Raw genomic sequence first — 144,179 nt, 5'->3', positions numbered from 1 at the left:
GGAGGGAGTGACACATTTCTATAGAGGCTGCCTGTACACGAGAATTAGGATAACTCTATAAGAATTCAGGGGAAAAGATGAAGTCATAAAATTGGTTTCCAAAGCACCTGGCAACCCTCTTCTCTGTCCTTTGGGCTTCTTGTCCTCACACATGAATCTTCACATTGATTTTCCTCCCCCGCTTTTTCCCCATAAATATGTTTTTATTAATTTGAGAGAGAGAGAGAGAGCGAGAGCGAGAGAGAGAGAACTTAATTGGTTGCCTCCCATACACCCTGACAGGGGACTGAACCTACAACCTGGGCATGTGTCCTACTGGGAATCAAACCAGCAACCTTTTGCTGCACAGGATGATGACCCTCAACCAACTGGGCCAGGGCATCCTCTCCCACTTTCCACCTACTAAAACCTCCTACCAGTGAAGAAACTATGGAACTTCGTTACCAGTAAGGTATAAATAAGTGATGAGATAAAAATCAATAGCATTCCTTTACACTAGCAATATGAAAGTAGAAAATATATAATAGAAAAGTAAAGATATTTTCTACAGTAGCAACAAAAAACTATTAACAAAGAATGTATTAGAGCTCTATAAGAAAAATTTTAAATTATTATAGGACATAAAAGAAGACCTGAATAAATGGAGAGGTTTTCCATGCTCATGAATAGAATGGCTTAATATTATAAAAATGCAGATTCTCTCTAAATTAATCTATTCACTAAATCCAACCTCTATCAAAATTGCTTTTTTTTTTTTAGAAACATGATTTAGCTATCTCTATTTTGAAAAAGGAGATGTCATACTAAGCCATGATCATTCAAACATTATGGTGCTCATTCAAGAACAGGCAGAATGGACAATTGGAACAGAATAACAGACAGCTCAGAGAGACAGAGCCATGTTTAATTAAAACCTTGTCTCACATGTAAGTGTGGGAAAGGATGGACTATTCACTAGATGGGAAAACTTGCTTATTGTATTGAGAAAAATAAAACCGAATCCCCATCTGCTGTATAAACAAATGTTAGCCCAGCCTGGCTGGCGTGGCTCAGTGGTTGAGCGTAGACCTATGAACCAGGAGGTCAACGGTTTGATTCCTGGTCAGGGCACACCGGGATTACGGGCTCATCATTGATGTTTCTATCTCGCTCCCTCCCTCCTTCTTCCTCTCTGAAATCAATAAAAAACTATTGGCTCCAAATGGGTTCAAACCTCTTTTCAAAGTCATCATGAAGCTAACAGAAAATACATAGATTGTTGTGACCCATGCTAGGGAAGGACGACTTCTTAAAATGCCAAAGCACAAACCGAGAGCCATAACAAGATTTGCTGGACATTGCTGAGGCTGCACTTTTTGCTCGCTGCTACAGCTGTAGGCTGCTGGGCCTCCAGGGTCACCCATTCAGACAATTTTGTTTGGGCCATTTCAGTAGCTCTTTGGAGTGGTCCACTTTGCTGATGGGTAAATTCATCCCAAGAGAATCAGGCAACCTTACCAATCCCAAGACACAGTGCGTATAGGGTCCCAGCTGTAAATGCTGCCCCTTCCCAGCTACCCAGGCTTGGGGACATACCTAACTCCATGGCCAGCCTCTATCTTATCCTTCTCTGGACTCACTTAAATCAATCCATGCTGCCCTGAAGTGAAAAAACTCTTCACTCCTCATTGGGAGAAGAATAGTAAGACCCCTCAAATCTTAGAATGAACACATACATTTAGCACATAAAACCCGGGTGGAATATGTCCCCCCATCCTCCACCATAGCAATGGTGTTGCAAATTCAGAGAAGTCTTTACTCCACCCAGCCCCCACTTATTTACCCAGGGTGCCATTCTGACTTTGGTTTTTATACGCAGGGCACCCTAAGGGCCTTCGGAATTACTCTGCAGTTTGGAAGTGAACGTTGGCGATCTTTGTGCTTGCACTTATTCTGAAGTTACAGGTGCTACACTGAGAACCCAACCCCTGCCTCAAGCTCTCCGCACCCCAGGGGTACGGAGGAAGACTGCCACAGGAAGAGATTAGTAAGGCTGGGTGGCAAGTGTGAGGAGGCGTGCACGGATGTGATGTCATGGGATGCCCCTGCTTCCTTGGGTATGACAATGGCTACAGGGCTGAGCTCTCCTGGGCAATGCCGTTGCTCTGTGTTGTGAGGCTAACCATCCTTTTTGATAGTTTAAAATCCCGAATGAGCTAGGAGGGTTCACAAAGGTAAGTAGAGCTACTCGTCCGTGGTGAATATCCTCAAAAAGAAGTGCTGGTAACCAACCCAATGTGAAAGTTGCCAGAAAAGCTCAAACAATAAAAAGACAAGATGTATCTTCGACCAAACTAGGCAACCTCTTTAATTCTGTACTAATTAGGAAGTTTATGACTGCAAGTAACAGAAAGTCTGACTCAGAGTGACGTAATAGGGACACGTAGTAACTCATGTAACAGGAACTCCAGGTATGGCAGGGTCAACAACAGCATCAATCACCCGGATGTTTTCTGCCTCTCTTCGCTGTGGTCCATAGAGTTCGTCTGAGGGCTGGTTCCCCTTGTGGCTGTCCGCAGCAGTTCTGGCTACACAATTCTTTTTCACATCCTCTAGGTGAGAGAGCAAATGAAATTCCTGATGGGCCAGCGCAGTCACGCGCCCGCCTCTGAATCAGCCACTGTCCCCAAAGGGGCTGCTACCTGCTGTGTGGCCAAAACCTCAGGTGCTGAACCAAACACCGGCAAAAGGGGGAGAAGAAATGACTGCAATTGGTTGAGGTCAGAGCGTCTTCCCTGAGGGGAACAGACGGACTGGAGCCATCTTTCCCTGAATCTCCTGGCTGCATGGGGGGGTGTTCGATGCCTGAACAAGGTTCGGGTTCTGTAAAGAAGGAGGGGAAGGAGGATGGATATGGAGCGGGCTACCAAAGTGACAACCAAACTCTGATCTACAAGCACTAACGCGGAGGGCTGCGGAGGCAGCGAAGATTGACGGGGGCTGGTGAAGACGCCGGAGGACACCTGCAGGGGGTCTCAGGTGCCAGGAGGTGGAATTCAACACTCCCTTGTCAGAAAGGATGGAGACAGGATGCTTGGAGTTCCCAGGTGGCGCTGAGGAGTGGCAGGGGAGGGGGTTTAAATAAAGGCACACACTCCTGCTATATGTGCAGGGACCGGTCAGTCAGGGGAAGTAGGGAAGGAAAAATACCGATGAATTGTGAATAGCCCCATAGTTGTTGATTGCTGCTGGCTGGGGTGCAAACAGGGCTGAAACATTACACACACACACACACACACACGCACGCACGCACGCACGCACGCACGCACACACACCCCTGTGTTACAAGGACGAGGGAGAATTTTTGCCAGCTGAGAACACCACTTTAGTTCCTTCACTCAAACCTCCTACAAATTGCTCTTCCAGGAATGCTCATCTGATGATCTCACGTCTGCTTCTGCCACACACTGCCGGTGTGCTCGTGGGGAGTTGTCTAACCTCTCCGTACCTCAGTTCGCTCTTATGTAAAATAAAGATAATAATAGTATCTACCCTCCTAGGGCTCTTGTGATGTATGTAAATTTTTGTGCCAAAAATTTACATATACCAGCTATACCTGAACAGCCAAAGAACACTTCCGGTTAAGTACAGAAAAATACCATGGTCATTTTAAACAAACCGAGACCTGAGAAATGCTGTGCACAGTGACTCCTTGGTGCCTCCCATGTTCTTCCTTTCTGAATGGGAGTGTGTCTAGCCGCCGCCCTGTGCCTGGCCACCACTGGACGTGTTAGGCGCAGAGGCAGGTGACTTGTCACAGTAGTCCCATAGGTCCCCGGGGCGGGGGGGCGGGGGGGGGGACTGTGCTCCAGTCGTTGGACTTCGTGAGCTCCCTGAGGAGCCTCAGCCGCACTTGGCTTCAGATGACGAGATCCTGGACTTCCAATGGGATGAGACTGCTGGAGAACGCGAGAGGAGGCAGGTGCATGTTGCCTGCGGGAGGGACTTGGATCACCGAGGACCAGGGGGATGGACAGCCTCCGGGATGACTCACTCCAGTGAGCCCCCACCTCCTGGTACTCACTCCCCGTGTCACTCCCTCCTCTTGAGCGTGACTGTGGCACAGGCGATGGAATGCTTCTTTCGTACGTTGCATAAGATGGATAAGATGGCAACTTCCATCTTGCTAGTGGACTCTGCGGACGCCCTCCCTTGCTGGCTTTGATGAAGCGAGCTGCATATGCAGGGGCCCAGGGGCAAGGAACTTCCAGTCGCCCCAGCAGCCAGACGGCAAGGAGCTGAGCCCTCAGCCGGACAACCTACAAGAGACTGAATCCTGCCACGGGATCAGAACAGACAGTGCAGTGGAGAATGGGCAGAGAAGGCAGGTCACGGAACAGAACGTGCCAGGGCTCGCAAACATTGATAAAGATGCTCAGTGCCACTTGCGATAAGAAAAAACCAAAGTAAAATGACAATAAGATACCATTTTTTAACCTCTCAATTGACAGAGGTTGGATAACCCTGTGCTGAGGAATAGGGGAAATGGGCCCTCCCACGTATGTGAATATAAATCGGTATAGTCTCCAAGGAGGGCAATTTCATAAAATATCTACCAAAACATGACACAGCAATCCCATTTCTAGAAATTTTACCTACATATATACCTGCCCATGATATATGTTCAAAGATATTCACTGAAGCACAGCTGTAATAGGAAAGACTGAAAATAACCAACATGTGTATTAACAGGGTACTGTTTAAATATCTAGTTAAAATAAATAAACGAGAGAGTCCTGTTTGTACAGATATGAAACGGTTCCCAAGGTTGTTAAAAACAAAGAATGGAACATTGTGTAACATCTGTTATTGGTACCAAAATGTACATATATCAGACATGCTTGAACACGCAAAGAACAATTCCGGAAAAATACACAAGAAGCGGGTATCCGTCCTTGCTCCTGGGATGGAGAGCCAGGTGGCCAGGTGGGCAGAAGTGAGAGAGAAACTTCTTATTCTCCAGAGTCTTTAATATTTTAGATGAAAATTATAAATGTATCCTTTATTCATAGCTAATAAAAAGTTAAAGCGAGGTTTTTGACATCAAATGCCCTCTCCAGGGCTTAAAGGGAGGAGTACCTCCAGGCAGCAAGAAAGAGCGACTGAATGGCCCCTCTGTTGGCACAGGAGAGAACGCCCACTGCGTTTTTAAAGGGCATCTTAAAATAGTGTGTTGCAAAGCCCAGTGGGCTGCGCCCTTCATGATTGTTGGTTAGAGGACGGCCAGGGATCATGTTCCACGCGCCAACTTGCAATTCTCTATATTCCAGAAGGTGGTTTTTCCTGTGAAATTTTTAGGATTTGGAGAATGTGGCTAGAAGAGCCGACAGCCCCACACGGAGCAGGTGGGGATGGGTGCCTCGGAGGAGTGGTCCCCATACAGCTCTTCTCTTATGTATATATTTTCTATCCTCATTCCAGCCAATGCCACTGCTCCTCTTCCCTGGGTCCAGCCTGCAGCACAGGCCCTGCAGCTGCTGCCACAGGCCCCTCCTTCCTCTTCCCCCTCTAAGTCTGGATCGGTCCTTGCTGGCACCTCTGCAGCTGTGACTCATTGCAAATGCTTTGCATTCCTGGATGTTCTGCAGGGTTTTGGGTCTCCCCTGTGGCTTGAAGCATTAGGCAAGTTGAAAGCAAATTGAAAAAGAGGCTCCACAGCTGCCAAAACATTGCAAGGATGAGGGGGAAATTGTTAGGGAAACTGGAAAGGTTTTGTGCTGCCAGGACCCCAGCCAGCCGCTCCCTGGCGTGGGCCTGCTGGTAACTTGATCAGGGCTGGGGACGGTGGAGGCTGAGTCAGGGGGTTGTGCAGCCCGCGAGGCCCATTCACACATCTAGAAGCACCGTGCGCCATCTGGAGACCATCTCCATTTGTCTGGGAGGGACTGTGCTGAAGCTGCTGAAAAGCAGAAATGTGCGTCTCATTCAGAAATGTTTTCATTATTAGTTTACCTTTAATTCCTTGGAATTATTTTGTTAGCTTGTTCCTCCTCCCTGCCACCTTGGCCATACACAATTTATGTCTATATTCAGATCAATTGACATCAACTATTAAAACAGTAGTGGGTTTGTTTTTTTTTCCCTTAAAGCTATGGAACCCAATGTTGAAGACTTTGTGTAAAAGAGATCAATGCCAAACTGCCCGGGTTAATGACATAGAGAAGGGTAGGAGAAGGAGGAGGGAAAAGTTCTGCCCACTCTGACCTTCACCTTCTTTTCTTCCCTGTTCCACTATGCAGACTCCAATGGGGCATAATTAAAAAAGCCTTTTAAATAAATTGTATCAAGATACATTTACATAGAGTAAAATACAGTTTGATGAGTTTGGGCAAATTTATTTACTCATGTAAGGCATGATTTGACACCACTGGCTAGCTCTGGCTGGGGAGCTCAGTTGGTTAGTGTCATCCTGATACGCCACGGTTGTGGGTTCAATCTCCAGTCAGGGCACATTCAAGGATCAACCAATGAATGCATAAATAAGTGGAACAACAAATCTATGTGTTGTTTTTTCTTTCTAAAAAAAAAAAATCAATCAATAATGATAATAAAAGAGAAACCACCAGCTTAGTAGATATAAACACAATGGAACAAATGTACATTTTTAAAGGGGGATCAACAGAATTCAATATTTGCCTATGCTGTCCTAACCCCAATGGTGTGATATCATCACACTAGGCCCCTTTACTATCAAACAAATAATACTATTCAATTTAGTTTCACTTGGATTTCATAAAAGAACACACTTGGATTTTATAGAAAACAAAATTGAAGTGAAATGGAAAGAAATGCTCAATTTCCAATAAATCCTTTTCTTCTTTATGAGAAATATTAACTCCTAAAAGATCTTTTCCTCGCCCCGCTCCCTTTTTATTTTTTATTTTTTTGTGAGAGAGGGGAAAGAGGGAGAAAGAAACATTGATAGGCTGCCTCCTGCACGCCCCCTAGTGGGGATCAAGCCGGCAATCCAGGCATGTGCCCTGATCTGGAATGGAACCAACAACCCTTTGGTGCATGGGATGACACCCAACCAACTGGCCATACTGGCCAGGCCCTAAAAGATCTTTAGAGAGATTTTGAAAGTCACTATTTTTTGTTTGAACCAGATGTTTTAATTTCATGCACTGATTGACCCCCTTCTATAAACGATGGAGATAATACATTCTCCCATCTTCATTTCTTCTCTCCCCAACTTTTTTTTTTTTTTTACTTGTGGACATTTTAATGAACTTCCCTCCATGTAGCTTCAAGCTACCAGGACACAGGCCCCACCAACACCCTTAATCGTCTCCTCAGCTCTTCTGCTGAAGCATTTGGCCTTCACAATGACAGGCAGCTTTGGGAACTTTCTCTTCCCCAGAACTTTGTAGTAGCCGATCTCACCACATCAATGATAGGAGCAGCTCCAGTCTTGCTTCTGGCAGCATTTATCTGTGTCTGCTCACTGACCAGGGTCCACAGTTTATCAAGGTTGACAGTTGGGTAGAAGCTCTGGTTCGTCTTTAAGTGGTAATGCCGCATACCAACTTTCCCAAAGTAACCTGGGTGATACTTGTCAAAGTTGATCCTGTGATGATGCATGCCACCAGCATTACTGCGGTGTATCACCGCCCCCCCCCCCATCACCACCGCGTGCTTCCTGTGCTTGCCGACGCAGCCGTGGCTGTGGCTCATGTGGCCCCAAAGTTTTTGGGTCCTCCCCAGTCTGGATGGCATGTCTGTCGCCGAGCTGCAAGAGCTCGCCCCAACTTTCATACTATTATTTTATATCGGTGGGTTTGTAACATTAACATTCTCTTCAGTGATAGCCCACCAGTTGGTACTGGTCTACATTTAAATGGATTGGTATTCCCAAAAGCCCTTTACATGGCTTTGGTGTGCCTTCTTTTCCTCATTCTAATTCTCTTGAATGCCAGGATGTCAGCACGTAGTTTTTCTGAGAGAGGTTCATGGGTGCTGTGGTTCCTGATTTTTATGTGTTTAGGAAAATCTGTTTTGCATGCATACCAGAATGACCACTTATTTGGAGATAAGATATTCTTGGGTTGCACTCCTTTAAGTCATTGCTTCTGTTTACTGCCACCCCCAGGAGATAATTTGATACTGCTTGTCTCAATGCCCGAAGGAATCCTTTACTTTTGAATTTCAATAGGTAGGCCAACATGTATCTCAGTATTGGGTAGTCTTCCAGGTTGAAGTTATGTTTTTTAACTCTGCGGACTCAGTTTTCTTTGTCTCAGGGAGATTCTCTTGCGTATTTTTGTTTAATATTTCAGGGACATCATTTGTGATTATATTAGACTAGGGGCCCGGTGCACGAAATTCGTGCACTGGGTGTGTGTGTGGGGGGGGAGTGTCCCTCAGCCCAGCCTGCCCCCTCTCACATACTGGGAGCCCTCAGGCGTTGACCCCCATCACCCTCCAATCGCAGGATCGGCCCCTTGCCCAGGCCTGACGCCTCTGACAGAGGTTTGGACCCCCTGACCTTTCCTCCCTAGAGATAACAGCTAGGCCTGCAGCTGTATTTCAGCTCCAGGCTCAGATAAGCAGCAAACATCCAGGCTGCTGACAGGACCAGTGCATTGAATAATGACCCTGCCCTGGCAGCCAACCAATCAGAGGCGTCAGGCCTGGGAAGGGGACCCTCATTTCCCCCCATCACTAGTTCTGCCCCCAGCCCAGGCCTGATGCCTCGGCCAGAGGCGTAGACCCCCATCACCCTCTGATCACCTGATCGGCCCCTTGCCCAGGCCTGACGCCTCCGCCAGAGGTGTCAGGCTTGGACAGGGGACCCCCATCTCCCCCCGATCACTGGCTCTGGCCCCCGCCCAGGCCTGAGGCCTCTGGCCCAGGAATCATGCCTGGGCAGGGGACCCCCATCTCCCTCTGATCGCTTGCTCCACCCCCCGCCCAAGCCTGATGCCTCTGATCCAGGCTTCAGGCCTGGGCAAGGGGACCATCATATCCCTCCAATCCCTGGCTCCGCCCCCCACCCAGGCCTGATGCCTCGGCCAGAGGAGTTGACCCTCATCACCCTCTGATCACCAATCACCGGATCAGCCCCTTGACCAGGCCTGAGGCCTCTGGCAGAGGTGTCAGGCCTGGGCAGGGGACCCCCAGCTCCCCGCGTTGCAGGCTCCACCCCTGCCCAGGCCTAACGCCTCTGGCTGAGGCATCCGGCTCGGGCAGTGGGGACCCGCAGCTGCAGCAGCCCCGTGATTGTGGGCTCCGCTTTAGGCCCAGGCAAGGGACCCCTAGCTCCCGGGACTGCCAGCTTCGACCGTGTCCAGCTCCCATCGCTGGCTCCACCCCTACTTCCTGCTATCACTGGCCAGGGCGGCAAAGGCACCTGATTCTCCGATCATGGCTGGGGGGCAGGGCAAAGGCGGCCCCAGGGCCGCCTTTGCCCTGCCCCCCAGCTCTTAGCTCCCCCCTGGGTTTCCGATCACTGTCAGTGGCAGGGGGCTTCTTCCTGCTTTCCCTTTCGCCTCCCTGCATTGTGCCTACATATGCAAATTAACCGCCATCTTGTTGGCAGTTAACTGCCAATCTTAGTTGGCAGTTAACTGCCAATCTTAGTTGGCAGTTAACTGCCAATCTTAGCTGGCAGTTAATTTGCATATAGCCCTGATTAGCCAATGAAAAGGGTATCCTCGTATGCCAATTACCATTTTTCTCTTTTATTAGATAGGATAATCTGTAGTCTCCATTACCTACCTCCTTCTTTCTACTTACTCTAGTAACCTACATTTATTGTGATTACTCAAACCTTTGTGCTGGAAGCCAATTCCAGCATGACAGCAGGGCTGAATCTGGGAATGGCTGATGGCATTTCCCCAAACCTGAATAGGATACATTAAATTGATTGTTTGCTGCCAGACAGCTCAGGGCATCTTAATCTACATGTTATTGCCTCCTACTGGCCAAACACCTGAACAGCCGTAGGCTAGTTCTCCCCATTCTGACAACGGACTCTGTATACAAAACCCTGACCCTTTGAAGTGTATATCTCCACCTCGCCTCAGGACAATTTGTGCTAATAAAAAGCATGGGGTCCTGAGGAGCCTAGAAAAACTAGGCTCCTTTGACCCCCAAATGCCTTTCAAAATTATGCTTCGTCTCTGGACTCCTATTTAATCTACGCACAGCCTTCTCCAGATTTCCTGAACCCTTCTTAATGCTGGAACAAGAACTCTGGCACCTTTGCTCTATGTTAGTAACTCATATTAGCTCTTTTTTAAAATATATTTTTATTGATTTCAGAGAGGAAGGGCGAGGGAGAGAGGGAGAAACATCAACGATGAGAGAGAATCATTGACCGGCTGCCCCCTACTGGGCACTGAGCCCACAACCTGAGCATGTGCCCTTGACTGGAATTGAACCCTGGGGCCTTTCAGTCCACAGGCTGATGCTCTATCCACTGAGCCAAACCAGTGAGGGCTAAAACCTTTCTTAATATTTGTTATTTAAGTGGCAGGATGAGGTGTGTATATAGGGTGTGTAGGCAACCAGGAGAACCATAGCTGTTTGGACAACCATTTCTTGAAGATTAATGTGTGGTTCTCAAACCAGAGGGAAGCCTGGTCACAATGCTGACCTCTGACCCTATGCTGTGCAATCCATTGGTTGAGTCTAGAGAAACTCAAAAGACTAGGTTAGAAAGTGTGTAACAACAGAAACTTGGGAATGAAAACTATCTAACTGGATGATAGAATGAATCATTACTTGAAATATATTATTCTCAAGGGATGAATCCAAATTAACCAAATGAAAATGTACATATAGTAGATATTTATAATGTGGGTTGCCCAGTGTCCAACACGTTCGTATTTGGAAAGAACCCTAAGAGAATAATAGGAAAGCAGGCTTCATCTTGGAGGAAAAATGGGCAGTTATCTCCTTGGGAGCGTGAACCAGGATAAGACCTAAGCACAGCCTATCAAATACTGCCCCCGGGGACTTTATATCCTGAGAGGGTGATGACAAGGCTCAGGTCATTTAGGGACTCTTCAGGCTTGGTCCACAGGGAGTAGAGTCTGGAAGGACAAGATGCAAAACTAAAGCACAGGGGTAGGTATCCAGGGGTGTTGATACCAGTTAGGGGTGGTAAGTGCCTTGCTGGCCAGTGGCACGTCTTGAGCAGCCCGTTCCCAGGGTGACAACTTGTCTGAGCTTTGCCTCCTTTGTCCTATCTGATCCACTTCCACCTTTCTTTGATTCTAGAACAGCCGTGGGCAAACTACTGCCCGCCCGTTTGAAATGAATAAAACTAAAAAAAAAAAAAAAAAAGACCATACCCTTTTATGTAATGATGTTCACTTTGAATTTATATTAGTTCACACAAACACTCCATCCATGCTTTTGTTCTGGCCCTCCGGTCCAGTTTAAGAACCCATTGTGGCCCTCGAGTCAAAAAGTTTGCCCACCCCTGTTCTAGAAGTTACCACATACCCATCTAGTACATTTCATTTCTGCCTTAGGAACTGTAGTTGGCTTTTTTTTTTTAATATATTTTACTGATTTTTTACAGAGAGGAAGGGAGAGGGATAGAGAGCTAGAAACATCGATGAGAGAGAAACACCGATCAGCTGCCTCCTGCACACTCCCCCTGGGGATGTGCCCGCAGCCAAGGCACATGCCCCCGACCAGAATCGAATCCGGGACCCTTGAGTCCGCAGGCCGACGCTCTATCCCCCAAGCCAAACCGGTCAGGGCTGTAGTTGGCTTCTGTTATTTACAATCAAAGGCCTTGACAAGCACAATATATTTGAGTTTAGGATCCAAAACTCAACTGAGAAGACCTGGATATTGGCCATTAGTGTGAAAAAGACCTAGACATTTTAGTGCACTGTGATGTAATGGGTGTCAATAAAGTGGCTACAGTGGGCAGGATAAGGACGGTCAGAGCCTACTTCTTCATTCTCTTGGTCTTATTAACTACAACTAGAATATATTTAACTGGTCAAGGGTTTTATTTTAATGCAGAAAGGGACCAATTAAAATGTGTACAGTTGGAGTTATGTTACCACTGCAATAATTTCATGAAAATGTAATGGTATCAAAGCAGATGCAAAGTGGCTTTAAAAACAGAACAACATCCCATACATGTTCTTGGCTGTGTGTGTATTCCAAAAAGTGAGGGAAAGTGAGAGCTGAGACTTTCCAGATGGGACAAGGATGAGAAATGAGTGTCGTGTGGACACTAACTTCCAACCAGACTAGAAAACACTTTCCTCTCAGGAACACTTATTCATGGGATGCAGATATCTTCTTCCCCCAAAGTGTTCGTAAACTACTTGCACCAGAGACTCCAGATGACTCACTGTTTCTCATCCTCAGAGAAAAAACACAAAATCTAAATTTACTGAAATGTTCCAAAGGTATACTATTGTATTCTTGCTTTGCCTTCTGGTTTCCAATGTGTTCAAAGGAGTGACAAGCCCCAAATCCCGTTCTTTCCTTGCAACATCATAATACATCGAAGGCCACGTCTATCCTCAGAGTGTCTCTGAGGAGAATGTTGATTATTTCGAATTCGCTATTTCAAGTAAGAAATAATAAATGCATCTCATTTGTGCATATATTACTTGCACATTTCTTCCAACTTCTATGTGGAATGTAAGAATTAAAATAATTGAGGATATTCTGCATTTGCTAGAAATCAAAATCTCTGAAGGCAATTAAGCAATTTTGCTAGCTCTTATGTAAACTGGTTCTCCTATGCCCAGAGCCCACTGGCATCAAGAATTGAGAGAAGTGGAGAAATGGAGGCCTCTCCACCTCCAACTCTCCTTGGCAGAGCAGGCAGGACCAAGGCTTCCCCTTGGGAAATACAATCCGGATTCAATACTGGCAGAATTTAGGGAGCCAGACAAGAGCTTCATTCAGGCTCATGAGGGTTTCTACAAATAATGTTGCTGTGAGAATCTTTCTGACTACTGAGCATGCATATTAACCAGTTTAACTTTTGTTTCTTGTTTTTAGTTATGGCAAATAATCTGGGTCAAGCCATTCCCCTTTCTCCCTGCCCTGTCTTGTGACACATATTTCTACAAAGTCTGATTGAGACCAGTAGAGCAATCTGTACCAATAGGACAGGCTGTGAGCTCCTTCAGGTAGAGAGCAGTGGAGAGAGGGAAGCTTGGCTTATTGAGTTTTCTCTCTCCAGCACTATGGACAGTCACAAGTCCAAATAAAAGGCTGTTAGATTGACTTGAATGAAAAGGAACAGAACTGGTTCATTATAATATCAAAGCCACACACACAAACAAGGAATACTGGCTAGGTTGCTAAAGAATTAAATTAATAGATATAGCAACTTCTTGGCAGGGAGAGAAGGTAGAGATGTACTTTTTCTTGATCTGCAGATTATAGCTTAACCCATCTATAATAATAAAAGCCAAATATGCTAATTAGACCGGATGTACTTCTGGATGACCTTCTGGATGAAGCCAGGGCTGCGAGGGAAGCCCAGGTCCCGGGTGCCTGCCCATGGCCGGAGGGAAGCTGGTGCCAGCAGCTGGGGGAAGGAAGGCCTACTCTTGCATGAATTTTGTGCATCAGGCCTCTAGTTATATAATAATTTATTAAGATATTAGGGAACAGAAGAAGGCCATTTTAAAGAAAGTCAATAAAAAGTGTCTTTAAAAAAATGTTTTTTTTACTTCAATTGTCATATTAGGTTTGAAGCCCTGCAGGCTCGAATCGTTGCCTTGACTGTCAAGATCTACGAAGAACACAGGCAGAAACATGGAAAGGACAAAGCTCTCAAGTGCCATTTGCTGATGAGCATTGACCAGAGGAAAAAGATGCTCAAACACCTCCTAAGACCAACTACCGTGTCTCTGAGACGATATGCATGGGGATTGAGTACACCCTTACCCTCTGTACTGGCGAAAAGCCCACCGCTGGGTGACCCAGAGGGCTCTGTGCTTCGGGTCTACCAGGAGGTTCAAAAGCTGAAGAAGCAAAAAAGGGCCTTGAAAGCAGCACAGCCTGGAAACAAGGCCAGATGAACCCAACAAGCTCTCCCAAAGCCGGACCAGAGGCAATCAAGGAAAAGCAATAAATTTTGTTCAAGTTTTTTAAAAAGGGGGGAGAACAATGAGGGAAAACCAGCACCACAAGATAGCATAACATTATAAAACTGTAGCAAAACAGTGTGCTCTGTGAATGAAGTCAGTGGCATCCATTCCAGAATCCAGAATTAGACTTACACATGATAATGTTAGCATGATAAAAGTGGCATTTTAATTAAATAGGGGAAGGATTGATTATCCAATAAAAAATGTTTCAACAGTTAACTGAGTATGGGAAGAAAATGCTCCACTCTGTATACCAATGTAAATTTGAAATATATCAGCCGATTTAAATGTCAACAAACTGATTCATAAACGTACTGGGGAAAAAACATGGAAATATTTTTACGAGTAAATACTTAGGAAGTTCTTTGGAGAGAGAATTTAAGAAGTTCTTTGGAGGAAGCAAGTATTTAAAAAACATCTCAGGAAAGTCCTAAGAAGTTTAATTTCCTGACTAAGAATTGGAGACTGGGTGAGCTTATATCTCTGAACGTTTACTCTTGAGAAAGGAGTGGGGAATACCAAGCACTACCGTTTGCCTGCTTAATGCTGTTGATATAGAAATGTATTGCCTATTTCATAATCTCACTGTGCAGGTTTTGAGTGGAGGGTGGTGTCACCTGCCGGGAGCCAGTCCATGCTTGCTGTTTCAAGGGACCTGGCATATATGGCATACGGTTCTTAATATGTTTGCTCACCTTCTTGGCGCTATGTTTTAACCAAGGTCACCTCTCCGAGAAAGGTTGAATCCCCAGGTAGGGATTTTCCCCTGAAGTTAGGGAGGGAATAAAACCCCTCAACTAAGTGCCAGGCGGGTAATTAATCCCTTTAACTACGAACAATCATGCTTAAACTACATAATCTTTTCTCCCTGGAATGGAGATAAGAAACGCCCTAACCTTTGTAATAGAGATTGATAGGATTGAATCAACTGGTATAAATACAGTTGTAACAAGACAGAAACAGACAGAACTCAGAACACAGAACTAAGGACACAGGGCTTGGAAGACAGGACCAAGAGAGACAGAGCCTAGGCACAGAACCTACACAGAACGTTCTCTAGGGACAGAAGAACTTCGCCGGCGAGAGCATGCCGGAGGATCCTGGACAGGGACTGGCCTCGGAGCCTGCAGGCGGAGCCTGGCGAGAGAGCATGGCAGGGGATCCTGGACTGAACCTGACTGCGGAGATTGGCAGGAGAGCCTGACTAGAACCTGGTGACTGGACCTGCCTGGAGAACCTGGACAGAACCTGGCTGGAGATCCTAAGCAGAACCTCTCTGGAGATCGAGACCAGAACTTGGCTTGAGATCCTGGCTAGGCTGCTGATCAACTGAACACTGTCTCCGTGTCCTTCCTTCGTCACCGACTCCGTCTACGCCTTTGGGAACCCCTGGACCTGCTGGGGTTGGACCCCGGCAGTCACCCAGATGTCAGTGAGATTACTTTCTCCCTTGAAATTCAAAGGAAATTATTTGAGCTCTTGTGTTCCTCCTCAGGGAACTCTGGGTAATTTAAGCAATTTCCAATCACCTCAGGATTTGAAGAATTACTTTGATTTATCAACTGTTTTGCTTTACCATATGCTTTTACTATTCTACATTGCTTTGTCCCAAGTGAGGAATATCAGCCCTTTCCCATTGTTCCCCTTAAATTATCATTCACCCAGGCATCTGTGTGTGCAGCAAACTTTACAGAGGTTGCTTGGTTTCCATTTCCCAGGCCTGTCTTTGAATATCCCAAAACTTGTTAGTGTGTTTTGCAAAAACTATGGCTCCTCTAAGGGAATGTGAACCTTGAGGCTGCAAGGTGGAGTACTGGCAAATACTTTTTCTTTGGCTTTTATGTGAAGTTGGGAGCAAATATTCCCCCACTGGTAGTGGCTACAGTCAGTTTTTAAAAAATATATATTTTTATTGATTTTAGAGAGGATGGGAGAGAGAGAGATAGAAACATCAATGATGAATGAGAATCATTGATCAGCTGCCTCCTGCACACCCCCTACTGGGGATCAAGCCTGCAACCTGAGCATGTGCCCTGACCAGAAATCCAACTGTGACCTAATGGTTCATAGGTCGATGCTCAACCCTTAAGCCACTCCAGCCAGGCAGTTTTGATATTACATAATTTGCTTCTTCTCCATCATAGGAAGCACTGGATTTCATAGTCATCCTGATACATTCCCCCCCATTGCCTAACATTATCTATACTAATAAAAGGGTAATATGCTAATTAGACTGGGAGCCCTTCCGGAGACCTTCCAGACAAAGCCATGTGGCGGGGCCGAGGCAGAGGCAGGTTTGGGGTGATCAGGCCAACGGGGGGGGGGCAATTGGGGGCGATAAGGCTGGTGGGGGAGGGCAGGTAGGGACGAGCAGGCCAGAGGGAGGGCAGTTGAGGGCAAGCAGGCAGGCAGTTGGGGGTGAGCAGGCTGGTGGGGGGGACAGGTGGGGGTGAGAAGGCTAGCAGGGGGGCAGATGGGGGCCAGCAGGCCAGCAGGGTGGGGTCAGTTGGGGGCAATCAGGCCAGCGGGGGGGGCAGTTGGGGGCGATCAGGCCAGTAGTGGGGGGCAGTTGGGGGTGAGCAGGCTGGCGGGGGGGCAGCTTGGGGTGAGCAGGCTGGCAGGGGGGGCAGTTGGGGGTGAGCAGGCTGGCAGGGGGGCAGTTGGGGACAAGCAGGCCAGCGTGGGGGGCAGTTGGGGGTGACTAGGCTGGCAGGGGCATGCAGTTGGGGGCAATCAGGCCGGCAGGGGTGGGGCAGTTAGGAGTGATCAGGCAGGAAGGGAGGACAGTTGGGAGTGAGCAGGCTGGCGGGGCGGGGGGGGGGGGCAGTTGGGGGCAATCAGGCTGGCAGTAGGGGGCAGTTGGGGGTGAGCAGGCCAGCATGGGAGGCAGTTGGAGGCTAGCAGGCTGGTAGGGGCATGCAGTTGGGGGCGATCATGCAGGCAGGCAGGTGAGCAGTTAGGAGCCAGTGGTCCCAGATTGCAAGAGGGATGTCTGACTGCCGGTTTATGTCCAATCAGTTGGACATCCTCCAAGGGGTCCCAGATTGGAGAGGGTGCAGGCCAGGCTGAGGGACACCCCCCGCCTCCCCATGCATGAATTTTGTGTAGCAGGCCACTAGTTCACCACATAAAAGAAATGAACAATTCAAAGGTACAAAACAACAAACTCATTATGGAGTTCCCAGGTCCATGAGAAAGTACTTGATCTAAATTCTATTGAGCGTATTTAAATACAATTTTTATAATGTTTGGACCACTCAAAGCCTAGGGTTCACGGGCAAGTGCTATGATTTTAAAAGTTATTTAGGTTATTAGATTGACTTACAGCCATGTCTGGGCCAACTTCTGTTACAGAAGTTCTTTCAGAATGCTCAGACAGATAGTTAAATCATCTTACTTTTAAAGATCCTGATCCTTTATTTCTCTAAATGTCTGGGAAAGACACTTCTTTCCTATTTCTTACATCCTACAATCTCCCATATTGCTCAATACTCTCAAAAGAAGAAGGGTATTTAGATGGTGGGAAGTTTATCAGGGTTGTATTGTTTGTTGTTTCTTAAAAACATACACACCCGCTTTGGGATAGGTAACTCATGCATATAATTAAAAATTCAAAAGGCACAAAAGACTATATAGCTAAAAGTGGTCTCCTTCCCCACTTATCCTTCAGTTATCTAGTTCTCATTTGCAGAGAAAGCCACGAGGATTAGTTTATCTTCCAGAAGTATTTTCTCTTACCCCCACTCCTCACAATAGTATACATTCTGTATACTCTACACTCTGTATTCTATACATACTGTTCTGCGTTTTGGTTTTCACTTAACCATGTAGCCTGAGGATTGTTTCATGCCTGTACTTATAGAACTGCCTTACCTTTAATTTTCTTAATCTTTAAGGTGCACATCATTCCACTTAATGGAGGTAACATCATTTATTTAATCATTCCCAATCAATGGCCATTTACACTGCTTATAATCTTTTGCTGTCACCAATTCTGCAATGAATTACTTTATATGTAGGTCATTTTGCATGTGTGAGAATATCTGAAGGATAACTTTGCAAAAGCAGAATTGCTGAGTTAAAGGGTATGGGCATTTTCAATATTAATAGCTATCACCGAACTGCCCTCCAAAGGGGCTGTACCTGTTCACATTTCCACTAGCACACATTTGAGAGTACCTGTTTCCCACTACCTTGACCATCAGAGCATGTTATCGAGCATTTTGAACTTTGTCATTCTTATAGATGAAAAGGGGTATCTTGTCCTTTCAATTTAGATTCTTCTTCCTTAAAATGTCATCTTCCTCATATACTAAATCTGTCTATTTGATGCAGTTCTGGTTTTTCTTAGCGTATTCCCCTGGTCTCTCTTGTCTTGTCATACACCGTTACTCTCTGATCACGGCAGCTTTGTGCTATGTCTTACTCTATAGTAGGTATAAATCACCCTTATTACATTTCCTTCCCCTAAGAAGTTTCCTGGCTATCCTTGCTTTTTTTTTTCCCCTATATGAATTTGAGAAAGTTTTTCTGGCTTCCAAAAAAAATCCTGTTGCATTTTTATTGAGATCGCATCACCATTGATAGATTATTTAGGAATACTATGACTCACTTGTTAAAGCTTATTAAAGGCTTACCATTTCTTGTTCATATCTTCTGAGTCCTGTCTTCTTTGTGCTTATAACAACATCTTAAGGAAAATGTTTTCTTATTCATTCTTCACAGCATCTTTGGAAACAGGGAAGATAGAAGGTAAGGGATTAGCCCGATTACATCTGATAGAAAGCCCTAATCCAGTTTTATACCTAGTATTTGGTAATGTCTCACCAGTAGGTTTCATTCAAATTCAAACTCGCCTACCCATATGCAAGCACGTGTCTACGGTGTGTTTCTTGCATCATGATCTGTGGCCCAGCACTGTTGAATGCATTTTGATCATTGAGTAACCATCTCAAAAGAATTTTGAAACCAGAATTGGCTTGAATGCTGTACAATAACACCCAGGATCCTGGCCTATTTCCCAGAATTCTCCTTTGGTTTCCTAGCAAGTTTGGTCATGCCTGGGAATTTGCTGAAGATGGTACTTGGACCAGTGACTTCCTGAATGTGACATTGGGATCAATGGCATTTGTCTGCCCGAGGGTTTTAGCACTATGATTTTTAGACATACTGAAGTCTTTACTGACCTGGTCCTCAGGCAGCCATGGTACAGGGTGCAGACAGGAAAGGAAGTTTGTGACTTGATTATGGAAGGCAAAGATCTTGAGGGACAACATTCTGTTGCAAATACTGAGTTACATACCTGGGCACGCTGGCATTGTAGCTGGAGGATCGTCAAGTCTTTAAATAAATAACCGAAGGATTTAAAAACTATCTTTATGCCACCCTTGCTTGACAACTGGCCGCTTGCTAAAGGTCAGCCAAGACTTGATAAATAGTTGATTATGTGCAGCAACCTGGGCACTTCCTACCATCACCCCAGTTCAGTTAATACGGGGAGGGTGGAGAAAGAGCTTGCATTCGTTGCTGAATTAGTCAGGACACACGTATGTGTTGACATATGTCTCTGAGTGTATTTTTGGATTACATTTTCACCACAAATATTGTTTTCATAATTTTGTGTTTAGTCAACACTCTTCTCTTCAGTGCCATGTGCAATTAAGAGCCTACTTAGGTAAAATATTTTTTAACATGTAGAGCAGTATGATATAGGTAACGTCTGAGGTTTTTGCTACCACATAAAGGAGAACATTCTTTAGCTGGTTCCTCTGTAACAAAAGGACTACTGTGTTCTAAGCTGGAATGTTATGCAAGAATTTGAACAGCATAGTTTACTGAAGGCTCAGCCTGTTTAGTGCCATACCAGAAAGTAGGACAAAGGCCAACAGCAAAAATGTGGGGCAAGTTTTAAGCAATGAAGTTAAAGGCATATGGACGCTGAAGTATTTAATTCTCAAGGCTGAGACCAGGCTGTACAATCTAGCCATAAAAGTATACCGATGAGCCATGAATGGCATAGCTATTTGATTCAATGAGCATTAAGAGTGTTGCCAAAATCATGAAACCCCTCAGAACAGAGAATGGTGATGGTATCATATATCACTTACCTTTTATTCCCACTATAATGGTAACATGTTAGGCTATAAATATTAACGATTTTTAAATGAGAAATGGATAGCAAAAGTAAACGAGGCATATGTCAATTTCAAGTCTAGACAAATAACATAACACAAATTTTATGGTTCTGATATTAATAAGATTGTTGTATCAACCAAGTCATATGAGACATACTTTTCTACTAACATGACTGTGCTCCTGAGTCTTAAAATTTGCCTTAAGTATCATTAAGTTCTGTGGGCACAGGATTCTACAAATCTCAGATGAGTAGAAACCTGAGTCTGACAAGACTCTCAGATTAACTAAAACATGATTTCAACGAACGGGCGTTCTAGTTTCTCTTGGTGACAATTTTCACTCCCCTAGGGACCCTATACAGCTGAGAACCTGAGTGCCTTTATCTAAATTAATCATTCGAGAGAACTGCCCGAAAGGTTTCAGGGTCTGAATTCTGTAAAAGACGGGGGATTATGACAGATTACAATACAGGCTATTTTCAGCCTTCTTAAACCTGGGGAATGTGGCCTGACCATCCCCGGGACTATTTCACTCCCGGGTAAGAATATTTAGCGGCTGTTTGTGCTGCAAGGAACACAGATAAGATTACATTCTTTGGGCAACTCACTGGTGAAGACACGGGTCCTTCTCACAGCTGACGGAGGCCAAGCAGGAAGCGCTCGCTCTGGTTTATTCTTCTCAGGAAATAGGCTCCTTTCTCTCCCACTTGCTGGCACTGTGGGTGTTCTCCCCAGCAATCCAGACCACCAGCAGGAGGTTAGCTAGGATTCGGACACAGAGTTACCATGCTCAGGCCTCGACCTAGAGACGGTGTGTGGGGTCTGGTCCCAAGGCCCACCTGGAACGCGCGGGGGGTGGCGGGCACAGGTTTAAGCGCTGACTCCCACTCACAGGTGTGAGTGCTGCCTCCCACGCGGCCACGCCACCATCATCTCGCAGCTGTGTGACGGGGGCTTTACCTGAACGTTCCCGCCCCTTGCTTGGTTTCCTTGTTGGAAAAGAAGGCCTAACCACAATATGGACCTCAAAGGGGTACTGTGCACGTGGAATGAGGAAACACACCTAAGGCATCTAGGGCAGCAGACCCGTCCATGTTACCAGTGACTTTAATAGCCACACGATTGAAGATTTAATCAAGCTGGCCAGCTAGTCAGCCTCCACCCCTGTGTATGGAGACGTATTCTTGAATCTTTTCAGTTAAGAGGGGGAAACGTGAGTAGAGAAACCTTCGAAACAGGGGGTAGTAGCAAATCTTTATAAGCATATACCTGGTTGAGAAAAGTTCCCAGGATTTGAGATGTCAGAAACGAATGTCCAACTTGGCGTTACTCTGAGGAGTGGGCTCAGACAGCCCCCAAAGATGCCCTCTGCTGCCTAGGCAACGGGCCACTCGCACCACCTGTGTGAGGGCTCCCTCCTGGATTTGCGCTGTGCTGCGATCCTTCCCCACAGAAGTCATGTTTAGTACACCACGCGGCCAGTCAGCCACCAGAGGCAGAGGTTTTGTGGAGGGACTTACCTTGGGGTGCACTTATATGGAGGTACAAACTGGTGATCTTTAGCCTCCAAAAAGGTTGTGATCCTAAAGTTAATGGCTATTTGACACTTAGAATACATTCCCTTCTTTATAAATAAAACACAAAACGTGGTAGTGTCTCTCACTAAGGCAAATTAATTGACCAACTCTCACTTCCCATGAACTCCATCTTTTCTTTGCGAGTCCTCTCTTCCATAACGTTTCAGTTGCAGAGGTTAAGCCTTAAATTACTGTCTGGTATAGAGAGCTGGAAGGAATTAGAAACACACTGAAGACCCTCCCCCTGCCACCCCCCCCCCCGCCCCCCGCATGGGGAATGCAGTGAATACTTCAAAATAAGTAAAATTTCAATAAATGGGGGGAAACAGCTGTGCACGTGTGTGGTTATGCTTAGGGAACAGCATATGGCAAGAAGGAAGTACTTCTTGGTCAGTAGGGAACTGTCACTGAGTCACTGTGTGGCACAGGCTGGGGCGTGCCTGTAATTCCAAACATGTAGTTAGGCATTTTCGATTTTCACAGGACAGTCTTTGAAAGTGGTACACCCAGTTCTATTTTCAAGCTCATCCTGATGTGTCCTTCATGCTCTTCTGCTGCATCACAGAGCTATTTTAATCCCTTTCTTTAGTTGTGAGCAAAGCAAGGTCCCCTTTGTCTGATCCCAGGTAGTTTACCTTTTCTCAAGGTTTCTTCCAATTCAGCAGTTTCCATGGATTTTGGACATGTAATGTTCCTACCAGAGTGTAAACTCCACGAAAGCAGGAGTGTTCATATTTTTAAACACATATCATAGTACCAGTCCAGATGTACATAATTGAACAAACTGAAGCACCTATGAGGTGATGCCCTGTGAAGGTCCCATGGTGATTAAGGTATGCACCCCACCTTCAAAGAATTTGCAAAGGAGTTGGAATGAGACTTGTAATCAAACCCCAAATCAAGGCAAAAGGCATGCAGTGCAGCTACTGAGGCATTATTAATGGTGGCACTAGGTACTGAATACATCTCCTCACATTCACATGTTGAGACCGAATCCTTACTGTGATAGTTTGGAGGTGGAGCCTTTGGGAAGTGATTAGGTCATGAAGGTAGAGAATGAATGGGATTAGTGCCCTATAACAGGGACTCCAAAGAGATCCCAGTGCCTTCTGGCATGTGAGGTTGCAGGGAGAAGCTGACAGCCGGGAGATGGAAGGCTCTCACAGACTCCGAATCTGCTGGTGCCATGATCTGGGACTTCCCAGCCTCCAGGACTGTGAGAAATGTTTATAAGCCATATATATATATAGCTACAGTGGCCTGAATGGACTATGACAGGAGGTTCAGTAGCGGTTATTAATTTCAGAGGATTGAAGACAGGCTTCATGAGACTCTGCCCTCAAGGACAGAATTCCTACTAGGGATATGCAGGTGATTTTTGCTCAAATGATGACTAACTTGAACTCTTCTGGATCCAAGAGAGCTTAGGCTAATAAAGACGTAACTGGGAAATCTAGGGCGGCATTTGCGTCAGCTCCCCAAGACCTCCTGCCCTGTCCCTGTGCATAAACTGCCTTCACCCCACAGCAGGTGGACATAATCTGTGTTGCAGGAAAAAGGATGGAACCTGGCCACCGATAACTCCATCTCATGTCACACCATGTGCCACTGGATTATACTGAATAGCTGTAGAAGGCTATCCGCATTTCAGGGCCAGCAAATAAAATCTTACGGAAGGCTGCTGCTTGGTCTAGTTCAGGTCATGTGCCCATCTCTGGGCTCATGCTGGCTCATGGGGCGGGAAGTATGGTACTTCTCACCTGGTCATGTACACGGTGCTGTACCTGAGCTGTGCTAAATAGGGACTTACACAAAGCAGAGCATAATTTAACCAGGGGTGAGGAAAGGTGCAAAGACTGTTCTAGGATTGACAGCCTATGAGACCCAGATGGTGTAAGCAGGAGATGGGGAGGAGAGGAGCCAGGAGAAATAGTTTGCTGGGCAGACAAAAACAACAGGTAAGCACTACAATAACTAAAATGCATGCACTATGAGGAGAACAGCGTGCAGTTTGCTGTGACAGAAATCTGACTCCTGAAGACAGGCAGTGGCACACCAGGCCGGAGTTGGACTGGGCTGTGGGGAACCTCCAGTGGTAAATACAGCTGTCAGAGGGCTTCAGTCGAGGGAATGCTGTGATCAGACGTATAACACCCTATTCCCCTTTCGCAGAAACAGCTTCTGGGGTAACTTTTCTGAAATGTCTAAGTTGTCAGACCATCATGATCATGCACCAAGTCTCTTTCCTTCCCCACATTTGCCATTTCTTCCTCCCATCCTCACATTGTTCCACCTCAATTCTATGTAATCCTTACATCCTGGACATTTCTTTTCCAATCTAATACCACCATTTCAGGGAATGACCTTGTCTAGAGCTGTAGTTCCTGGGTTCTTACATGCATCTAAAATCCCACTGTTCAGCCAGCCGGTGTGGCTCGGAGGTTGAGCATCAACCTATGATCCAGGAGGTCACAGTTCTATTCCCAGTCAGGGCACTTCCCTGAGTTGCGGGCTGATCCCCAGTGGGGGATGTACAGGAGGCAGCAGATCAATGATTCTCTCTCATCATTGATGTTTCTATCTCTCCCTCTCCCTTCTTCTCTGAAATCAATAAAAATACAATTTAAAAAATCCCACTGTCAGTCTGGCGCCACGCAAAGGGTGGGGAATGGGAAGGTAAATGGAGATGCAGCAGTAGTTGCAATCTGCATGGGTTTTTGGGCTTGATTTCCCACTAGTCAACCCACATTCAGATTAGCCTGAGAACTACACCATCTTTTGAAGCCTGAACTGAGAAGTTGTGAATGGATTATACTCTGTAAGATCAGAATGTGCCCATCTTTTCCTATATGCATACTTTATCCTCTGATGTTCTTGAGCCAGGCAGTGTGCCACCACGGCCACCAACCCTCCTGGGAGGTTGATGACCACAGCTTATCAGTAGGTAGATTTTAATATTCATTCTTCATAAACTTTTTGGGAGGATTACCAGGAAGTGTAGAGTCAGGAGGATTATATTCCCAAGAATGCTTAGATCAGCCTGTTCTCATAGGCTGTTTACTATAGGCACAATTACTTGCTTTTGGTGAATGAGGTGACAAACGAATCAATTTGGCTGGAGAAACACAGTATAATCCAGAAAATTACACTTACCTCTCACTGCCTTAAAATTATTCAGTGTTCTCAGTAGAGTGTCAGTTCATGCACCCAAGGGTCACAGGTTCGATCCCAGACCCCAGGCAGGGTGCGTGTGGGAGGCAACCAATTGATGTCTCTCTCTTGCATCCATGTTTCTCTCTTTCTCTCCCCTTTCCTCCTTACCTTCCATTCTCTCTAAAAATCAATGGAAAAATACCCTCAGATGAGGATTAACAACAATGAAAAGAAATTATTCAGTGTGCATGTACTAGTTCCAATTGAGAAATATAAAAACCAGACAATTCTAAAATCAGAGTTACGGTGTGTGTTTTTCCCATCCAAACTGATCACTCCAGAGATAAAAACAGGAATAATCCTTCAGTAAAACTGAGGAGTTGAGAAAATTAACCTGCCTTGACTACTGAAAAGGAAAGGTAACAGCCCTAACTGGTTTGGCTCAGTGGATAGAGCGTCAGCCTTTGGACTCAAGGGTCCCAGGTTCGATTCCGGTCAAGGGCATGTATCTTGGTTGCGGGCACATCCCCAGTAGGGGGTGTGCAGGAGACAGCTGATCCATGTTTCTCTCTCCTTGATGTTTCTAACTCTCTATCCCTCTCCCATCCTCTCTGTAAAAAAATCAATAAAATATATTAAAATAATAATAATAATAATAAACAGGAAAGGAAAAAGAAAAAGGCCACTTTCTTAGTTGGTACCACAGTCATGGACAGCGAGTAATACTGTTAAAGAGAGTGACCGTAAGAATAGGCCACAGAAGCTGAGAAAAGAAAACACGCCTTTCGGGCGGTGACGACCTCCCCACGACAATGTGCCTCTCGCTAAGGAGCGCCTCCATCCCTCCCCGGAAGAGAAGAGGAAGCACAAGCAGCAGCGCCTGGTGCAGAGCCCCAGTTCCTACTTCATGGCTGCGAAATGCCCAGGATGCCATAAAACCACCGCCATCTGCAGCCACACACGAACGATAGTTTTGTGGGTTGGTTGCTCCATTGCTCTCTGTCCACCAACAGGAGGAAAAGCAAGGCTTACAGAAGGATGCCCCTTCAGAAGGAAGCAGCACTAAAAGCACCTCAAATCAAGATGAGTGGGAAACCACCCCCAATAAACACATTTTGGATAAAAGAAATAAAAAGAGAAAACACCTTCGGGGTCTCAGGAGAGTCACAGTGCCAGCTGCTTCAGAGAAATGTACCTATGAGCAAAGAGCAAAAGACTCCCCAGGCTCTTCCTGGCAGAGCTGTATGTACTATGACAGCCATAGAACCAGAAAATGGTCACACCTTTAACAGAAAGCTCACAGGAAAGAGATCAAGCAGAGATGGTAGTGGGTGTGGGTGCAGTCAAGGGAAGAGATGAATGGTGCTCATGGATATCTGATGTTGGCAGGAGAGAGCATTAAAGGTGAAGTGTTAATATACTTGTTTTCATCCGACTCCAACAGAAGACCAGATGTGATCTTCCTAAAGAATGGCTTTCCAACACATCCTGACAAGTGCAGGGTGGGGAGGAAGCAAGTTGCACCCTGTTATGTGTAAATGAAAAACCATAAGGTAACAGACAATACTAAGTACACTCCCACCCGTCTTCAAACACAAAGACAGAGGAAAAGTCTAATGATTTGCCAAGAGACTATTTTTGGGGAGAACACACACGCACACACGCACACACACGCACACACGCACACACACACGAGCAGCAGCAAAACCTTTTCTCCCATTCTCCAAAATGTGCAGCACTTAGAACTTAAAATTCCTATTAATTAATCTATGTTGTAACTGTTTTAAAAGGGTCCTGCTTATAATCAACACTAATAAAAGAGAAAAATGGTAATTGGCGTACGAGCTACCCTTTTCATTGGCTAATCAGGGCTATATGCAAATTAACTGCCAACTAAGATTGGCAGTTAACTGCCAACAAGATGGCAGTTAATTTGCATATGTAGGCACAATGCAGGGAGGCGAAAGGGAAAGCAGGAAGAAGCCCCCTGCCACTGACAGTGATTGGAAACCCAGGGGGGAGCTAAGAGCTGGGGGGAAGGACAAAGGCGGCCCTGGGGCCGCCTTTGCCCTGCCCCCCAGCCATGATCGGAGAATCAGGTGCCTTTGCCGCCCTGGCCAGTGATAGCAGGAAGTAGGGGTGGAGCCAGCGATGGGAGCTGGGCACGGTCGAAGCTGGCAGTCCCAGGAGCTAGGGGTCCCTTGCCTGGGCCTAAAGCGAAGCCCACGATTGCGGGGCCTCTGCAGCTGCGGGTCCCCGCTGCCTGGGCCGGACGCCTAGGCCAGAGGCATCAGGCCTGGGCAAGGGGCCGATCCTGCGATTGGAGGGTGATGGGGGTCAACGCCTGAGGGCTCCCAGTATGTGAGAGGGGGCAGGCTGGGCTGAGGGACACTCCCCCCCCCCCCCCACACACACCCAGTGCACGAATTTCGTGCACCGGGCCCCTAGTACATTGATAAAAGGCTACATATAAACATCATGAGAAGAAACGGAAGGAACATTGAACATTTTACACTATGCAACTTGTCTCCCTATCAAATTCGCATTGGTCACCGGAGTGAAAAACACAATGTTCCCTGGGCATTTTTATTTTTTCACCCTTTTGCTTTTCTTTTTCCTGGGTACTCTGAGTCTGAAACTGAAAGGAAGGCTGTACGGACCGGGGAGGGCATCTTTCAAGAGGGTCTGGGAATAGACGGGACCCCTGGGGAACTCAAGCCTGGAGGTATTCTGAGTTTGCAGCACCTAAAGCAACACATTAGGGAGGAGGCGCAAAAACAGAGGGGCCATTTCTACTTTTAGGAATTCCCTGTCTACCAGGGGAAGGAAATAGGCAGTGTGGTCTTAGACATAGCTGGCAATTAGGACAAGGTTCTAATTCTCTGTCTTTGGCTGGACATGTGATCTTAAAGGGTAGGAGGGGCCACTTGTCAAATGAAGTATTCACACCAAGGGATGACTCTTCATAATAAAGAAATTAAGTGTGGTCAGCAATTCTCTAAGTATATTCCAATTTTTTAAAAGTCTGGTTAAATAAGTTTAGAAAAACTTTCCTCCCCCCCCCCCCCCCCCCCATAGCACCAGATTCACACTGCATTTAGTGTGCCAAAGGCTCTTAAAGCCTTGCTGTAAAGGAACCTTTTAAATCTGGCATTTCCCAACTTACTGTCTGAGATGACTTAACATCTGCAGAGCATGCTTTGGAAAATGATCCCTATACCCCTTCCAGCTCCAGAATCCTGCTGTTCATGACGTTCTTCCTTGGAGACTCCACCTCTTCCCCCCTTCTGTTGTGTAGTCAGGTAGTCAGCCTTTCATTGAATCTTTGGGCTGAACCTAATGCACTACCCCAACACTTTCCTTTTCATGGCCTCTATGTTATTTAAATGCTCGCATGGAACTAAAATAGGGTGTGCAGCGTGGTGGCTCAGTGGTTGAGCGATTCCCTATCAGGGCATATGCCCAGGTTGTGAGCTCAATCCCCATTGTGGGGCATTCAGGAGGCAGCCAATTAATGGTTCTCGCTCATCACTGATATTTCTACCTCTCTCCCTCTCCTTTCCTCTCTGAAATCAATAAAAATATATTTTAAAAAAACAACAGGGTTGGACTAGATGACCTCTAAAATTTGTTCTAACGCTGAAAATTTAAGATTTTTGGAAAATGATCACAAACATCCACTAAAGTATGAAACAGGACATACATAACCCGGGCTGTTCCCATCACAGCACGAATGTTTACAAACGGAGACCTTTGAGATGAAATCCTGTATCCTGCCATTCTGTATACTAGTACTACCCTAAGCTCAATACTATAAACATTTCCTTGGCAACTTCCTTCTGCCCTGGGCTGATGCAAAAGGAGAAATGAGGGAGATGGTGTGGGAGCTCCCTAGACTCATCCTCGAGGTGACAGAGTTCAATGGGGATGCTTCCTGCCAAGTGTGCTCTATTTTTCACGTAGGTAAAGGATTATAAAACGCTAGTACATACTGCCCATACCTAACCACAAAGATATTTAATGCAAGCGTTTCCCATTCAGCCAGGGCACCATCTGATTCCTGGCAGAGGCTGAGGCCTAGAGATGGCAGCAGAGCAAGATAAGAGGCAATTTGAGAATAACCGCAGAAGTCAACTACCCAATAGTCACACGGTTTAGTCAAATTCTAGTTCTCCAGTGTCTGATTGCCATATCCTCTTTGTACTTTGCCCTGACCCTTCTTTAACACCCCCCTTTTTTACCCTCATTTCCACGCTAACAAAAGATTTTAAAAAAACAACAGTAAAATATACTCAAATTAGTTTCTGCCATTGTTCCAAAGCCTTATTAGTAGCTGGAAAGACAGAAATATTAACGTAATTAATCAAACAGCAATTCACTAATTTCCCCTACTCCAGGCCTTCCAATGAAACCCCTAGGGTAGGTCTGACTCCACAGCAGTGCATGGGGGCACTGGCCATGACACTGCACTGGCAACTTTTCTTTTCCTGTCTACTCTTCGCAGGAACACAGACCTGGGACGTGGGGTTTTGAACCAATGCCTTGGAGAGCAGGATGCTTCAGCCCGCAATAGAAACACAGCAAGGAAGAGAATGAATGTTTACATGTCACTGAGGGCTTCCATAGAACATGTTTAGTGTGAGAATTTTCAAAGGCTGACAGATGTAGTTTGACAAATAAATAAAACATAAGATTCCTACGGCTTGCTTCACATATAAAGGAGTAGTTATTGGAAAAGAGTACACTTTGTAATTATGTTTTGAAACACAGTGACACTGGATTGTAAGTATAATTACTATTGAAAATAAAGTTATGAACTAAGAAAAGGCTTTTGCAAAAGCTAATTTTAAAGTAAAAATAAAGCAAGATTTAATCCAAAACATTCTCCTTATTTTAAGTTTAAATAACCCTGGGGAATGTAACCGGATTAAAATTGAACGATCTAACCAGTATTCAGAAGAATCATCATAGCATATACACAAAATAGAGAATAAAATTTTAATGGTATCAAAAACAAATTTTTGGCCAATTTAGTACTTGCTGGAATAAAGTTGTAAAATGTTACTCAGTAACTGACTTAGCTTCTAAATCAAGCCAGAATCATACATATTCTGTATATTACTTGAATATACACAAGTACATTACATGATAACATGCAGACATAGAAACAAGAAGAGTGCCGTGAAATCAGAATTGCTATCTCTGTTGATGAAGTAATGAACTGAAAACAAAACACCTGTCCAGTAATCTGGACTATCTCATTTTGAAAAGGGGGTTTTGAATGTTGTTCCTTTCAAGGATTCAAATTCCATGTGGTTAAGTTTGATCTTGTTTTCTGACTATGAAAAAAGGGAAACAGATATATTCCTACAGTTATGGAAATATAATTTTCTTTTTACTCAATATTAAACTTAAATGTTTGATAGACTTTCTTCTCAGGTAAAAAGGGCTCTTCGCACTCTAGTGGTTAAGAATGAATTCCTTAAAGCTCTTAGGCATTTGAGTGCCATACCACCCACAGCAACGTATGCTCAAGCACATTTAGTAACAGTCATATGAGATGCGTTTAACTTTCCTGAGAACTAAGTTAGACCTAGGAAATAAGCAGGGTATGAAAATGACCTGAGTTCACAGGAATCTCTAAATTCAGAAGAGATTACTTCAGCTTTGCTAAGATCTCCTCAAAAGCCTTTTAGAGCAAGGGTTTCTTAGTCACTTATTTGGTCACGGAGCCTTGGAATCTTTTTAAACATTAAAAAGGAGTGTTTTATGTTGTGCAAATTCAATGAAAGGCCAAAATAGACAAGAGGACTGATGGTGCTGAGTAAAACCTACAGGTAAGCCACAGATCCCACTGCCTTATAAAGAAAGAAGGCGAGATGTGCAATTGGCCAACTGTGCACCAGGCTAACGGTTTCTGGAAGCTAGAAAGATCCTTGTGCGGTAAGTGAAGACAGCACCTTAAGTGGAACCTAGTGGAAGCCACTCAGAAGTGAGGGATGGTTGTGGCAGAGACGGCTACTGATCCCCTCTAGGTGACTCTTTGTGTGTGAGAACCCAAGAACGTGTAAGACAAGCAGAGTAAAATATTAGCTTCAGCCATTTCTCCAAATTATGAATTGCAACTTCTGTTACTGTTTGCAAACTACTAAGAGGTAACCTGTGAATTATTAGTCACTGCTATCAAAGAATATGGTCTGGCTTCAATCTGAGCTCTTCTGATTTGCTCTGTTATCTAATTCAAGGCACTTTACATGTTTTGGTGCCTCAGTGTATTAACATGTAACATGAGAAAAACACTCATTTACTTACCTCGAGGAGCTACTACATAGATTACTGACTGTTAAAGCACTTTGAGCTCCTCAGATGAAAAGCACTGTGGAAATGATTAAGCTGAGGAAAACTCTTCTAATGCCTTGGAATTCTTATCTATTGTGCCTTATGTCTCAATCATGTTTTCTGAAACACTTTTAAAATAGAACCTGTTAGTGGCACTCTGTCCCTTTATATATGTTGTTTGGCACATAGATGTTTATATATTTAAAATAGTTGTCATACTCCTGATTCCAAAGAAGTTTACTAAATTTTCCAATAAAGTTAATGAAATGTACTCCTTGTGGAGTACTATGTTAAGTTTAGAAGACTTTAGTTTTCTCTGAGCTACATGTGACATAATAAAAAGTTCTGTTTTTTTCCAAAATAATTCAACTAGTGTTATTTGTGTGAAACTACAAGTTTTTAATGAAAAAAAAAAAATACTCAAGGTATGCCACAGTGTCTATATATTCATCTGAAGAGTACAAAGATGACGTTCTGAAAAAAAGAAAAGGTCTTAACACTATAGAAAATAAATGTTTTTCTTAAATTGTTCAAAGAAAACATTTAAAAAAGTAATGTTTCATACATTGAAATAAAGCAATTTGTCAGAGATAATAAATTATAAATACAGTAGTCCAAATATTGTTTCTTTTTTAGCCTTAGTTTTGCTACAAGTTAAATTCAAAACATTAAATGTTATACTCTTCTTTCAAAGGAATTGTGGAAATCTAAAACAATGATACCACCTTATGATCTTTACATAGAATATACTACATCGTGACCATTTTAGACTTATAACATATTTTGGTTAATACATTACATTCGACCCATTAATATGCCTTTATATTTGGGAGAAATTAGATTGCAATTTATAACCTTGAAGTTCACCCAAATGTTCCTTACTTCTAGGTCTTGCTTGATTCTCTGCAGGGGGTTCTATCAGACTCATAATTAAAATGATGAAAATTGTAAATTACTTCTTTTGGACTGAAAAATGTCTTGCTTTTAAATAAAATAAAGTGCTTTTAAATTCAAATATTTCTTGCTCTAAACAAAACTGAAACATACTTAAACCTGAAATCTCTGTATCTTGACACACATATTTTAATAGAAAAAAATCATTATTGGGCCATTAATGTCCTTCACAAGTTCAAATTGGATCTAAATCGGGTTTTGCATTATTATCGTGCTCATGTTTGTACATGAAGGTTAAAAGAAAGAGGGCAACATCCAAGGATGACCAATAGGCAGTATGTGACGTGACAGCTGACCAATAGCGGCTCTCCACAAGTCCTTCTCTGAGTTCAAAGTCAATTCTGTGATCCAATTCCACTAAAAAAAAAAAGAAAAAAAAAAGGAATAAGACAAACGAATAAATATTACAAAAGAGGTTCCATATAGACTTATGAGTTGAGGATAAAAATTTAGCTAATAGAAGTGATTCTTCTAATGATAAATATGTATATATATTTTAAAGTGACTTTCCACTCTAATTAGATGGGAAAAACAATCAGAAGAGCCTTATTACCTCAGGATTCTATGTGGTGAGTCCTTTCTTTGTCTTCCCAGGTTAATGTGAAATAATAATTGAAGAAAACATACAAAAATTCATTGCCAGGCCGGTGTGGCTTAGTGGTTGAGCGTCAACCCATGAGCCAGGAGGTCATGATTCCATTCCCGGTCAGGGCACATGCCCGGGTTGCAGGATTGATCCCTAGTAGGGGGTGTGCAGGAGGCAGCCGATTGATGATTTTTCTCTCCCCCTCCCTTCTCTCTCTAAAATTAAAAATTTTTCACTTGGTATATTTAGGGTAAAACAAACTGGGCTCAAATGCTGGCTTTCCCTTGTGCCTAACCTGTAAAATAAGGAAAGCAGCCCTCCTGCAGAATTATGGGCCAGGCTTACATGCAGCAATAGCTGTGGGAGTGCAACAGGTCACTAATGGCCCCTCCAAGGCTCTGGGGGATACACTAGAACAGCGGTTCTCAACCTGCGGGTCGCGACCCCTTTGGCGGTCGAACGACCTTTCACAGGGGTTGCCTAAGACCATCCTGCATAACAGATATTTACATTTCAATTCATAACAGTAGCAACATTACAGTTATGAAGTAGCAATGAAAATAATTTTATGGTTGGGTCACATGAGGAACTGTATTTAAAGGGCCAGAAGGTTGAGAACCACTGCACTAGAAGATAACCATCTTTTTACCGTGCCACAGTTAGTTTTCTTCCCCACTTGGCAGTTTAGATTTTGTCCAGTTAGCAGAGCCTAACATGGGGAACATACATGTGCTCAATAAATGTCTGCTGTGGCTGGGAACGTTAAACTGGGAGGAAGAGTGCTAATTCTTGGGAGGAAGGACTTCATTTATAACAATGCTGCACTCAACGATTCAGTGAATTTAATCAAATCTTTTCTAAAACCCACAGAAAGTCCTATAATACCTGTTAGAGAAAAAAATCACAACAAATCAAGGTTATAGGAAAATTTCAATCAATTCATTTAATAAATCCTTAGAGAAAAAACACTTAGAAAATTGGTATTTTGATCTTCAGGAACTAACTCTTTTAAAATTATGAGTGAGCCATATAGTCAGTATTTTGAAGGGTCCATCTTCAAAACAAAAAACACCCAAGTTACTACCACTCACATTCAAAGTCTGCTCTTTGTCCAGAGCCAGAGAATGTGAAAAGTGAAAACTGGCAAAAATTGAGGAGGAGGTTGGAGAAAAGTTGGGTTTTGTTTTACACTGGGATTTTGTTAATTGCATGTAGAAAACCATATCATTCTAGAGAATAATTTCATTTAAATGTTTAGCAAGTACTTATGTTAACAATATTTTATGACAATACCTTTTGGTGACTTAAAAATGCATCTACAGTTGTTATTTTTCCTTTTTTAATTTTAATTTTAGAGAGAGGAAGGGAGAGAAAAACATCAATTTTTAGTTCTACTTACTTACACATTAATTGGTTGATTCTTATATGTGCCCTGACTGGGGATCGAACCTTCAACCCTGGCGTGTGGGGACAACACTCTAACAACTGAGCTATCTGGCCAGGGCTACAGTTGTTACTTTTCTATTCAACTGTTCTTTTCTGACAAGAAATGTCCATGGATCCATCTATGCATTCTCAAGTAAGGTTTACACTTCGACAGCACAAAATACCAATTAGTTATTAAACCATTTGTAAGATATATCAACATAGGCTTTTATAAGGTTTTTTAAAACTGTTACTTTCCTCATTTAAATTATAATAAGCTAATCCATAAATTAGAAATAGTTGAAAGCCGTATGTGGAACTGTGTAGTAGTAATGTCTGCATCTTTTATCTTCTGTATTCCATGTGACATTGTAGGTACATTCTGGCACAACAGACAGGAAGATGATAAAAGAGGGAATTGGAATTCTCAAGTATGATGAGAAAGAGTCAAGGTGAAGTTAGTTATAAAGGGAAAGGAGAAACAGAAGAGATGGGAAAGCTATGAATGAATATTGGTGAAAACCACCTAATAACTTCTAAGAATTCCCTTTAAAATGCCACTGTAGAAAATCTTACTACTCTAACTAGTCTTAAGTTGAATTGTGTTTTAAAGTTAGAGTGTGAGACTTTTCTTGTTATAACAAGTGTTATTGGTTCCACTTTAATATTATGTACCTAAAATTTATTCTTACTATGCTATTCTTATGTGCAGCACTGCCTTTCATATATTAGACACTGAAATGCCTAATTTAATTGTTACCCTATTATATGCCCTTGTTATTCTTATCACCTAGACTTTAGGGACTTTAATAATTGTTAACTGACTGGCCCTCCCTATCCCTTTCTATTTATCTTAGTGTGTCCCTACCAAATAGGATCTAGGTAGCTAGCTTGTACCTGATGAAACTTTGTCTTGCACTATCTTTAAACAGTTCACCCCAGGCAGTCTGGCTGCTGGTGTGGTTAACCTCACATTTGTGTTGATTCTGCAGGTGGATGGATAGAATTAGATGGGCTTATGTCTCACCTTCTCTCTCCTGTGTATAGAGATTTCCCAAGGGACTGAGATTCTACAGGACAGCACCATTCTATACAGGGTGGGGAAAAGTAGGTTTATAGTTGTGAGTATGCAAAAACAGTTTATTCTTGTATTAGTATTTAGTAATTATTGCATTGTTTTCCATACAAACAACTGTACACCTACTTTTGTTCCACCCTGTATGTGCTGTGAGATGTCTTACCCAAAGTGGGCCCAAATCTACCTGGAATTGCCATGGACCTACTTTCCTATTATCTATATAATAAAAGCCCAGCGACCGTTATGGTGGAACGACCAGAACAACTGTTTACTATGATGTGCACTGACCACCAGGGAGCAGACGCTCAATGCAGGAGCTGCCCCCTGGTGGTCAGTGTGCTCCCACAGATGGAGCACTGCTCAGCCAGAAACCAGGCTCACAGCTGGCAAGTGCAGTGGCAGTGGCGGGAGCCTCTCCCGTCTCTGCGGCAGTGAGCCGAGTGGTAATGAGCAGTGAACAGGCAGGTGGTAAGGAGCGAGGGGTCCTAGACTGCAAGAGGGCGCAGGCCAGGCTGAGGGACCACCCCCGTCCAGTGCACAGATTTCGTGCACCGGGCCTCTAGTTATCATATAAAGAATAGGCAGCATAACACAGCACAGTAGTTTTTCCCTAGTTTCTCTCACTGAGTTAGGTCAAAGAGAAAAAAGAACATAAAATTGTCACTTTGTCCTTCTTTCTCTTTCTTGGATGAGTAAGTGCTAGAATTCTCCTATTCACAAAGAAAAAGATGAGATTCTTGAACAGCTGAAGAGAAGTAAAAATGAGAAAAAAATGTTGGCTTTTAACCATCATCAGCAGTTTGCTTATATGCTTTAAAACATGGATTATTTTCTTTCCTGGGGAGTCATGCAGATGAACACATTTCCTCCCCTACTCCCCAAAGCAAATGTCTGCAGTCCACACCAGTGTGAAAGGAAGTGTCCTCAGTGTTGTGCTTAGATTAGTGGTCTAACGGCTTATGGAGTTGGGAAGGCTTTGAGACAATGCAGGACAAATGTATGAGTAGACTGATTTTCCTTTCTCCAACTAAATATGCAAAAAGAACAAACTGAATTATTTCTTTCCGTAAATAACAATTACATGAGCAGAGACCAGAGTGAGCACTTTCATAAGCTCACTTCTTGAGGGGAATTCACTGAGTTAGATCAACATAAACGGTGGCTAGGGAGAAACAAGCACAAACAAAATGAAATCAGCTTGTTATATTAAAACAGTTTTGAAACTTGTATCAAGTAAGAGTTGTTTTGAAAACAGAAAAAAAAGTAAGCAATTAAATACAGAAATTATAAATTTAGATATAGTTCAAACATCCAAAGAAAAACCTGTAATGTCTTTTGTTAACGACAAAATACACTATTAAAAAAAAATGGAAAAAGTAAGGAGTTGTGGAAAAAGGAATGAAAAGTTAATTGATAAAAATAATTTAAACTGCTAATATTAATCCTTCATGATATTTAGAATCTGCTGAAAGAGAATGAAAACATCTCTTGCATCCAATACTAATTTTTTTAAGCAAATCTACCTTTCAAAAGAATATTAAATACAGGGTGTCTTAAAAAATGTATACACACTTTGAATAATTTTAAATGCAGTGTTTATTAAAATACATTTTATTTTCAAAATTGAGCTATCGGTTATTAAAGTATGTATACATTTTTTGGGGACACCCTATATTTGTACTGAAACGAGATATCAGCTATGAAATACTTAGTATCAGCCCTAAGTGGTAGTGTTACTAATATCTGAAATAGCTAGATATAACTACATCCTTGACGCTATGAAAACCTTTTACATCTAGTGTAGTACATAGAAAGTATAGTGAAGCCTTCAGGACAACAGAAAAGGAAAAAATGGCGTATGCTTTTCTCCCTCTAAAAGGTTCCTTCTCTGTAGGAGTATATAGGAGTATCATATATTTTAGCACATAAGGCACTAATCAACAGTTGGGTTTCAGGATCACTACCATTTAAGATTAGAAAATACATATTAGAAAGTACATATAAAATAGTGTATAGGCTGATTTCATAGGAGAAGTAATGCAATTTTCCAATGAGCAGAACTCTCTAAGTAGATCATTTTCATAGTATTCTGAATGCTATTCCTAACATATACCATACCGAGGGTATTATCTTTATTCTGCATTACATTTTCCGGAAAAAGAAGATGTGGGAGATTTAAGAACGACTCCTGAAGTCTGAAATCTGTGAAAAAAAAACACAAGATGCTGTAAAGTATTGGCTGATAGCTATAAATGGCCTTCAATGATGCAGTGGCCAAAAGTTAGAACAGTCCTCCCAAATAAGCCGACTGAACCTAGCATACATAAAGAAGTATACATTTTGATGTTTGTAAAGATTTCTTTCATGGAAAATGTAAGCCTAATTAATTTTGAAATATAATGTCATAATCTGTTAACATCCAGATACCCCTAAAATGTATAGTTCAAGTTCTGATATAGAGGGAAAACAATGCTAAAAGAAACAGACCTTTCTTTTTCATGTTACAAACACGGGGGAGCATAAGAAATGAAGTAGTGAAACCACTAGGAATAAACCTAGACTTTTTAAAAAGAAATGAAGAATAGTTAGTGCCATCAACTTGATGACAACTGATAGAACTTATTCTTCAAAGAGAGAAACCCTGATTGATCATGAACTCAAAGCCTGTGTCCATCTTACCTTCAAAGAAAGAGAGAATCAAACTTGGTAGCTTCAGAATAAAGGTTATGGAGAAGAACCGAGGCAATGAAGGTGAGCAGAAAGAAGGAAAGAAGCCAGAATTACCTAATCACAATAACCAAATTCAAAAAGGAAGACTTGAGCAAGTTTTATGATTTGCAAGAGACAGCCAAAATAGCAATTAAGACTTAAGAAAGTTGTTTCAATCAGGATTACACAGAAGAGTATATTTTTGAAGCAAGTCCAAGAATTAGTAAGGCAAATCTTGAGGATTTGATTTAAAAGACAGAATTCTACTATAGGAGTAGTGGTCCAATTTTAATAGTTATATCTATATCTAGAGATGAATATATGCAACTAAGATTCATGATTATCTCAGATTTAATTGTGTGTATAGTTGACAAGAAATTTACCATTAGGCCTAACAAAGAATTTATATATAAAAGAACAGCAAATGTATTTTGTTAAGCTATCAAAATAAATGATGCAATACAGCTAAGCACCTCTATTCACTGTTGTCCTGAAAGAATAGGTTTCTCTCTTACCATTTTGAATATTACTATGTTAAAAAACAAACACTGAAGAATAGTTTTCCTCCCTCAGATTCTATAGATTCTCTCTGTCTTCATCATCCTTTCTCTTGTGCTACATACGCTGCTCTTTTTGTTCCCTCATTCATCCCACTATTTACTCTTTGTTGTGCGTTAACATTATGAGGAATTGTGACTTTTTACCTATCCTGTCACAAAATTCTTTCAGAAAAATTATTTTTCCTCAGGAGTTTTCTTTAAACATCTGCATGTTACAACACAGTTCTGTATTTTCACAATCACAATCCTGATATTAAGTAGAAGTGAGAGCTTAAGTCACCAATATCTTGCAAGAACATACAAAATTTGTACAAATATCAAAGTATAAAATGAACTTTCTAGGCAGTATTCAAAAGGCTTGCAATTAAAGAATTTCCAGTACTTAGAATCTAACAAAGATAAGATCAAGTTAAAAAAAATGCTACTGGTCTAAATAGAAATGTCCAATGTCCAGGATAATTAATCCTGGGGTGGGGTTCACTTGGAGAAAGATCCAGCCTCTAGGAGGCCACAACTGAGCTTCCTTCTAAGCATGTTTTACGGATGGCAATGCTGGCCATTTTGAAATTCAGAGCAGCAGACACAGTAAGAAAACAAGTCTTTAAGTATCTGAAATGAAATGTTTAAACATCTTTAGAGAAAGTTTTCCTCTTCACATACAGAAAGGAAGTAGCTAGTTTCAGAATCTACATTTCCTTATATAAACTCACGGAAAAATAGGACTTGACTTTTCAGTCTTATTTTACTGACACTTAAAAGTGAGGGCAAATTTAGACCCTTGGAAGTAAATATATACTAAGTAAGTGTTTCACAACAATTCACGATGTTAGACCTTTTAAATCCACTGAAAAAAAAATTGAACATAGCTCCATTCCAATGCCATGTCCAGAATAAACTATCCATTCATTCACTCATTTCTTGAGTACCTGCTTTGCACTAGTAGTCGGGCTAGAACTGGAAGCCATGGTTTTAGTATCGGGTTGGATAAAAGGAACAGTGGGATAAGTAGCAGAATGGCTTTGGCATAGTGGTTTTTAAAAAGTATCAAGAGTAGATACAGCATAGGTTTAATGCAACAACATGAATTTGAGAAGACCATGTTTTTAAAAATCTACTTTCTAAAAACCAGGGGGTGCTTACCTCAGAGAGATTTGTTTTATGCTTGATGCTTAAGACCCCCATGCCATAAGGCCCTGATTATTATTAATTCACCAATGCAGAGAATAAAACTGCATTTACCTGGGAGTAGTCTTAAAAATATAAGCAGCAGAAATGGATTTTTTCTTTAAAAGCTTTAGATTTTAGAGTTGACTGCCTGTGTTAATACCATAATCCTCTCTGCTCTCCTCAATTTAAAAAAAGATACAGCATAAAAAAACAGTATGAACTAACATGCAGAATCAAGAAAGCCAGAACTGCTATGTGGAAGGGTCTGTGTTGCCACAGTGGTAGTAGGAGGTGAGGCAACTGGCTTCTTCTCGTCTTCCATTGAGTCTTTTGGTGTCTCAGATGGCTGTGCAGTAGATGAACGTCCAAACCTTGAGAACAACATTCCTCCAAGTCCCTTTCCAATGCTAGCAGCCCCTGCATTTCACAAAACAGGGCAGTCATTCTGCTGAATTACACCACATACCAAGCCAAAGAGCACCACCCATAATTATAGCCAATTGGCAGAGGCACCAAGCTCTAGTCATGTTTTTCCAGAGTGGGAACATAAAAAAGTTACAATTTATATTGTAGGTTTCTAAATAAAACTGGTATTGAACAGAAAGAGAATGTAAAGACTCTAAAAATATAGCTTATAAAAGAATAAAGATTCTATTTTACTCAAGTGATCATTATTTATTAAAGTATTTGGTAAAATTAGGAATATACGACACGGGCATATATTTACTGTTGATATGCTTAATACTGAAGTTAGATGGATAGGTAATAAAAAGTTATCAATAAAAAATCTGTATGATAAAGTGACATAGCAATTAAACCAGCAGGTAAAGCCTATTTAGAGTGCCATCTTGTGGCTTTTTATATTAAGGCAACTTATAACCAAAAGCAATGGACAAATTCAAGTGGCACATTACTGAACTCCAGTGCTACACCAAATATTGTAGCTGTAATGGAGAGCATTCAGAGACAAATTCAATATCCTTGTTGCCCTCAGGAAGGACACAATTTAAGAGACTTTTGGGACATGGATCAGAGAACTAAATGGCAGGGGCACCCTTACAACTCAGGTACCTTCTCATTTCACAGATAAGGAAGCATTAAGATCTATGAGACTTGCCCAAGATCTCACAGGAAGTAGTAGGGTCAAGTTAAAATGAGGGACTTGATCCTCAGACCCCTGTGCATTCAGCTATTTCACATCTAAAATTATAGGATTGGATCTAATTAGAGAAGTTCAAATATGAACAGCGAGAGGGTAGTTATTTCTAAATACACGGATTAACTGTTGATTGGTTTGTAATACATAGAATAATTCCAAATACCCCAAATTTAATGCCTGAATAAAAAGTATTTATATTCATTGATAGGAATACTGAAGCGAAATTACCTAATATGCTTGCTTTGCCTATATTTGTTATAGATTCTCCATAGTGTCGGCGAGGCAAGACAGGTGAGGTCACAGGGCTTGGTATTGTGGAAATGCCTTCATTCTCTGAAACGGAGGTAGATTCTTTGCATGGGTGGAGAAAGCTGGGCTTCATATGCTCATACGGTAAAGGATTGGAAGTATTATACCAGTGAATCTGGACTGGTGAAATGTTGCTGTAGTGTTTCAGTATTAACGGTTCTAACCTATAAGCCTTGATTAAAAAAAAACACAAAAAACCACAACATTAAGGCTCAGATTTTAGTAAACTCTATTTATTCTTATTCTATTGCATGCTCAGCAGACCTTAGGGAATTTTTAAAAACCTGATATTTCTACCATGTATTTCCCATTTGTTCACTCTTAATAATACGTAGTTGGTCTAATATTTCCTTAATGATGGAACTATAAAAAAACAGAGTTAGTCTAGGATAATAGTACCCAGAGAAAAAAATTCATTTTTATTATGGCTTGACATCATCTAACAGATTAATTTTAGTCTCACAAACAAAGCAGAAGCAGTCATGAGTAAACTGGAACACAGTAAATAAGGGCAATTATTACTAACTTAGAAGCTCTTAGTAAACCCCACTTTCAAATAGATTAACATAGTAACACACAAATTAGATCCCAATAGAAGACTATTTGTCTACTGCGAAGTGGAGGCGGTACAGCAGAAATGGCAATGGATTTGGTGTCAGTATTCCCTGAGTCCCGTCACAGGGTCTCAGTCTGTTTCCTGAGCTGTAGAAAGGCGATGACACTGCCTACATCACAAGGATGTTGGAAATAGATAATGTTTGTACAAACTGCCTAGCACAGTTATGACATAAACACTAAAAAAGCATTACTTAAAAAAAATCACAAAAAACTATAAAATGAATAAAAATAATTTATATTAACCAAATGAGTTTGGAACCCTCCTTTATAATGGAACAAACTTTAACATTATACAAGGAACACTGAAAGCTCAGAGTTCACCTATGAACTCAAGTTCACTTTCAAGTTATAAAAATAATGAGTAAAATGAATGTATATTAATGAAATACGGAACATCTAGCTAGATGTTTCCATATATATTACTTAATCCTAACCCATAAAGTAAACATTACCATCTATATCATATAGATAAGAAAGAGTCTCCGAAGTGACTTGGGCCAAGACTGTGCAGTCTGTATTTAAGCCTTATATTAGATTCCAGTTCAGTTAAATTTATTTCTTAAAGATAGCAGTTTTGATTCTTTAACATACGGGAAATTTTCTAAAATTCTAGTGTTTAGTCAGTGTTTTATTTATTTGGTATTAGCTAACAATCTTTTAAAAGACTTTACACAATTATATAAAGCAATTTTTCAAAATGCTACTTAAAATAGTTTGTTTTAATTTTAGGTATATCTAGCCTAGTTCCCCAAAAGATTTAAGGAATCATTTTTTTTTTCATCTGAAAAATGATGCATTAAACTGTTTATCTGGATGCAAGACCCTTGGACTGTTTGTATTAAACAAATTATTTACAACAGAACATGTAAAAATCCAAAATTTTATAATCCCACCAGGCTAAACCAAACTCTTCCACCTTTTCATGTTTTAATACATTGTATTTAAGTATTTTCACTTCTAAGAGGATCTACCACATACATTTCAATATTGTAGCATATTTTAGAGAAAAATATTTAAAGTGGGATTCTCAAAATTTATGATTGCTAGGTTATTGGCATTACAACTGGTTATGGTTTGAAAGTACAGAAGATTCTCATCCCTTGTATTAGTTATCAAGATAATATTTTTACATTATACTCTTATACTATAAGTATAACATAAACAGGTCATCTCTAAGGTATTTTACTTCCTGAGTTCCACATCATCCAAAACACAAATGTTTTAAAAAATATGAACCTATGCAAATACAAAAGATAAATGAACTCTTTCTCATTAATCCAGATTTCTTACAGATTATTTTAGGAACAATTCAATATTGAGAGAAAAATGTCTATATGTGCAACTCACCACTGGATCTGTTGGGTGAAAAATATTTAGTAACCGGTTACAAATCTCTCTGGGCAAAATATGGTCTTGACTTCCAGTGTTCCCTGGGCGAATGCCACGCAATGCCAAAAATACTGCTAGTGGGGATCCCATGCAGAAGAAATTCTCAACCTGAAATATTAAAGCCATTGACAATTTTAAAATGATGAAGTGTTTTTCAACAGAATCTGAGCACAATAAACAAGTAGTAAAATACAAATAAAATTATCTCCAAATATGTCTTTTTCTATGAGGTTTGTCTAGATGGCATCTGCATTATTTGTTAACTATATGCTAATCATTAGTTATCCTATACAATCTTCCTAGTAACAACTTCAAATATATCTTTCAATATAATAGAAAATGAAGAATGAGAATGATAAGAAGATAATTCCGTTGTGTTTCTACATACTAATCAAAGATTGATTCAACTACTATTTTGTGTGAAGTAATATACTTGGTTCTATGGAGGATATAAAGACAGGTATGGCAATGAGAGAAAAAGGGAGACATCTGTTATACTTTCAACAATAAAGATAAATTTTTAAGAAGATGAATAAGGCAGAGCTTCTCCACTCAGAGTTTATAATCTTATGTGAATGGCAGAGTAAAATAAATGCATAAGTTGGGGATCGTATGCTATAAGACAGCAATTTGCAATCTTTTTCATCTCATGGCACACACAAACTAATTACTAAATTTCTTTGGTACACCAAAAATTAATTATATTTTTTTGCAGATCTGACAAAAAAAAGGTATAATTTTGATTCATTCATACTGGACGGCTATTTTTCTGTTGGCTGTTGAGATTTTTTAATTTGGCATTCTAAAGGAAAAGAGGTCAGTGCCTCTGACTAAACAGTTGGGTATTACATGTTTTAAAAATTCTTATGGCACACCGGTTGGAAATTTCTGCTTTATTAAAAGAACAAAGAAAGGAATAATTAATTCCAACTCTGAGGGCTTTATAAAGGAGGAAGCATTTGCATGGGCCAAAAAGATGAAAAGCATTTTCACAGTTGGGGTTGGGTCACTGGAGATTAAAAAAAGGATGTTCCAAACTGATGGAACCACATGAACTAAAGCAGAGGCAGGAAAGAACCTGGTTTAATTTAAAGAACAGAAATAGTCTGATATGGTTGAAAAATTGGGTGTGAGGAAAATGTAACTTGGAGTGAGAGAATGTTATAAAACCTTGGCTGTTGGACTTAATTTATTTTATAGGTAGTGAAGGAGAATAGGATTTGATTCATGTTTTAGGACAGTGGTTCTCAACCTTCTTAATGCCGCAACCCTTTAATACAGTTCCCCATGTTGTGGTGAACCCCGATTTCATTGTTACAAATTGAACATAATTAAAGCATAGTGATTAATCACAAAAACAATATGTAATTATATATGTGTTTTCTGATGGTCTTAGGTGACCCCTGTGAAAGGGTCGTTCGACCCCCAAAGGGGTCGTGATCCACAGGTTGAGAACCGCTGTTTTAAGTTAAATTAAAAAATTGAGAGGCTGGTGACTTGGAGACAAGGTAGGAAATTATTGAAAGAGTTTAGGCAAAAGATAATCTGAACCCAGGTAGGACTAGCTGTCCCATTCACAAATGAAACTGTAAGGGGCCAGGATGGAGTCAGCATGAATGGGTGGAGACATAAAAAGTTTGAGATATCTGCAACATCTCTAACAGGTAGCTGAAAATTTAGGACAAGAGATATTGTCCTGTATATGTCACCATCCAAGTCTATCCGTTGCCATTATAGAAGTGATGTGCAAAACCAAAAGAATGGGAAAGATTGCTTAGGAAGCCCTAACTGGTTTGGCTCAGGGGATAGAGCGTCGACCTGCAGACTGAAGGGTCCCAGGTTCGATTCCAGTCAAGGACACATGCCTGGGTTGCAGGCTCGATCCCCAGTAGGGGGCATGCAGAAGGCAGACGATCCATGATTCTCTCTCATCACTCATATTTCTATCTCTCTTTCCCTCTCCCTTCCTCTCTGAAATCAATAAAAATATATTTAAAAAAAAGAAGATTGCTTAATTGCTTAGGAAGTACACAGAATAAAATGGCTTTAGATAGAACTATGAGGAATGTCTTCATTTGATTAGCAGGCAAAGGAGGAAAAAACTACAAAGGGAAGAGTGAAAGGAGAAAAAGAACCAGGAAAATGGTATCATGGAAGACAAGGGAGTATAGGGCTTCAAGAAAAATAGGGTGGTCAACTGCATTGGATTACATATAGAACATATCTTGATGAGTGAGACATCCCAAATTTATCCTTCCCTCTAATCCCACACATTGAAGAAGTCATTCCAACAGATTCTAACATTTCATCTCAGTTCCTCTCATCTGGCCTAGACTGTAACAGTGTCCCTTCAATTTTGTATTCTCTTTAATCCCTTCCCATAAAGCCTCTGGAGTGATTCTTCTTTTCTCCAAATGGAAAAAATGTGTATGAATAAATATATATTTTGAAATGATACCTTTATGTTAAAGGAAATTTGAGAAAGTTTTTGTTTTTATTTGTTTCTAAGGAATTGAAGGCTGAAGAAAATTAACTTGTGTTAAGAAAAAATATATAAGAAAAAGCATTTAAAATCAGAGTGACACAGATAAAAGCATCAATTTCTGAAAAAAATCAAGGTCATCTATATAAGTATATAAAAGGATAAGTGTCCATCCATCTGACTGGTAGCTATGAGGTGCACTGACCACCAGGGGGCAGATGCTCAATGCAGGAGCTGCCATTATGCACACTGGCCATTTGAAAATAAATGGCACCATGGAACCTGGCGCCGACAAACCAACACTTTGCTTCCACCAAGTGGAACACAGGAACTAACCCAGAGCGACACCCCACCAAATTGCAGCCAATGCTGCCAAGACCCCATGGCGCAAAATGCAATCCACAGCCCAGCCCAGCCTGGAAATGGTGGCTGTGGGCACCGGGTAATGATGTCACATAGCAACGCCTGGCTTTCTCTCCCTAGCGACTAGCATCCTTGGAGTTTCTTCAGCCCAGGAACCCAACTTGCTTTATAGCCAGGTGCAAACATTTTACAGTCTAATCAAATGTTTGTGAAGCATTTTCCCATGCCTCATCTCATTTGATCCTCACAGAAGTCCTGGAGTAGGTAGATAGGAGATTTGGTAGAATCCTATTTTCTTTTCATTAGCAAGACATGAATAGCGATATTAAAATATTTCTTCTAATTAATTTCCTTTCAATGTGCATGAATCTGTGCACAAGGACACTAGTTTCTTCTATAAAGAAAGAAAAAATAAAGCATGCCTGGGTTGTGGGCTCGATTTCCCAGTAGGGGGCGTGCATGAGGCAACCGATAAACGATTCTCTCATCATTGATGTTGCTATTCCTCTCTCCCTCCCTCTCTCTGAAACCAATAAAAATATATTGAAAATTTTTTTTAAATAGTAGAGCTAGAAGAGAAAGCTATGTAAATCCTTTCTATTTGATATATACAGATGCACACATGCATACTATAGCGAAATGCTTTATACATTGGTCAGACACATCACAAATGTTTGTTAAATGGCTCAATCCATGGAATAAATAACCTTTCTTTGTTTATGATTGGTGAGCAGTTTGACAAATAAAGGAATATTCTCAGAGAAGACTAATGACTGCTTTAGTGATATCTACATCCATCAAAGAATTTTAAATATAAAAAAGGGCTTTAGACATTTAGTCTATCCTCCTTGTCCAGAGATGACTAAACAGATGAATTCAGAGATGTTTAATGATTTGGCTAATGTTACATTACTAATTAATGGCAAAACCTCATGATCATAATCAAAGTTTCCCACTCTCCAGACCAAAGTCTGTCAATATGTTTTTCTTCTATGAAGTTCAGTGGTCACCCATAACAGATCTAACATCTGTATTCTGAAAGTAAATCTATCTGCTAATTAATAGGCACAGAAATTAGAACTCTGGAGTCCTAAATATTAATTTGCCAATTCATCAGATATTCCTTTTTAAACTTCAAATGTATTTACTTTTCCTCTATGAGTAATTAAATACCAATTAAAAATCCATATTATTAGACTACATATGACTTTATATTAGGATACACAATTATAGCGCATAATTTCTAGTAATGTGAAACTATTTTTTTAATCCTCAGTTTACATGCAGTATCATTTTGTATTAGATTCAGGTATACAGCATAGTGGTTAGATAATCATATACTTTACAAAGCGTTCCCCCAAATTCTTACTATTTAAAAAAATTCTGCATCTTTCCATTACTTAACCTGTATGTTAAGTTCCTGTGATTTGCTTTTTTCTTTTTTTTAAATATATTTTTATTGATTTTTTCTAGAGAGGAAGGGATAGAGATAGAGAGCTAGAAACTTCGATGAGAGAGAAACATCGATCAGCTGCCTCCTGCACACCCCTTACTGGGAATATGCATGCAACCAAGGTACATGCCCTTGACCGGAATCGAACCTGGGACCCTTCAGTCCTCTGGCCGACGCTGTATCCACCGAGCCAAACCAGTTAGGGCTTTGATTTATTTGCTTTTGACAGCTCCATTTTGGTGCTCAAAACCCCTATAAAGCTTCCCATTGTACATATCAAATATAAGTTCTTTATTTCTAGCTCTTCCACAGCCCCCTTGCCTTGAGTCCTGTCCATGACAGCCCAACTGGTTTGCTCAACCTGCTCCAAAACTTACCGCGTGTGTCATCTTGTGCTTTGGTTACATACTTTTCATTGCTTGAAATGCCAGCTTTCCATCCCTAGAATCATCCACTTATTTTTCTTACCATCCACAAATAGCTGGTCACTAAGGCTTTTAATTCTAAATACTAAACATTTCCCAGATCTGCCTCTTATTTTCCCCCCACTACTTGAGATTATTTCATTTTTCTTGGAGGTACTAACGTTATATCCCTCCATATCTTTATGTTCTTTCTTTTACACAGAATAGCATTTTTCCTTTCCTCCACTTGGCAACATTCCAGTTTATTGATAACAAGTATAAGTGTCATTTCCTTGTAATCCTTTATAGCCAAAATTAAAACCCCCTTTTCATACATACATCATTCTGCATACTGCCAATAACACTGTTACATATCCTAAGGGCTGGGGAACTGTCTTGTCCATTTTTTTTCTTTGTAGAATCCAGAAACTAGCAAAGTCCAACATATAATATGTGTTTAATAAATATTAATTTGAAAGAAAAATAATTTAGATTTCACTGAATCATAATGTCATGCTGCAAATGCTGTTTGGAAAAATGGTGAGACAGATAATGAAAATCTCATCAGTCTTTTCTTACCTTAAATTTCAAGGCAGGTATTTGTGTCATAGATGATGCTTTCAATCCATTTAGTCTTTCTTCTATTTCTCTCAGCCTAGGAAGCAGTATAAAATTATGTACACATTTGTATTTATGGTTTCATAAATATTAAATGCTCACTAGTTCACTAAAGTATAAAGAATTAAAGGCCCATTATTTAATCCCTCAAAATCAATCCCTATTGACACTATTTAATAAATGCACCTGCTGTAGTACAGAAAGTCTATAAAAGTTTATAAAATAATTAGTAAAAGTATTCCTACTCTTTATAATACCTGCTGTTAGTAGTATTTTTTGGTGGATCCTCTAGTAAAATGTGAGGCAAATAAAAGCATACTTATAGCATGGCTGGTGTGGCTCAGTGGTTGAGCTTCATCTCATGAACCAAGAGGTCCCTATTGGATTTGAAGTTAGGGCACATGCCTGGATTTTGGGCTTGATCCCCAGTAGGTGGTGTGCAAGAGGCAGTCGATCGATGTTTCTATCTCTCTCTTTCCCTTCCTCTCTCTCTCAAAAAAGCAAGCAAACAAACAAAAAACAATAAAAACAGCATATATACATATATATATGTATACCTTAAAAAATCACACCAAATGTTCATACCATATACATTGTTCTTTCTTTTTTCTATACTTAATGAATCTTAGAGATCTTTTCATTTCATTACTTCCTGATCTACTTTAATCTTTATAATAGCTGTGTAATTGTCTATTGCATGAATGAACCATAGTTTTTTCAACCCTTCTCTGCTAGTGAACATTTGAGTTATTTCAATTTTTCCCATTAAATGTTCCATATCTACTTACATTTAATAAACAATAGAACTAAGTTTTAAAAAAAGGGTGCAATTCATTTTATAAGCTGTTAATTTTTTTTTCTTACTGGATTTTATATCTAAAATGCCGTTCTGAGGCTTGCCAACATGAAATTTTCTTTCAAAACTATAAATTACTTTGCCACGGTAAACTTTATGTATCAATTCTGGTGCTAAGACTATATATAGAACCCTTAAACTTCCATAAGATTAAAACAAACCCAAGGCTTCCCGAGTAAAAATTGGGTATTATATAAATTGGTGATTTTTATATAATGCTAACTACCAAAATGAGTGATTTTTCACTGTTTTATTAAAATTGATTGGATAGTTATTAAAAGGACAAAGAAAGAGCATGTAACTACCGATGAAGAGAGGGGTGTAGCAAACTAAACGATAGTATCCAGAAGGCCACAAGTGATCAGATAATTATAAAATCTGTCAAAAACAGATTTACCAAGAAAAAAAAGGCTTGAAAATTATTTCTAAGATTAAGATAGGTAAGGGCGCATTCTTTAAGATTAGTAAAACTAACAAAGGATTCTACATAGTGACTCAGCTTGGAGTAAGTTTTAGATTTCACTCCTAAGAAACTGTGAAGGACAGACAGAAAGAAAAAGAGGCAGATGACAAAACCATTTATTTTATGCTATAGGAAAATGCATGTAATTAGCATGAAAACAGTCTCTCCTTGATTAGCCATGTTATCTAGTAATTTTTGTACCCTGAATAATGTACTTTTTCTTTATCATGAAAATTTTAAAGTTTTCTCCTAAGAAGTCCAGCAATTCCATGAAGACATTTTGAATACCAGAGTATTTTACCGTCGTTTTGTTAAGTAGAGTTCATCAAGAAGGTGTCGTTCTTCATAGCTCATCCATTCTTCATCAGGCAACTCGTCTTCCTTCTCCATCAACTGTTCATAGAATCGAACTGGATTCCAGCCAGTCATTATGTCATAAGTGATTACACATCCCAGTGAATGTGACACTATTGAGACTTTACCCCCTTTTTCTTCAAAGTCTGGATTCCGAGAACAGAAAAGGGAATATAATCGATTCAGCTCTTGCTGAAGGCCTTTAACTAGCTGTTTGAAATAAGAGAACATTATCATATTAGAGTAATCACTGATACTCTGAACTCTATTTCTAAACATACATTACTGGCCAAATATACCTAGGTTATTAAAATTAACACAGGTGCCTTAAAACCTTGCAGGAAATGAAGATATGTATTATTATAATCCATATCATCACTAAAGAATAAAGGCAGATATTACACAGATTCATTTATAATCCTTAAGCATGCGATATGGGCCAGCAGTTCTGTACATTAAGCAAAAAAGGTTCATGAAGATTCCAGTTAGATTTTCAAAGAGCCCCTGGAAATTTCTCCTTCACTGCAACTTCCATGCAATTCTAAATTTTTGTACCTTGTAATTTTTAGGCCTTAATTGAGTTTACAATAACAGGTATACGAATGTAGTATATATATTATTACACTATGCATTTAGATAAGAATGATGGAATAAAATGTCACTGTATGATTAAAGAAAAAGCTAACATCGATCTACTTGATATTTCAAAATTCCCAAAAGTTGGTAATAAAGATACGAGTAAACAGTTGTTTTACATGGCTGGAAAGCAGAGCTTTTTAAGGTTTAGAGGTTCATAATGTGGGAAGTATTTTAGTCATTTTTCTTTGTACAACTGTTTTCTTTGAAATTTAGCTTTAACAAACATTGCTGAAATATGCAATGAAGTCAGAAGAAAAAGGTTTTTTTTTTGTTACTCAAATCCATACTGGGCCCTGACCTGTGTTTGAAGGCAGTTCTCTACTCTTCATTATCATTGCTGGGTACTATAATTAATGGTAAATTTCCTGCTTGATATTTAATTTCTCATTTCGGTACTTCTTATACCAGCTGTTACTCCAACATACAAATATTATTTATGTGTGACTTCCATTTTCAAATATGACTCCATCATATTTTACTGAACATTCTCTACCTGCTCAAACTGAAAATCATCTGAGCATTCATACGTAGCAGGATTAGCAGTGACATGAATGAAGTCATGGTGTTCTCTTTGTTGACATCTCAGAACTCTACAAGCAACAATGAGGGTTTGGTTAAAGCTACTGAAACCATGTATTGGGTCTGATGAAATATATTCAGCTAAAGAAGGAAGAAAAGGATAAGATGAGCTGGTAGCATGTGGAAGGATGATAAGCTACCCTTTCTCTAGGGTGAAATGCAAACATTTTACTTTAATTGGACATTTTAATTTTTTTCTTAGGAAAAGCAAAACAATTCCATGCTTTAATCAACGGTTCTCCAACTTTCCATGTGCGGCAGAATCACTTAGAAGGCTTGTTAAATACAGATTACTAGGCTCCATCCCAAAATTACTGCTTTAGTGGCAAATGCATATAAAAGCCTTCTAAGACATGGGCTGTCAGTAATTCTAGTCAAAACAGTTTCAGGAGTAGGTAGTGTGATATGAAAGTACATGCTCTGTTCAAAGTGAGCTATAATGTAATGTTTTAGTTCTGATAATATAATGGTTTGGCTTTGATAAGAATATCAACAAACCCAACATTTTTATCATTTTCCTGATTTACAATTTAAAGGTGTAGAAAAAGTGAATGTTTAGATAAAAATTAATTCCTTTAAAAGCAACATTTGTTAATAGCTTTTACTTTTGAAGGCCTTGTTTTAAGAAACTTACCATGTAAACCTAGAAACACTAAAAGATATACTTAAGTACTCTGGCAAAAGGTACTTAATCTGTTTGTTTTTTAAAATACCAACTTCTCTAAATGCTTTAATAAATCATCCACTTAGCAGCAAAAGGAGAAATCCACCTCCCTGTTGTATCTAAAAAGTCTACTCTGATTAGGTTTTTCTAATTAGGTTTCCTTTTTCCTATCTGATCCAATTATATTCTCCAACCTTAGGATCTCTTTGTGACCAAGTATATTCATTTGGGACATCTGGACCAAGATTAATGATATATCATATAATCTTAATTTTATTAGCTCTACAATATTATCTAATTAAGTCAACTAACCTTTTACAAAGTAGGCATTAGATGGCCTTTCAAAAGCTTAAGAGTTTTTAAATCTCATAACCATTGCCCCAAAGTTAAAATGTATGAAGAAAATCAATCCAAAAGGAAAAATCCCAGCATTTTTAAGAGAAAATCCAAACACATAAAATATGGCTGACGACTATAATTAATCCTTTGTCCTCCCTGCTTCAGGAAATTTTAATGAGAAAAAATTATTTAGACAGTTTTAGTTATATATATCAATTAAACAAATTTCTTTTTAAAATAAAACTATAAGTTTCTTAATTACAATAGAATTCAATTAAACAATTTTCAAATAACAATGACAAGATACTGCCATAACTATTTTTTTGTAATTCTTCATTTTTACAAATGAAAAGAGAGTTCAGTTGTGTGCAAGAAGTATGGTTGTCTCTGATTTTTCACATTACTTTATTTAAGGCTGAAGTAAGGGCCAATGGCTCTCTAATGTTATTTTGAAAGTCTGATTTTAGTTCTGTTTTAGAAACTGGTCCTCAGAGAGTGTAACCTGCAAAGTACTGATTTATACACTACACTTTTTCTCTAACCATTTTTTTTAGTGATTATTTGCACAGTCATGAATTAGAATGCTCCCATGAGCACCTCAGAATCTGGAGTGAAGAGGAACCTTGGAGATGAGCTAATTTAAACTGTGGTGAAGGGATGAGTCCCTTCAGTAGCATCCCTGATAAGCTGTTCAGCATCCACCCCAATAACTATCTCTACTCTACAGTGGTCACTTCTATTTAAAAACATTTTTTCTGTTTTATTGAGATATAATTGACATATAACATTATATAAATTTAAGGCATACAACATGACTTGAGATATGTATATATTGCTAAATGATCAACACAACAAAGTTTAGTTAAAACCCATCACTTTCACATTATATGCAATTTCTGTTCACCTTGTGATACTTTTATTTTTTAGAGGCAGCTTTAGTTATTACAAAGTCTTTCATTAGTAAACAAGTGTGCTCCTTTCCATATTTTCTTTCTTTCTTTTCTTTTCTTTTTTTGGTTAATACTCAGTTGAGAATATATTTTCCATTGATAGAGTAGAGAAGGGAGGGAGGGAGAGAAACATCGATGTGAAACACACACATTGATTAGCTGCCTCTCACACTTGCCCCTACCAGGGCTGGGGATCAAATCTGCAACCCAGGTACATGTCCTTAAACAGGAGTTGAACCCAAGACCCTTGGGTGTGCAGGCTGATGCTCTAACCATTAAACAATACCATCTAGAGCCTTTCGGTATTTTCTATAATCTGATACTAATTGCACTTATTTCTGGAGTTAAAAAACACAAGTCTAGCCCTGGCTGATTGCTCAGCAGTTAGAGCATCGGTCCACGGACCAAAGGGTTCGATTCCCAGTCAAGGGCATGTACCTCAGTTTGCAGGTTTGATCCCTGGTCCTGGTCAAGATGCATGCAGGAGGCAATCAGCTGATGTTTCTTTCTCTCATCCATGTTTCTCTCTCTCTCCCTTAAGATCAATAGAAAAAATATCCTCGGGTGACGATTAAAAAAAGAAAAGGTCCATTCCTTTTTTTTAAAAAAAATGGTAGCCCTTGACATACAGATACACACTTAATCACAAGATGAAAATCTAAGGACAAAAAATTGTACTGGAAACTATATACAGGGTGGTGAAAAGTAGGTTTATAGTTGTGAGTACGTGAAGCACATAGTTTGTTCTTTTTTTTTTTTAATTTTATTTTATTGCTTAGTCTTACAAAGGGTATTACATATGTGTCCCTTTTTTTCCCCCGCCCTTGACAATCCCCTTGCCTCCCCTACCCCCCAGTGTCTTATGTCCATTGGTTATGCTTATATGCATGCATACAAGTCCTTTGGTTGATCTCTTACACCCCTCCATCCTGCCCCCCACTCCTCCCCGGCCTTCCCACTACAGTTTGACAATCTGTTTGAGGCTGCTCTGCCTCTGTATCTATTATTGTTCAAAAGTTTATAATGGTCTCTATTATCCATGAATGAGTGAGATCATGTGGTATTTTTCCTTCATAGACTGGCTTATTTCACTTAGCATAATGCTCTCCAGTTCCATCCATGCCGTTGCAAATGGTAAGAGTTCCTTCTTTTTTACAGCAGCATAGTATTCCATCGTGTAGATGTACCACAGTTTTCTAATCCATTCATCTACTGATAGGCACTTAAGCTGTTTCTAGATTCTAGCTATGGTGAATTGTGCTGCTATGAACATATGGGTGCATATATCCTTTCTGATTGTTGTTTCTGGTTTCTTGGGATATATTCCTAGAAGTGGGATCACAGGGTCAAATGGGAGTTCCATTTTGTTTTTTGAGGAAACTCCATACTGTCTTCCATAGTGGCTGCACCAGTCTGCATTCCCACCAGCAGTGCACCAGTGTTCCTTCTTCTCCACATCCTCTCCAGCACTTGTCGTTTGTTGATTTGCTGATGATAGCCAGTCTGACAGGTGTGAGATGGTACCTCATTGTTGTTTTGATTTGCATCTCTCGGATGATTAGTGACTTTGAGCATGTTTTCATATGTCTGTTGGCTTTCTGAATGTCCTCTTTTAAAAGGTGTCTATTTAGGTCCTTTGCCCATTTTTTGATTGGATTGTTTATCTTCCTTTTGTTAAATTGTATGAGTTCCCTATAAATTCTGGAGATTAGGCCCTTATCAGATATGACATTGGGAAATATGTTTGCTCACGCAGTGGGTTTTCTCGTTGTTTTGTTGATGGTTTCTTTTGCTGTGCAGAAGCTTTTTACTTTGATGTAGTCCCATTTGTTCATTTTCTCTTTAGTTTCAAGTGCCCTAGGAGCTGTATCAGTGAAGAAATTGCTTCGGCATATGTCTGAGATTTTGTTACCTTTGGCTTCTTCTAGAATTTTTATGGTTTCCTGTCGTACATTTAAGTCCTTTATCCATTTTGAGTTTATTTTTGTGTATGGTGTAAGTTGGTGATCCAGTTTCATTTTCTTGCATATATCTGTCCAATTTTCCCAACACCATTTATTGAAGAGACTATCTTGGCTCCATTGTATGTTCTTGCCTCCTTTGTCAAATATTAATTGAGCATATTGGTTCGGGCCGATTTCTGGGCTCTCTATTCTATTCCATTGATCTATATGCCTGCTCTTGTGCCAGTACCAGGCAGTTTTGAGAACAGTGGCTTTGTAGTACATCTTGATATCTGGTATTGAGATCCCACCTACTTTGTTCTTTTTCAGGATTGCTGCAGCTATTCGGGGTCTTTTTTTATTTCAGATGAATTTTTGGAGAGTTCGTTCTAGATCTGTGAAGTATGCCATTGGTATTTTAATGGGAAGTGCATTGAATTTATAGATTGCTTTGGGTAGTACAGACATTTTAATGATGTTGATTCTACCAATCCATGAACACGGTATGTTCTTCCATCTGTTTATGTCTTCCTCTATCTCTTTTTTCAACGTCCTGTAGTTTTCTGAGTAGCGGTCTTTTACCTCCTTAGTTAAGTTTATTCCTAGGTAGCTTAATTTTTTTGGTGCGATGGTGAATGGAATTGTTTTTATAATCTCTCTTTCTGAAAGTTCACTATTGGTGTATAGAAATGCCTCAGATTTCTTGGGGTTAATTTTGTATCCTGCTACATTGTCAAATTCATGTATTAAGTCTAGTAGCTTTTTGATGGAGTCTCTAGGGTTTTGTATGTATAATATGTCATCTGCAAATAAGGACAGTTTTACTTCCTCTTTTCCAATTTGGATGCCTTTTATTTCTTCTTCTTGCCTAATTGCGATGGCTAATACTTCCAGTACTATGTTGAACAGGAGTGGTGAGAGTGGGCATCCCTGTCTTGTTCCTGTTCTTAGGGGAAATGGTGTTATTTTTTGTCCACTGAGTATGATGTTGGCTGTGGGCCTGTCATATATGGCTTTTATTATGTTGAGGTATGATCCTTCTACTCCCACCTTGCTGAGAGTTTTTATCAAAAATGGGTGTTGGATTTTGTCAAATGCTTTTTCTGCATCAATTGATATGACCATGTGGTTTTTTTCTTTCAATTTGTTTGTGATGAATCACGTTTACTGATTTGCGGATATTGTACCATCCTTGCATCCCTGGGATAAATCCTACTTGGTCATGGTGTATGATCTTTCTGATGTACTGCTGGATTCGATTTGCTAAGATTTTGATGAGGATTTTGGCATCTATGTTCATGAGGGATATTGGCCTGTAATTCTCGTTCATTGTGTTGTCTTTACCTGGTTTTGGTATTAGGGTGATGCTGGCTTCATAGAATGAGCTTGGAAGTGTTCCTTCCTCTTGAATTTTTTGTAGTAGTCTGAGGAGGATAGGTTTTAGTTCTTCCTTGAATGTTTGGTAAAACTCCCCTGTGAAGCCATCTGGTCCTGGGCTTTTGTTTGCTGGAAGGTTTTTTTTTTTTTTAATTAAATCTTTATTGTTCAGATTATTACATTTGTTCCTCTCCCCCCCCCCCCCGCCATAACTCCCCTCCTCCCAGCTCCCGCCCCACCCTCCGCCCTCACTCCCCACCCACTGTCCTCATCCATAGGTACATGACTTTTGTCCAGTCTCTTTCCGCATCTCCCACACCCCTTTCCCCCCCAAGAATAGTCAGTCCATTCCCTTTTATGTCCCTGATTCTAATATGATCACCAGATTATTTATTCACTTGATTCTTAGATTCACTTGTTGATAGATGCATGTTCGTTGTTCATAATTTTTATCTTTACCTTTTTCTTCTTCTTAAAGAATACCTTTCAGCATTTCATATAATGCTGGTTTGCTGGTGATGAACTCCTTTAGCTTTTCCTTATCTGTGAAGCTCTTTATCTGACCTTCAGTTCTGAATGATAGCTTTGCTGGATAAAGTAATCTTGGTTGTAGGTTCTTGGTATTCATAACTTTGAATATTTCTTGCCATCCCCTTCTGGCCTGCAAAGTTTCTGTTGAGAAATCAGCTGACAGTCGTATGGGTATTCCCATGTAGGTAACTGGGTTTCTTTCTCTTGCTGCTTTTAAGATTCTCTCTTTGTCTTTTGCTCTTGGCATTTTAATTATGATGTGTCTTGGTGTGGTCCTCTTTGGATTCCTTTTGTTTGGGGTTCTCTGCGCTTCCTGGACCTGTAGGTCTATTTCTTTCACCAGGTGGGGGAAGTTTTCTGTCATTATTTCTTTAAATAGGTTTTCAATATCTTGCTCTCTCTCATCTTCTGGCACCCCTATAATTCTGATGTTGGTGCGCTTGAAGCTGTCCCAGAGGCTCCTTACACTATCTTCGTATTTTCGGATTCTTTTTTCATTTTGCTTTTCCAGTTGGGTGTTTTTTGCTTCTTCACATTTCGAATCTTTGACTTGATTCTTGCACTCCTCTGGTCTGCTGTTGGGTGTCTGTATAATATTCTTTATTTCAGTCAGTGTATGCTTAATTTCTAGTTGGTTCTTTATCACAACATCGAGGGTCTCATTAGATTTCTTGAGGATCTCACTACATTTATCGGCAGTCTCACCAGTCTTTTCGAGGGCCTTACTAAGTTTATCGGCAGCTTCTAGACGGTTCTTAAGAGACCTTAAAAGTGTGGTTCTGAACCCAATATCCTCCATTGACAGTTTTGTCCTGTTTCTTTGTCTCCGCATTTTTTATGCTTTCTTGGTACACCCTCTAGTGGTCTTTGTGCGCAGTCTTGTTGCCTTTAAGCCTTGATTGATGTTGGCAATACCGGGGGTGATTTGACCTCCAGGCTAACTGGCTATGAGAGTCCGCTGTGTCTGCAGTGGGAGGGCTTCTGTGCTGGATCTCTAGGGCGGTGCTAATCTAGCGTTTGCCTGAGGCTATCTGGCAAATGGTTCTGCACAGGGCTTGGGCGGGGCGGGTCCCCTGGGATCTACAGGGAGGGCGGAGCAAGCAGTTATGGCTGCTCTCAGTTCCTTCCCCAGGGGCTCTGCCTCTCAGAGTCCCAGCAACGGCTGCAAACCTCGGAGAGAAAGCTGCCTTTGAGTTCCTACCAAAGCCAGACAGTCCCGCTTCTCCCGTTTGAGTCTGGGTCCCCAGAGACTCGCCCGGATCTGGAGCTCAGAGTCTGAAACTCCCTCCCGATTGAAAACAACAACCGCGCCCTCTGCCGCCAGCCCGCTCCACACGCGCGCACTCCGCACCTGAGTATTTCACTTCAGCACTGCGCCTCCTCTGAGTCTGGGTATGATATTCTCTTTCCTCCTAGTTGTAGAATTTCCATTCGGCCAGCCTTCCTGTGGTTCTGGATGATGTCTGTTCTGTCCTTTAGTTATATCTCTGAAGTGGTTGTTCGAGGGCAGCAATCGCCGGCGTTAACCTATGCCGCCATCTTGGTTTCTATCTGGAAGCTTTTTGATGACTGCTTCAATTTCTGCCATAGTTATTGGCCTATTTAGATTTTTGGATTCTTCCTGATTGAGTTTTGGAATGTTGTATTTTTCTAGGAATTTGTCCATTTCCTCCAGGTTGTCTAGTTTGTTGGAGTAGAGCTGTCCATAGTAATTTTTAACAATCATTTGTATTTCTGTGGGGTCTGTTGCTATTTCGTCTCTATTGTTTCTGATTTTGTTTATTTGGGTCCTCTCTCTCTGCTTCTTGGTGAGTCTGGCTAGAGGTTTGTCAATTTTGTTTATCCTTTCAAAGAACCAGCTCTTGGTTTCATTGATTTTCTGTATTGTTTTTTTGGGTCTCTATGTCATTTATTTCTGCTCTAATCTTTATTATCTCCTTCCTTCTGCTCACTCTAGGGTTTTCTTGTTGCTGTCTTTCTAATTCTTTGAGTTGTAGAGTTAGATGATTTACTACCATTTTTTTCTTGTTTTTTGAGATAGGCCTGTAGAGCTATAACCTTCCCTCTCAGGACTGCTTTCATTGTGTCCCATAGGTTTTGGATTGTAGTGTTTTCATTGTCATTAGTTTCCATGATGTTTTTGATTTCTTCTTTGATCTCATTGTTAACCCAATCAATATTTAATAACATGCTATTCAGCTTCCAAGTGTTTGAGTATTTGGGGTTGTTTTTATTGTAGTTTATTTCTAATATTATGCCATCGTGGTCTGAGAAGATGCTTTTTATGATTTCAATCTTCTTGAATTTGGGGAGACTTTGTTTGTGACCCAATATGTGGTCTATTTTTGAAGATGTCCCATGAGCACCTGAGGTGAACGTATATTTTGTGGCTTTGGGGTGAAGTGTTCTGAAGATGTCAATTAAGTCCATCTGATCTAGTGAGTCATTTAGGATTGCTGTTTCTTTGCTGAGTTTTTGTCTAGCGGATTTATCCAGTGATGTCAGTGGTGTATTAAAGTCCCCTACTATGATTGTATTGTTGTCGATCTCTCCCCTGATATCTTCCAGGAGATTTTTCATGAATTTGGGTGCTCCTGCATTGGGTGCATATATGTTTATCAGGGTTATAACCTCTTGTTGTATTGATCCCTTTAGTATTATGAAGTGGCCTTTCTTATCTCTTGATATGGCCTTCACTTTGAGGTCTATTTTGTCCGATATAAGTATTGCTACCCCAGCTTTTTTTTCATTTCCATTTGCCTGAAAGATATTTTTCCATCCCTTCACTTTCAGTCTGTGTGAGTCCCTTCTAATGAGGTGGGTCTCTTGTAGACAGCAAATATATGGGTCATGTTTTTTTATCCATTCAGCCACTCGATGTCTTTTGATTGGACCATTTAGTCCATTTACGTTTAAAGTTATTATTGAAAGGTACTTGTTTGTAGCCATTTCTATTTTTTGTGTGTGGCTGTTTTCTTTCTGGGCTTTTTAGTTCTTCTTTTTACACCAGTCCCTTTAGCATTTCTTGCATTGTTGGCTTGGTGGTGATAAACTCCCTTAGCCTTTTTTTTGTCTGTGAAGCTTCTTATTTCCCCTTCAATTTTGAATGATAGCCTTGCTGGATAGAGTATTCTTGGATTCAGTCCTTTGCTTTGCATCACTTTGTAAATTTCCGTCCATTCTTTTCTGGCCTGATGTGTTTCTGTTGAGAAATCATTTGACAGTCTAATGGGAGATCCCTTGTATGTAACTTTCCGTCTCTCTCTTGCAGCCTGTAAGATTCTCTCTTTGTCCTGAACATTTGCCATGGTGATTATGATGTGTCTTGGTGTGGGTCTTTTCGGGTTCACCTTGTTTGGGACTCTCTGGGCTTGTGTGACTTTTTTCTTCCCCACCTCAGGGAAGTTTTCTGATATTATTTCTTCGAATAGGTTTTCTAATCCGTGTTCATCTTTCTGTTGTTCTGGCACCCCTATTATTCGTATGTTGTTTCGTTTCATGTTGTCCCAAAGCTCCCTTAGGCTCTCTTCCTGTCTTTTAATTTTTTTCTCCAATTGCAGTACACTTTGGGTGTGTTTTGCTTCCTTGTCTTCTAATTCACTAATTCGGTCCTCCGCTTCTCCTAGTCTACTATTGATACTTTCAATGGTGTTTTTTATTGCAGCTATATCACTCTTCATTTCTTCTTGGGTCTTACTTAAGTTGTTGGTTTTTTTCATCTGTTTCTTCTAGCTTCTTCCATATGTTATTGGGTTTTTCATCTGTTTCTTCTTGCTTCTTGCATAGGTAGTTGACTTTTTCATCTGTTTCTTCTAGCTTCTTGCATAAGTTGTTGACATTTTCCTCCGTCCGGTTTATGCACTCTAGGACCCTTATTCTGAATTCTTTTTCTGTCATGTTGCATGCCTCTGTATCATTTAGCTGCTTCTCTGGCGAGTCCTCTTTTTCTTTCCTTTGGGGGTTTCTTTGTCTACCCATGTTTGATCTCACTGACATATCTAGACGTTGAGTCATTCAGTAGCTGCTCTCTGGGTGGCAGTGACTCCTTGGGCTGTGGTTGCTCTTAGGGCGGTTGCGGTAGCAGCTGCTCCTCAGTTGGCAGCAGCTCCTCTGGTGGGTGCTGTTCACAGCTGTGGAGGCTCTTCTGGCTGGTGGGGGGAGGTTTCACGTACAGCTGCTGTTCCTCAGACAGAGGGTGTGGTGCTCAGGAGGCTGCTGTTGCTTTGATCTGCTGCGTTGATTTAAAGGCACAAAATACAACACAACAAGGCACCACGTACCAGGCACTAAACACAAATATATTCACGATATTAATAACCCCAAATAAAGGTGACCACCCGAATTAAGAGAATTAGGGGATAAGGAAGAAAGAAGAGAAAAAGATAAAAGAGAAAAAAGAAAAGTAGGGACCCAAAAAAAAGGAGTGCAAAAATGAAATTGGGAAAAATGAGGGGGGAAAATAAAAGGGAGAAAAAGAAAAGAAAAGAAAAAAAAAGAGCAAAAAGAGAGAATGAAGTGGAAGAGGGGAAGAGACTATTAATATGAGGAGAAAACTCCTATAGAACCGCCACTAATCCCAACAAATTCCAGCAACAGCTCCCTGGAGATGAATGCAAACTAGAAACAACCAATAATATCGAGAGAGGCAAGGGAAAACAGAAGCATAAAAATAACCGGGGGGGATGGGAGGAGGGAGGGGAAAAACCAGCAGAAAAAAAGAAAAAGAAAAAGCTAAACAGCCTCACAACAAGTCCTAAAACACACACACACACACAGACACACACAAAAAAACAAGCAACAACAACAAAAAAAACAATATGCTCAACAATCAAGCAAACAGCAACAAAACAATAGAAAGATAAAAGAAGAAAAAAAGAAAAAATTTTTGGATAGTGAAGAAAGATAAGGGGTATGTGTATAAAGATTTAGAGCAGTGGATTGGAAATAGGATATATTAGTAGGGTGAAATTTTGACAGGAGGTAAACAGAAGGAATAGGGAAAATCTAGAGCAGGAATAGGATAAGAGAAACAGGACAACAAAAGGGGAAAAGTGAGGGAGAGGGTTTTAGCATAGAGGTAAAATTGAGGTAGGGAAAATTGTTGCTAAAGGAACAATGAAAATAGAATGGAGAACACTAATCCCAAAATAAAATAAAGAGAAAATAAAATGGGACTTTAAAAAATGGTAAAATGGTAGCAGTAATAATACTGGTTAAAAATAAGAATGTAGTAATTAAAAGAGTAAAATCGGGTGATGGAAAAAGAAGAAAAAAAATTGGTTTCTTAGTTAAAAGGTGAAAAAAGCAAAAAAAAATAAATTGCAGTAGTGAAGGTCCTTCGATTCTTCTACTCGTTAGTCCTGCCAGGTATTCAGGAGAGTGTTGAATTTCCCTGCGATACCCTGTTCCTCTGTGTTGTAAACCACAGTCCTTATTTTAAAGCAGGCCGTATTTGTTTCTCAGACTGCCTTATTTTGTGTTTAGCAAAGAGTCAGTTTGTGGCTCAGCCTCTGGGTGGCAGTGTTCTGGGGTTGGCCTCTGAGGCTATATGGCTTCTCTATCGCTGGGATTGACAATCCCTCTATAGGCCAGATCCTGTTAACTCCCAGGGACTGATCAGATTATTTTAATCCTTGATCTCGTTCACAGTGGAATCTGGGTGTGGCTGTGCTCCTTGCCTGGGGGCTAGGTAGGGGAGTCCCACCCTCCGGAGAGAATGGCTGCCCCGATCCTGGGCCCAGGGGTGTCTCAGCACTCAATTCGCTGCCACCTCTCCCGGCCCCCCCTCTCTCCTCAGTCTCTCCCCAGATTCCACTCGTCCACACCTTCTCCCTCTCTTCAGCACAGGTGAGTGTCTGTATCCGAGATGTCTTTTGAACAGGATTCAGTGAAAATAAATAAGCAAACGCCAGCCGCGGAAACGGGGAAGGCTGACTTTCTTACAAGCTCTTCTACTACCAGCACTGCATACTCTGGTCAGCTCTTCAGGCTGCCCCCTTTAGGCTCAGTCCTCCGTGATCACAGAACCCAGCTCTCAAATCCCCCGGTGGCGCCAGGAATCCCGCGGATCTCCTTTCCCCAGTCAGGGGCTGTGCCTGTCCTAAGGGATGCGGCTGTCTGCCGTGCGGTCTGCCTCTATCCCTCTGGGCTCAGAGGTCTGGCAAACTTTCCTGCCCAGATCCCTGGTTTTTTACCTTTCCAGGGGAGCTCTGCCCTTCCCGGCTGCAGACCGTCTCACCAGCTGAGTAGTTTCGCCAATTTGGGATGGGTGTTATTAGTTTCAGCTGCTTACTCCATTTGCTCCGGGAGACGACCTGGGATGGGTCTGCCTATATCGCCGCCATCTTCCTCCACATAGTTTGTTCTTACATTATCATTTATTACTAGAGGCCTGGTGCACAGATTTGTGCACTGGTAGGGTCCCTTGGCCTGGCCTGTGCCCTCTTGCAATCCCAGACCCCTTGGGAGATGTTGGATAGTTGGTTTCGGCCCAATCCCTGCAGGCCCAATCCAGACAGGAGAGAGCCCAAACCCCATAGGCCCAATCGACAGGGGGGAGCCCAATCCTGTGCATTGAACGTCTGTCTCCTGATGGTCAATGCCTCATAGCGACTGGTCAGCTGGTCGTTAGGTTGCTTAGGCTTTTATATATATAGATTGTGTTATTTTCCTATGAACAACTGTAAACCTACTTTTGCCTCACCCTGTATATCTTTAATCCTCATGGCAACCATTATCTGGTACGTATTTTAATGTCCATTTTATAAGTGAGGAAGCTAAGAATGTGAGAAGTGGGACCTATGGTCACATAGCTAGTTAAGTGGCAGGTTTTGAATCTGTATCTATTTGATTCCAAAGGCTGAGAGGAAGGGGAAAAAGGTTTTCATATGCCTACCAATTAACCTAACAAGGTTCATTCACTAGCCTAGGCAGGAATGAATCCTAGAGAACTGCTGGCTGTTATTTATCACAACTTCCTTAAGGATATGTAGGCTGTTGAGGAATAGTTTGTTCTAAAATACTGCCTAACACCAACCTTGTACTAAGCGGACTTTGATTTGCAGAATGAGTTTTCCTTTTTAAAATTAAGAACAATTTTTGCCCACTTCTCACTAAGTTTTTCTGGTTTTCTTTTGCTTTTCACACTGCCTTAGCAATATTTCCCAAACTTCTCTGATGCTATCACCTGGGGAACTGTTCAAAACACAAACCAAATATACAGACTCTACCTCAGATCCACTGACTCCAATCAATCGCCAGGGAAGGGACCTGGGAAACTTTTAGTCACTTTCTTAACTTTTTATTCAAAAATAATTTCAAATTTATAAGATGTTGCAAAATAAAAATTGTACAATGCTCATCCATATACCTTTCACCCAAGATTCACCTATTATTAGCATTTTTAGCCTATTTTATCACTTGTTCTGTTTCTGTAACACACACACACACACACACACACACACACACACACACACAGGCACACGGACACACACATGCACACCTTTTAAAAAAATACATCTGAGGATATATTATAGATGTCATGGTCCTTTACCCCTAAAACTCCAGTGTATATTTCCTAAGACTAGGAATATTGCAGTTATCAACTTCATAAATTGACTTTGATAAAATATTTCATCTAATCAAATATCAACCTTTAAATTTTGTCAGTTGATTTAACAAATCCTTTATAGCATTTTACCCTAACCGGGGCAGAATACAGTGCAGGATGGGATGTATTTAGCTATCAGGTCTCTTTTGCCTCCTTTATTCTGGAACATTTTCCACAGCCATTCTTTGTCTTTTATAGTAGTGACATTTGGAAAGAACACAATCCCATCCTACTTTTTAATGAGAACATCCTCCTTTTGTGTTTGCCTGGTGCTTCCTCAGGACTGGTATACTGCATAAATGATACTGTGTCCTGAGTGTCCCCCAGTGACACCCTATTAAAGGTGTCCCCTGGTTTCCCCACTCTATACCTTTTCTCATTTTTTAATTCATAAGCAGTCTATGAGAATTCACAGTAAGACCATGCAAACATCCTGTTCTCATCAAAACTTGCCCTCAAGTTAGCATCCATGGATGATTCTTGCCCAGACCACTCTTATTTGATCCTACCATGATAGTTGTGAATTGAGGATTTTACAACTCCAGCATTCCCTCCACATTTAATAGTAAGCCTGTGGCATTCTACTGTAAGCAAAGGACCTCCCTTACCCCGTTTATCTATTTGTAATTGATATTAACTTACAAATTTCTCAATGATTTACAATTCCCTTATTATATTATCCTTATTATAATTCTATATTAAAAGTACTATTAATCCCTTACAATAAGTAATAATTACTTTATTTTGTGCTCAAGTTGTTCCAGATATGGCCGGGGGGGGGGGGGTGTCTGATTTTTTTTTTAATATAGTTTTATTGATTTCAGAGAGGAAGGGAGAGGGGGAGAGAGATAGAAACATCAATGATGAGAATCATTGATCGGCTGCCTCCTGTACGCTCCCTGCTGGGGATCGAGCCCACAACCTGGGCATGTGTCTTTTACTGAAATCGAATCCAGGACCCTTCAGCCCATAGGCCAATGCTCTACCCACTGAGCCAAACCAGCCAGGGCAGGATCTGCTTTTTAAAATTTGACTCCTGACCTTGTGACCTGCCCCATCATTCTTCTGAACATTTTCCTACTTTTTGTCATAACAAGTTGTTTTTAGCTTTGACCTATACCTATCCTGTCCCCGCCCTAGAACCAGCCATTTTTTCCAAGTAACTCTAGTTCTTCTTGGTGGGGAATTCCAGGGGCAAAGATGTGAGTACTAGGTGTGCTCATTAGATTGGAATGTCAGCTCCTTGGCCCTTTCAGTGAACAGAGTAGGGAATATATGCAGGTATAAACAATATACACTTAAATATATATAGATAATATCTATAAACACCCACTTATTTTCAAATCATAAATTCACAATAACCCAAATTCCAAGGTTTCCCCATGGGGTTCTTTTATGCCTGCATTTTTAATGAGCACCCCAAGTGATTGATCTTTTTTAAAAATATATATTTTTATTGATTTCAGAGAGGAAGGGAGAGAGAGATAGAAACATCAATGATGAGAGAGGATCATAGATTGGCTGTCTCCTGCACGCCCCCTGGAATCGAACCGGGGACCCCTCAGTCTGTAGGCCAACACTCTGTCCACTGAGCCAAACCAGCTAGGGCCCAAGTAATTCATCTTATTAGGGATATTCAGGAAACATTGCTAAAGATTGCTAATGAATCTCAGCCACAAATTCTGAGCGCTTTTCCATGAAATTCAACTGAATAAAAAACTAATTTAAAACACTTGGTGTTCTCTTTCCATTTCCCTCTTCCTATTAAATATCTTTTATTTAATTCCATTCTGAGGATAATTATCTTTAAAGATTATAAGCGCAAAATAGAAGTGACCACTTTCTATTAGCCAATGGCCAGAGGTTTGAGTCTGACGCTTTTCTCTTTCTAGCTTCTGTTGCTATTAATGTCAACTTAAAAAACAAAAACAAACCCTTAGTATTACTTTTGGGGACACGTCTCAGTACGTTTTAGTCTGAACATTCAGGATACCTTCTTAGGAGTACTCCCAATGATACGTGTGTGTGTTTGTAAATAAGGTAATCATTATAAGGTAATCATTATACTTACTTCATCTCTATAAAGTGGGCTAGTATAATACATTATGTCCATTGCACTGCTGTTCAACATATCCCTTAAACCTCGTACTTTATCAGGAGTAATGGAATCAACAGTGTCTACAAACAAACAAAAAACAAACAAACTTACAGAAGATATCTGTTTTAGGGGAAAAATAAATTGTGAAAAAAATTACATTCCCTGAAATCACAGCTCTTTAAGTTAACATTTCAATATGCAAGACTAATTTTGGATCTAATGATCTTTTCCTTGCAAAATACAGCAAGAAAAAAAGACAAAAAGGGGAAGAGAAAGAACATTAAAGGATGAAAACCATTGTCAAATCTATGAAGCCTGACCATTTTCTATACTGGCGTTTGCATGATATTCAGGGGTCCCAGAGCAAAACCAGGCCATCTCTATTCCTGAAACAGGTGTTAGGCACACAATCTCACTCTTTCTGTACCTCATTTTCTGTTTCCTTTCTTTTCTTTTTTTGGACTATGCACCTTGGGCCTGGCAATACCCATGCGGAATGCCTAGAGGCACTGGTGGCAAACCAGAAACAAATTAAAAAGTTTCTTTACACTTCACACATCGATTTTTAGTAAAATAAAGATCCTACGAGGAAGAGCTGTCAAATTAAAAATATGCATGAAGACAAATCCGCAATGGGCAACTGCAGTGAACAAGATAAAGTTGGTGTAAGTAAGGAAAAAAAACCTGTCACATAAATTGTATTGCAAATATGTGCAGCCTCTGAGTTACAGCTAATTTATGGAAATTCTACCATGGGAAGACTATTCTATTAAATGCTTAATAAGATGATTAGAGATGCAGAAAAATTTGCATTTCTTATAGAAATACAAAGAAGTTCTATGCTCCTAATAACACTGTTTTATGTTTCCTGGTGCACACGTGTAAGATTTTCCTTAGGGTATATATATCTAGGAGTATAACTGTTGTGTCATAGGGCACATACACATTCGACTTTACAAGATAATGTCAAACTGTCTTCCAAAGTGATTGTACCAATTTACATTCCCAACAACAGTGAATGAAAATCCTCACTGCTACACATCCTCATTGATGCACAGCCTCACCTTAAATTTTTGCTAAACTGATGGGTGTCAATGATATTTTACTGTGGTTTTAATTTGCACTTCCTTTATTACTACACTAGTGAGATACATATTATATATAGTATACAAAATATTTTAAAATATTAACATATAAAACATACATAATATATATATATATATATATATATATATATATACATACATACATACATATAATCTCTTCAAGTGCTCTCTTTTTTATTCTGGATATTGAAACTTTGGTGGCTATATCTGTTGCTCTTTTGCAAGCTCTTGTCTCAGTTTGTGGCTTGTCTGTCACTCTATGTCTACTGAGATAATTGTAATCAAGTTTATCCACGTTACTTTGTAGTTGTGTTTTCCTGTCTTAAGAAGATACTCTCTTACATTTTTCTAATGTCCTGGCTTTCATATATTATATTTGATCCATTTGGAATGTGAGGTAGGGATTGTTTTTACTCTCCCCTCAAAGAATAACCAGTTACCAAATACCATTTATGGAAAAGGCCATCCTTTCACCAATGATCTGTAATACCAGCTCAGTCATATATCAGGTTTGTTTTCTAAGTGCAGGTTTGTTTTCCAGAGTCTCTAGTCTAGTGCACTGGCCTATCCTTGTACCAACATGACTCCCCTCCTCCCCTCTTGTTCTGTATCTTGGCTATTTTGGAACCTTTGCTCTTCTATAATAATTTTAGAATCAGCTTGCCAAGTTTCAGGAAAAACTCTATTAGGATTTTGATTAGAAGTGCATAAAATCTAGAAACCAATTTCAGAAAATTAACAACTCTAATATATTGAGTCATGAAATCTAAGAAAATTATCTTTATATTTATTTAACTTGTATTTAATATCTTGTAACAGTTTTTTTCATTTTTAATATCAATGTACATATTTTATTAGATTTATTTCTAGGAACTTAAAAATGATGTTTGCTATAGGTAAATACCTTTTATCATTATTTAAAAATTTATAAACAGTAAAAACAACTCTTAGGTTTTTGGTGGTGTTTATGTTGTTAATCCTCACCCAAGGATATTTTTCCATTGACTCCTTTTTTAGAGAGAGTAGAAGGGAGGGGGAGAAACAGAGAATGAAAAACACTGAGGTAAGAGAGACACACTAATTGGTTGCCTCCTGCATGGACCAAGCCTGCAACAGAGGTGCACGCCCTCGCCTGGAATGGAACCTGGGACCCTTCAGTCTGCTGGGCCCTAACCAAACTGGCTATGGCAAATAACTCTTAGTTTTAATGCATATACGGTTTTACAGAACTATCACCATGGTCAGGATACAGAACTGTTTCATCACCTTAAAAAACTCCAACATGCTGCTCTTTTAAATTCAAACCCTAGCCGAAACCGGTTTGGCTCAGTGGATAGAGCGTCGGCCTGCGGACTGAAAGGTCCCAGGTTCGATTCCGGTCAAGGGCATGTACCTGGGTTGCGGGCATATCTCCAGTAGGAGATGTGCAGGAGGCAGCTGATCGATGTTTCTCTCTCATCGATGTTTCTAACTCTCTATCTCTCTCCCTTCTTCTCTGTAAAAAATCAATAAAATATATTTAAAAAAAAAAAATTCAAACCCTAGCCTTCCTGTAACCCTGGCATCCACTGATCTGTTCTCTGTCCCTATAGTTTTGCCTTTTCCAGTATGCCACATATGTGCAGCATAAGTATGTAACCTTTGAGATTGGTTTCTGTGAGACTGTGTATAATAACAAACATATATTTATAGTTTTTGTCTCCGGTTTCTGGCTCAAGATTCCTAAAATCCTTGTAATTTCCTGAGTGATAGGGGTGACAGGTATGTCTTTTATTATTCATAATAAGCCTCTTTCAATTATACTTAAGCTTATGCTAATGAGGTGACTCTTGGAAGATGGGTAGGTTGCCAGAGGAATCAGCCATGTAGTTAGAGGGTTGAAGTTTCTGTCCCATCCTCTGACCTCTGGGAAGGGGAAAGGCTGGAGATTGAGTTAATCATCAACAGCCAATTAGTTAATCACTTATGTCTACATAATGGAAGCTCCATAAAACCCCTAAACAACAGGGACTGGAGAACTTCCACATAGATGAACATATATATACAGTATATATAAATATATAAATATATATATATATATATAAATATATAAATATAAATATATATATATATATATACATATATATATATATATATATATAGTATTTTGTTAATCCTTACCCAAGGATTTTTCCCCACTGATTTTTAGAGAGAGTGGAAGGAAGGGGGGGGAGCAAGAGAGAGAGAGAAAAACATTGATGTGAGAGAAATACATTGATTGGTTGCCTCCTACACATTCCCCTACCAGGGGTGGAAATGGAGCCTGCAACTGATGTATGTTCCCTTGACCAGAATCGAAGCCAAGACCCTTCAGTCTGCAGGCCAATGCTCTATCCACTGAACCAAACTGACTAGGGCCATCTATATTCTCTGTAATATCCTTTAGACCACTAAATATAAGTAAATGTTTCCTGAATTTTTTAAAGTAGATCTAGTAAATTAAACCTCAGGATGGGGTCATAGGACCCCCCAAATTATAGCAGGCACCAATCTGGGACTTGTGATTGGCATCTGAAGTGAGGGGAGTCTTGTGGAACTGTGCCTTTAATCTGTCTGCGCTATATCTGGGTAGTGTCAGAACTGAGTTAAATTGTTGGACACCCAGTTGGTGTGCACCAAGAATTAGACAATTGGTGGTAGGGGGATAATCACCCACCCACACACACCTTTATTTGGTGTCAGAAATATTGAGAATGGAGAGTGGTGTTTTTCCTTTAGCTTCTTTTACTCAGAATAATGCCACCTTCAAGATTCTATCCTAGTAATTTAAATCTAACAAAAAATTACAAACTCTTGAGGATTTTATTAAACATAACTCATCTATGTTGTCTACATTCCTGACTAGCCCAAGAAACTTATCTGAGTGGGAAAAGCACAAAAGACAGTATTTTTATACTACAATTTTTAAATATGAGCTACTGCTGCTATGAAGTCTTCTTTGATTACTAGCATTTTTGTTTCACAGTTATTGCAACTTTTGATGCCATTTTGGTCTATTAGCTATAACTGACATTCCTGCCTATGAGACAGAATCTGACTTGAAAATCATCCAGAGAGGTAGTTTAGCAAAGTGAATGAATAAGGGCTCTGGTATCAAGCAAAGCTAGACTCTGCTTACTATTCTTAGGTAAATTCACCTTTTACTGAGTTTCAGTTTCCTTAACAGAAAAATAGAGAAAATAATGTAGTATTTCATTTATTTATGAGAAAATTGAGATACTCCATGAAAAATGAATTGCAAAGTGCCAGGCACACAGCAAAGGCTCCACAAATGGCAGCTGCTATTGTATCTAGTACAATTCTCTCATTTTCCAGGTTATGTAAATAACCTAAACATTCTATTTTAATTATTTTCATACTGAAAGAAAACATTTTGTTTAAAATATGCATATTTTGGCTAACAATTCTTCAAGGAAGGAGATAAACATGATTTACTTAAATATTACCAGCCCAGGGAATATAAGAAAAACAACAAAAGAAAACAAAAAACCTGATATTTTACCTTCCAAATATAGGGAAGGGAAATTATTAGGAAGAGAATGTAAGCTAATAAAGAATTGTACCCTAGCTGATTTGGCTCAGTGGATGGAGTGTCGGCCCCATGGACTGAAGGGTCCTAGGTTCGATTCCAGTCAAGGGCACATGCCCAGGTGGCGGGCTCAATCCCCAGTAGGGGGCGTGAAGGAGGCAGCCGATCAATGATTCTTTCTCATCTTTGATGTTTCTATCTCTGCCTTCCTCTCTGAAATCATTAATAAAAAAAGAATTGTGACAATATGTTTTAAGAGTATTGACAAGTTAGGTGGCTCCATTGTATAATGGACAGTGCACTGGACTTCTAACCACGTGCCTGACTTGGGCCTGGGATGGACCTGCAAGCCAGGTAAATGCCCTTGACCAGGAATCGAACTTTGACCCTTTGGTGTGTGGGCCAGTGCTCTATCACTGAGCCATCCTGACCAGGGCCAAATCATGTAACTTTTCAACATAATGTACCTCCATCAAGAGTAAGTTTTGACCGCCACTCAACAGGCAGAAATTCAACATGTGTTGCATGGTTGGAAAAATGTCTTTCTTCTATTTTTCTAGCAGCCTCTCTCATCCTAAAAAACAACAAAATAAAAACAAAACAAAACTTTATCAGAGTAACTTCACAAATGTAATTATATGGTATAAAATGTTTTTAATTATAACACACTTGCTTATAACCACAACCAATTTTGTTTTAATTACCACTATACTATACAATAGTTCATTTCAAAGCATATTCTGTCCATGCCAAATGTTCCTTCATATTTGGTCCTGTCCAAAAGTCCATGCGTAAGACAATGCTGCTGGCCTTAAACAGCCCATAGCACTTATTTATGCTTTTGGTTTAACACATAAAAGATATACCAGGTTTTATTAATTCAACTAGAGGCCTGGTGCACAATTTTGTGCACCAGTGGGGTCCCTCGGCCTGGCCTGGGGGTTTGGGATGAAACCGGCTCTCCGACATTGCCCCAGGGGTCCCAGATTGTGAGAGGGCAAAGGCCAGGCCGAGGGACCCCACTGGTGCACGATTAGGGCCGGGGAGGGATGTAGAGATTGGCCAGCCAGGTAGGGGCCGCTGGAGGGCTCCAGGGCATGTCTGGCCTGTCTTGCTCAGTCCTGATCAGCTGGACCCCGCAGAAAGCTCACCTACCAGTCGGAGCATCTTCTCCCTGGTGGTCAGTGCATGCCATAGCAACTGGTTGACCGGTCAACTGTCTGCCCCCTGGTGGTCAGCACGCATCATAGCAAGTGGTTGAGCGGCCTTAGCATATCATTAGCATATTACGCTTTGACTGGCTGAACGGTCAACCGGATGACCGGACACTTAGCGTATTAGGCTTTTATTATATAGGATAATAGCATGTGGCTCTATGCCAACAATACCTCTCCTTGCCTAGGTAGCCTAGATGGGTTGGCGTGGACCGAAAGTCTCTATGGGCGTTTTGGACAGGAGCAAATATCAAGAACCTTTGGGTGTGGACCAAATGTCTGCTAATCTTGTGGATAGCATCATCACAATCAAGATACAGAATAAATCTTTCGCCCCTTTTCCCCATCTACTGGTAAGTGCTTGGTACTTTGGAAGCACTAAGGCCGAGTTGGGGTGAGGCCCTCACTTCATCTGGGGACCAGCACCACTCCTGGCTGTGCTCACCCAGCACTTGCTCACTCCATGGCCTGGTCTCAGAGCTCGCCTGCATGCGAAGTGCCAGTAATGGAGGATAAGATCAGTGCCCTCATTAAAACAGCTGGTGTAAATGTTAAACCTTTCTGGCCAGGTTTGTTTGCAAAGGCTCTGACTAATGTCAACACTGGGAACCTCCTTTGCAGCAAGGGCTGGTGGACCTGCCCCAGCAGTAGTGCTGCACCAGGAGGTCCTACCCCCTCCACCACTGCTGCCCCACTGAAGAGAAGAAAGTGGAAGCAAAGAAAGAAGAATCCGAGGAGTCTGACATGGGCTTTGGTCTTTTTGACTAAACAAACCTCCTTTGTAACACATTCAATAAAAAGCTGAACTCTGGTGGTCAGTGCACGTCATAGCAATCAGTTCTGCTGTTTGGTTGATTTGCATGTTACCCTTTTATTATACTAGGGGCCCGGTGCACGAAATTCGTGCACTGGGTGGGGGGGGGGGTGTCCCTCAGCCCAGCCTGCCCCCTCTCACATACTGGGAGCCCTCAGGCGTTGACCCCCATCACCCTCCAATCGCAGGATCGGCCCCTTGCCCAGGCCTGACGCCTCTGACAGAGGTGTCAGGCCTGGGCAGGGGACCCTCATTTCCCCCCATCACTGGTTCTGCCCCCAGCCCCCTCCGATTGCTGGCTCTGCCCCTTGCCCAGGCCTGATGCCTCAGCCAGAGGCGTAGACCCCCATCATCCTCTGATCACCTGATTGGCCCCTTGCCCAGGCCTGACGCCTCCGCCAGAGGTGTCAGACTTGGACAGGGGACCCCCATTTCCCCCCGATCACTGGCTCTGGACCCCGCCCAGGCCTGAGGCCTCTGGTCCAGGAATCATGCCTGGGCAGGGGACCCCCATCTCCCTCTGATCGCTTGCTCCACCCCCCGCCCAAGCCTGACGCCTCTGACCCAGGCTTCAGGCCTGGGCAAGGGGACCATCATATCCCCCTAATCCCCGGCTCAGCCCCCCGCCCAGGCCTGATGCCTCGGCCAGAGGAGTTGACTCTCATCACCCTCCGATCACCAATCACCGGATCGGCCCCTTGACCAGGCCTGAGGCCTCCGGCAGAGGTGTCAGGCCTGGGCAGGGGATGCCCAGCTCCCCGCAGTTGCAGGCTCCGCCCCTTCCCAAGCCTAACGCCTCTGGCTGAGGCATCCGGCCCGGGCAGCGGGGACCCGCAGCTGCAGCAGCCCCGCAATCGTGGGCTCCGCTTTAGGCCCAGGCAAGGGACCCCTAGCTCCTGGGACTGCCAGCTTCAACCGTGCCCAGCTCCCATCGCTGGCTCCACCCCTACTTCCTGCTATCACTGGCCAGGGCAGAAAAGGCACCTGATTCTCCGATCATGGCTGGGGGGCAGGGCAAAGGCCTTTGCCCTGCCCCCCAGCTCTTAGCTCCCCCCTGGGTTTCCGATCACTGTCAGTGGCAGGGGGCTTCTTCCTGCTTTCCCTTTCGCCTCCCTGCATTGTGCCTACATATGCAAATTAACCGCCATCTTGTTGGCAATTAACTGCCAATCTTAGTTGGCAGTTAACTGCCAATCATAGTTGGCAGTTAATTTGCATATAGCCCTGATTAGCCAATGAAAAGGGTATCGTCGTACGCCAATTACCATTTTTCTCTTTTATTGCCGGGAGCCGGTCCATCCTTGCTGTTTCAAGGGACCTGGCATATATGGCATACGGTTCTTAATATGTTTGCTCACCTTCTTGGCACTGTGTTTTAACCAAAGTCACCTCTCCGAGAAAGGTTGAATCCCCAGGTAGGGATTTTCCCCTGAAGTTAGGGAGGGAATAAAACCCCTCAACTAAGTGCCAGGCGGGTAATTAATCCCTTTAACTACGAACAATCATGCTTAAACTACATAATCTTTTCTCCCTGGAATGGAGATAAGAAACGCCCTAACCTTTGTAATAGAGATTGATGGGATTGAGTCAACTGGTATAAATACAGATGTAACAAGACAGAAACAGACAGAACTCAGAACACAGAACCAGACAGAGAGACAGAAAGACTCAGAACTTAGAACAGAATCAAGAAGACAGAATCTACACGGAGCCTAGAGACAGAAGAACTTTGCTGGAGAGAGCATGCCGGAGGATCCTGGAGAGGGACTGGCCTCGGAGCCTAGAGACAGAGCCTAGCGGGAGAACATGGCAAGGGATCCTGGACTGAACCTGACTACAGAGATTGGCAGGAGAACCTGACTGGAACCTGGACACTGAACCTGACTGGAGTACCTGTACAGAACCTGGCTGGAGACCCTGACAAGCGAACCCGGCTATGATGATCAACTGAACGCTATCTCTGTATCGTTCCTTCTTCGCCGACTCCGTCCACACCTTTGGGGACCCCTGGACCCGCTGGGGTTGGACCCCGGCATCTGGCGCCCGAACAGGGACCCCTAGGTAAGCGCCCCGCACTCGGGACGGATAGGACTCCACCATAGGAAAAGGGTGGATAGTCTTCGCCGACTCCGTCCACACCTTTGGGAACCCCTGGAACAGGATTCCCTTAGGTAAGCCCCCCCCATTGAGAACCCCACACTCGGGACGGATAGGACTCCACCAGGGTGCTACAGACCCCCCTATAGAGGATAAGTAGGGTAAGAAGGTGGATAGTACAGAACTTAGATTGAGAAGATGTGCCATACTGAGTCCAAAGAAAGAAGACTCTGTATTGATCTTTAGATTAAGAAGATGTGCCATACTGAGTCTAAAGAAAAAAGACTCTGTATTGATCTTTAGATTAAGAAGATGTGCCATACTGAGTCTAAAGAAAAAAGACTCTGTATTGATCTTTTAACATATATGCTTGCTAGCAGAGGAATTAAGGTTACTCCCAGTCAGACAGAACGTTTTATGCAAGAAGTATGTCCATGCTTTTCTGAGGAAGGAAAGGTAAATGTAATGGCATGGGAGAAGGTAGGCCCAAGGAGCCTTATCCTTAACCCCACTGCAGCCTTTCTACCCTGGGAAAGTGCAGGATTGGCAAGCTCTCCCTGGGATGATAGATCAGGACTCAGGTAATAGCGGAAAGCGCCAATCCTACTCTTAAAATGGATATAAGAGAGCATTTGAGGTTTTTCTTTTTAATGCTTGCTTTTAAAAAATAAAAAAGGGGGAATTTGCCGGGAGCCGGTCCATCCTTGCTGTTTCAAGGGACCTGGCATATATGGCATACGGTTCTTAATATGTTTGCTCACCTTCTTGGCGCTGTGTTTTAACCAAGGTCACCTCTCCGAGAAAGGTTGAATCCCCAGGTAGGGATTTTCCCCTGAAGTTAGGGAGGGAATAAAACCCCTCAACTAAGTGCCAGGCGGGTAATTAATCCCTTTAACTACGAACAATCATGCTTAAACTACATAATCTTTTCTCCCTGGAATGGAGATAAGAAACGCCCTAACCTTTGTAATAGAGATTGATAGGATTGAATCAACTGGTATAAATACAGTTGTAACAAGACAGAAACACTCAGAACTTAGAACAGAATCAAGAAGACAGAATCTACACGGAGCCTAGAGACAGAAGAACTTTGCTGGAGAGAGCATGCCGGAGGATCCTGGAGAGGGACTGGCCTCGGAGCCTAGAGACAGAGCCTAGCGGGAGAACATGGCAAGGGATCCTGGACTGAACCTGACTACAGAAATATGGCAAGAGAACCTGACTAGAACCTGAAGACCGAACCTGGCTGGAGAAGTCTCCGTGTCATTCCTTCTTCGCCGACTCCGTCCACACCTTTGGGGACCCCTGGACCCGCTGGGGTTGGACCCCGGCATTTTATTAGTGTGGATAGGATGGTGCTATAAATATATTTTGGAAAAATTTTTTTAAATGTTTTTATTGATTTTAGAAAGGAAGGGAAGGGGGAAGGGGGAGAGGGAGAGGGGGAGAGAGAGAGAGAGAGAGAGAGAGAGAGATTGGTGAGAGAGAAACATCAATGATTGCCTCCTGCAGACCAGAGACCGAATACACAATCTGAGCATGTGCCCTGACTGGGGAATCTAACCAGTGACTTTTTGGTGCAAGGGACGATGTTCACCCAACCAAGCCACACTGGCCAGGGCTGCTATGAATATTCTTTAACAAGTTTTTGTGTAGATGTTTTCAATTCACTTGGGTATAAACCTAAGAGTGGAATTGTGATGCTAACTCTACATTTAACTTTTGAGAAAGTGTCAAACCATTTTTGAAAGCAGCAGTATTATTTTATAAGCCCATCAGCAACATGAAGGTTTTAATTTTTCACAATCCTACTAACACCTGTTATTTTCTTTTTGATGCGTATACTAGTGAGTATGAAGTGGTATATCTCTGTGATCTTGAACTACATCTCCTTATTGACTAATGATATTGAGCATCTTTTTAATGTGTTTACAGGCCATTTGTATAATTATTTGGACAAATGTTTATTCAAATCTTTTCCCTATTTAAAAAATTGGGCCGTTTCTTTTACTGTTGAATTGTGAGAGTTCTTCAAATATCCTAGATGCTAGACCTTATCAGATAATTTGCAAATATTTTCTCCCATTTTGTGGGTGGTCTTCATTTTTTTAATAGTGTCTGTTAAAAGAACAAAAGTTTTAAATTTTGACATCCAATTTATGTATTTTTTTCTTTTATGGCTTCTAGTTTTGATGTCATGTACCATTTGTTAAAAGGGCATTCTTTCCTCATTGAATCATTTTGGCACTCTTGTAAAAAATCAATGGAACTCTCAATTCTACTCCATTGTTCTATCTTTATATCAGCCAGAACCACAATGTCTTGATTACTATAGCATTGTAGTAAGTTATAAAATTGGGAAGTGTAAGTTCTCCATCTTTGTTCTTTCTCAAGATAGTGTGGGCTGTTCTGGGTCCCTTGCCTTTCTATGTGAATTTCAGAATCAGTTTGTCAATTTGTGCAAAAAAGACTGGTGGGATTGTGATGACTTTGTAGGTCAATTTGAGAAGGACTACCATTTTAACAACACTAAATCTTCTAAGGTACAATCATGGGTTGCCATTTCCATTTATTTAGGTCTTTTTAATTTCTTTCAATAACATATTATAGTTTTCAGTGTGCAAATCTTCCACTTCTTTTGTTATACTTATTCCTAAGTAATTTATTCTTGTTGATGCTATTGTAAGTGGAAATGCTTTCTTAATTTAATTTTCAGGTTGTTCATTGCTAGTATATAAATACAATTGATTTTTGTATATTGATCTTGTATCCTGTAACTTTGCTGAGTTCATTTATGAGCCTTTATAGTTGTATGTGTATGTATGTGTGAATTCCTTAAGATTTCCTATATATAAGATCATTTCATCTGTAAACAGTTTTATTTCTTCCCTTCTAACCTGGATATCTTTTATTTCTTTTTCTTGCCTAATTGTCCAGGTTTAAACCTACAGTACAAGGTTGAATGGAAGTGATAGGAGGAGATACCTTTGTTTTGTTCTTGATCTTGGGAGAAAACTTTCAGTCTTTTGCTGTTAAAGTATAATTTTAGTTGTGGGCTTATAGATGCTCTTTATCAGATCAAAGAAATTTCCTTTTACTTCTAGTTAAGCCACATGTATCTATTTTTCCTTTTGCTCTGTTAATGTGGTGTAGTACTCTTGATTCTTTTAAATGTTGAACCAATCTTGCATTTCTGGGACAAATCCTATTTGGCCATCTATAATAATAAAAGCACAATATGCAAATTGACAAAACAGCAGAACAACTGTCTGGACAACCTTCTGGATGACCACGCTATGACACACACTGGTGCCAGGCCAGCCAAGGCAGGTGCGATGCGATTGGTCGGGGGGCCCTGCCATTGCCCAATTGCCCCAAAGAGGGAGGCCCTGGCCACTCTCTGCATAGCAATTGATCGCGGAGCCCCGGCCGGGTGGGTGGGGCCTCCCTTTGCGGGGTGATTGATCTGGGGGCCCCGTGATCGATCATCCCACAGAGGGAGGCCCAGCCAGCCAAGCGATCACACTCTATGCCTGTCACCCACAGAGGGAGGCGACTGGTGGCGGGGGAAGGGGGCAGCACCGCAGCTGGCAAACAGTGGCAGCGGTGGGGGCGGGGCCTGCTGCCGGCTGCCAGCCAGGGGAAGGAAATCCTCGATAGGCCCTGATCACCGGCCAGGCCTAGGAACCCTACCCAAGGGGTCCCAGATTGTGAGAGGGCACAGGCCAGGCTGAGGGACACTCCCTTTACCATGCACAAATTTCGTGCACTGGGCCTCTAGTAGTGTATAATCCTCTTACATGTTACTGGTATTTGGTTTAAAATTTGTGTGACCATAGTGATATTTATTTTTATTCATAGGGATTATTGGTCTATAGTGTTCCTCCCTCCTTGTGATGTCTTTATCTGGTTTTGGTATTAGGATAATACTGGCTTCATAGAATGAGCTGAGAAGTCTTCTTCTATTTTTGGAGATTTTGTGAAGAATTGTTGCTAAGTCTTCTTTTAATGTTTTGTAGAATTCACAGTAAAGTCATCTATCTGGTCTTGAGCTATTTTGTGTTTTTGGAAGAATTTTTTTTATTATTAATTCAAATGTTTTACTTGTTAAAGGGCAATTTGGATTTTCTATTTCTTGCTACTTATTACCATACTAGAGTCCTGGTGCACAAAATTTGTGCACTGGGTTGGGGGGGGGGGGTGGGGCTCGGCCTGGCCTACACCCTCTCCAATCTAGGACCCCTTGGGGGATGTCTGACTGCCTCTCACAATCTGGGACCGCTGCCTCCTAACTGCTCGCCTGCCTGCCTGCCTGCCTGATCGCCCCTAACTGCTCCCCTACTGGCCTGATTGCCCCTAACTGCTTCCCTGATCTCCCCTAACTGCCTCTGCCTTGCCCTGCATCCGGGACCCAGGATTCCCTTCTCTGGGCAGTTGTTGGCACCCAGACCCGGGCTACCCTCCCTCTGGCTGGCTTCAGGCACCCAGGACCTAAGCCGTCTTTGCCCAGTCCAGCTGCAGCCACAGGGGATCGTAGGCATGAGGCTTTGCCTGGGCCACAGCCTGCAGGCACTGTAACCCTCTCCTGGCCGCAACCTGGCTGGTCCCCATTCCTCTCTCCCCAGTGTTGAGTGTCTGAGCCATTATGATGTGATGGCATGAGGGCGTGACTTCTATTTGCATATTAGCTCTTTATTATATAGGATCAGTTTGTCAGCTTGTGTCTTGCTAGAAATTTGTCCACTTCATCTAGGTTATCTAACTTGTTGACACAGAATTGTGCATAGCATTCCCTTATAATCCTTTTGAATTCTGTAAAGTCCCCTCTTTCATTCCTGATTTTAGTAATTTGAATTTTCTCTTTTTATTCTTATACTGTATAGCTAGAGGTTTCTCACTTTAGTGAATATTTTCAAAGAACCATAAAAACATAGATATCTTCTTCATTGTGCTTTATAAATGCAGTTTATCATCATATATTAAATAGTTTATCAACCAGTCTCTTACTGCTGAACATTTGCAATGAATTGCCTTGTGCATATATCTTTTTGTATTTTTTTAAATCCTCACCCAAGGATATTTGTCTATTGATTATTAGAGAGTGGAAGGAAGAAAGGGAAGGAAAGGGAGGGAGGGAAGCAAGAGAGAGAAACATCGATGTGAGAGACACACATCAACTGGTTACGTCCCACATGGGCCCTGACCCAGGGCAGGAATTGAGCCTGAAATTGAGGTACATGATCTTTACTGGGAACTGAACCTGTGACTCTTTGGTCCCTGGGCTGATGCTGTAACCACTGAGCAAAACCAGCCAGATCTCTTTTTGTATTTTTGCTGATAATATCTTTGACTTATAAGTAAGTTTGCTAGGTCAGAGGACAAACACATATATAATTTTGAAAGATATTGCCATATAGTCTCTCCTTCATTGTTTTTCACTAGAAGTATGAGAATGCCTATTATTCGCAGCCTGGCCAAAAGAGTATACTGTCAAATTTTGGGTTTTTGCTAACCTAATAGTCAAGAAATGGCATATTATGTAATTTTAATATACATTTTATGAGCATGGTTGACCATTTCCTTTTCTGGGAACTGGCTCATCTTTAGCTCATTTTTCTGTAAGGTGGTTAGACTTTATTTCTTTTATTTTTAGAAGTTCTAGATATTAACTGTTCATCTGTGATATAAGTTGCAGATGTTTCCTCTCAGTTTGTCTATTTTTTGCCATATGGCTTCTTTGGGATGATCTAATATTTATCAATATTTTTCCTTATTGCTTTTGGATCAAGTCATAGTTAGGACAGTTTTTCTGTATTCCTAAGGTGCAGAAGAATTCAAACTCCCCTCAATCCCATCTTTTAAATTCACAATACTTTATGGTTTCATTTCTTACGTTTAAATGTGATCTAATTCAAATTTATCTTAGTGTGCAAAATGAACCCAATTTTATTTTTATCCATATTGTTATCTAGCTATCCCAATACTATTAGTTAAAAATTATTTCTTCATTTTTAATATATTTTAAAAGCATTAGCTACACTAATAAAAGATAAACATGCAAATTGACCATACCCTTACTATGCCTTAAGCCACGCCCACCAGCCAATCAGAATGACAATATGCAAATTAACCCAACCAAGATGGTGGCCAACAGCCATGGAGCGAGCAGGAGGCTTGGTTGCCTGGGTGATGGAGGAAGCCAAACTTCCCCTCCAGCCCTGAGCCGGCTGTGGCCTCCGCAAAAGGCAACAAAGTTTCAATAATAGAAGGTAAATAAATCCCAGAAAAGAAAAAAAAGAAAAAAAGGAGAGGCTGGGAGCTTCCGTCACCGGGGGGCTTGGCCAGCCCGAAAATGGCCCTCAGCCCCTCATCCAGACTGGCCAGGCACCCCAGTGAGGAACTTCCACCCTAAAGGGGGTGTGGCCAACCTGAAAACAGCCATCAGCCCCTCACCCAGGCTGTCCAAACGTCCATTGGGTGAGGGTCCCCACTGGGGGGGGGGGGCTTGATCAGCCTGCAGCCATCAGCCCCTCACCCAGGCTGGCCAGGCACCCCATTGGGGACCCCCACCCTGAAGAGGGTGTGACCAGCTGCAAACAGCCATCAGCCCATCACCCAGGCTTGCCAGGCACCCCAGTGGGAACCCCCACCCTGAAGGGGGTGTGACCAGCCTGCAAACACCCATCAGCCCCTCACCCAGGCTGGCCAGGCACCCAAGTGGGACCCCCACCCTGATCCGGGACACCCTTCAGGGCAAACCAGTCAGCCCCCACCCGTGCACCAGGCCTCAATCCTATATAGTAAAAGGGTAATATGCAAATTGACCCTAACAGCAGAACGACTGGGAATGACTGGTCACTATGACACATACTGACCACCAGGGGGCAGATGCTCAATGCAGGAGCTGTCCCCTGGTGGTCAGTGCGCTCCCACAGGGGAGCTCTGCTCAGCCACAAGCCAGGCTGATGGCTGTCAACACAGCGATGGTGGCGGGAGCCTCTCCTGCCTCCTCAGCAGCACTAAGGATGTCCATCTGCTCTCTGCTGGTAAGTGGACATCCCCCGAGGGCTGCCAGGCTGCCAGAGGGATGTCTGACTGCCAGCTTGGGCCCGATCTCCAGGGACCAGGCCTAAGCCAGCAGGTGGACATCCTCTGAGGGGTCCCAGACTGCAAGAGGGCATAGGCTGGGCTGAGGGACCCCCTCAAGTGCACAAATTTTTGTGCGCTGGGCTTCTAGTTTATAACATAATACAGTTGACCCTGGAACAACACCAGTTTGAACTGCTCAATTCCACTTATACACAATTTTTTTCAGTTGACCTACACAATTCAAAACCATGTTGTTCAAGGATCAACTGGTGGTTGGGACTCTTCCTACATTGAGGGCCAACTGTAGTTATACACAGATATTCAATGGCAAAGGACATCAGAGCCCCTAACCCTTGTGCTGCACAAGGGTCAAGGGTCAGCTGTAATATTTTTATTGATTTTATATCCCCAAAGCTGCCATTTTAAAAGATCTAAATACATTCTGGGTTACCAAAAAACAATTTCTTTCTCATCCAATTAAATGTTCAGTTTTAACAAATATGAGTATATAAAAGAAAAAATATTTTAAGATTTCTATTCTTCTCACGTATTCATTTTTGACCTCTGTCCACCCTGTTCCTGCCCCTTCCCCAGGCCTTCACTGCACTGTTGCTTGTGTCTATGGGTTATGCATATATACATACAAGTTCTTTGATGGCTGTACAGTTTTTATGTTTTTCATTGAGAAATAATTATTAGGAAGTGGTATGTTTGTTATCTGAATTTACAAAAAAAAAAAAAAAAGTTCATTTAGACTAGTGGTTCTCAACCATGGACAATTTTTTCCTCCAGAGGACACTTGGCAATGTCAAGAAACACTTTTAGTTGTTACAAGTAGGGATTCTAATTGCAACTAGTGAGTAGAGGTCAGGAATATTGATAAATATCTTACAACTGATATGTCAGCCACCCATATTAAAAAATTATCTGGTCAAAAACATCAATAGTGATGAGTTGAGGAACCCTCATTTTCAATTATAAACTCAAAAACACTACATTTGTTTAAAATGCTGTCCTTTTCTACAGTAACTTACAGAATCCTACACTCCAAGCATCATTATCAATAGTTCTCAATGGTCACATAAATAGGTACTGATTAGACAAGCAGCCATGTCTACTGAATCACTTGGTTGTAATTATCTGGAGTGGCTATTTTTAAAAAAGGAAGAAAATATGGAAGAAGATAGTGAGGAACGAAGTTTAGATTCTAAACTAGATGGAGAACGTATTCATCAAAGAACTCACATTGCTGTATTTTTGATAATTCTTCCTTGGTCCATCTTCTGCCCAATGCCATGCACAACAAATACAATGTGGGTAGTCTGAGATGGTTTGTCTTCTAATGAGGCTTCTTCTACATAACCTCTATGAAGTCTGGTCCCACTACTTGATGCTGTAAAAAATTTATGACTCAAAATTTATTATTTATTCTAAAAATAGCATTCTCATAATATATTGAAAGAAATAAAGAAAAAAAAAGTATTACAAAAAAATTTCACTGGGTTGAGAAGGAATAAAATTTGTAAGATGATGTATATTGATTGGCTTTGATATGAAATGTTAAACTAGACAGGACACCAAAGCCAGAAACCATAAGGAAAAATAAAAGAAAGAAAGGAAGGAAAGAAGGAAGACTTGAACACATAAAAATTTCAAGCTTCTCTATAAAAAAATACCATGAAGCAAAAATAAAAGATGAATAACAAACGGGAAATTTATACAAAATATGATGCACGGTAAGAGAATTGCCTAAATATACAAAGAGAGCTTACCTATAAAAAAATGAAAAGATAACCATTCAAACAGCAAAACAGAAAAAAGATATAACGTAATTCACAAAACAAATACAACCAACTAATGAACATATAAAACAATATTCAAGCACACCTGCTATCAAAGAAATTAAAGCAAACAATGGGATAATAAAAAAAAATTATGTCAGACTTGAAAAAACATTTTTTAAATTTATTTTTTGATAATGCTTTCATATCTTCCCAGATACCATCCCTCTTTTCCTTCTTTTTTGTCAACCGTCTTCAAAGAGTTATCTACTACCCTGCCTCCATTTCTTCACCTTGTACTTAAGCTTCAACCCATGCCACTCTGGCTTCTGCCCCATCAATATATCTAAATCACCAATGACCTTCATTTTATTAAGTCCAATGAAAAATTTTTAGTCTTCATCTTCCTTAATACTGTGTTTCCATCTCGAGGTTTTATTTTCACACTAGTACCTCAGGTTTGACTGCTTTTATGTTTTTAGAAGTATAAAAGAATTTTTTATTAATCTTGTCAGATCATTCTAAATATATAATTATTCATTGATGAATACATGTCAAGTCAATCACCTTAATAAACTTTTCATTTAACAGGTTAGTAACTGTCATTAACTATAATACATATTTAAAATATACTAAAAATACAATTTGAATAGCCTATTCTAAATGTAAGAGAAAAACTCAGATTTCCCAAATTTTAACAAATTATAGCAATATTTAACAATTACCTTTAGAAAATCCCAGTTTTTGGGTAACTGTTCTTGCAATTTTAGATGTTGTTGCATCACTATAAATATATACTTCATCCATATTGTGCCAGTCCACATGATTTCGACTCAACTTGAAACTATGAACAGCTGTTGCAAAAAAGGAAAAACTGATTGAAGGTTTCCAAGACAAACTCCATTTGTGTGAAAAATTATAATACACAGATTTTTGAATCCATATATGAACTTAGTTCAATAAAAATAAACTATTTCATTGAAACACATATTGATGTAAAGCAAGTAATGGATTGGGACTTTATTTTGTAATGATTAATGGTGCTACAGGGAATGACATCTTATTATAAGAACATGGAATAAATGGCTTAACTACCATAAATCTAACCTGTAACATGTTGTTAATGTGTTTTGATAAATAAAGTACTGCCTTCCCAGGTGATATACTATTCCAAAGTCCTCAATAACTATGACACAGAAACTTAAGCTCCATTTCTTCTGTTGATTTTTATTTTGGGATCTGTAAAAATTTCACTCAGTGCAAAATAAAACAAGTCTCATAGAGAAAAAATTATCTTTAAACTGGGAAGAAAATAATCTAATTTACTAGAGTGTAAGGTATTTCTGGAATGGATATTAAATCCAATTATCACTGGATATTGCTCACCATAAGAAAAATGTAAAGTTGATAGATGTTTTAGTAAGAAATCAAATTTTTTAAAAATAATGCTCAAATCAAAATATGGTTATTGCATTTCTGTAACTGCCGTATGGTTGGTAAAAATGAGTTAAAAAAATCAAACCTATATGCTCCAGAAATTCATAAGCTCTGTGAGGCAGGAACTATGTCTTGATTATTTTGTATCACTAGCACCAAACACAGTGTCCTAACACAGTGCCTGACATGTATCACAAATTTAATAATGTTTGTGGAAGCAATGAATCAAGAAAATTGTCAAAACATGTTCACTAATTCATAATTTAATAATTATTATATTTTAAAGAACTTAAATGTTTCCTCTATCTCTGGTATAGAAGTAAGAAAAACCCATATACCCATCTTCAGAAAACTAGGTACCTTCAAATCATTATGCTTGATTTATTTTCTAAAAATCCTCTAAGCTAAGTATTATCTCCCATTATATACAAAGATACAAAGGTACAAAGAGATAAAGTGACTTGACACAGAATAATTTCTAGCACAGTCTAATATTCTTTTGATTTGAAGATGGGCTGAAAATAACCTTAAGCTAAATATGAAAAAAAAATATATATAGCCTTGGTCAAGATCTAAGATCCTAAGACATTTTTATGTACAGTGGAACCTCGGTTCTCAAACTTAATGTGTTCTGGAATGCTGTTCTGGAATTGATTTGTTTGAAAACGGAATCATTTTTACCCATTAGAAATAATGTAAGTTGATTAATCCGTTCCAGACCCTGAAATGATTCCTGTTTTAACCTTTCTTATATACAGTACATGTCTAAAGTACTATTTAATCTATAAACACTTTCCTTAAATTTATTGAACCACCATTCCCTACTAGCCTTAAAGGAATTACTTTTAGCATTCGGTTCAAGGATGTCTTTCAGGTCAGTATGCAGCGTCTTTGCTTGTTTATATACATCACTGCCTCTGAAAGGGCTGTTACTGGCTGCTTTTCCTTTATCCAAATCAACAAGTTTCTCTACCTCTTCAGTTGTCAGTGAGCATTGCTTCTTTCACAACCTTAGCAACACTAGCACTCTTGAAGGCCTCTTAATGTTTGAAAAATTGTGCTAGATTTCACCAGCAACAAAAGCATTCTGTCCTTTGTTGCCTGAGAGATGCTTTTTGTTGTGCTGATGTACCAGCTTGAAAGAGTTGTCAGTTCAAAGACTGAAGTTTGATTGGACAACGTAGACATTTTTTCAATGAAGAACCAAATTATTCCAGATGGGAGATGTTCGAGAACCGAGATTTGACTGTAAACCTATTTCCTACCAGAATACATAGAAGAGTAAATCCATTCCAGGAAAATGTATTTATTAGTTATGTTACAAATGTAATTCAAAAATTTATCAGAAACTAATTTATATTTAACTTACCTGCCAGGACACATTACTAACACTGAACACAAGATCGAGATGCAATTAACACAACAAACATTAATAATATCTTCAGTTCCAAAGAAAACAATGTACAAATTCAGCTTTTTAAAAGAACTTTTCATAAATTAAAGAAAATACTTTACTACATTTAACCATTATTTACTTTTCTAATTCTATGTCCAATCCAAGTCACTATTTTAAGCCTTTTTGTCTGATTCTAAACCACATTTTTGTTAAAATAGTTTTGAGCAACATATGATGAAAATAGCGAAACTTCAAGATCAAGATATTAAGAGAATAGTGTTAGGCCTACACAATTTCATTCTTAATTCTGGCAAATATCCCATTATTGGACTACACACATCATTTACAAATGTTTATACCACTTAAAATTAACACTAAAAAAATAGCACAATGTATACATTTCTATGCTTTAAATATGGATACTAATAATTTCTAAATCTTAAATACTACTGAATGCTCTAGATACAACTAAGTGCTATAAGCCAGGAATATAACTACATGGAGGAATAAAACTACAATTACTGTACCTTGGAAACGCTTTCGTTTAAGACCTGCCGCATCTGTACTCGCCTTATATCCTCTCCATTTGAACAGAGAAGGGAGGGAGAAGGGAGGGAGGTGGTAGGCAACTAAGAAAGCAAAAACACTGAGCTTCAAAGTATATTTTAAATGAGGTTTGCTATTTTGCCTTTTTATTTTATTAACTTTAAAAAATGAGTTGTATTTGACAAACATTCTAAGTGCTTTATTTATATAATTTCTAATTAAAAGTCAATGAAGCAAAATATCAATGTTTATCAAATATATGCTCTACTTTTACTGAAAAAAGGCAAACGATATCTAAATTTCTCAGTTAAAGACAACTATGCAACCATTATTTTTAATGTCTCTGCATAGGTAGAATAAAAAAACAGAGCACAGCACTTTTGTATGTGCAAGAGATTTATAATCGCCTTCTTTACAATACTGAGGTTATTTACTCTCACCCAATTTGTGGCTCTGACAGCTAACAACTGATGTGCAAATTGAGAATGCAATAAAGAACATTTTATATATCTAATTCAGCTTTCGTGAGAAGATAGCACAGTATACATTCCATTAGATGTTTTCAACTACTAGAATATAATGGAGCCTTCCCACAGAAACACAATATCCTTTTCACAACTGTTCAAGTTGTTAAAAGACTTTTAAAAATGAAACAAAAACAAATCAAATTCGAAGCTCTACTTTTAACTGAGTTATTAAAGATAAAAAAATGAAAGATTAGTGATAGAATAATGAAAAAAGGTCATTAGTAAAAATATATGCTGACATCTTGTAAGCATGAAACAGGCTATACAGAGTATAGTTGGACAGACTTGATATTTGGCAAATCAGTAGATAACCTGAACCTTAAAGTCACTACTTCCCCTGTCAAATATTGCTAATTATAGATCAATATTTTTTTATACTTTAAGAAAGCAATTATTTTAAAATCCACTTTGAACTTACAAATCCATTTGTTAATAGTTCAGTTAAAATGAACTATTATGATCCACAGAACTTTTGTGATTTAGTTTAAATTTATGTTCTAATACATTTGATTTTCATTCTCACTCCCTTCTACATTAATGTGACATTCAAAGGTTAGTTACTGTGCAAATGGGTAAGTATTTAATTCCTGTTGTATGGTACTAGAAATATAAAAGAAAAATCTGATGTGTACAAAGATGAAATATAAAGATTGGTGCAATCACTGTAATTGAGAAATGCTTACAAGGCGCTTAACTACATAAAAAACTATAGACTAGGATTAAAAAATGGTCAGAATATCATGATTATAAAATCATTCCATTGTCACAGGGGGTGGAAAATGACAACTGAAACAATTTTCATCACTGAAAATGTTTCTTCATTCATGAGCCTTCTGGTCAGTTACTGAGGAGTACTATGTACTACTTGTACAAAACATTTAGAAAAAAAAAAAACAATAGGAAAAAGCTAACATATCCAAGTAGATCAAAATGGCATAGAATTGACACTTTATTAAACAAAGAAACAAAACCTAAAATTTCTAAATCTACTAGTAAAACTAACACGAACCAATTCCATATTTACTAAAAGAGAACTAATGGGAAACAAATGAACCATAATGACCACTTTAAAATTATGCAAAAGCTTTCAAAAAGCTTGTCAAGATACAAAAATGAAAGGCTTTCCTTTCTAAAGGAATAGTAGAAATTAGGAATTAACAAAAGGGCAAACACCCCAATGAATTCAAAACAGAGAAGCACATTTATTTAAAACATTTTTATAAAATTAAATAGACATGGTTCTTTTTTTCAAATTTAAATCTTATTTCACTTGAAAGTCATTTACTCTATTTGTTACAACATCCTGTTATCTTAGAGAGCTTAATTTTTTCAACTCAAACTATCACAAAAGTAGAGACAAAAGGCTTTATTATCAATCCAAACAGCAATCATTATTAAAAGAAATTCAAGTGCCAGAAAGCATTTCTTTTTTTTCTTTTTTCTAAAATAAACATTTAGTTATAAATTCTTATGTTGTGTTTGCAAAAGTATATATAAACTCAAGCTACAACTGGAAGTGCTAACTTTTTAGATACTAGCATTTAATAAAAATTTTCTTTTAAAGTCCTGCACAAAAAAAATATTTAAAGTATAAAATACAGCATTTCTAAGAAATTTCTTTACTATAATTCACCTCTTACAACTCAGTAACTTTTCCCTTTATAAAAGCTGGCAACCTGGATAAACTCAACTTCAGGGGAAGAAGAAGGTCTGTACATCTCAAACCTGCCAAAGGTAATGAGAAGACTTCTGGCAATCTTCTTGGACCTCAGAGAAATTAAGTTAGATAAATCTATAAAAATTAATAACTAAGAACTAGATGGTGGGAATTCTCTAAACCTTCTCCTCTCCCCTCCTGCCCGTCTTTTTGCCTTTTGAAATTCTATATTGACATTTGTGATATCCCTATCCAGCAACAGTACAACTTTACATGCCAAATATTAAATGTTGCAAATCTTTACAGATCCACCAACAGCTGTACTGTCACAGCACTCCAAATTAGTTTGAACAGTAAAAAGTCCACTTTTAAACTTTCAACCCATCTGCGACATTATACTGATAGTGTGACTCTAAGACAGCATATAGTTGGGTCCTGCATACCTAACAAATCTGTCAATCTCTGCCTTTTAATTGGATTGTTAGCTCACTTATATGTATTTACTATAGTTACTGATATGGGTAAATTAAGATCCATCATTTCCCATTTATTTTTTCTTTGTTCCATCTGTATTTTGTTCTTCCTTTCTTATTTTTTTCTTTTTTTGTGGGGGGTTTAATTAAATACTTTTTACTATTTTATTTTAATCCCTCTACTGTCCTCCTCCTCCTCCTTCTTCTTCATCTTCTTTTTTTGTTTGTTTTGTTAATTCTCATCGGAGAATATTTTTCAATTGATTTTTAGACAGAGTTGAAGGAAGGGTGAGAAAGAGAGAGGGAAATATCAGTGTGAGAGAGACATGTCAATTGGCTGCCTGATCAGGGCTGGGGATCAAGCCTGCAACTGAGGTATGTAGCCTTGACTGGAACTGAACCTGGGACCCTTTAGTCCGTAGGCTGATGCTCTATCCACGGAGCCAAACTGGCTAGGGCTTTTTTAAAAAAAATTTTAAGCCTTTTTATTATGGAATAATTTTAGAAATAGAAAAGTTGCAAAAATAGTACAGCTTCCCCTAACGTTAGTGTAGCTATAGAACAATTGTGAAAACTAAGAAATTAACATTAGTACTATACTATCAACTAAAATAGAGACTTCATTCAGATGTCTCCAGTTTCTTAACTAATGTCCTTGTCCGCTTTAGGGCCCAATCCAGGCACCATGGTGCTGTCATGTTTTCTTAGTCTTTTCTAACCTGTGACAAATTACTTAATTTTTTGTTCTTTCATGACTTTGACATTTTAAAAATATTTCAGTTTCAAGGTATCATTGACAAATAAAATATTTAAAGTATACATTGTGGTGAAGATATACATTGTGAAAGGATTCCCTCCATCTAGTTAATTATGGCCTTGACATTTTTGAAGAGGTATTTTGCAGAATATCTCTCAATTTGAGTTTAATTTTTCACAAATAGATTGAGGTTATGCATTTTTTGGCCACAGTGAGGTATAGGACTAACTCTTTTAGTTCGACTGGCTATTTCTTACTGATTCCTGCTTTATATAGATGAATTATAAAATGAGTAAGATACTAATCTAGTACTAGGTTGCAGTATTTACAAAATTACTTATCTGAAGGCCTTATTTTATTTGTATGATTCATCCCCAGTGAAATTTAGGCTTTCATTTGTTTGGCTTCTAGATTAATGTCTCCTAGCCTAGGAAGTGGTATGATAAGAATAGTTTTTATTTTAACTCAAAAAAAAAAAAAGAAAAAGAAATTTAGATGAAAGTATCTAAATCACAAATTTTTGTATACTAAAAGAGTTATGCACAATCTATTTCATCAATGTATTTAATTCAATGCGTACTTTGAAATTAGTAGGAAAATTGACAGGGAGAAAATACTAAACATATCCAATATACTTGTGGCAATAGTTACCCTAACCAAAATACAGACAAAGTCAGAAAGAAAAAGTACTATTTTAGTTTAATGTCTTTCAAGGCAAGAATTCTGTTTAGTTTCTTTCTTTTTTTTTTTTTAAATATATTTTATTGCTTTTTTACAGAGAGGAAGGGAGAGAGATAGAGAGTTAGAAACATCGATGAGAGAGAAACATCGATCAGCTGCCTCCTGTACATCTCCCACTGGGGATGTGCCCGCAACCCAGATACATGCCCTTGACCGGAATCGAACCTGGGACCTTTCAGTCCGCAGGCCGACGCTCTATCCACTGAGCCAAACCGGTTTTGGCCTGTTTAGTTTCTTAGCAATTCCCCATAGAACTTAATAAGAGTTGCTAAATACTATATTTTAAAATGCTTTCAATTATTAAATGGGATTTTTTTCCCCAGAAAGCCTCATCTGATTAACTCCACTGCACTGTAATCAACAACTCTCTTTATTCCAAATCTCTTTTCAGAGTGTATAATAGTCACTATCTACTGTGTTATCTTGTACTTACTTGTTGTAACTGTTTTCATCTGTAAGCTTTTCCTTCCCAAAAGGCTTAATACCCTTGAGATTCTAGAAACCCTATTTCTTTCAGAAAAGTGCTTAGCACACAGTATTATGTACACACGAAAGCATTCAAACTCTCCTGAAAATATGAAGAGTCAGGCTTTATCACATATATATGAGAAAATTTAGGTGGAAAAGGTATTTCCCCCCTCAAATTAATGAAATATGAAATTTCAGAAGCCTGGTGGTAAGAAGCAAAATAAAAGTTTGTAATATTTTTTTTATCTTTGTAGTTGTGGTAAATTTGAGTTATTTTTCCAACAAAGATATCTTTTTGGACAGCAAATACTTTTTCCTTAAGACCAATGATAATTTTCAAATGTACTACCAAATTTTCCATAATCTTCAAAGTCAAATGTCACATCTTAATACATAAATATTTTACATAAAATTGAATAACCAATAAAATGGTTGGAAATTAAAGACAACAGCATATATACTGAATTGAATTTAAAATCTTTGTTAATAAAATATGCTGATATTTTGCTGATATGCCATAGTATATTTTAAAAAAGGAAGTTTTCTTCTAATGAACTTCAAAGAATCATCACTTTGAAAGATTACAGTGCAAAAGTGTTTTAACAGTTTAACAATTTCCTGTTATTACTAACTAGAATTTTACCACTCAGTGTACTTGGTATATCCTTAAAGCTAGCAAAATATCCTATATAATAAAAGCCTAATATGCTAAGTGTCAAGTAGTCCATTCAACCAATCAAAGCATAATATGCTAATGATATGCTAAGGTGTCTCAACTGCTCACTATGATGTGCACTGACCACCAGGGGGCAGACACGCTGACTGGTAGGTTAGCTTGCTCCTGGGGTCTGGCCAATCGGGACTGAGCAAAATGGGCCAGACATGCCCTGGAGCCCTCCTACAGTCCCTCCCTAGGCCTGATTGTGTGCCAGTGGGGTCCCTTGACCTGGCCTGTGCCCTCTCGCAATCTGGGACCCCTTGCGGGATGTTGGAGAGCTGGTTTTGGCCTGATCCCGCAGGCCAGGCTGAGGGACCCCACTGGTGCACGAATTCGTGCACTGGGCCTCTAGTATTATTATTATATCCTACACTGGTACTCTAGAATCAGCATATACATGCAAAGACATAATGAAAATCTACTCACACAAATAAACTATGTTCTTTATCAGACATATTAAATGATTGGCTCATAAGAAAGAAACTTTAATCGATTGCCTCTTGCAGGCACACCTACTGGGTTCCACTATCTGGATATGTGCCCTGACTAGGAATCAAGCTGGTGACCCTTCGGTGCTGGGAACCATGCTTAATCAACTAGGCCACACTGGCAAGGACTACATTTAATATTTTAATAGGGAGTAGAAATATAGAAGACACATGAAATTCTATTTTTTACTCTAATAGAAACAAGATTCCAAGTACATGAGATCTAGAGATAAAACAGAGCTGTCAAACTTCCACAGGATGAATTAGCAAGTGGAATAAAAATGTTTTGAAAACAGATTGAAAAAGGGAAACAATCTACTTATATTTTTATTATTCATACCATACTTTTTCTCCTCTAAGCTCTTAGGATTTGGGGGTTTATTTTTCATACAGACAGTCCTCAGGTTACGTCGGACTTGACGTACGTCGTTTCGTGGTTGCGTTGCCATCTCCCATTTATTTATAAAAAAAAGTTCGGTCATTTTGATGTATATACATATGTGTTTTATGTTTTTTATTATTTATTTACCACAAGTAAAGGTCAGAAATTGTTATCTTTCTTTTAAATTTTTTTTTACTGTCTCACTTCAATACTGCTGTGTATGTGCTCCATGTGAGTGACGTAGGTGCTTATGTAGGTGGGTACTGACTTACGGGGAAAATCACGTTACATCGCGCCGTAGGAACAGATCTCCCATGTAACTCGAGGACCTACTGTACATTAATAGTAAAGAATTTGGGTGGATAAACTGGGTTCATTAAGGTGAACTGCCATTTTTGAGGCAAGACTTAAAGAGAATTAATAGAAAGGGAAAAATCCAGAATTCAGCCTTCTCCAATAGCAATGAAATGATATAAAATAAAGGTCAGTTCTTCAAACACTATAAAGTAGGCTTTTGTGTTTATTTTGGTAGTGGTGATGAGAGGTTACAAAATATTTCAGGCACTAATAAACGATCACAGATATGTAAAATTTACTATTTGTGCTATAACTGGGAAAGTATTGTCTCTACAGCAATCTGCAGAAATGTACAAAGAGCTTGCTCTATAGACACTGAACTGCTCTTTATATACTGATATGTAAAAACCTTGTTCTTGGCTATGGCCCACATGGCTCAGTTGGTTGGAGCCAGTGTCCTGTACACCAAAAGGTGGTGGGTTTGATTCCTGGTCAGGGCACATCCCTGGGTTGCAAGTTTGATCTTCAGCTGGGGCACCTAAGGGAAGCAGCCAATCGATGTTTCTCTCTCAATCGATGTTTCTCTCTCAATCGATGTCTCTCTCTCCCTTCCCCTCTCTCTCAAATCAATAAAAAAATTAAAAACGTTGACCTTGGATTTTACACTGAAATGAGTACATGTTTGACTCTGCAGATTAGGAAAATGATATTTAAAATTTTTCGAGTATGTTATCTAGCACATAATAAACAACTATTATTATATACATTTGTTAGATTTAATTGCCAATTTATTCAGAAGCCACAACTTTCCTCAATTATGTAAATTTTTAATCAACTAGATACAAAAGAGATTTTAATTTGGTATAAGCTAAATTATAGTTTCCATGCGCACGCGCGCGTGTGTGTGTGTGTGTGTGTGTGTGTGTGTGTGTGTGTGTTTAGGGAGAGATAAGAGTAAAAGAGTAGGACAGAGAAAAGACTTGGGATGTTTCTTATTACTTGTAAGAGAAAAAAAAGCCAATTTAAAGCTTATTGTTTTGCCATTAATTATGTTATATAAACAATTATTTCCAATGACATTCATTTCTTCCAAACTGCATTCTGTGAATTACTTGATCAATATTCTGCTTTGGTGATATTTAAGAGGGGAAGGAAAAGAATCACTTAATTTACCAGATTTAACAGGGCTTGCCAAGAAACCTCCCAAATAAAGGCAAGCATGGATAAAGAAACGCTTAAAAAAAAGAGAGAGGAATCTACAAATTTTTATCCACCTATACTGTTATACTCACCAGAATAGTTGATCCCACTGCCTGCAGTAAATGGAACAATAGAAGTATTTTTAAATGTGTCACATATTTTGAATTTTACTCAAGATTAGACATAACAAAACATAGTAATCTTGGCTATTATATAATTATTTTAAACTACTGCACACATATTCAAATGCTGAGTAAGGAAATGTAAGGAGTAGATTGTTTAAAATTAAAAGTTGGTTATCAATATGAAGACATCTAAGAGATACAAAAAAGAAATATTAACAAAACTGCTCTTTTGATATAATGATAAGGGATCTTTTTATAAGTTCAATTTTCTTTAATAAACTAAAAACTACTGAAAAGAATGAATTTAGAGAGCACATTATGACAACTTGTCATTTATAGTAAATCATGTCATGCCATTGAACATACACATTAAGTAAAATAGAAATTTAGATAGTTCAGAAATTCATATACATTTTAAATTTTAAAATAATTATAAATGTTTAAAATAATGAGAAGTTTTATAAACTTGAATACTCTTAAATTACTATGTCAAAATTAGAAACAACTCTAAACTTTATCAACAACTTACTTGGTTTATATAATGTGTTAAATGTATTAATTGGTCTTACCATCTTTTCCATCTATGGATTTTGACACATCCATTTCAAAACTTTCTTGTATCTGCTGACCTCTAAAACAGCTGAGATGTTCTTGCTCAATTAAATTACTTTCTTCTTCTTCTAGGGGCTGCCAAGTACCATCAATAAACCACTGTCCACGCATTACTGGTATTTTATCAGCCTCTAAAAAGAGAAATCACAGAATTATACATTATAGGATCCTCTAACTTCCCATAAAATTCCTAACAGAATTACAATTTTATGTTTTGCTACTGCTAAAACAGACTTTCATGATTAAAGTTTTAAATTTCAGATTTCAAGCCACAAAATATAATTTTTCAGCATATAATTTTACTTTCATTAAATATTAAAAATAAAAGTTACTTTGGTATTGGAAAGGTAGGTGAGCAGTTATCTATATAACTGAGGTCCTGAGTAACCAAATTAGGAAACTAAGCGGTTTAAGAAATTCATATAAGACTGCGGAGAGTTCCAATGTGTTAGAAAATATTGCTATAAAATTCCCAGAAGTAGTCCGGCTGGTGTGGCTCAGTGGTTAAGTGTCGACCGATGAACCAGGAGGTCATGGTTTGATTCCTGAACAGGGCACCAGTATTTCAGGTTTAGTCTCCAAGATGGGGCATGCAGGAGGCAGCTGATCAATGATTCTCTCTCATCATTGATGTTTCTATCTCTCACTCCCTCTCCTTTCCTCTCTGAAAATATATTAAAATAAAACAAAAACTCCCAGAAGTAGTTTAGTAATAACGTGTGTGCACTTTCTAGAGCTACTGTGTAGGTTATAGGCTCCCAGAATTACTGAATAACTGAAACCTTTAATTATAGTAAGCTCCTCAGTTTTTAAAAATAATTGAGGAAAACTTTTTTGAATAACTAAATAATTCTTTGATTTAAACACTGTTCCTGTAAGCCCAAGATTTTCAGTTGCTATTTATTTAAATAAATAAATGTCAGCTAAGCTACGCTGAATCCTTTAAAATTTTAAAAATAAAGCAAAAATAAAATGGAAATAACAAAGCCCTAAAAATAAAAAGCAAAATGAAACAAATGAACTTAATTAAGTTTCGAGTTGATGGTTTAATCACATGTATAAAATTATTTCAAATAAATTATTTGAAACAGTAATTTGTACATATATATTAGGATATTTGTCATGGATAAAAAATGCAAACATACCTTAAAACTTTTACAGTACCTACACTTTATAATTGTTAATAATTTTATAATATTGGTATTGTTAACTTAAAACTGTAGGTTAAGATAAGTAAATTAACTGTTAATATCATAGAAATCAAGATTCTTTTGCACAAGAAAAAAGATACAATATAAAAGTTAAAGAAATAAAAACTCTATAATTTTAAATTTCAATTAGAAATGTCACCATGAACTAATGATGAATTTTCTCTCTTAAAAATATCCTAAGCTTTGACCACTTGATAAGGCCTAGAAACAAAGACCAATCCAGGATAAGTGAGGACTCCCAACATAAAGATTGTGATCTCTAAATATCACTTCTCACTAAAAGAAACCAAGAGTCCTTGAAGAAATGGCTAATTTCAGGTTTAGGATGGGAAATGAACTAGATGGTCCTGAAACATTTTATTGTAGCAAACTTGTACTGTGATATAGTCAAAATCCATCATGTGTTTCTATTTCTGCTTGCATTGTGCTATACGGTTGACCCTCAACATGGGTTTGAACTGTGAGGGCCCACTAACACACATAATTTAAAAAATATACATGTTTTATTGATTTTTAGAGAGCGAGCAAGGGAACGCGATAAATGGAAACACTGATGGGAGAGAAATGTCATCAATCGGCTGCTTCCTGCACACCCCGCACTAGGGATCGAGCCCACACCCCAGGCCTGTGCCCTGACCGGGAATTGAACCACTGCCCTCTTAGTTCCCAGGTTGACGCTCAATCACTGAGCAACACCAGCAGGGCATAATTTTTAAAAACTTTTTCTTGAAAATAAAATGGTGGCAGAGTAAGTGGATGTTGCACTGACATGCTCCCAGAAACAAACTGGTATTACAACTAAAATACAGAAAAACTTCCTGAATAATCAACAGAAAATTCGCAGGAAAGAACCCCAACACAGGAGGACCAAAAGTGAAGACCATTAGAGACTAAAGAAACAGAAAATCGGGAAAAACACAAAAAACAAAACAAACAAACCAACTTTTTCTTTAGCTTTTTATTGTAAGAACACAAATATATAATATACATGAAATAGAAAATGTGTTAATCAACTGTTTATGCTATCAGTAAGGATTCTGATCAACAGTAGGCAATTACTGTTAAACTTTGGAGGAGTCAAACGTTATAGTACATGGATTTTTTTACTGTGTGGGGGTCAGCATTCCTAACCCCTGGATTGTTTAGGGATTAATTGTATTCTACTATAGCAATTCTGCTATGTTGAGGTGTTTGCTGTATTATTTGGTATATAAGGTACTCAAAAATATTACAACTTCATTGACAATTATGGCTTTTAACGTTGAAAAGTATACTCTGGCCTGGTTGATGTGGCTCAGTTGGTTGGAGTGTCCTTCCTTAAACCGAAAGGTTATGGGTTTGATTCCCAGTCAGGACAGAGGTTTCAGGTTTGATTCAGTTAGGGCATGTACAGGAGGCAACCAGTTGATGTTCCATTTTCATATCGATGTCTCTCTCTCTCTCTCTCTCTCAAATCAATAAACATATCCTTGGGTAATGATTTTTTAAAAAGTATACTATGTTGTGTCTAATAATTTTTTGCCTAGTTTCTACTTTGACTGGAGATTGCAACCTCTGCTTTCAGACTATTTCAGTTTGCCTGCAAATATTTTTTTTGCACATCCCTTTTTTATCCTTTTAAATCACTGTGCTTTAGATGTGTCTCCTGTATACAGCATAGGACTGGGTTTTGCTTTATGAAGCCATTTGATAATTTTTTCTTTTAATAGGTGAGTTAAGCTTATTGATGATTGATATGTTTAAACTCTATAATTACCATTTTTATTATTCATATTTACCCCTTTTCTTTCTCTAGTTGCTATTTTTTGCCTTTTTTGTTTTAGTGGTTGCCTTTGCATGTGTATGAGTACATGTTATGTATTTTAGAGTTTCCTAAATCTCTCTTCTGCTTACTTAACTTTTTATCATCTGGCCCCTTTAAGTGGTATCCCCTAATTCCCACTCATTACTTATGCAATAGGGAATGATTTTATTTTATTTTTCCCTTTATTTTTATTCTTTCTACTTTGTTGGAACATATAACAATTATATCCATGTTTCCACCACTGTTTTAGTCTTGGATCTATAATGAAATATATTAAATTCTCATTAAATATTTCCTAAATTCTTTCATGTTCAAAACTGATACTTGAAGGACAGGCTGGCTAGCTTGAACTTTGTTTCCTTGTTTTTTAAAAAAAATGCTATTGTATGTAGCCTTCCTTTGTATATTGTTTTTCAGAGGTATGATACACATTCTACTTTTTGAAAATTGGCAATACAGTCTTTTTCCCCACTGGAGACCCAGAAAAAAATTTGTCTTTAAACTTTAATAGTTTCACTAGTCTTTAAAATCTAATAATTTATCACTCAGAGTTCACTGTTCTGGATCAATCCGTTCAGGGTAGGCCCTTTTAATCTGTAGATTTCCATTTTTCTCTAATTTCTCAAAAGTTTCCCAATTATGGTTTAAAAATTTGTTCTGTTCCATTGATTTATTTTTCTTCTTCAAGAGCTCTGTAAGTATTTTGGGTCTTCCTTTGCCTTTACTGCATTTCACCCCCTTTCACTCTGACACTTTTTGCTTCTCTCTATATCTCATGTTCATTCTTTTGGTTGTTTTCCTTCCTGCCATCAATGCCCCTTACATTAATATCTCTATTAGTATGTCCACAAGTTTGAGGACATTTTATTTGGTTGGAGTGTTATAATATAGTTTTTCTTTGTTTTGTGTTTGCTTTTGAGGGAAGAATTTTTATCAGTGAAAATGCATTAACTCACATTTTCTGTATTCCTCTTAAAGTAGCTTTCTATGATGTTTATTTCTATTCCTGAGCATTTTATGGATAGAGTTCAAGTGTGTCTGCTTCTGCAGGTTAGTAAGAGCAGAAGCTTTAATGGATGATGTCGTGGTGGTAGTAGGTGGGTGGGGATGCAATTTGTGTGCCTTGTTTCTCTTTCATTTCCCTAAGACCCTAATTTTCTCCTTCCTTCTTTCCTCTCACTGCCACGGCTCCAAGGGACACCTTACTTTCTTGATCTTCTCTCCCAGGAGGAATGTTTTCCTAATGTTGCTACTTCTGGTCCCTCTCACTTTCACACACCTTCCTCCAGCTGCTGCTTTGAATCACTAAGTCCCAAGTCTGTGTTCATATTTTGCCAGTTGTGCGGGGAAGTTTTCTTTCTGAGGGTAATTCTGTTTGAACTTCATTTTAATCTCTGATATCCTCTCCTGTTTTTCACAGTCAATAAAGCCTTTCCTTGCCCCCCTCTCCAGACAGAAGAACACAAACTTGCTACTCCACCTGTATCCCCTATCAGAGCGAATGATATGACTAATATTCAGTCAGTCACCCAAGAAAGTAATCTGGGAGTCATCCAAGATGCCTCCTCCTCAAATGGACACCAAGTACTGTTTATTGTATCTCCTAAATCACCCTCATCCCTTACTCATCAGGCCGACAGTCAATGCCTAAGTTCACACTCTTATCATTTCTACCTGTTTTATTTCAGAAACTTTCCATTTAAACTTATATCCTTAGCTTCAACTCTCATCACCACGAAATACCTGCTCACAAGCATATGTATGTAAAAGTACATGCACATAAATAGATTCCCCTTAGTTTCTTCTCTTTCGACACATGCTCATCTTTTCTAGAGTTGTCAGAGAACCTTTCTAAAATACAACAAATCATGTTATCCTAATACTTAAATTATTTTATGGCTCCTCATTACACTCCAGATAAACTCTGATTTATAAGCTCTTTATGATTTTTCCTTGGAATACCACTGATGCTACTTTAGATATTTTTTCATCTAACTAATATCTGAATGTCTACCATGCACCAGGCACTAGAGCAGGCTCTGGGGACATATAAGATGATGCTGATGGCTCCTGTGCTTTCTATGTCGAGGACAGTTCTCTGAGTTGTACTTCTGTATCCTGCACATACTGCTCCTTCTAGCTGGGATGCTCTTCCCCATTTTCTTCACTTAGCTAACTTTTATATTTATCTTCAGGAAGCCTTTCATCATAGTGGTCCCTTCTCTGTGATTCCAATGAATTAATTATGCACATATCTACTAGTGTGTGTATTTGTGTATGTGTGTGTGTGTGTGTTCTTTTTGTATTCTGTTTTGTCTTCTTCACTTCGGTGGATCCTTGGATATAGGTACAATGTTTTCAGAAGATAAGTACCTATCATAAAGTATGATTTCAATAAAGAGATGTTGAATGTTGCTGAACAAGATATATCTCATTGTGCCCCCAATGGTTTCGTAGTCTGAGCACTTTCATTAGTGCTCCAAATTGGGCCTTCCTCAGGTTGAGTGTTGCTTGCCACGTATCTGTTTAAGTTGGTTTATGCTGCAGGGTGTGTCACATTCTATTTTCTGATTCAAAGGAAAGAATTTGACTATTTTCCAAGAATAAAAAAATGGGATTTTGAGGTGGTGAACATTTTGTTAAAGGATGACAATAAAGAAAATAACAGAAAATAACATAAATCATAAGCATACAGCTCAATGGCTTTTTACAACTTAACTATACCCAGATCAAGAAAGAGAACATTATCAACTCCTCAGAAGACCTCTTCTCACATCTCCCTTCAACCCTCACCAAAGGTAAGCATAATCCTAACTTTAGCACCACCTATTAGTTTTACTTATTAATAATTTATATAATAGAACCATGTAGAATTTACTTTTTAATTTGGCTTCTTTGGCTTAGCATTATGTTCATAAGAGTCAGTTACACAGATGGGATTATTTTTATGGTTAAGGTACTTGCCAGAGGTGAGCATCACATAGCTGTGAGCTATGTTCCTGATCTCGCTACTTCTACCATTAAAACAATTGTAATTAATAGAGACATCAGACAGCAAATCCCTAATTATATGCTTAATTAGATATTCAATCATCAAGTCAATAACGGGTCTCCATAGGGACCAAGTTCTAATGCTGGAAAACCACCCTAACTGGGCCTATCAGTCATATAAATGAAGAACTCTCTATTTTGGATTGGAGAAGATTGTCCTGCCTCTACAATAGAGATACCTTTTCATCCTGGCTCAGGCTCAGAATACCCCATGCTAGGCTGCCCTCATGCCTATATATACTTTTTACCTCAATTGAGCTCTGACATCCCACATTAAGCCATCATTCCTTGTGGGCGCCCTCCTTACCCAACTAGGCCTCCAATATCCCATGCTAGGCTGCTTCTCATATAGATACCTCTTTACTCAACCCCATGCTAGACTGACCCTATTATATGGAAAAAGGAAAAGAGAGGAAGGCTAATGTAGTGGTTCTCAACCCAGAATGATTTTGTCTTCCGGGGGACATTTGGCAATGTTCAAAGGCATTTTTGACTGTCACAATTTGGGTGGTGGTGGTGGTGCTACTGGCATTTGGCCACAGATGTTGGTAAACACCCCACAATGCCCAGAACAGCTCCCCCACTCCACTCCATCCTGCCCAGCAACAATACATTATCCATCCCAAATGTCAACAGCGCTGAGGCTGAGAAACTCCGGATTAGAAACACCTTTAAACGGAAAACATGGGTTCTTTTTGCAGAGTGATTCTAGAAACACATATGTCTTGCAGAAATGCCTGAAGGTGTGGTGCAAAGACATATACCTTGGCACTGTTGTAACAGAAAACAAAAGAACAGCTCTAGGCAGTGGGGCTTAGTGGACAGATCATCGGGCTGAGGACTGAGGGGTCCTGGGTTTGATTCTGGTCAAGGTATAGACTCTAGAGCAGCGGTTCTCAACCTGTGGGTCGAGACCCCTTTGGGGGTCAAACAGCCCTTTCACAGGGGTCGCCTAAGATCATCGGAAAACACATATATAGTAACATATTTATATATTGTTTTTGTGATTAATCACTATGCTTTAATTATGTTCAATTTGTAACAGTGAAATTGGGAGTCACCACAACATGAGGAACTGTATTAAAGGGCTGCAGCAGTAGGAAGGTTGAGAACCACTGCTCTAGAGCAATTCTGTAACATTTGAACAAGAAGATGCATATAAAAATTTTTATTACAGAAATGTTTATAATAGCAAAAAAAACGCAAACAACCTAAGTGTCCAAAGAGGAAAACAAACTGTGGCACACCCAAATAGCCTCATCTGAACTTAATCATCTCTTTAAAGGCCCCATCTCCAAATACAGTCAAATGGTAAGTTAGTGGTAGTAAGGCCTTTAATACATGACTTTGTTGAAGACACAATTCAGCCCATAGCAGTCCTCAAGAGTTTTTATTACATAACTAGAGGCCTGGTGCACGAATTTGTGCATAGGTGGGGTCTCTAGGCCTGGCTGGCGATCAGGGCCAATTGGGCCTTCTCACCCAGTCCCCATCAGAGCCTGCTGGCCAGGGGGAGAAACAGGGGGAAGGACCACGGGAAGTTGGCTGTGGGAGCGCACTGACCAACAGGGGGCAGCTCCTGCGTTGAGCATCTGCCCCCTGGAGGTCAGTGCAAATCATAGTGACTGGTCGACCAGTCGTTCCGGTCATTTGGGCATAATGGTCACTTAGGCTTTTATATATATAGATCCTTGCAGTCATTCACATTACATTTTCATCCTTTTCTCAAATTGTAATTCACAGAAGGCAGATTTTACATGTTGTTAGCAATTTCTACATTTCAAAATGGAAAATGGGCTTAAATCAGAAGCATTTTGGTCCTTACCCTTTGGAATTTAATATTTTGGTGGTTCTAGGCAGTGCAGAACTTTACATGCTTAGGGAAAAAGTTCTCTTTAAGTACCTGGCTAGTCAAAAAATGCTGCATATATGGGAGAGAAACCTGTGCCAAAAATGGAGTATATAATCTTAACACAGATTTTTGAATTTTTTAATGTTAATTTTAGCTTAGTGGAGATATTCAATGCAATACTGACTATGAACATTCTATCAGATTATTGAAGTAAAAAATGAATTAACATAGTTGGAACTTTTAGAATCAGCAGTTTGTCATTCAAACTTGTCTATCTTATCTTCTCATTCTATACTCTCCATATTTTCCAGTTTTAATCTGTGGTCCTCAAGCTTATCAGAATCACTTGAATGAAATTAAAAGATGGATTTTTAAAATTCCTTGCTATACACAATAAATCAGTGTCTGAAGATAGGGTTCAGAAATGAAATTCTCCAGGTTATTATTGTAAAGCAAATGCTCAGAAGTGACTATTCAGTTTAAATTAGTAATCTCCAAAAATATTTTGAGTACATTCTCACACATATACATATAAATTATGCATATGGATTACTGTTCTAAAATGTTTTATACAGTATAAAACATACAAAAATAAAAATTTGAAAGAATTTAACAAAAAGTAAATATAAAGTTAAACATTTTTCATTGTGACGCCTTCAATAGAATGTTTGCATACTCCATTTTAGAGACCATTGGCTTAAATTATGAGGATGTTTGCATCTTTAATTTTAGCATTATTGCCTTCTGAGCTCCAGACGCATATATGAAAACACCCACTAGATCAGTGGTTCTCAACCTTCCTAATGCCGCAGCCCTTTAATACAGTTCCTCATGTTGTAGTGACCCCCAATTTCACTGTTACAAATTGAACATAATTAAAGCATAGTGATTAATCACAAAAGCAATATGTAAATGTTATTATATATGTGTTTTCCGATGATCTTAGGCAACCCCTGTGAAAGGGTCGTTCGACCCCCAAAGGGGTCTCGACCCACACGTTGAGAACCGCTGCACTAGATGCTTCTGTAGCTGGATATGTAATAGGCACCTTAAATGCAATATGTCAAAATAAACTATAATTTAGCTTTCCTCACCTTCCCTAAGGTGAACCTGGGTAGGAAACCTCCATAACCCAAGTTAAAAACATTATAGAGATAACCTGGATTACCCTTCCACTTACTCATACTGCACTGATAGTGTACATATTCTACTTCCTTAACATCTACCTCCACCTCTCCAGTAACCATTCAGAGTACTGCCCTAAACCTTCACTGTTTCTCACTTGCAAGCCTGCAAAAACTGCTTAACTAGTCTCCCTGATGATATCACTTTTCTAGCTTCCCAATTATGTTCCACACTGTTGCCAAAAAGTCTCAATATGTAATCTGACCAAGTAATTTCCTCATTTTATACTTTCCAATGTCTCACTTTCATAGAATAAAATTAAATTTTCATACTGAAAATTTAAGGCCTGTTCTGATCTAGACTCTACCTATCCAGTTCCTTCCTCTACGCTTTTCTACCATATTCCCAATGCTCCTGCTAAACAGAATCTCTGGAGTCCGCTGAATGCATGAGTCGTCCTTTATGACGCTAAGCTTTTAAACATACAGTTCTCTCTGCCAATAATACCCTTCTTTAATACCCAAATCAAGCATAAATTTCTCCAGAAAGCTTTTTGTAAACTTAAGGTAGTTCACTTCCTTCTTTCTTAGTATAGATGAATATTTATGGAATAAAGTTATAGAAAAACAAACATCTTTTGTAAAAGAGAGGAACAGGGTAGTAAAAGGAGAAAAAGATTTGTGTAGTTAAAATTCAGAATGTCAATGCCCCGGCTGGCTGGGTAGCTCAGTTAGTTAGAGCATCATTCCAATATGCCAAGATTTGATCTCCAGTCAAGTCACATATACTAGTAAGCAGCAACTGATGAAGGCAAAATAAATGGAACAACAAATCAATGTCTCTCTTCCCCTTTCCCCCTCTCTAAAAATCTATAATAATAAAAGTGTAATACGCTAATTAGACAGGATGATCTTCCAGACGAAGCTGGGTCCCAGGTGCTGGAGGGAAGGTGGTGCTGGCAGCCGGGGGGAAGGAAGGCCTACGCTTACACAAATTTCATGCATTGGGCCTCTAGTCAATAATAAAAAATAAACATGTAGTTCAGTTGTTTATAACTGTAAACAGGGCTAATTATAAAAAATAAATTCAGATTGTCAGCAAGCATAAAGGCAAAAACTTGAACACATGCAAAAAGAAGCTGAGGAAAACATTTATTACTAAGACTAAAGTCACAAGAAACTTATTTGAGGAATATCCTTAGAAAATCATCAACTAGATGGAATAAGCAGTAAAAGCAGGCAGTTCTTAAATTGGTTACAAAATAATTCAGGATATTAGGTATTGTTGGCATATAACCTTCACACCTGCTCAGGTGGTATAAGTTGTGAGCTCATACATGGATATAGGAGAAAGGAAACTGGCTAAGGACTCAGAAGGCATAGGCTCTAATTCCAGTTCTATCCCTTAGCCTCTCTGAGCCTAGTTTATCATCTGTAACATGAGGATATTCTATCTCACTTCAGGGTTATAATAGGAATTAGTAAAATAATGTATGTGAAAGCACTTTGTAAACTGTAAGATCTTATTCTAAATTATGGTATTCTAATTTACATAATATCTTTTAAAGTTTCTAAAACCACATGCAATGGTGAAATCTGGCTATATGAAAACTAGCCTTCTAGAATTCTCATCCATTCGGCTTAACTAAACTCCCTTTCTCCCTAATATCTCTTCCAAAATGAAAATTTCACACTTTAACAACAGGAGAAGCAGGCTCAGAAAATCAAAAACGAAATAAAAGCTAAAACCTGCAGGGGAGCTCACTATAGACACAGTGTGACTGGCAGGTTAATGCACATTTACTTCCTGGTGGTATCAGTAAAAGGTGGGTCCTTTGATGTGAAAACAGGGATCCTTAAAGAGTCTGTGTTTTACAATGAGCTGTAAGAAACAAGAGAAAAAGAAAGGTAGAGACTAGGAAACATGAGACATTAAATGCAGCAATTGGGTTGGTACACCATGGGTATTATGCCAACAAAAAGAGGCAGCAGCAAAGAGTTTTGAGGTACAAGTTTAACAACTGCTTCTATCCTACAGCCCATTAAAGCAGCAATAGACTTTAATACAAGAAATAAACCACAGACAATGGGGACATTTTTAAATGATAAAGGCATTGTTTCATCAAAAGGATATAACAATAATCCTAAATGTGTAAGCACCTAATAACAGAATTTCAAAATACATAAAATAAAATCTAATAGAACTAAAAGAGTAAATAAATAAATCCACAATTATAGTTGGGGGATTTCATTCTTCTCAATAACCACTAGAGTGATTTTACAGAAAATCAGTAGGGATACAGAAGTTTTAAATTGGAAGGACAGAGCAGAAATAGGTGGGTAAAAGAACAGAGGCGAAGCAGCTTTGAGACATTTAGACTGGCAGAATTAATGACAATGTTATTAATGTAAGGTCTATAAACCCGGGCAATCAGAATTACTTGGGATACCTATTAAAGAGGAAGATTCTCAGGCTTTGAGTTCAGATCTCTTGAATGTAATATCCTGAGATGATCTGAGAATCTACCTTTTTAACAATATTGCACTTGACTGTTAGGCTCAATGAAATCTGCAAACTACTGGCCCATAGGATGCTATTCCACAGGCAAGGGACCCCAGGAGAGATAATTCAGAGGTTGAAGAGTTTTCCACTGTCCTCATCTCACCTGGAAAGGTCTTCATTTTGTTCAACCTCAGCATCTACAAGAGTAATCAAGGTCCTCGAATTGTGAAACTCTGTGATTCCCAGAACTCTCAGGGGGTGAGATTAAGCAGGGTTAAGATTTACATGCGCACGCACAAACACACAAACACACACAAAGAAAGCAAGCAAGTCAGGTAGGGGAGGTGGGGAGAATATGTATGTGCTATATGTATGCGTTATGTGTATACATGTCTCAAATTTAAGGTGAAGTAATGTTGGTGCAGCCATAGATTCCCACTCTTTTTTACAAATAAATTTCTAGAAGCTAGGCTTCTAGGTTAAGAGCCAATATACCAGCCTTGCTTAAATAAAATAGCTAACACTTATTGAACCAGGTACCATACTAAGTGCTCTACATATCTGTATTTCAATATTCATAATAACCCCATGAAACAGAAATTATTATCCCCATTTACAAAGGAGAACTGGGCCACAAAGAGATGATAATTTACCCAAAGTCACAAGGATTCAAACTAAGGGATTTGACAACAAAGATCTGTTCTCTGAGCCTATGTGGCTTTTATTGCCAATTCTGGATAAGGAATCGCTTGCTGTTTCAGGTCCTTAAGGGTAGATTGATTTTTGAAGCTTGTTATTGCACCAGGTGCCAGAACCCAACTGTCATCCTACCATAGTGCTGGTTCAACTGCAGGTCAATTAAGAGAAGTTCTCATGCTGAGGTCTCTACTGTAAGGGGAATTATGGGCCATTTCTGTCTTGCCAACATGGCAGAAAGCAAAGAACACTACTGGCTCTGCCTCCACTGAAAACTGAGTCTTTTCAGAAAGCTGTAAAGTTCTCTATTTTATCAAAAGTCCTGGTAGCTGATTAGAGATGCTCTAAGTGAGCTTTTGGGATGAATCAGTACCTCCCCATATCTGGTGATAGGATTTACATATCAAAAAAAGTAGATGGTCAAGAATTTAGAATGCTTTTTATAGGGACAATTTTGTCTTTTCTCACAGGCAGATTTGTAAGAGAATCATTGGTGCACTCTTCTGTGTCCAAGCCAGGAAGAATCAAGACAAGACAGTACAGCTCTTTCTGCGGCCTGAAAGACTAGGCAAATCAGTCAGTTCTCACAAGAGCAGGCAACAGTTAGAAGGTTCTAGGACTATGCCTAATTGACAATTACCTGGAGTCAAGGCCAAGAAAATGCTAAGTCAGTAAAGAGACAAATCCAAATACGAGACTTGAAAGCCAAGAAAGTAGAGTGGGTTATAAATTTGAACAGACAGAAGAGGCAGGCAAATGGAGAAGTAATAATAGCTGTTACATACAGCTTACTATTTATCATGGGATGTTTCAAGATCTTTAGATAATTTAACTAATGCAATACAACAATCTTAAGAGGTAGGTACTATTATTCATATTTTACAAAAGAAGAAACTGGGCACAAAGAATTTAAATTGCCCAGTTAGCAGATAGTACATGCAGGGCTGGAATTTGGGCCCAGATAGTCTGCCTTCATTTACATTCATAAACGCTATACAATGCTGCCTCTCTAGTATAATAAAAATTGAAATGGAGATGGCAGAGATGAAATTAATGAGCTGAAGTAGGGTAAGAATTTATTTGAAAACAAATGTGTATCAGGTTCATCCTTTATGTGTTACCTATCATACATTTTGATGGGTTCTACATAGAAGACAGAATCCTGTCGGGCAATCAGAATTCTAAACAATCCAATCTAGTATTCCAGTATTAGAAACATTCATTATATGTGAGTTACACCCTTCTCCACCAAAAAAAAAAAAAAGGTGTAATAATGCAGTTTACATAACAGGCTAAATAGTAAACAGGTTAAAAACAAACTGCAACTATATAAAAAAAGATATTCTAAATAAAATATAGAATCCTAGTTTTTTCTAACGAAAGGGCAAAGAGCAGAACCATGGGTGGTGGTGGTAATTTTAAATTAGAAGAGTTAAGAGTGGTTGGTTATACAATGAAAATGTCAAGCAGACAGGCTGGTATGGTCTAGTGGTTGAGCATTGGCCCATGAACCAGGAGGCCACAGTTCAATTCCTGGTCAAGGCACATACTGGGTTGTAAGCTCGATCCCTAGTGGGGGTGTGCAGGAGGCAGCCAATCGATGTTTCTCTCTCTCATCCATATTTCTATCTCTCTATCCCTCTCCTTTTCCCTCTGTAAAATCAATAAAAATATATTTTAAAGAAAAGAAAATGTCAAACAAAGGTAGACCTGTCTCATTTAGTGCTGGCCATACAGGAAGGGCTCATTTCAGCAACAGATAACCAGCATGGAAGAGTGAGTGCCACGGAAAGTGCTTAAGCATCCATCTTGTGCTTTCCTCAGTTTGAGCGGTCCTCAATAATCTCTTTGTAGACTCTCTCAAATGACTATCTTTTGATTAAGAGATTTTCTTTTCCAAACATAAACAAACCTGTGGTTACTCAATGTTAAAATATATACCAGATGTTATAATACAAGTTTTACTGAGGCCTAGGTGGGTGAATCTGGTAGACGTGCAATACCTTGGGCCCACCTGGAAGCAACTCTATAGAATGAGAAAAAAATAACAGATTCAGTCAATAAAATACTAACTGAAAGTTGATCATTTGTAATAAGCAGTAAAATATAAGGTGGGACTGCTTTCAACTATGCCTATATTGAGGTTCAAAAGTAATTCTTACTCTGCTCCCTATGCATCATCTACAGTTCCTGAGCAGCATATTTCATGGACTATGATTTAGAAGTCTTAGGTTTCAGCACAATTCATCCAGTTTCTTTGTCCTGTATCATGTGTCCCAAGGGCTATCCTGCATCAATGTTCAGAATGATGGCTCACTGAGAGGCGGCCCAAGGAGTATTAGTAATAGAGAGATTTTCATTCATATAGTTAAAATTACACTATAGCAAATGAAAAATTAATTTTCAACTACTTGAAAAAGTCATCCATTCAGATGGAATTTGTATTTCTCTAAAATTTCCAAATATCTGAAATCTCAGGGTACAGGGTACAGAAAATTACTATATAAAAAAAGATATTCTAAAATATAGAATCCTAGTTTTTTCTAACAAAAGGCAAAGAGCAGAACCATGGGTGGTGGTGGTAATCTTAAATTAGAAGAGTTAAGAGTGGTTGGTTACACAATGAAAATGTCAAGCAGACTGGCTGGTGTGGTCCAGTGGTTGAGCATTGGCCCATGAACCAGGAGGCCACAGTTCAATTCCTGGCCAAGGAATTTTCAAAGGCTGCCTGGCCCCCAACAGAACAGCCAGTCATTCAACAGATTTTATTTGAACATACAAGTGCAATGATTATAAAAATCATCTAGACAGAGCTTAAAGTAGTAAGACAAAAATTAACAAGTATATAATTTATTCTTGTGTGGAAATTTGATAAAATTAGAAAGCAGTATATAAAACAATTATTTTTATATGATCATATCAATATTTTTACTGTCTTTCTTTAGTTCTCTGACAGGTGATTCCTACTTTTCACAGCCTTGAATTTAACTTATCCCCTAAGCCAGAGGTATCAAAAAGTATCTGTATTGTGCTTCTCATCCCATTAATCCATTCATCTGTCAGTGACTCAACATCTTTTGCTGGCACAATTTCCCTTTACTAAGGCAGACTTTTAAAAGCAGAATTATAGGTTATACACAGTGGCTATAAAAATTATTTTCCTTGTTCTACTTTTAACTGAGCTTCTAGGAATATATTGTGGCAAAAATGAAGAGACCGTATCTACACCCTCCATCAGTGTTGAAGTTTTTCTTGATAAAAGAAAACACGCACAGGTCTTAAATCAGATTACCCCACAATCAGGGATTCTAGAATTGCCTACCTCCCCATTTCTTCTGCCAATAATTTTCATTGTAGACTTCCTGTGAAAACATTCCCCATTTCCCTATCTCTTTTCTATACCCCTACTCTCCTCATCTAATGTCCATAAGTCTCAGTGGGTTCTGTGACCAGCTTTTTCTTGCTCCCTACAGGAAAGGATCAGCCCTAGGGTTCTAGACATCAAAGATCTTAGCAAAGCAGAAATGACAGATCATGATGTGGAGATTAAAGTCCCAGGAAATAAAATTTGGAAGGTCTCTTTTATGACAAAATAGTAAAGGAGGAAAGAAAAGAGGGTGCAACAGATGGAGGAAGGAAAACCATACTAAATACTTTGAGTATTCATATAAAGCACTTGTATGACATGCAATACACTTGGGCCGTATACAAACAAGGTGGATCAATAACTGACATTAGATGAGTTTTTAAACTAATGTACATTGCAAAGGAAAAGAAAAGTCCTGAATGCCTTGGTCAGGTAGTGCCAAGTCCTGTGCTCCATACACTAGTCATTCATATCCTTGTGTTATTCCAGTAGATCAATGAAAAATGCTGTCTAAAGCAGGCTTAATCTGGGATGGGGTGCTGAGAAGACTTTGCTAGTTCCACAAACCTGAGCAGCCAGGACTCTAGTGCCACCCAAAGCTTCTTTCCAGCTTGGGCTAGTAGGAGATAATACAGTTAAAAAGAATAAGATTAAAGTCTCTAACACTTTTTCAGTTAGCATGTCAATTCCTGGTCTCTATTCCCTATAGTTCTGCTTTATTGGAGGCAGAAACTGATCAAGAAAAAGTGTCTTCTACCAGCTTGTATTCTATTACTGTCCCATGATGCCCTGTGCCTCATAAAAAATTATTAATTAGCCCTGGCCAGTTGGAGTGTCATCCTATACACCAAGAGATGGTGAATTCAATTCTCAGCCAGGGCACATACCCAGGTTGGGAGTTCCATCCCTGGTCAGGGTGCATATGGGAGGCAACCAATCGATGTTTCTCTCTTTCCCTCTCAAATCAATAAAAACATACTCTTGGGTGAGAACTAAAAAATATATTAATTATTAAGGTTATTAATCCTTGAATGAAAAAGGATGGTCACAGCTAGATCAAGCTAATAAACATCATATAATTTGGGTACTTACAGAAAAAATAATATTCTCAATAAAATAAAAACTTTTCTACCTCATTTTATTGAGAATATTATTTGCTCTTCAATATAAAGGGTGGGACAAAAGTAGGTTTACAATTGTTCATATGGAAAATAACACAATAATTAAGAAATAATAATATAAGAATAAATTCTGTGTCATGTACTCACAACTGTAACCTACTTTTGCCCCACACTGTATTATGAAGACTAGTTAAATTTTTTAAAAAAATATATTTTATTGATTTTTTACAGAGAGGACGGGAGAGGGATAGAGAGTTAGAAACATCAATGAGAGAGAAACATCGACCAGCTGCCTCCTGCACACCTCCTACTGGGGATGTGCCCGCAACCAAGATACATGCCCTTGACGGGACTCGAACCTGGGACCTTTCAGTCCGCAGGCCGACGCTCCATCCACTGAGCCAAACCGGTTAGGGCAAGACTAGTTAACTTTTAAGACATCTGAAACTTATAGTTAATGACTGCTTCTGGAAACTACACCTTCATATAAATATTTGTCAATTAAATACCTTTACAAACTTAGTCAATAAATGGATATTACAAACTCCCTAGTGCATGCTGCACATATTACTATCAGAATTGATACTATCCTAAACTCATCAAATATCCTTATAATGTTCCATATGCCATCCCGTAGCTACTACTAAATGCTTTGGCCATGTTCTTGCTAATATATTTTAAATTCTTTTGCCTGTGATGAAGTACAATTATGTACTAGTCAGCCTTTTTAATTTCCATGTGTGTTTCTATAAGCAAGGTATAGTTTTCTGAGATCCACATAGATAAAGTTAACACTTAGTACTTTGCACCAACTACTGTTCTAAGCACATTGTACATAACTAAAGGCCTGGTGCACGAAATTCATGCACTCAGGGGGAAGGTCCCTCAGCCCAGCCTACACCCTCTCACAGTATGGGAGCCCTCGGGGGATGTCCGACTGATGGCTTAGGCCCGCTCCCCAGGAAGAGTGGGCCTAAGCCATCAGTTGGACATCCTTCGAGCTGCTGCGGAGGCGGGAGATGCTCCCACCACTGCTGCTGCTCTCGCCAGCTGCTCTCGCCTGCGGGAGCGCACTGACCACCAGGGGGCAGCTCCTGCATTGAGCGTCTTCCCCCTAGTGGTTAGTGTGCATCATAGCAACTGGTCATTCTACCATTCAGTCTATTTGCATATTAGCCTTTTATTATATAGGATTATCAAAACAAGCCTATGAGGTAGCTACAAGCAGCTTAAGAAGAACACAGGGAGCCCTAACCAGTTTGGCTCAGTGGATAGAGCGTCGGCCTGCGGACTCAAGGGTCCCAGGTTCGATTCCAGTCAAGGGCATGTACCTTGGTTGTGGGCACATCCCCAGTAGGGAGTTTGCAGGAGGCAGCTGATCGATGTTTCTCTCTCATCGATGCTTCTAACTCTCTATCCCTCTTCCTTCCTCTCTTTAAAAAAAATCAATAAAATATCTATACTAATAAAAGGGTAATATGCTAATTAGACCAGACATCTTCCCAATGTCCTTCCGGACAGAGCCAGGTGGTGGGGCTGAGGCAGAGGCAGTTAGGGGGATCAGGCTGGCAGGGGAGAGCAGTTAGGGCATCAGGCAGACAGGCAGAGGAGCAGTTAGGGGCATCAGGCAGGCAGGCAGAGGAGCAATTGGGGGCAGCAGGCAGGCAGGCAGAGGAGCAGTTAGGGGCATCAGGCAGGCAGCTGAGCGGTTAGGGGCCAGCCATCCCAGATTGCGAGAGGGATGGCCGACTGCCAGTTATCCCCTGAGGGGTCCTGGATTGGAGAGGGTGCAGGCTGGGCTGAGGGACCCCCCCCCCCCAATGCACGAATTTCGTGCACCGGGCCTCTAGTATATATATAAAAAAAGAAGAACACAGGGAGCAAGGGAATTCACTTAGGGATTACTCAGCAGTGATCAGTTTTTATCTAAAATGTCCACATCAGTCAGAAAAATATCTGAACAGACAATGAAACAAACTAATTTCCCATAATTAATACCCTTTTCATATGTAATATTTGCTTCCTATTTATAGAAGATTAAGTCTGTACCCCCCTTAATTCATGCACCACCAAAGTGGCTCAAATTTTATCTGTTAGTAAGGTTCAAAAGGAAGTGTAAATATAAATTTAAGTCAACACCTTTCTTTTAGACTAGACATAGATAACTTGTTGGCCTTGACACCCAGATGCAGTGGACTCAATTAGGTCACAAAAGTCTAAATGACCACTGGAATGCCTCCACCACTCTGCAGGAAGTTGTTGAACTTTTTAAAACTTTCATTACCACTATTCAGAAAATGTCTAGAAGGTTTAAAAAAAAGTTAAATGGGATAAAGGTCAAAAGCTGCCAAATATCATAAGACTCCTTCCACTTCAAGAAAGGCTGAAGAAACCATACTGGGAATGAAACTTCTTGAGAAGGTATAAAAACATAATACACAGAGATCTGAAGAACCAATTAGATCAAAGTTACATGGGATTCTGTGAAAAGTGATAAATTATGGACCAAAAGCACTATTGTATTTTCACTACAGCTCATATGAAGGCTTGGGACACCCATGGGATTGACTCTTACAGAAAATTATTTAGAAAATGCTAAAATGGGTGTTGCTGTTAAAGAAGAATGTTTCCTTTCAGGTTAACTTTTGTAGGCCCTCACTGTTTCTCACTTGACTTATGATATTAGCATTCTAAGATATTCTCCAACTCTCCAATTCAATCTTTGTGTTGTCACTAATCACCTAACAGAGAACCTTCAACTGTTTGATTCCCCTTTACTCACAGAATAAAGTTCAAACTTCTTAGCACTGGGTATCCACCCTTGTTCTTTTTCTGGCACTTTCCCAAATGTGCCATTCATAGACAAGTGCTTCTTTCACAAACTCTTCCTGTCCCCAACACCTGTCTCTGTGGTGGTCAAATCCTAAACCTACCCTGTGCAGCCCTAATTTCCTCAAAATGCCATGCAGTTTCATGCTTCTGTGTCCTTGCATATGTTACCCCACCTAGTTGGAATTACTTTCCCTCTATCTCCCCATTTCTTTTGCCTGATTAAACTAATCATTTAGGACTCAGTGTCACATTATCAGGGAAGCTTTCCCTACACCTTCACCCTTGGGGGGGTCAGATACTCTTTGAATATTGACTGCACTAGACTATGAACTGCTTTACCACTTTTTAACTGCATGACCTTGGGCAAGTTCATTAATTTCAATGAGCCTACTTCTTCATATATAGAATGTTAGCATTAATTTGATATCATTATAAAAAATGAATGTGAAAATCGCTTTGTAAATAGTAAAGCACTATGCAAGCATTAAGAATTTTATTATATGCCAAAAGAACAGAGTATTCTAGGTGAATATAGTTCAGTTGACCTAAGGGAAGATTCATTTCTTGGTTTCCAGTCCCTTCTCCAAGGATGCCTAAAATTTTATCCAACTTTCTGGCTCCACTAAGTCCTTGTACTTCTACATTCAAAGGAAAAATGCCTATAGTGATGTTTAGGTCATTTGAAGAAAAGACTAAATGGGAAACTCCTGAAAGGTGAGGACTGTCCTTTTCCCCACCTTTCCTAATACTTTTACAAGCATACTGGGTCATGCACATACAAATACTAGTAAAACGAAAGAGCTGAATGAATTAGTGAATACAGCACACCCTGTCCTTAATAAGCTTATAGTCGAAAGGAGTAAAAAAAAACAAAAACAAAAAAAGTTAGTGATGTGACAAATCCATTACCAATCTGGCCTTGGGAAAATGGTAAATGCCTTCAATGTCATCTTAAAGTGTAGTAAGAAATTAAATCTCCTACTATGCTTATTTTACTTGGGGATTTTATATACATTGTGATTGCTATTATTAGTGACTCACTTACCATATGCAATCACTTGTGCAATTCAATATCTACTTAATATTTACTGCACTAAGCCCTGTAACAGTTCAAGATAAAGGTGATGGACTCTGCTCATAGATGCTAAACATAGAAAGCTAAGTCATCAATACATATAATTAATACTAGAGGCCTGATGCACAAAATTCCTGCAAGAGTAGGCTTTTCTTTCCCGGCTGCTGGCACCAGCTTCCCTCTGGCACCCGGGACTGGGGCTAGCCCAGACTTCATCTGGAAGGTCATTGTGTCTAATTAGCATATTATGCTTTTATTATTATAGATAAGGCAGAATGCTGTAATATGTATGGGGCACCTAAGCCTAGTGACAGTCAATGAGGATATGTGAGTTACGGCACTGGGCTCTAAAAATTAAAACTATATTACAAATTATTGGTGGCCAATAGCTTCTTTTCCTATAGAATACTACCTATTCTGCTACAAGCAGTGGCACATATTTCTAATAGCGTGTTCTCCTTAATATAATTATATACCTAATTGTGTTGCTGTCTAATGAATAAGGACCCATTGCTAACATATATCCCAGATATGTGCCAAGCAGTTTCAAGTCCTTTAGGTGTATTATCTCATTTAATTTCCGCAACAATATGAAGTAGATATCCGTATTTTACAGACGAGGAAACCAAGGCACAGGCCATGTAATTTTTCAAAGTCAAGATAAAAATATGCAAACAAGGGCCTAAGAGACAAAAAACCCCCAAGTATTCCATAGAGTGAGCAGATGCACTTGCCAGAACTGCTTGGGGCGGTGCTTTACGCACTCGGAAGGAACGAGCTCTCTCTCTTCCTCTCCTCCAGGGATTAATTTTCTTTGCCCGATTCCATAACTGAACTGTTGGTCCCCGAGCGGATCCTCTCAAACACTCCCACCCTAGAGGACAGGCTGCTATTTCAATCACAGGCAGTCCAGGGTAAATGAGACCGAATCCGATCCCCGGCGGACAAAGCTCAGGTCGAAGCACGACATGACACCTTTCGGGCTGGGCACCCGGTCCTGGGTGTCCCCAGGGGCCCGCAGCAGCACCGGCTCGCCCAGGAGACGCTGCCCCAGCAGGATCCTCTCCTCCTGACCCCGGGCAACGAGGATCCTGCCATCTGCTCCTTTATACCCTTCACCTGCCGTGGCCGCCCGCACAGCCTCCACACTGCTCCTCCCAGACACCAGGCCTCGCGCGCCCCCTTCTCCGCGCGGGTCAAGCCCCCAGCCCACCCGGCTGCGTGTCTACTCCCCTCCGCACCCCCTCCCCCCCGCCCCCGAGGCGGCCCGGCCCGCTCCCTGCCCCCGGCCGGCTACTCACGGTTCCAGTACACCGGGTGGCATTCTCCTTGGGTCAGATCCACCTCGTAGAGGCCGCCCCGCACGCACACCCGCTCCACGTTCACCAGCTGCTCCATCTCGGACTCGTGCCTCGCGGTGCGCGGGCCGAAGCCGCAGGCGCGGTCCCCGTCGTCGTCATCGTCGTCCCCCCCGAAGCTGGAGGCCAGGCCCGCCGGGGAGGCCCGGCCGCACACATGGCCACGGTCCGGGTTCGCGGCCTGGGCGAGGCCGCCCGTGGCCTGCAGCAGGGTCCGGAAGGCGAGCTCGATGCGCAGCGAGTCGTAGCCGATGAAAGGCTTCCAGGTCTTCTTGTCCTCCTTGAAGAACCAGCGCACCTCCTCCGGGCCCAGCTCCGTCACCACCTCGTAGCGGTGCCGGGCGGCCGCGCCGCCGGGCCGGGGGCGCTTCCTCTCCCCGAGCCCCCCTCCCGCCGCCCCGCAGCCCCCCGAGCTCGACGGCGCCAGCGGCGGCGGCTGCAGGGACAGGGAGCTGCTGCCGCCGCTCTCGCCCTCGCTGTAGTAGCGCAGCGAGGAGCCGGACTCGGCCGAGCTGAAGTCATAGTTCTCGTCACTGAGGCAGGGGTCCAGCGCCAGGTGGTGGTTGTGATCCTCCGCGCCGGGCGCCAAGTGCAGCCCGGGCTCCCCGCGCAGCAGGGCCAGGGGCACCTCGCCGTCGCTCGGGTCCCCGCTGGGCAGGTGCTCGAAGCAGCGGACGCCGCCGCGGAACGCCGGTTCCGCCTCCGAGTCCAGCTGCCAGGCGGCGGCGCCGCCGCTGTCCCGGCCGTTATGCTCGGGGCTGTGCGGGGACCCGAGGCCCGGGTAATTCATGCTGAGGGAACGCCGCCGCTGACCGGCCGCGCGGCGCTTCCGCCACACATTCACCGCCGCCGCCCTCTCCAACGGGACTTTTTAATCTTTCAAATCCCGACCGGGGCTGCGGCGGCGGCAGCGGCGGTGGCTCCGCCCCCCCCTCCAGACCCGCGTTCCGCCGTCCGCCCCATTGTCACGCAGCCCGACGTGGGCGGGGCTTGGCCCCGGCCCCGCCCCTCCCCCGCGCGCCCCGCCCCGGAAGCCCCTTCTAGGTCCGCGCCGCGGGCGAGCGGCGCCTCCTGCTCCTCCGGCGGCTGGTTCGGCGTCAGCTCGGGGCACCGGGCCGCCGGGATGGGGGGGTGGGGTCACGCCACGCTCCCCGGATCCCTCAGTTCTCTTCCGCCTGCTTCCCGGCTCTGCTCCCTGCACAGCTGCCTCGGCCTCCGCCCTTCTGGGAGTCCGCCCAGATGTGGAGGGGCCCCCGCCAGCCCCGCAATGGCAGACCAAAGGTCCGGTTAGGATACAGATCGAGAGGGCCCTGCTAGTTGCATTCTTCTGACCTTGGTTTTGTGACCTTGGACCCGCCCGCGGCCCCAGCTGCACCTTCTCAGTCACCTGGTTCTGGTCCTTCCAGAATTGTCAGCCCACAACAGGGCACTCCGCCCCACTCCTCATGCCTACCAATTCCTATGCTTGGCGTCACCACTCCCACTCAGAAACCCAAGTCTAAACCTCCCTTCACGTGCCACCTCCTATTATGGCTTTTCTTTCAATACTTATTTCTTGTTTTCTCAACCTCAGTGTAAGGCCCTCCGTGGAGACAAAGTCAGTATGTCTCCACTTCTCCCACACAGTGGGTACACACTGTTTATTATAAGGCTGGCAAGTCCAGCCGGTTGTGATAGAAAGATTGTGAGATTGAAAGCCAGAAAACAACTAGGTTCTAGACTTCCTTTTGCTAACCAGCCACAGGCCTATCTCCTTGATCTCTTTGGATTCTTCATCTGTAACAAAGTCATTACTGGGTTATCTCTAAAGTAATGGAACTCTGTGACCTTCAAGGTTTCTTCCTGTTCTTTCTTTATCTGATTCTGTAGCTCATTTTCTGGGTTCAGGTAGAATATTATATTATTCTATTATTATATTTAAAAAAGTTGTATAACCCTATCACCTTATGTTGAGGAAATCTCCAATCTCAGTGTTCTCAATTCAACATCAGACAATATTCACTGTTTTTTCCTCCCTCCCTTTGTGGCGGAATCAGATCAGTAGGACCATTTTTATTGCTAGGATCTAACATGTCAGAGATTAAGCAGTTATTTAAGCAGAGCAGTCTCAAGCTTGCACAGTGTCTTTGTATGAGTTGGGGGGCGGGGGAGGGGGAAAGGCATTGCTTTCTGTGGGCAGATACAGAGCCATGTTCATGGGCTGGATTTCTGTCCCATGGCTGGATAATCTTGTGCAATGAACAACCTGCCCAACTGGACACGATGACCTTGACTCAAAGCAGCTAAGATCAGAGCTCTTGTTTCCACTTATACTCCTTTCTGAGTATTTGCTTATCAATTTTCTTCTCCAGTCTTTCTGTTGACAATGTGCAGAATATGAAATTGGTTATGAGCTTTGATCTACTTACTAGTGATGAAAGCATTCATTCTAGTCTTTTGAAGTTCACCAATATGTCAGGCATCTCTGCTAGCTTGTGATACAGAGAATGGAAGAGTTTCTTCTTTCAGGGCTTTTGAACCTAGTGAGGGATAACAGAAAAGTGAACAGATACATTATAGTGCAGTGTAAAGAGTATTATAAAGGGGATTTAAAATAAGGGACATCACAATATTTAAAATACCTCTATCCCCTTAAGTTTCTTGATGGGACATAACCTATGTGTGTTGCTATCTGGTCAGATTATTTTAGCCAAATTTTACCTATTAACTATAGTACAATTCCCATTAATGAATATTATCCTCTATTTAAAAAGTTACTTCCTGCTCTGTATTGTTTAAATGTTGTGTTTTAGGTTATATTGAGAAGATTATCCTCTTGTGGTCCACTGTGTAAGGCTACACTCTTTTAGGTAGTGTAGTCATTCTTGAAGATGTTGATCCTCAAAGATATTTAAAAAAACACACACACACCAAAAAAACCCTCAAACAAACCACAGACAGGAGAAGAGAAACCCAGATTCTCTCCTGATCTATCTTGGTGTAGACCTTGGTGTGGAGAGATGCCAATCAGTGTTTGTGGGAGTTGAGATTGCTTCTGCACCTTGGATGTGAGCTGGGACTAAAAGAAAAGACCCTAGTAGTCGGTCCCATGCTGACAGTAAAAGATACTTGAAAGTATAATATATAATTTCATTTAACTGTGTGTGTTAATTTCCTTGTTATTCCTTAGCCATATGAAGGCAAATGCCATAAAGCTGCTCTCAACTTTCTTTTCTACTTTATTTAAAAAAAATTATTATGAATTTCAGAGAGGAAGGTGGAGGAAGAGAGAGAGAGAAACATCAATGATGAGAGAGAATCATTGATCGGCTGCCTCCTGCACTCCCCCTACTGGGGATCGAGTCCACAACCCGGGCGTGTGCCCAGACTGGGAATCAAACCGTGATCTCTTGGTTCATAGGTCAACGCTCAACTACTGAGCCACAGTGGCTGGGCTCTTTTCTACTTGAAAGTCATACTTTATCTGATTCTTCCTTCTATTATTCTCCTACTTTTGCTTTCTAGAACATCTTTCAGGTCATATAATCCTGACAAGAGGGGGAAGGGTTCCTCTATTACAGTCCCCAACTGTTGGAACAGATGTCAGGTGGCTTCTCACCACTACATCATTAATGTATGCAATTGACACAGCCGTATCTGAGCTTCCATGGTTATATGTAAAGCATTCTATTGCATTTTACCAATTCCCCAAGACCAAGCCTCCTTCGAATAAGCCAAATAAGTACGATTGTTCAGATTTCTGGCACTTGTGGATCCATGCTGCTACAATAACCAGGTGGATGTGGAACCAAACCTGAGGGTGTTCTCATTGGTGCAGGAGAGAAAAAGAGGCCAAGTGAGCTGGTTTGTACCATAAAAGGCTGAAGCAGCTCATCTGCACAGCCAGCCATCCTCCCTCCCCTATTGGGCATATGGCAGGGGCTATCTAACATCAGCCATCAGCCCCTCCCCACCTCTCCAATGTTACATGGTGCAACTTTGTGCCAACTTCCCTTTTCTTCTCCCATAAGGTTTTCCCAGTTGTTCATTTTAAGCCATATTTACCTGTATAAAAATGTTAGGGGTAGCCTTATGCTACGTAATTTATTCTGAGCCAATAACCCACACAACTTGAAATGGCTTTGCACAAAGTATATAATGGAATATTTAGAAGAAAGAGGGCAGTTATATAACCATACACCATCTGTTGTGTGTCTTGTTGATAAGCCATCCACTACATTTTCAATTTTATTTTACTTTCTATTTTTAGAGTTATTATTTATCCAGTTTCTTAAAATGAGTGTCTTAGTCTGTTCCTCGGGCTATAACAAAATACCATAAACGAATGGATTCTAAGCAACAAATACTTATTTTTCAGTTCTGGAGCCTAGGAAATCCAAGGTCATTGTGCCAATAGATTTGGTGTCTGGTGAGGGCTTTCTGGTTAATATATGAGCATCTTTTCACTGGGTCTTCACATGTTGGAAGGAGTTACGGAGCTCTCTGTGAGGCCTCTTTTATGATGGCCCTTATGACCCAGTCACCTTCCAAATGTCCCAACTCCTGACACCATCACCTTGGGGATTAGAATTTCAAGGGGTGAATTGTGAGGGGGACACACAGCAGAGAGTATCTTCTTTGGTGCACAGACTAAATGGAACGATAGCCTAGACTGGAGGAGGGAACATTCATTGATGTGCATCAGATGTCTACTAAGTTTCAGGTACTATGTTACGTCCTACAGTGAAGTACTCACAGTCTAGAAGTGTCTTTAAATAAACCCAGAATGCCAAATTTTTAGTTCTTATGGAGTAATATAATTGTAATGCCAGATCACAAGAGTCATTCTTTTGCTAAAGACAGATCAATAGAGGAAGCCAAATTACAATCAAAAGGTGCTGGGTGAGCAGAAACAACATAGGAATACATAATGAATAAAGCCATTGCTACTTCTACTTATTCATTCAACAAATATTGGTTAGTGCTATCTTGATGATGGTTTGTTTTAATTTTTATGTTTAACTGAAATTACTTAAATATAAAATTATCAAATGCATTTACTTAAAAATTTATAAGAGGTCTGCCCACAAAACTGTACTTACCAAGACCCCATAATTTTTTATATTCTTTCTAGAAATAAAGGTCAATGGTTATTGATGGTATATATTTAAATGAAAGAAAATGCAAATCAATACAATATTGATGCATACTCTATGAAGGCAGCCACAGAATCCTCATTAGCTTACTTTTATTAGAAAGAGATTAGGCTATATTCCTGAACTTTCATTGTAAAAAAAGTGAGTTAGATGATAGCATAGGCTGCTGTGAGGTTTGCATTATGCATCCCTTGTAGATGCATTTGATGACTTTTTGTGCTCCAGGATTTTTTCCTATTTCACCCGAGAGATAAACTGAAAGTACACTTTTATTAATCATCTAACTCATATGGGCCTTCAACAAAATATAACCATAGTATTGTGCTGAGAAAGGCTTAGAAGTAGCATCTTGTATGTGTGTAGTTTATTCTGACTTTCATATAAGTGAAAAGGAAAGGGGAAAAAAAGCTATGTTTCAATAGGGATTTCTACTAGTCCATCTCTGGGTAATTTGCTGAGCTTTGAAAGGACTGAATGGCAGAATCAATTCGCTCTTTTTACAACTGCTGCTTAAGAAAGTGTGATTATCTACACAGTCAGCATTTCAAATGTTTCAGCTTGAACAATATATGGTTCTGGACTCAAAAGCCCACAGCCATTTTCACAGCTCTCCCATTGGCTTTTTGAATCATACTAGACAGCCATTATGGTTATATCATCAATAAATTAAAATGGGATGGTAGGAAAGCAAAGTTCTTCAGATATTTACTCTTCTTCATGACTAAACAACCTGTATTTAAATGAGAAATGAATAACAACAGCCTTGAATCTGTTACTTATTTTTCTTAAGTTCAGAACTTCAGCTTCAAACTAATTTTTAATCATCAATACCTTATAAACAGTCCATCTGGTTATTCATATTACTTTTCTTCTTAAGTTAGAAATGATAAAACTTGATCCCTCATGTTACTCTTTCCTGGTTAGAAACTAACCCATAGGTGCTCTTGAGATCATTTTAATGAAGATATAGAGCAGTGGTTCTCAACCTTCCTAATGCCGCGACCCTTTAATACAGTTCCTCATGTTGTGGTGACCCCCAAGCATAAAATTATTTTCGTTGCTACTTCATAACTGTAATTTTGCTACTGTTATGAATCATAAGGTAAATATCTGATATGCAGGATGTATTTTCACTGTTACAAAGTGAACATAATTAAAGCATAGTGATTAATCACAAAAACAATATGTAATTATACACGTGTTTTCTGATGGTCTTAGGCGACCCCTGTGAAAAGGTCATTCGACCCCCAAAGGGGTCGCGACCCACAGGTTGAGAACGGCTGATATAGAGGACTAGTATATTCATTTCCTAGGGCTTCTCTAATGAATTTCCACAAACTGTGTAGTTTAAAACAACAGAAATAATTTATTCTCTCTCAGTTTGAATACTGGAAATCCAAAGTCAAGATATTGTCAGGGTTGGTTCCTTCTGGAGGCTCTGAGGAAGAAATTGTTTGATGCCTCTCTCCTAACTTCTTAAAAATAAAGTGTGCGTGTGTGTATGTATATATATATATATGTATACACACACACACACACACACACACATATATCTTATCGATTTCAGAGAGGAAGGAAGAATGAGAGATAAAACATCAATGATGAGAGAGAATAATTGATTGGCTGTCTCCTGCATATCCCCCACCAGGGATCGAGCCCGAAACTCGGGCATGTGCATGTGCATGTTCATGTGTCCTGACTGGGAATCAAACTGTGACCTCCTGCTTTATAGGTTGACGCCCAACCACTGAGCCACACTAGCCGGGCTCTCCTAACTCCTGATGGTTGCTGGCAGTCCTTGGTGTTCACGTTCCTTGGTTTACAGCTGCATTACTTCAATCTCTGCCTATATAATCACATGGCCTTACTTGGGTGTCTTCCTCTGTGTATTATCTGTTTGGAAAACAAAACAGTGATAACAAACAAAACAAAAAAAATCCATAGATGGACATATCAACATTGGAATAAAAATAGCAGAATGGTTAAATAACTTATTGTACGTCTATGCAGAGATCAGTTAAAAAGTGTGTACTGGGCCTTAGCCGGTTTTGCTCAGTGGATAGAGCATCAGCCCACAGACTGAAGAGTCCCAGGTTCGATTCCAGTCAAGGGCAGGTACCTCAGTTGCAGGCTTGATCCCCAGCTCTGGTTGGGGAGCAGGCAGGAGGCAGCCAATTGATGTGTCTCTCTCACACTGATGTTTCTCTCTCTCTCTCTCTCTCCCTCTCTCTCCCTTCCACTCTCTCTAAAAAAATTAATGGGAAAATCCCCCAGAAAGGTCTCTAGGTCATATTATTAAGAATAGCAAGTTACAGAAAAATGATCTGTGGTTTGATCTTATTTTTACATTAAAAATATAAACAAACATTCTATGTGTGCATATATTATATACACATATCTATAATAATAAAAGCGTAATATGCTAATTAGACCAGACAACCCTCTGGACAAAGCCGGGGCGTGAGGGATACCTGGGTCCCAGGTGCCTGCCAGCAGTCAGAGGGAAGCTCTGGTCCCGGGAGCCAGAGAGAAGCTGGTGCTGGCAGCTGGGGGAAGGAAGGCCTACTCTTGCAAGAATTTTGTGCATCGGGCCTCTAGTTTGTATATATTTGTACATATTCACCTACATTTATGTAAATCATTGGTAAAAGTTTGAAAGGATAAGCTACACATAGCTACTTCTGGGAAGGAAATGATGTTGGACTTTAAGTTCTCTATTATTTGCACTTCATATGATTAGGATACATTTGTATGTTATTTGTAATTATAAATAACTTTTTAAACAAAGAACACAAAATGGAGAATAATATTACTTAGTTTTGATCACTTTCACCTTTGTTAGAGGTTTTTCTTTTCCATGTTAACCTAGTTGATTCAAATATTTGAATAAAATCACTATCCTCAGGTTTCATAGAAATGACACATAGGTGGCAGACAGACCTAGGCTCAATTCTCAGTCCTGTCAAAGACTAGCTATGTGAGCTTTGAGCCTCAGATTCACCATCAGTCTTATGAGAATAATCACAATACTTGCTCCACTTTGTTGTGGTGAGGATTAATTAAGACAAAATGAAATAAAGTGTATAAAAGCTCTTATGGAGCCTCCCACTATTGTCACCTGCCATAGCTGGCAGCAAACACACTATGCGATAGAAGTCCTTCCTAGATTTCAAAAGGTTTCCTTATTATTTTTTGCCTTTGCTTTCTTTTTATGTATCCATAAGTCTTATGAACTAGAAGTAGTAGTATTTAGCATCTTATTTATTTACATTAAGTACATTATTTAAGTTACCTTATTTTTAAAAAAAATATTTTTTATTGATTTCAGAGAGGAAGAGAGAGGGAGAGAGAGAAACAACAATGATAAGAGAGAATCAATGATTGGCTGCCTCCTACATGCCCCCAACAGGGTACTGAGCCTGCAAGGCCTGTGCCCGACCAGGAATCGAACCGTGATCTCCTGGTTCGATGCTCAACCACTGAGCCACACCGGCTGGGCCCTTATTTATTTACATTTCAACAAACCCTGTGATTCCTCAGTTACTTAAGCTTGTTCTTCTCAGAACTGTTGGCCAATCCACACAGAGGTCAAGGAAAGGGATTCTACCTCTCAGCTGTCAAAGGCCCTATAATTACTCATATTGTTTTCTCTGGAGCTGGTCATAAACTCATTTTGGCTCCTTTATCTTAGTGCAACTCCTTGGAGAGGTTGTAGGCTTAAATTGTAGGTGACATGGAGTGCTTGTTGCAACTCTGCCCTCTCCCCTATTTCACACTGCTGGCCTTCTTAATACCGGTAGGTAGCACAGCCTGTGGGGTTAAGAACTGAAATTGAACACACTACTCAATGTGCTTTGAAATCTTCTAAGGAGTCCAGGGACCACGAGATTCCTTGGTACCTACAAACTTCTGATCTCCCCCACCGATCCTAAAAACTATGAGAACCTCATTAGAGCTAAATCAATTTTAAGGTAAGTGAAACGTCCTTGGAGTTTTTTGTAAGACTTACTAGTCTGAGTCAGAGGTGAACACATGAAATTATTGTAATTCTCAGGGAGGAAAAAGATGCAAATAGAATTTGATTCTCAGTGGCACCTTTTGACTTCTTTAAATAATGGTGAGGCAATCTTTCCTACTTGTAAAATGAAGGGCAATTGAAATGACCTCTCTCTCCAGTTGGTATCAGTTATTAGGGGAAACTGACAAAAGCTCAATTCAAGTGAACAAATATGTATCAAATGGTTATTAAGTGTCAGTCAAGCACTGTATTAGGGACAGAACTTCCACTCCAGTGGGAAGGACTGACAGTTAAACATGCAATGGTGAGGCTGAAAGGAGCCATGAGAAGGGCCTTGATGGTGGCCGTTACAACACTTAGATGGATGCTCCACCCACCTGTGAGGGCAAGGATGGGACTTTTCAGTTCCAGAAGCTTTCCCAGAGCAAGAGATGCCTTAAGCAGAACCTGAAAAATGAATAAAAGGTAGTTGAACAGGGGAGCAGAGGTGGGGGTGCAGAAGATAATTGTAGTCAGAAAGAACCAAGAAAGGATGGGAAGAACTAGAATAGTAGGGCAGGAGAGATGAGCAAATGCACATTATCAGAAAGGCTAAACAATATAAAACAATAATAGATACTGTAGATGTCTAAGGTATTTTGAAAAAAAAAATGGTACATTATTTTATGTGTGCTGCTTTGAGAAGATCACATCACACTGTATTTAAATAATGGGCTTAAGTCCCCAGCAATGGTCAGAGAACTGACCTTCCTTAAATCAATCCAGTTGTCAGCACTTGGATAAACTCCTGCATCATCTGGCACAGAGCCTTGCCACGCGGTCTATATTGCTCAGGGCACTTTCAGATATTTGTTTCATTTTGTGACCTGCACTGATATTATCATCATCCTCACATGCTCCAGAAGTCATTGTTCTGCTTTTGATAGAAAGGGCATCGCAAAGCTCAAGCTGCTTTAGAATATTTTCTCAATAGGTCTGCCATGGTGGGTCTTCCCTCCTACCTGGTCTAATACACAGGGGTGGGGCAAAAGTAGGCTTACAGCTGTGAGTATGGAAAACACAGTTTATTCTTGTATTATTATGTTTATGTTATTTTCCATTCGAATGACTGTAAACCTACTTTTGCCCCTCTGGCAAACCCTAATTTTAAGCACTTTCTTGAGTTACATAATAAAGGCAGGAGCATTGTCCTCATATGTATATTCTTAAAATGTGTGCAACTGGTTTGACCAGGCTTTTCACTAAGTATAAATGAGGCCATTTACGTTTTTACTGCCCAAATGATAACGTGGGCCCCCACTGATTTAACTGCTGGTCAGATATTTCTGCTTGTTCCCAAAAGGATGGTTTATATCAATTCACAATCTGTTCTGTCCACTACAGTAATCATCCCCACCCTCTAAGTTCCTTTTCTTCTGCTCTAGCAACACAGTGTCTACCCATGTGCCCTTCCTGGTCTCCAAGTAGCTTGAAGAGACCTTTCTGTTGCCTTGCTAATGGTGCCAACCGCCTCCTGATATTAGTGGCGGCCTTACCAACGTGCTGTCTTCTGACTCCCCTTATGCCTCCACCGTGCAGGAGCCAGAAGAGTGTCATGCTGAGTTGGGAGGAGGGATCAGCCCTCTTCTCAGCTCTGAGCCACACCTTTCACCTGGAACCTAGACGCCAATGTTCTGCCTGGGCGCAAAGCTTCTCCTTCAACTCAACCTTCAATTTCCAGTCCCCAGGGTCAACTCTCAGCTTCCTTTCCCCACCTCTATGTCCTCTTCCCTTCCCCAAATAAAATCACAGAAAGCTTCAGAAATAAAGCTCGGGGTTAACTAGCATAGAAAAGCATGTGGTCCGATTGGAGCATCTGGCATCTGCTGTTAACACACTGACAAGGTGAAGCATCTTCACCCAAGAACAAAGGAGCAGTCTCCTCCAGAGGTGAAGAGTCTCTACTTCCGGGCACAGAAAGAACCCGTAACTCTTAAAATGACAACTTCCTCCCAAATATTCATTTACCCAGGTTTCAAAAATCTTAAGGCCCAGGCCCAGCTAGGGCACCCTGAACACAAAGGAAGCTCTGCCACACAGAAGGAAAAGGACAGCTCTTTTCCATTAATCCAATAAATTCCTAATAGTTTATCAGATCGGTAGAGGCACAGAACTCTTAAGACCAGTCAATGTCACGTTGGCTGGTGTGTCTCAGTTGGTCAGAGCATTGTTCCACACACCAGAGGATTGTGGGTTCAATCCCTGGTCAGGGCACAAATGGGAGGCAACTGATAGTTCTCTCTCTCTCTCTCTCTCTCTCTCTCTCTCTCTCTCTCTCTCAAAATCAATATAAATAAATAAAATATCAAAAAAGACCAGTCAATGTCCATGTATAAAGTAACTGGAACCAGAAAACTCTGAGTAGTTCCATTTGAATCTGGTAGAAAACAAAAAAGGCAGAGAGTAAGAAGGAAATCTTCTAAAAAAGAGTTTCTAGACATAAATTGTGTGGAAGACAAACTCTGGCCTGATCAATTAAGCTGCAAATATTTTGTCTTTATGAGTCACCCATAAGTTAATATCATCACCAAACTGAAAAAGTTGTCATGCATATACCTGACATAAGATTACAAATCTTAATAGTAAAGAGTTCCTAGTCAGAGATTGGAAAAATTAATAACCCCCATTAGAAAACTTAGCAGAAATTATGAACAGAAAATTAGCTAAAGACAAAATGAAAACTTTAAAAATGGTTAAAGAATAGGATAGCCCAGCTGGCATGGCTCAGTGGTTGAGCGTTGACCTATGAACCAGGAGATCATGGTTCGATTCCTGGTCAGGGCTCATGCCCAGGTTGTGGGCTTGATCCCCAGTGTGGGGTGTGCAGGAGGCAGCCGATCAATGATTCTCTGTCATCATTGATGTTCCTGTCTCTCTCTCCCTCTCCCTTTCTCTGAAATCATTAAAAATATACAAAAATAAAAAGAGAGAATAGGATAAAGGTTCATTGGGCACATTAACAAAAAATATAAATAAAAAAAATAATTGCATGCCACTTTGTGCCAAGTGAACTTATTTTTGTGCCAGATTGTGAGAGGACCTGGATTACCATTCTCATAAGGCTGGAATTTATCTGCACATAATAGAAAGACACTGACAAATTATTTTAGTGGGAAAGTAACATCATCTCAGCTCTCTCCCTTTTTAAAAAAGGAAGATTAATTAGTCAGTGGTGTATAGAATGGATTAGAGAAGATGACATTGCCTGCCATGATTATAAAGATGAGGGAACAGTTCCAGAAACGGTTCTGTGCAGGTATGTTACTGGAGATCTAGCTTTGGAAAAACCCACGATAAAGGACTGCATTATGCACTGACTTCTTCCATCCATTATACTGTCTCTCAGGTAGACTTTGCTGCCTGATGAGTGATGCTAATGTACCCTGAGACTCTGTATAAATTGACATCACACAAAAACAGCCCATAACTCATTTTTCAAATTGAACAGAAGTGTCCTTTTAAAGAAACATTGCCTCTCCACAAAGATTAGGAGGCATTGAGCATCGAGAATTAGGGGATTTCCACTTTCAGAAAGTGCTTTATTTTCCTTTTTTCTCAATGTCTGTGACCCAGGAGGAACCGTTTTCTCAGCCTCCTTAAAATGGCTATGCCATCCATTTTTAATGGGCCTGCTTCCTGGCAGAGAGACTCTACTGTAATGAGGCGTCCTGAAGTTTGGCTTTACTCCCAAGACAAAGAGTTTTCTGATACATATTTTTAAAATATTGCAACCTTCTTAGAAGAGCCATTCTCTAAAAGAACATCAATACTGTTTCCTTCTTTCAAAGAAATAGCTGAACAACCATTCTGTTTAATTGGCAATAACATTGAGCAAACTCCCCCTTTTCCTGCCTAGATTTCTTCTGTTTATTTCCTATTCTTTAACCACGTTCCCCTAAGGACATGGTGATGCAATGATGGCTTATCCTTTCCCAACTGAGGCCTGCTGTCATCCAGACCATCAGCTCTTTTCAAGTGCTAATTCATAGTTATTATTGCATGAAAGTATTTTTCAGAACTTTTCCAGGCAGAACTCCAGGTATGGAAAAACAGAATATTTGGGCTATAGTTACTCTCTTACTTTTTTTTTGTAGGTGGATACAGTAGCCCTTACTGATCCCAACTATCCTTAACAGTGTCTTTCATAGAAACGAAAGGAAAAAGAAGTTGGACTATTGACAAAAATCAGGGAAAAGTTATGTGTGTTTCAAGACATGTAAAGAAGAGCAGCCCTCAGGGATCAAGGAGTGGCATGAGGATGGGATAGGAAATTAGGAACCTGGATTATAGACTAGGTTCAGCCACTAACTAGACATGTGACCTCTGGGAACCCTTTACCCGCACAGGGTCTGACTTTTCTCATTGGTAATATGAGAAATTTGAGCTAAGGTTAATGCTAGTTATGACCTTTTATGATCATTTGCTCTATTCCCAAATTCAGCATCTATGACTCAATTTCTGCCATATCCTATATAATAAAGAGCTAATATGCAAATTCACGCCATCAGGCCATAACGGCTCAGGCACTCAAACACTGGGGAGAGAGGAAAGGGGACCAGCTAGGCACAAATGAGCTTGCAAGAGAGGAATGGGGACCAGCCAGAGGCTACACCTGTGCCTGCATCTGGGGAGAGGGACAAGCTGCCCACCCCGCGATCCTGCGCTCCAGCGGCTGGGGCTGGGGCCCAGGAGAGGGACAAGCAGCCTGCCCCACGGTCCCGGGCACACAACAGCTGCGGCTGCGGCCCTGGAGAGGGACGAGCCGCCCACCCCGCAGTCCCTGGCGTCTGCGGCTGTGGTCCAGGCGAAGCTGCCCACCCACAGTCTCCTGCAGCTGTGGCCAGCCTGAGCTAAGCCGGCCCGGTCCTGGGTGCCTGCGACCACCTGGAGGAGGGAATCCTGGGTCCTGGGTGTGGGGCCAGGCAGAGGGGATTAGGGGCAATCAGGCCAGCAGGGGAGCAGTTAGGGGTGATCAGGCAGGCAGGCAGGCGAACAGTTAGGAGCCAGTGGTCCTGGATTGTGAGAGGCAGTCGGACTTCCCCCGAAGGGTCCTGGGTTGGAGAGGGTGCAGGCCAGGCTGAGGGGACCCCACTCCATGCATGAGTTTTTGTGCACCGGGCCTCTAGTATTCAATAGTTCATCAAAGGGTCACTGTTGTGTCTCCCCTGTCCCAACCTCAAGCCCTCTTCAAGCCTGCTAGCTCTCTCAGCTGCATGTTGAGCACTGTTCAGCTTGAGCACCGCAGTGGCAAACTCTGTGAAGATGTCTCAGGCCCTTCGGGCAAGGGATGCCATTGTACAGCCATCTCTACTCTCTCACACTAGGCTGAGTGGCAGAAAAGAAGGTCCCAGCAGGCTCCCTCGGCTCTCTGAGACAATGAGTGAAGAAGATCCTAGCTGAGGGGCCCAGGGAAGGGCATTGGGGTACTAGGAATTACAGTCGATCCTTGAACAACATGGGTTTGAGCTGTGTGAGTCCACTTATAGTTCAATTTTTTTTGTAATAAACACAGCTTATTTACAGTTAAATACAGGTTATTCAATGGCAGTTGGTTGAATTTGTGGATGTGAAGGGCCAACTGTAAACTTTTTGAGGAGGCAAAAGTTACACATGGATTTTCATTTGAGTGTGTGTGTGTGTGTGTGTGTGTGTGTGCCCTTAACCCCTACATTATTCAAGAATCAACTGTATTAAGTGGGGGGGGGGAAGGGATGGGAGGAAGGGGGAGAACTCTAGGTTAATATTTCAAAATATTATCCCATTACATCAATAATAACGAGTAGTTAATTCTTGATTTTTAGCACAAGACAGCAATAATAAACCTGTAAACTATTTTGACTTTTTCATTCCAAAAATTGAGCTAAAGTAGAATATCATTTTCAAAAGTCCAATGTTGCCCTGGTTGGTATTTCTCAGTGGTTAGAGCATTGCCTTGCACATCGAAGTGTTTCGGGTTTGATTCCTGGTCAAGAACACACACCTGGGGTGCGGATACATATTTTTAAAATATTGCAACCTGGCCCCTGTTGGGGTGGGGGAGACAACCAATTGATGTGTCTCTCTCACATCAATGTTTCTCTCTCTCTCTTTCTCTCTCTCCCTCCCCCCTTCCATTTTCTCTAAAAATCAATGGAAAAAATATCCTCAGGTGAGGATTAATAACAAAAAAAGTCCAATGTGTCCATATAAATAGTGAAACTGGAAAGTGGTAATGTTGCCTGGTACTTCTATTTCCCTTTCCTTTTCTACTCTCTTTCTTTCTTTTTATGCTTTATCTTCCTGGTGTTGCTTCTGTTATCCTAGTTTCTTCTGTCTCAGGGGAAAAAAATGAGAGCAATTCATTCATGCTAAAAGTCTTTGTCCTAGAGAAGTATTTAAATTTTAAAAGAGGGCAGTAGGGATAGCTCATGTTTAACACACTTAAAGTGTAATTAAAGAAAATTGTAGGGGAGAGATTTTTACCTTTTTCTCACTACAGGAGTAACCACCCCATGTTCAGGTAAAGAAATGGGCATTCTCGCCCCCTCCCCTGAAATGCTGGGGCAAATCAGATATGGGAGTATCCCTCAGGCAGAGTGAGCTGATGTGTGAGAGTGTCTGCAAGGATGTGAGGGGCAGAATTGCAGAGCTGCCGTCAGAAGGAGCCACTCAGAGACAGGCATGGAACCAAGCTGGTCCACCAGACTGTTAGGACGGGTTGAGAAGCGTAGAAAGGGCTGAGGTCTGTCCCAGGGAACAGGAAAGGAGGTTTGCTTTATGTTCCTCTTTGTGTGTGCGATAGGCTCAGACACTGAGTCAGACTGGTTAGAGGTCATGACAATATGATGACGGAAGTGGACTCTCTTTAGCGTTCTTGAAAAGTTCCTACCATGCAAATATGCTATTTCTTGCATTTTGAAATACATTCAGAATTTATTTGCAAGAGTTACTATTTGGCATATTCCTTAAGTTACCAAGCATAGTTCATCTTAATATAATGGCTTTCAGATGTATCTTCTTATTAACTACTAGGGGCCCGGTGCATGAATTCGTGCACGGGTGGGGTCCCTCGGCCTGGCTAGCAATCGGGGCCGATGGGGGCCAGCCAGTGGGTGCACGTGAGGTTGGCTGGCTGGGGGCAGGGGCCACGGGAGGTTGGCTGGCCACCCTGATCGGGGCCATTGGGGCCAGGCTTGGGGGCCGCAGGAGATTGGCTGGCTGCGGGAGGTTGGCTGTGGGAGCGCACTGACCACCAGGGGGCAGCTCCTGCATTGAGCTTCTGCCCCCTGATGGTCAGTGCATGTTATAGCAACCAGTCGTTTGGTCACTTCGGCTTTTATACATATAGATAGTCTCTGTACAAAAGTCTGTCTTAGTCCATTTAGGCTGCTACAACAAAAATACCGGTGGGGTGTGAGTGTGTGTGTGTGTGTGTGTGTGTGTGTGTGTGTGTGTGTATGTGTAGCCAATTGGTGATTCTCTTTCATTGATGTTTCTGTCTCTCTCTCCCTCGACCTTCCTCTCTGAAATCAATAAAAAACATATTAAAAATAAATACCATAGACTGGGTGGCTTTCAAATGACAGAAATTTATTTTCACAGTTTTGTATTCTGGGAAATTCAAGATCAAGACACTTGCAGATTCATTGTCTCATGAGGGGCCTCTTCCTGGTTCACAGATGACATCTTTTTGCTGTGTCCTCACATGGAGAAGGGGCAAAGGAGTTCTGCTGGGCCTCTTTTATAAGGGCACTAATCCCATTCAGGAGGGTTCTACTTCCATGACCTAATCACCTACCAAATGCTATCAGATTGGGAGTTAAGATATCAACATATGGGTTTTAGGGGGATACAAACATTCAGTCTATAACAAAGCCTTACTTCTAACATCTTTCAACAGAGTTAGATCCTTTCATTTCACCTTTGGCCCAGAAAAGTGGGCCAGAGTTAGTGCAAAAGGAATCACCAAGAATATTCTCAGGCACCCACTGTCCAGCCTGCCCTCCCCACAGCTCATTCAATGTCTCCTTCCTAGACTTAGCTTGCTCATTGCATCTGCATCTGCTTAGCCAATCCTCCAGGTGATTGGCTGGTTGTGATTCTGGACTTTGGCACCATTTCCCCTACCTTCCCGATTTCAGGTCTTTGCTCTTGGCCAGATTCTGAATGCTTATGCCAACTCCTAGGACCTCCCTTTGGTCTATTATTGCCCAGACATGAGGACTTTGGTTAAGGTTATTACGGTGATGGGGGTCAATATTGGGATTAGAACCTAAATACAGACATTTAAGCTATAATTTTATTTCTTCTACTTGTTTTTATTTATTGAAAAAGACACTATAAAAAAATAGAAACAGACTCATAGATAGATATAATAGTTGATGGTTGCCAAAGTGGAGGGGGGTTAGGAGGCTGAGTGAAAAAGGTGACAGGATTATGAAGTTCAAATTGGTAGTTTCAAAATAGTCATGGGGATGTAAAGTACAGAATAGGGAATATAGTTAATGATATGGTAATAACTACTAGTATATATGGTGCCAGGTGGGTATTTGAAATATCGAGGGAAACACTTTGTAAAGTATATAATTGTCTAACTGCTATGCTGTATACCTGAAACTAATACAAAATAATCTATATATATAAAAGCCTAAGTGACCATCCGACCGTTCAACAGTTTGACTGGTAGCTATGACTCGCACTGACCACCAGGGGGCAGACGCTCAACACACAGGCATGGAAACATGGAACAGACTGATGAATCTCAGAGGGAAGGTGAGGAGGATGGGAAGAGATTAACCAAAGATATTATATGCATACTAGAGGCCCAGTGCATGGATTCGTGCACTGGTGGGGTCCTTTGGCCTGGCCTGCGGGGGTTGGGCCGAAACCTGCAGTCCGAAATCCCCGAGGGGTCCCGGATTGCGAGAGGGCACAGGCCAGGCCGAGGGACCCCACCGGTGCATGAATCTGTGCACCGGGCCTCCAGTATTAAATATAAACTATAATTGAAAAATAAAATTTAGAAAAGAAAAGATACTGTATTTTGAAAACTAAACATAACTATAAAAACTTCTGAGTTTTTGCCGAAACCGGTTTGGCTCAGTGGATAGAGCGTCGGCCTGCGGACTGAAAGGTCCCAGGTTCGATTCCGGTCAAGGGCATGTACCTGGGTTGCAGGCACATCCCCAGTGGGAGATGTGCAGGAGGCAGCTGATCGATGTTTCTCTCTCATCGATGTTTCTAACTCTCTATCTCTCTCCCTTCCTCTCTGTAAAAAATCAATAAAATATATTTAAAAAAAAAAACAACAACAAAAAACTTCTGAGTTTTTATAGTTTGTTTGTAGTCCTACCATCACTGATGGTTGGTTAACTGAAATAAAAGAAATATTTTTCTCTGCTTCCATTTTCCTAGGTGACATGCCAGCAGAACACACTTTTAGAATCAGGTGCTTCTTAAGAATTACTAGCAAACGAGATGATTGGCTGAAGGTTAACAAAGCTTGCTTGGAAGCCTGTCCTGAAATGAAAGTTAAGATGAGTCAACTTCAGGCCAAAGAGTAAATGATGCACTGAAACAAAAATACACAAGTCCTAGCTTTGGATTTTGGAAAAAAGACAGGAACAAATCAGCCAGCCAAACATTTAAGAATTCCAGTGGGGTGGTCATTTCTGAGAAATATTTCTGGACAGTGGTTAATTAGAAAGACAGTTTCACAAACACAGCCCAGTCTTGCAGAGCAGACTTACCTTAACCAGTGCTACTCAGAGAGCAGGAGGTCAATGAGCACAATGGCTAGAGCCTGAGTTTTGGGGCCAGAAAGGCCCTCATTGGAATCCTGCCCCTTCCATTTATCAACTGGGTACTCTTGTGTGAGACGACCAAATCCTCCTCATTTTTGGTTTACTTCAACCATGAAACAGGGATAGTAATACTCATCTGAGAGGTATTGTAATGATCAAAGACAAGGCATAGAAATCTCTTGGTCATTCAATGATTGCTCTTATTTCAGTGAAGGAAGATTGAATTCTAGTCACCCTCACAGCTGGCAGGCTCTTTATCATGTTATGATGGACAATATATGTATATTCCTGGATTTGAGGGCCCAGCTCAGGATGGTCTGTGGTCGCCAATGTGTTGCACAGAGGCCCTTCCCAGACTTCCCTTATTTTTGCCAAGTAGAGATAAATGCTGATGGAAACTGCCACTTGTCACATTCCCAGGAGCCAGGCATCTCCCTAATCTCACTGTTTCTCTCCAAGCGGGGCTGTCAGGGAAGGCAAATCAAGAGTTTGGTCAACAAGGAGCTGTGGTTTTGGCATCGCTCCTTTGCCCACTCATACAGATGTGCCCGATGCTCATAGGTAGCTTGGAGGAAGAGCGGGGAGGAGCCCAGATATTTTAATAGTAAAATATATTTTTACACATTAATTTGAAGCAAAGGCTTATATGCTGGTTTGATAAATATTATGCTTTCACTATGACTATGGCCAGAATCAACCACAGTTTTGATCTGCAATACCGCAGAGTAACTGAACAGGAATCCTGGGAAAATGTTCTGGCCTTTTAAAATTCACCTCAATAAAATCTGTAGAACTACCAGGTATTATTGCTAACATGGATTCTCACTTCCTTACTATATTGCTTCTCATTTCCTTATTTCATTACCAGCTTATTTCAAAATATGAGCTTACCTCCTGCTAGTGACCACCAGAGTGACAGTGATTTCATAAGGTCATAAGGACTCTTCACTCCGTCCCTTCCACTGTCCTTTAGTCAATCATGTAGAACGGTTTGTTCAGGCAGTGCCTCTACGGCCTCAAGTCAAGCCATGGAGAATATTAGAATCTCTGTCACCACAGACATTATCATCACTGAGTAGTGTTTATCATAAATTTATCACTGCACAATGCTAAGGGAAGGCAGGTAGGCAGAATAATTGCCCTGAGTAAAGACTGTCTAACACACAGATAATTTCACAGAGCCCTCTGGACCCCCATGAAATACCAAAGCAGGACCTTCATAGGATGTTAATTTGTAAGAAAGGCAAATCATATAAATAAAGGGGCAGGAGAGTTGGTAATATTCTAAAAGTTATTTAATTACAAAACATATATTGTTATCTCCTTACCTTTAAGGTCTTAAAAAAAGGGAAAGTGAGAGGTAGTGTACTATAGTTCAGTGGTTTCTAGATACATGTTTTTCATGAATTAAATAAAAACAAAAATTGGAGGGATGAAAATAAGGTTGCCAACGTTTTTGCGAATTTTGTCAAGTGAGGAAATTAGCAGTGTGGGTGGAGATCGGTGTGTATGAGTGTGTGTGTGTGTGTGTGTGTAGAAAGGAAAAGAGATATTGTGAGAGAAGGGAGTTCTACTACTGAACTACTGTGGGTAATCAGTTTATCTTACTATCACTTCCAAATTCCCATTCAACAACTAGCCCCTTACTTTTTCCTGTCCTATGCAGCTAGCTCTCTTCTTATTTCATAGAGAGAAAAATGTTATATACTAATGTTACATTAATTATTACTAGTACCACAAAAAGCATTAAATACCAAGTGACAAAAGGCCAAATTACTAGAAGCTCAAAACCTTAAAAAAGTTTTCATGCAATGAAGCTATCCATGATTCCCTCCTCAAAACATGACCCCTTCTAGACAATAATACAGTTCTGCTCATGCTCTCCTAATGCCACGTGCCATCTTTGTACTTTCTACTTTGTACCCTTAATTCTACAATGCAATGTAAATGCTCTGTGGCCAATACATTTAGATGTCTGCTTTTCCCAGAGCCCTAATAATCTGGTACCTTCTGCATAGTAGGCACTCATTAAGTAGTACCAGAAGACTGATGAACCTAAAGGGAGTGGAGTCACTACTTGATAAAGGATGTGGCATAAAACATTAATGTAAGGCTTCAACGTACCCAGTTTCATTAAAGGACTATTCTCACATTACATAGCAATTAGACAGATGCTTCCAGAGGGAATAGGTTTCTTTTAATTGGTGTGTCATGTCATGGGGCTTTGAAAGGAGATACACTTAATGATTTAAAGAGCTCAAAGGAGAAGTTCCCTACCTCTCTAGGAACGATAAAAATAGAAGAGGTGAAGGCCACAATGAAAACCTTATGGAGGCTCTCTTTATCTGTATTCTCTGATACAATAACATGCCAACTTGACAATCTCTCAGACACAATATAACCTGGTCCCAAGTATTGACTACTTGAGCTTCTCTACCTCCGTGGTTCTCAAAGGATGGTTCTGAACCAACAACACATGTTCATGTTGCTTGGGAACTAGCTAGAAATGTAAAATTTCAGACTCTCTTGGGACCTACTGAGTCAGGAACTCTGGGATGGAGCCTAGCAGTCTGTTCTTATTTTATTTTTTAAATATTTTTTTATTGATTTCAGAAAGGGCGGGAGAGGGAGAGAGAGATAGAAACATCAGTGATGAGAGGGAATCATTGATCAGCTGCCTCCTTCATGCCCCCAAGTAGGGATCGAGTCCAAAACCCAGGCGCATGTGCCCTGACTGGGAACTGAACTGTGACCTCCTGGTTTGGTCGATGCTCAACAACTGAACCACACCAGCTGGGCTAATTTTTACCCTTCTTTTCTTCCTTTTTTTTTGTTTGTTAAATTTTTTCTCTTCTTTCTTCCTTCCTTCCTTCCTCTTTCCTCTTTTCTCTCTCTCTCTCTCTCTCTCTCTCTCTCTCTCTCTCTCTCCAGGCAGGGACAGCCCCTTCAGGCCATAAGGGCAAATCATGTCAGCCTTCTCTAGTAATATTAGAAACTGCCTGGTGCCCCTTATTTTCCAAGCTGGATGAGTTTAGGCTCTCCTTTATCAAGCAAATGGTCCTGTTCAGACCCTCAGAAAGCAATTCCAATTGAAAAGTCAAAGTTAAAAAGCAGCCATACATCCCCTCCCCACCCCCATCCTTAGTTATCCCAATCTTATCTATAGCCTTGGGTCTCTCAGCTCTTAACACTTAGCTCCACCTTGAAAATTGAAAAAAAAAAAAAAAAAAAAAAAAAAAAAAGCTCAAAGAAAATCAACCTGAACTTAACTCCAGACACAAAGGAAGGAAAGGAAAGGGAAGAACATCCTTCCAGCCAAAGGGCAAGATCTCCCACTCTCCACTGGAACTGGTAACTTTGGCAGGGAAAAGCCACTGAGAAGGGCCTTGTGTGAGTTTGCAGTGTTCCTGGTGCATGGACGCTGTCTTGCAGTCAGTGGGGTGCCTAATGCAAACTTCCCTGGTCCATAACCGACTCATCCTGTCACAGGAGTCTTCAGCAGTGCGCGCCCTAAAAGCTTTTAAATGCCTCACCTGTTCCCACACAGTGTGGCAATCCACAGAGAAAGAGAAAAAACAAACCCATGGCCAGAGAAAAAGATGCAGGGAGGAAAGAGAACATAGTTTTGTCCTTCAAGCCAAGGTGGTGAGGACAACTGGCTTACCAGTGATGAAACAGCTGGAGTCACAGTAAGAACAATCCGAGTCACGGCGCCATTATAGTGTAGACAGCGGGGATGGGTTCAGCAAGCTCGGTACTTGGGTTCTGGCTAGGAAGGAATTCAGAGCCAAGATCCAATCTGTAAGAGAACATTTCTTTGGTAAATCACAGAGGTAGAAGAAGTAATTCCTAGAAGAAATGGGCTTAGGAAACATGTTATAGAGGTAAAGGAAGGGACCTTGGAGCTGGAGAGTGAGGAAGCTAATGGCAACGTGCTTGGGGCAGGGAAGGGGTGGAGAAAGAAAAGGGAAAGGCATGGGTGTGCTCCTGGGAGGGAGAGTCCCCTAGCAGTCTGTTTTGTTTTGTTTTGTTTTTGTTTTTTTTTAATAATTCACCTCCAGGTGCTTCAGGCTACAGTTTGCTCCATCCTGACCATCCCAGTGGCTTAGATCACCTGGGGAAACCTCTCTTGGGCTTTGGGGAGAAAGTGAATGTTTGTGGGGAAGGGAATAAAGTTTACTCTCCTTTTTTATTCCATTAAAAGAAAAAATACCCCAAAGGTCTCTGTACCAAAATAACACTTAAATTAAGAGATTTGCTAGTTCAGCTGAGAGCTGGAATAGTGCTTAGTTAGACACTGTGACTTGATCTGCGTGCACTGGGCTGAGTCAGCCTGAGTTGGCATTTTATCCTTTGTGATGGCATGAAGGAGGGGTTCAATAAGATAATCGATAGTATACGAACTATTTTAAGAAGTATGTTTAATTCACATACTTAGGTTACAGAGGTCTCATAGTCAGTTAATGATAGAGCCAGGGCCACAAACCCAGGTGTTACCATTCATCAAGGAGTGCTTGTTCTAGGGATTCCAATACACTGACTACAGTGCCCACAGTAAGAAATGCCTTATACCATTCACTACTTAGATTTCAACATTATCCTACATGGAATGGATGGTACACCAGTGACCAAGAGGCTACCCTGCCCTCAAGGAACTCAGTCTGATGGTTCACAGCCATCTTTATAGCCAAGTTCTAGTTGAAGACCCAATTGAGACAGGATAGTGGAAAGCTAGGAAAATTCCTTGGCAAGTGGCATGGGGAAACTGAGTCAGATAGCTGCTTCAAGCTGGCCTCCTCCAGCACCCTGACTCACCTGCTTTCCTCTCTCTTACATAACCACTACCTTAAGCATTAAGCCCGCAGGACAATGAGATTATGATCAGCATCAAATAATCTTAGGAACAAAGCCTTGGGTCTGTGGACCACAGAGATAAAAATTTTGGTCAAATTAGAGATAACATCTAGGCCTCAGTTGTGTTTCAGCTCCACCCCCAGAAAAGCAGCAAAACCAGACAAAACAACTGAGATCCTTCCCTTTGACCTCCCCTAAAACTTTTAGAAAACAGATAAAAACCCTTAAGACAAAGAACCAGTGTGCACGCACACTCTTTCTAGAGAGCATGCCTGTACTTTCTTTCTTCAGGCATGTATCTTTGCTTTCTTTCTACTAAGCTCTAAGGGTCCCCACAAAACTTGCAACCAGGGAAGCAGCGGTCAGCAGCAGCTTACCCTTAGCTAATCCCCCTGAACCTATCTCCAGGGGTCCTTCTTTTGCCTCGGTAACTTATTTCTAGCTGGCTCACTCCTTCTGCCTCTACAACTTTCTTTCTACAGGGCCAAGGCAGCTCTCTGAGCAGCTCACTCAATTCTTTTTTTTTCCCACTCCATTCTTCTCTTCAAGAATCTTTTGCTTTGCTTGCTAAATAAACTTTCTTTTGCACTAGAGCTCTTAGCTTTGAACTCTTTCTTTGCAAAATTCAAGAACAGAGGTCCAATATCGCCAGCAACACTAATTATACTCATTCATTTTATTATCAAAAGTTTCCAGAAATTTATCTAAAAATCTATTGTATTGTTAATGAACAAAGTTCAGCCAACTAAATTTGAAGATCTATTTGGCTTAATTAAGCTACTCATGAATCCAGGGTTATCCCATCCAGCAATCAGAAGGGTGCTCCAAGGAGTTGTACAAAATGAAGGTGTTTATAGGAAGCAGGGTGGGACAAGGGAACTATTAACAAAAGAAAAGTAAGGACTACTTTTAGATTAGGACATTTAAAAAATATATATATTTTATTGATTTTTTATAGAGATTCGGAAGGGAGAGGGATAAAGAGTTAGAAACATCCATGAGAGAGAAACATTGATCAGCTGCCTCCTGCACTCCCCCTACTGGGGATGTGCCTGCAACCAAGGTACATGCCCTTGACTGGAATCGAACCTGGGACTCTTCAGTCCACAGGCTGATACTCTAGCCACTGAGCCAAACTGGTCAGGGCAGATTAGGACATTTTTTAAGGGAAAGGGAATGACCAGGGTTTTTATCATGTAGATTGCATCTTATGTCTATTGGGGGTGGGGGGTAAAGGGTGGGTGAAGGGGTCCTACATGACAGAGTAACTTACTAGAGTTGACCAGAAAAATTCCAGACTGGTTGATTAATATTCTATTTCTGGGCAAGGTTAAACAGCAATCAGGTCAAGTATTAGGTCAAGTAGTGGTAGATTTAGCACAAGCGATGCCATTTTGGGCCTGTAGTTTTCTCTTTGACAGTATTAATTAGAATTATTTTGGTTGCAAGAAAGAGAAACCTACTTGGACCAACTTAAGCAAAAGGGGGTATTGATTACAGTGGATTCAAGAAGGAATTTGATAAGCAGGTCTCATGAGGGTAGAAACCAGGGCCTAGAGCACTGTACGGAGCCTGGGAAGTCCTCCTTCTGGGTTTCTTCCCCACCTGCCTCTCTCTGCTAGCCAGGAACAGAGTGGCATTTTTGTTTCACAGGATACATGGGAGAAAAAAAGCCACAAATAGTCCTGAGTTTCATGTTGCATGTAGAACTACCCAGTGAAACACTTGATAATTTTCTTTTTATAAATTAAAAAAAATAACAGTTTTATTGAGATATACTTTTAAAATCTGCATACTACAAAGTTCACTTTTAAAGTGTACAACTCTGTGACTTTTTGTACAGTTGATCATTCATGGACTTG

At 40.5% G+C, this 144,179-nt stretch overlaps 2 protein-coding genes, 1 long non-coding RNA gene and 1 pseudogene across 11 annotated transcripts; 1 reads left to right on the top strand and 3 right to left on the bottom strand.

Moving 5' to 3' along the window:
• Positions 1-4,106: 4,106 nt before the first annotated feature.
• LOC132234605 (uncharacterized) lies at positions 4,107-22,065 on the bottom strand. Its single transcript, XR_009452905.1, has 3 exons — positions 20,866-22,065; positions 18,761-18,851; positions 4,107-5,938 (listed from the first exon to the last, which is right to left on the bottom strand). It is a non-coding gene; the product is annotated as an uncharacterized LOC132234605 (long non-coding RNA).
• On the bottom strand, positions 6,946-8,274 carry LOC132217486 (large ribosomal subunit protein uL15-like; annotated as a pseudogene).
• A 3,727-nt stretch (positions 22,066-25,792) lies between the features above and the next one.
• On the top strand, positions 25,793-26,089 carry LOC132233905 (small ribosomal subunit protein eS27-like; the record flags this gene model as incomplete). The annotated part of the gene is made up of 1 exon (XM_059695318.1): positions 25,793-26,089. A coding segment is annotated over one exon (261 nt), but the record flags the coding sequence as incomplete, so codon positions are not given.
• A 3,882-nt stretch (positions 26,090-29,971) lies between these two features.
• DDHD1 (DDHD domain containing 1) lies at positions 29,972-119,437 on the bottom strand. Of its 9 annotated transcripts, XM_059695606.1 has the most exons (15): positions 118,433-119,436; positions 96,453-96,626; positions 95,851-95,871; positions 88,032-88,133; positions 85,397-85,525; positions 84,136-84,283; positions 72,144-72,250; positions 66,976-67,082; positions 50,221-50,483; positions 48,562-48,637; positions 43,239-43,388; positions 41,193-41,445; positions 40,031-40,222; positions 37,488-37,571; positions 29,972-32,637 (listed from the first exon to the last, which is right to left on the bottom strand). In XM_059695606.1, the coding sequence occupies exons 1-15, from the start codon at positions 119,277-119,279 to the stop codon at positions 32,456-32,458; spliced, it is 2,835 nt and encodes a 944-aa protein (XP_059551589.1). In that variant the 5' UTR covers positions 119,280-119,436; the 3' UTR covers positions 29,972-32,455. The 9 variants fall into 9 exon arrangements, with proteins under 9 accessions (XP_059551589.1, XP_059551643.1, XP_059551607.1 ...); XM_059695660.1 differs by lacking the exon at positions 40,031-40,222 and having other exon boundaries at positions 118,433-119,437; XM_059695624.1 differs by lacking the exon at positions 37,488-37,571.
• Between the last annotated feature and the right edge of the window lie 24,742 nt (positions 119,438-144,179).

This window comes from Myotis daubentonii, chromosome 1 (genome assembly GCF_963259705.1).
Source record: "Myotis daubentonii chromosome 1, mMyoDau2.1, whole genome shotgun sequence".
Classification (NCBI taxonomy): Eukaryota; Metazoa; Chordata; class Mammalia; order Chiroptera; family Vespertilionidae; genus Myotis; species Myotis daubentonii.
This window is presented reverse-complemented; position numbering and strand designations above follow the sequence as displayed.

Coding starts and splice junctions, on each gene's coding strand:
- DDHD1 (XM_059695606.1), bottom strand. CDS start 119,279: ATGAATTACCCGGGCCTCGGGTCCCCGCACAGCCCCGAGCATAACGGC. Junction 85,526..88,031: donor TAAACGAAAGCGTTTCCAAG/GTACAGTAATTG, acceptor TTTTTGCAACAG/CTGTTCATAGTTTCAAGTTG. Junction 43,389..48,561: donor TACCTGCCTTGAAATTTAAG/GTAAGAAAAGAC, acceptor TTAATATTTCAG/GTTGAGAATTTCTTCTGCAT.